At 41.5% G+C, this 127558-nt stretch overlaps 7 protein-coding genes across 12 annotated transcripts in view; 3 read left to right on the forward strand and 4 right to left on the reverse strand.

Annotated features, from left to right (window-relative positions):
- The window catches only part of cdh4 (cadherin 4, type 1, R-cadherin (retinal)), a 262025-nt gene extending 243997 nt beyond the window's left edge, over positions 1–18028 (forward strand). The window contains exons 12-17 of one of the 2 annotated variants that reach the window (XM_074612648.1): positions 366–517; positions 7619–7855; positions 8626–8859; positions 10361–10500; positions 14984–15148; positions 17205–18028. In XM_074612648.1, the coding sequence (XP_074468749.1) occupies positions 366–517; positions 7619–7855; positions 8626–8859; positions 10361–10500; positions 14984–15148; positions 17205–17411 (1135 nt within the window). In that variant the 3' untranslated portion in view covers positions 17412–18028. The remainder of the gene's footprint in view (positions 1–365; positions 518–7618; positions 7856–8625; positions 8860–10360; positions 10501–14983; positions 15149–17204) is intronic. The other variant, XM_074612732.1, reaches the window with a different exon arrangement.
- Positions 18029–34096: 16068 nt separating this feature from the next.
- On the reverse strand, positions 34097–48148 carry taf4a (TAF4A RNA polymerase II, TATA box binding protein (TBP)-associated factor). 2 transcript variants are annotated; one of them, XM_074612945.1, is made up of 15 exons: positions 46847–48137; positions 45688–45821; positions 44551–44670; positions 43816–43905; positions 43532–43654; positions 43278–43367; positions 42354–42572; positions 42056–42191; positions 41868–41970; positions 40448–40617; positions 40221–40351; positions 39927–40052; positions 38903–38959; positions 38683–38805; positions 34097–35388 (listed from the first exon to the last, which is right to left on the reverse strand). In XM_074612945.1, the coding sequence occupies exons 1-15, from the start codon at positions 47541–47543 to the stop codon at positions 35224–35226; spliced, it is 2484 nt and encodes an 827-aa protein (XP_074469046.1). In that variant the 5' UTR covers positions 47544–48137; the 3' UTR covers positions 34097–35223. The 2 variants fall into 2 exon arrangements, with proteins under 2 accessions (XP_074469046.1, XP_074468964.1); XM_074612863.1 differs by having other exon boundaries at positions 40221–40617; positions 46847–48148.
- Positions 48149–51698: 3550 nt separating this feature from the next.
- LOC141754444 (protein LSM14 homolog B-B-like) lies at positions 51699–55708 on the forward strand. Its single transcript, XM_074613536.1, has 8 exons — positions 51699–51964; positions 52114–52277; positions 53022–53151; positions 53276–53476; positions 53923–54000; positions 54234–54377; positions 54473–54602; positions 55102–55708. The coding sequence occupies exons 1-8, from the start codon at positions 51838–51840 to the stop codon at positions 55256–55258; spliced, it is 1131 nt and encodes a 376-aa protein (XP_074469637.1). The 5' UTR covers positions 51699–51837; the 3' UTR covers positions 55259–55708.
- Positions 55507–71202, reverse strand: cdh27 (cadherin 27). The gene is made up of 17 exons (XM_074650077.1): positions 69677–71202; positions 67660–67782; positions 67223–67372; positions 66377–66518; positions 66140–66303; positions 64575–64706; positions 63393–63575; positions 62962–63269; positions 62542–62684; positions 58541–58765; positions 58236–58457; positions 58013–58134; positions 57821–57919; positions 57180–57335; positions 57041–57088; positions 56112–56198; positions 55507–56007 (listed from the first exon to the last, which is right to left on the reverse strand). Exons 1-17 carry the CDS (start codon positions 69695–69697, stop codon positions 55804–55806), a joined length of 2529 nt encoding a protein of 842 aa, XP_074506178.1. The 5' UTR covers positions 69698–71202; the 3' UTR covers positions 55507–55803.
- LOC141754143 (uncharacterized) lies at positions 59903–104859 on the forward strand. Of its 4 annotated transcripts, XM_074613227.1 has the most exons (5): positions 59903–60033; positions 61310–61460; positions 95768–95882; positions 98920–100094; positions 101867–104859. In XM_074613227.1, exons 4-5 carry the CDS (start codon positions 99048–99050, stop codon positions 102227–102229), a joined length of 1410 nt encoding a protein of 469 aa, XP_074469328.1. In that variant the 5' UTR covers positions 59903–60033; positions 61310–61460; positions 95768–95882; positions 98920–99047; the 3' UTR covers positions 102230–104859. The 4 variants fall into 4 exon arrangements, with proteins under 4 accessions (XP_074469328.1, XP_074469174.1, XP_074469403.1 ...); XM_074613073.1 differs by lacking the exon at positions 59903–60033 and having other exon boundaries at positions 61114–61460; positions 101867–104775; XM_074613302.1 differs by lacking the exons at positions 59903–60033; positions 61310–61460 and adding an exon at positions 95365–95540.
- LOC141754587 (dysbindin-like) lies at positions 71400–91003 on the reverse strand. The gene is made up of 4 exons (XM_074613786.1): positions 90792–91003; positions 73561–73713; positions 73340–73483; positions 71400–72203 (listed from the first exon to the last, which is right to left on the reverse strand). Exons 1-4 carry the CDS (start codon positions 90832–90834, stop codon positions 71950–71952), a joined length of 594 nt encoding a protein of 197 aa, XP_074469887.1. The 5' UTR covers positions 90835–91003; the 3' UTR covers positions 71400–71949.
- An 868-nt stretch (positions 104860–105727) lies between the features above and the next one.
- LOC141754372 (bone morphogenetic protein 7-like) lies at positions 105728–121605 on the reverse strand. The gene is made up of 7 exons (XM_074613422.1): positions 120989–121605; positions 112180–112369; positions 107914–108062; positions 107453–107653; positions 107269–107342; positions 106055–106165; positions 105728–105959 (listed from the first exon to the last, which is right to left on the reverse strand). The coding sequence occupies exons 1-7, from the start codon at positions 121395–121397 to the stop codon at positions 105810–105812; spliced, it is 1284 nt and encodes a 427-aa protein (XP_074469523.1). The 5' UTR covers positions 121398–121605; the 3' UTR covers positions 105728–105809.
- Between the last annotated feature and the right edge of the window lie 5953 nt (positions 121606–127558).

A 127558-nucleotide genomic window follows, 5' to 3' on the forward strand; every position in this document is an offset into this window, starting at 1 on the left:
GCCGAGAGTCGCCGTGGCGGCTGTGTGGGTACAAAGAGGAGTGAAGTTGTTAAGAGCGCTGCTTGGCTCTTCTGCATATGGATTCAGGTTTTCATCGGTCTTCATGCTAATGAGCTGCCGCTATGATAAGCTCAGCGAACATATGTTCTGCTCTCCATGTCACTGTAATATTTCAAAGGTGCTTGCTTATTATGGTAATGAACATTCCACCTGATAATGGGTACTTTGGAGCAAAAGATTCAGAGCTGCTGGAATTCAAGTAACAGTCGGCTGCAAAAGTTGACATTTCCGTATGTGTGTGTGTGTGTGGTTGGATTAATGAAGTCTTTCTGTCTCTGTGGATGTGTGTGTGTGTGTGTGTGCAGGTACTCCAAGCTGTCAGACCCAGCTAACTGGCTGAAGATCAACCGGACCAACGGACAGATCACCACCATGGCTCTGCTGGACCGAGAGTCCATGTACGTCAAGAACAACGTGTACGAGGCCACGTTCCTGGCGTTCGACAATGGTAAGTCCGGTAAGTCAGGATGACTGTGTGTGTGTGATTATCTGATTAACAGAAAGGCACGTACAGGACTATAGAGACATGAGCAGCATAGCTTTAGGGATGGCAATGTTGGCCGGACCACCACTCATTTGTGGTTTTGACTGAAAGAAATGAAGAAATATTGGATGGATTGCCATGAAATTTGGCCAGCCTCAAGATGAATTGTTATAACTTATAACTTTTCATCTAGCGCCATCATCAGGTCACAATTCTACTTTGTCCAATACTTTGGTTTATGACCAAATATTTGTATAACTAATAGCATTCCCATCAGCCTAACGTTACATGTCCACCAGATCCGGCGAGGACGCTAGGGGGACGCATTGCTCTACTCAACTGGCCGCTCAAGCAGTGACTTACCCTCTCGTGGAATGCACCTGATTGGTCCCTGGGTTTCTGCTCACCGTTTCAAATAGGAAACAACATGGCGGCCTGCTCATAAACTTTGTTATTTCATCGAAACAATCAACCAAAATCTATTTCTGAAAACATTTTAGGCGAGAAATAGGCGATGCCACTGCTGAAACTTGTTTAATTTAAGGTCTAGATTTGCCTAGTTTGACAGCTTGGTCCAAGTTTCGTGAGCCGGACGCGTCGTGCTGGACGGGCTCATTTGCATAAATTTTAGATTTTTCAACCGTATGCAAATACAGACTCCCGACAACTCGCACTCCCACCATGCACTCTGAATACTTCTCCTGCTTTCCACAGGAAATTAATGAAAAGCGTTGAGATGCCCTCCGTCACCGAGATCTGGTGGAAATGCGCCGTCAGTGGTACTTTGTGTTCAGTGCTAATTTGCGAATATCATCACGCTAACACACTAAACCGAGATGCCATTAACCCCGCCAAACATCAGCATGTTAGCATTGTCATTGTGAGCATTTTAGCATGCTGATGTTAGCATTTAGTTCAAAGCCCAGCCGTGTCCACGTAGATCCTGACATAGCTGCTGTAGCACTGAGATACTGTCGGCTCATGATCTTGTTTGGTTTGTTTGTTTGTTTTCGTATTTTAATGTAGATAAGAATACATCTATCATCATCTGACTGAAAAGGAAGCTGTTTGTTATACATTTTGTTCATCATCATTCATCATCAGAATGAAAGTATTACTGCACAGGCATGGGATGGCTGTAGTGGTTGTAATAATATATCACAATATAGTCAGGTAACACATTTTTCTGGCATATTTCTCACTACTCAACACTGATCATCTAAAACTAGGATCACAATCTGAAACATAATGTATTATTATATATACTGGGTCTATACCTTCAGTTAAGGTGTTGTGCTGTCCCTTGACATACTGTAACAGTGTAGGGTTACTTGCTGGAAAACAGCCCTGTAAGCTCTTTCATTCACCCGAGTACACCTCACCTCAATTCTAAAGAAATACATTAAAGGCCTTTACGCACCGGCAGCAGCTTTTATTTAGTGTGATTAATTTGCACGTCAATACATTTTTTCGAACTGTTTTTTTTTGTCATGAATACTACGCAAATATTAAGTGGCAAAAAGCAACATTCTTTTTTTTCAGAACGAGGTCGTTTTCTGAGCTTTAGCACTGCGATTAAAGGGATCAACCATTCACGTTGCACCTTTATTTTGAAACAACATCAGAGAGGCTCCATAGTCCGAACCAGGACGGCAAACTGTATTACTCCTTTCAACCTTGACAAAGACCAGATCAACTCCTTCCCTTCTTACCTTTCACAATAAAAACCCTAAACATATAATATTCGCAGGCAAGTGTTTTGCTTGTGCGATATTTGTCCGTCTTGTCACTAACATGGGACTAACACATCACATAGGTTAGGTCCTCTAAACTCATTGTGAAAAAACTGAGTAAGACTTCCCATTTTGCTAAATATTAATATCAGGGCTGTCATAGTTAACCCGATAATAACGCATTAACGCAAATTCTTTTTAACGCCACTAATTTCTTTAACGCATTAACTCAACTTGAGATTTTTAGGTTGTAGCGGGCTCAGTTTTAAAGCTAGAGTGAAGGAGGCTAAATAACGCTCCAAATTTACACTAAATGATGGTGAGGAAAAACTGGCATGGCCACTTTCAAAGAGGTCCCTTGACCTCTGACCTCAGGATATGTGAATGAAAATGGGTTCTATGGGTACCCACGAGTCTCCCCTTTACAGACGTGCCATATTTTTTATGCTAAATGCAGTACCTGTGAGGGTTTCTGGACAATATTAGTCATTGTTTTGTGTTGTTAATTGATGTCCAGCAATACATATATATATTTACATTTGCATAAATCAAGCATATTTGTCACATGTTGATAAGAGTATTAAATACTTCACAAATCTCCCTTCAAGGTACATTTTGAACAGATTGTGCAATTAATTTGCGGTTCATCGCAATTAACTATGTACAATCATGCGATTAATCGCAATTAAATATTTTAATCGATTGACAGCCTTAATTAAAATAATTCAAAAAATAATCCACCAAAGCTTCTCAAACTGATGAAGGGAATTCCATTAATGGATTTTTTAAATATGTAATTTCCTGCTATATACTCTACAGTAAAGTGTGTGTGAACTGTGAATGAGTGGGATGTTCTGTGTGTATACCGTATAAAATAAACTGTACATAAATATGCACCGACCTTCATCACCCTGTCTGATAGATGAAATATAAAAATAGGATCCGTCAATGAAGGTCTTGAGTGTCGGCCTCAGCTGCTGCAACAATGTGCGAAGCTTAACTAAAGCACTACAAATAGAGGTGCTTGCTCTCTGTGTAAGTAGGAGGGACCCAGGTGTTTTTACTCCAGTGAGAGATGAGGGATCAGTTGCCCCGAAGCACACCAACTTAAGCTCAAAGTGTTGACTCCCTATTGATTCTGGAGCCCAGTGTGGGGATATATTCCACTTTGATTGAAATTCTCTTTACTTATTCTACTCAAGCGAAGCGAAAGAAGCAACAAAGCACCCAGCCAATCATAACCGACAAGACGGTCGATGGGCTTTGGGGCCTGCCAGGGGCAACAGACCTTTACATAGTTGATGCATCAAGTTACTGTCTGATAGAGGAGAAAAAGTTGAAATACAACACTGATGAGCTACCAGTGTAAACTCTATCCGTGCTGCATTGCATCAGGAATTTCTGTTTGGATTGCTGACAGCCTTTGTGCAGGGGGTTGTCAACTGAATATCAAGGCCACAATATATCACTGCAGTCTGTTTGTTCAACAGAGCAGTGCACAGTGTACTTTCTTCATCTGTAGTTTGGGGTTGTTGTGTTCTGATCTGAAGTGGTGTCACTGAAGAGTGTTAGAGGAAAAGAAATATTCAGATCCTTAGAAATACTTAATTATAAGCAAACATCCTGTATTCAAACTTTCACTTAAAGGAACAGTGTGTGACATTTCTGGGGATCTATTAGCAGAAATGTAATATAATATTAATAATAACTATGTTTTCATTAGTGTATAATCACCTGAAAATAAGAATCATTGTGTTTTCCGTTAGCTTAGAATGAGCCCTTCATATCTACATAGGGAGTGAGTCCTCTTCACGGAGTCCGCCATGTTGCTCCGTCATGTTTCTACAGTAGCCCAGAACGGACAAACCAAACACTGGCTCCAGAGAGAGACTTTCACATCTTTACGTTACCTGAAGGCCACCGTAGTTCTCCGGCACGCTTGTGAAACTACAGTAACGTGAGCCACGGAGTGTAAAACCGTGGTACCGCCAGCTGCCGTCTGACTTCTGTTGCTCCTAAAGTAGTGTTATTATGGTTAGGATGACCTCTGAGCGAGGCGAACTGCGTTACCACGGTTTTGCACTCGGCGGCTCACGTTACCGCAGTCTTTGAAAGGGAGGAGTGAGCGGAGGGGATTAAAACCAGATGACTGAACCTTGCTAGTGCTTTAACTGGTTGAGATTAAACTAATTTCTTATATAAATCTGTGTCGCCTGCTTTAATCTAACAAATCATCATTAAATTAGAAGCAGATGTTTTGTGAGTAAAATCTGAATCTTAAAAGTAAATAGTAGTGACAGGGGCTCAAGTAAATGAAGTGGAGTACAATAGTTCCCTCTAAAATGTAGTAGAAATGTAACGCAGAATTCACACCAGGCTGCGGCGAAGTGCAGCTCGCCGCAATAATAAATTTTTTCTTCGGCCAGCAGGTGTGTTCATGTGTTGAAGTCGGGAAGGAATTCTTTGTTACACAGGTCAACATGTCTCAGGAGTCACATGATCTGTACTGATCGGCTGCCAGTCCTGTCAGGCAGCACTTCGCCGCTAATAGTTAAACTTTTCCCAACTTTTAGTTTGGTTCTGCGGCGAAGTGCTGCCACAGCTTTCCAAAGGCATTTCATGGCAGCTCGCCGCTGGCCGCACTGTGCCACTTCTCTGGTGTGAATTCAACGTAACGTAGCTTAAATTGGGAATACTCAAACAAAGCACAAGCACTTCAAATTTGTCTATCACATCCACTGATTTCATTTGAGTCATTTCACAGATTTCTCCATAACTGCAGAAAAAAAAAAAATATCTAATTATGTGCTGTCAGTTTTAAAGCCCACTGGAGTCTGTTGATCATTTTAATTCTGCCCATATGTTTATATCAGTAATTTGAACCACATCCCAGTGAAAACAAACACGTTCAAATGAGAGAGATTATCATTTATGAGTTTCTCTTTCGCTGATTTGTTCTGCAGCGTGCCCACACTGCTGCCAGCGCTTGGATCGCTTAAAGCCCCTGAAAACTTCACATCTTAAGTATTTCCCTATTACATTAAATATTAATGACTCAATAAGAAACAATCAAAGTTGGATTTTGGAAGAAAACATCCTTCTGTATTATTTATTTTACGAGTTTTGCATTCAAAAACTCTAAAAGCTAATCAGCTTCATTTGGACGGTTTGTGTGTAGTTGGATCAGATTTGATTGACAAACGACTTCATAACTGTCACGTTTTGACTCAAATGTTGCTAAATCTTGATTGGTGCATGGAAATACATGATAAATACACAATACATCGCTTCTTTCCAACTGAACCCAACAAGCTAGTGAGATTTTGGTGCTTACAACAAAAGTTCCTTCCAACAAATAAAGTAAAAGAGGTTACATCCCCAGATCCAGATACACAGATTCTATCCAGTGAAATATTTCTTACAAAAGTTAAAGAGTGACACAGATGTAAATTGTTCTTTCTGCAAATAGCATTCTGAAACTTCTAAGTTCTCACTTATTTTGGTCCTGTAAATTAACATATGAGCTTTGGAAAGATGTTAACAATTTTATACTAGGGCTGTCAAAGTTAAAGCAATAATAATGCGTTCACGCAAATTTGTTTTAATGCCATTAATTTCTTTAACGCATTAACGCAACTTGTGATTTTTAGGTTGTAACGGGCTCAGTTCTAAAGCTACTGGCATCATATGAAACTAGAAAACCTAAAGAATCTATTGGTACCAACCGTGTCATACTAGCTTGTCATGAAGGAGGCTAAATAACGCTCCAAACTTATGCAAAATTTTGGCAAGGAAAAACTGGCATGGCCATTTTCAAAGGGGTCCCTTGACCTCTGACCTCAAGATATGTGAATGAAAATGGGTTCTATGGGTACCCACGAGTCTACAGACATGTAAGACTGAGTTTGCCATGTTATAATTTCAGCATATTTTTATGCTAAATGCAGTACCTGTGAGGGTTTCTGGACAATATTTGTCATTGTTTTGTGTTGTTAATTGATTTCCAATAATAAATATATACATACATTTGCATAAAGCAGCACATTCGTCCACTCCCATGTTGATAAGAGTATTAAATACTTCACAAATCTCTATTTAAGGTACATTTTGAACAGATCAGAAAATGTGTGATTAATCCTGATTAACTATGGACAATCATGTATTTAATCGCGATTAAATATTTTAATCGACTGACAGCCTTGTTTTATACTTTACTATACTTTATACTAAGATTTTCTCAGATTTTTCATTTTACTATAGAAATATTATATTTGGTTTCTATGATTACAGTGACAAAAAAACAGTAATGCATTTTTCCAAAAGGAAGAAAAAAAACAGTGAGATGAGCACAGACAAATCAGCAGAGACTCCTGTGAAATAACCAAAACAGTGCAAACTTTGGCAGACGGTTTTGTCTTCATGTAGGACACCGTCGCTCAGTGGTAACACGCTGCTTGAGAAAAATACATTTTCAGGGTCTTTAAATATTCTATTCAACAAAACCAGTCTGATTCATTCTTTCTCACGTTCAACCTGAGAGTTAAATATTAACTTCACACTAGAGTTCAACCTCATAACAAATGAGACAGACCAGCAAAACAACTTCCAGTTCACTTTACTTTCTTGAAAGTGAGCAGTGCGCTTAAAAAACCAATGAGGCGCGTATTCCCAGCACCATGTTGAACAGCACCGAGAGCAACAGAAAAAACAACATTTCTCCGTCGTTTATGTGCCGTAATCAAAGCACATTAGAGATTTGCTGTTAATGCATAAAACATCAAAGATGTGTCTGCCGACCTGATGGTTCTGTTCGGGCCTGGCAGTCGTGAGAAACCCCTGAATAAGTTATGATGAGCTTGTGTTGCTGGATGTAGCGAAGGGTTAGCGTCGTTTCCCGGTGGGCTTTGCAGAGTGCAGATAACAGCAATCCTTACGTGAGCGCCTCCAATACGAGTCTCGCTTCAGTCTTTTCAGGAAGTTATAAACACAATGTATGTGTCTTTTTATTTGTTCTGGCTGTTTTGTTTGGGTGCTCCGTACAAATGTACACAGTATTGCCTCTCCACTTTCTGTAAATAAAAACCTATTTCCTCCCAATTGTTTCTTCGCCTGCACGCCTCATTTTCTGTCTTCCACACAGGAATCAGCGAAGAAACATGTCATTGAAATAGAAGGATTGTTTTTCTGTCTTCTGTGGGTTTCTCATCATACCGTCTCTCTAAACTCCCCTTTCCTGCTCCATCTCCAATCATTTCATCTTTACTCCCTCTGCCTCTCTCCATCATTATTATCTCACCATCTCCTCTTTTGATCTCCTCTCTTTCCTCTCACCTCCCCTCAGGCTCGCCTCAAGCCAGCGGGACGGGAACGCTCCAGATCTACCTGAACGACGTGAACGACAACGCGCCGGTGCTGATCCCCAAGGAGGCCCAGGTGTGCGAGCGTGCTCGCCCCAACTCCAGGGTCAACATCACAGCCTCGGACGCCGACGCCGACCCCAACGTGGGACCCTTTGTCTTCGAGCTGCCTTCTTTTCCTGCCAGCGTTCGCCGCAACTGGACCATCTCCAGACTCAGCGGTAATTAAACGCTGTCTTTACTGCAGCTCCCATTCATACTGCAAATATTTCACCTACGCTTGTGATGTAAAATTTAGGAGGTATGCGAGGATGATATATTCAGCATCCCCAGATGAATTAAACCGTAAAACGTAACAGATGGGATGCAAAGGCCCTCTGCAGAATAACTGACGACATCAATCAGGGGACCGGGGATCGCTGTAAGCTGCGAGAGAAGTCCCAAGTTTAACAAAATGTCTCACAAAGCTCACAGTGAGAGACGCGGGTGCCATCCAGTGTTGACGTACGATCTATCGTTTGTGACAAATGAGATCCATTCATCTCTCTGTCCCCCGAGCAGCCGATCTGTCACCTAATCCACCCAGATGGATGTATCACAGCAGTTGTCTTGAGGACAAATCTGATCACATACCTGGATCCTTCTCCCACCGAGGCTCTTGTCTTAGCTTGACTGAGTGATAGATGCTGAAGGTTATACGTTCTGTCTTTTTCTATATCTTTACTGCCTCCTCGCATACATGCATGTCAGAGTGATCGCCGTGCAGTTTGTTTGGTGGCAGCTTTTATTTGGTTTGTCGTTCCCTCGTACCTACGCACACGATGACATGATATCCTGCAGTGAACAAAATGTATTTCCTCTGCAGTGCACTGTCTAATCTTATTTTACCCTTCTACTTCTTCTTCTTCTCACTTCCCTCCATCTCTTTATGTTTCCCCCCTTTCCACTGTTTCCTCTCCATCACCATCACTATCTCACTCCCACTCTCCAGGTGACTACGCTCAGCTGAGGCTACGGATTTCTTACCTGGAGGCGAGCGTGTACGAGATCCCCATCATCGTGTCCGATTCAGGGAACCCTCCTCTGTCCAACCGCTCTGTGATTAGAGTCAAAGTTTGTCCCTGCGATGATAACGGAGACTGCAGCGCCACGGGGGCCGTGGCAGCCGCCGGCCTCGGCACCGGGGCCATCATCGCCATACTCATCTGTATCATCATACTGCTCAGTGAGTGCAACACAAGCAAACCTGCTCACTGTTTGGATAATTATATCAGTATGTATCGTATCATGAAAATGACAAAATGTAGTTTTAAGCAATGGCGTAGCCACGGGTGTGCCACATACTTGCCAAACCTCCCGATTTTCCCAGGAGACTCAAGTTTTTCATTGCCCTCTCCTGGTTTTCCTTCCGGGGTCACAATTCTCCCGTATTTCTCCCTTTTTATGGCAAACTTTCACACCTTTTTTTTTCTTTTTGTTGTCTAAACCCGTTTCTGGCACTGTACAGTGTGTATAATCCCTACAGTTTCCACCCACATGACAATAGAGCTACACCAAATGTCGTTTCCCTCTGAATAGAGCGGTCTGTGCTCGCGACACAGCGCAGTTTGAGCTCATGTTTGAGCTGCGCTCGCCACTGAGTTCAGCACACATCACAGCGTGCAGCGCCCAAAGTTGGGCTTTGCTCAACGTAGCGAAAAGCCGGCGTGGCGCGGTGCAAGCCATTGGAAATAATGCATTTCAGAGCACAGTGGTGCCGTTGTTGCATTGTGTCTGAAAGGACCTTCAGTGAGTGAGAGACGGAGAGAGAAATGGAGAGAGCTGAGAGAAAGAAATACTCAAGCAGGGGCAAACAATGAATAAAAATGAATGCATATTAGTTTACGCTAGAGATTCACACGCCAAGTTTACGCCAGAGGGGGGAATTATTCTGTTTTCTTTCCTGAAAATTAAAGTTAAAATTAGAAGTTTAACATAAAATGCTTTTGCAGTGTACTTATTATTTTGTTATTTCCATCGTTATAAAGTCAGCAGAATGCAGGAAACTGAGTTTCTGAAACTCAAGTTTTTCTGCGGGACAAACCCCCAGACACCCCGCTGTGGTTTTTAAATCCATCCTATTTTTAAGGTGTCAAGGTTGGTAAGTATGGTTTGCCAGGGTGTGCCCGTGCCACTCAAAGAGGCAGCTGGCACACCCAAAAATCAGATGCAGAATTCATTTTTAGTTATAGCCTTAATAAAAATGAGTTACAATTACTTACTGTAACAAAACAACCCGCCGCTATCCATCTGCAGCCGTTCTATATTTCTACTCGTGGAAGTTGGCAACACTACACACACATTTAGCAGCAAAAAAAAGTCATGAGCAGTCGTTGCGTGCAGGCGGGACCGAGAGAGGCTGCACAGAAAGCTGCCAGGGCCGGTAGAAAACGGAGCGGCAGCTGGCAGCTTCACCCCCTTGTTGCATTAACTTTTTAAAGTTTCGTTCTTAGATTGTCCAAAACTTAGGTTGCAGCTGGAGTGGCTGTATTATTGTTAAAACTGCAAAAAGAAAAAACTCTTCATAACAAAGTCCTGGGCTGAATTTTACTCCCAGTACTCCTGGATCACGTGGCACATGCAGTTTTTCTGATGCACTCCCACAGTTTTTTTTCCTGGCTACACTAGTTGTTGTAAGACAAACATCTTTTTTCAATGACAACTGCTGCTCTGTGTGTTTTTCTCAGCTATGGTGCTGCTGTTTGTGGTGTGGATGAAGCGCAGAGAGAAGGAGCGGCAGGCGAAGCCCCTGCTGATCGACCCCGAGGACGACGTCAGAGACAACATCCTCAAGTATGACGAGGAGGGAGGAGGAGAGGAGGACCAGGTAACGTTTGTGAACATCATAAATATACACATACTTTAACCCTCATCTTACCAACCTATTTAACATACAAGGACTACCGACCGGGGTCCTCAAGAATAAACTACTGTAAGAAACAACAATAATAGCAAAATGTTAACTTATTTCTTCTCAAAACATTATTAGTTATGTAATTTTTGCCATCTAAAAAAAAAAAACGTGTTACTATTTTTTTAGGAAAATTACAGTTAAAGATAGGGTCGACGATGTTGGAAAGCTAGCATTTGAAAGTAGCATCGCCTCAGGAACTCCGTCTAAACCCCCCACCTCCCCTCCGGGCTCCTTCCAAGGCAACGCCCCCCCCCAACACACACATGCAAGAACACTGCCGCATCGTAACTACTTCACAGACACAGAGCGGAGAGAGGACCTCAACTCAACAACTGGGCTGAGTTTTCTCTTCCATTCTCCAGTAAACGTGCGGCGGCGACGCGCTTTGGGTTCAGGCTGGTGCACGCCAAGGGTAGAGTGCGAGCAGGAAGGCATCTGATTGGTTCTTTCCAAGCGCACCGCGAAGCAGTGATTGGTAGATGTTTTTACAGGATTACAGCAGCTACAGATGACGTCTCTTTTCCGGTCCTCTTTCAGAGCTCATCAGTAATGGATCGCTGTCGGGGTGTAAGACCATTTAAACCAATATAACAAATAATGTATACTGGAGAACATCGTCAACCCTGCCTTTAATTTGCATACTGTGTAAAACAGTACAGAGGATATCTGTCTGTCTCCTTCAAAATGACTGACAGTGCCCCCAGACCATCTGACAGTGTGTGATACTTTAAATTAGGACCCATGGCAAACATGTTATCTATCTCTTCTATTTTAAATATCTTAACTGCATAAAGGCTGCAATTGGGTGCTTTTGACTGGGATCCCCTAGGACCACAACACATTTGTATTTTTAAAAAGCACTAATTAAAACAGCAACAGAAAACAATGATATGAAGTCATTAGGAACAAATTGGATTAGATTAGATGACTTTATTATTCCCTGTAAGGGAAACTAGTTTGGTCCCCCATGCACAGTGAGAGAAACAACGGAGGCAACCTAACACATTATTCCAGGAGGACATTAGTGTAGTTCAGAAGCCTGCCTTGCACAAACAATTAAAACATAATGTACTTCATAAAATTGATCAATTAATTATGGCTGCAACTAATGATTACTTTTATGATCAGTTATCCGCCAGTTATTTTGTCGATTCATGTATTGATTGTTCTCACACTTGAGAAGCTGGAACCGGTGAATATTTGGCATTTCTGCTTGAAAAACAAGTAAAACGTGTCAATTTATTGATTAGCAGGCAATAAATATGAGATGAAACTTTCAACTACTAAAACTTGAAGTAAAGTTTGAACACGCCTCCTGGTTCTTTCCTCCAAAACATTTTGTGATGAGTCAAAGTGATTATATAACCAGGCTTCACCGTACATCTGTTAATCCTGTTCCTGGCAGTGATGCCAAATAAATAAAGCAAGAAGTCGCCTCAAAACTCTGATAAAAGACTTTTTAAACTCAGAAGACTTCCGAAGAAAAAATAACCTTTTTAAACACACAGGAGTAACGTTTTCCAACCAGTCAGATTTCATATCATTCATTTTCATATCATTCATTCAATCTTTATTTAGTCTTGATAGATCATTGAGAGCAAACTCTCGTTTACACGTCAAGAATATACAGCTCATATAAAATACAAAACAGATACAAGAAAAGTCAATCAGTTAAACAATAAATAAACAGTTTAAAAGCAACTGCAGGCTGGGCTGGAATGGTTGGTTATTAAAGATTTAAACTGACTAATGGAAACTGAGTTTTAAAGTACACTATAGGACGTTCAATATTGACAGATATCAACATGAATCCCCGGTAATAGTATAAATAAACAATTTCAAACTGCAGATTTTTTATTAAAACTGTTGATGCTGCCTTTTTTCTTTTTCGAAGGTCAATTTTTAACTCCATTGTCTCACTAAAATTATATTTAATGAAAGTGAGAGAACACAGAAAATTAGTTCATCTACCACAACTGTAAAATGAACCATAAAGACTGGGAAAGCCTTGATCAGCTGGACCGCACACAGGGTCTAATGTAAAGAGAGAAATGGTAACACTTCATTTTACAGGTCCGCAAATTTCATGGTAATCAGGTGATAATTAGCGAGTAACCTGTTTGAAATTTCTTTGGAGTTACTGCCAAATTACCCCAATATTTACCTCAAAATTTACCTAAAATCACTTTCTTATAAACATTATTTAATAATTATATTCCGCTATTTCCCCAATAGCTGGTAATTTATTTAATACATTTCCAGGAAAAGAATACATTTCCTTGTCTGCTGGTAAATATAGGATAATTAGCAAATAACTTAATTGAAATTTCTTAAAAAAACTCCCTGAATCATTAAATCAGCTACCAGGTTACATTTGTTTAGACAATAAGTCACACAATGGTGAGATTTGTGCCTGATCAGAAGTGTCTTCTATTAATTAATTATTAATTTTGAGGTAAATATTGGGATAATTTGGCAGTAATTTCAAATCGGTTACTTGCTAATTATCACCTAATTACCATGAAATTTGCGGACCTGTAAAATGAATTGTTACCAAAGAAATAAACTTTTTCTTAAAAAGTGAATAAGACTGGAGAAAAGTTTTCAGGGAGAAATCTGCCCTCTGCCCTGCAAACAAGAGCTGTGGCTGGAAATGCTGCTTGGCTTGAGTTCCACGTACGATCGGATGTGCAGCTCTTTCCATTTGATGAGCCCAGAAATAGCTATAGAAGTTCTACGCCTACTGCACACCATCTGATATTATTGTCTCAATAAAACCTCCAATAAAGGCTCCAACAGCTTTGATTAATTCAGAATTGTATTATTAATTATGCCATTTTTAATACTTGCTATTTGCCAACACCCACACACACACACACCAGATATCTAGCGCATAAACACACGCGAGGATCAGATGGCTGCCGTGAACATATTTTCACTCTTAGGCACCTGTGTGAGGATTTAATACAACACAGAGAGAGAACATATTGGTTTGTGAACTCGCTTTAAGAGCAGTGTGACAGTGTGAAGCTCATATTTCATACGTCAGTTAAATAATAGTGTTTGTTGTTCATATTCTGAATTTAACAATAGCTCACAGCTCATATTATCAGCGACGTTGGATCAACTGCTTTCTGAATACTAACATATTCTTGCCGGCGCTTTCAGTGTTTTTTTTTTTTATCATTCAGACTTCCCCGAACATCCCTGTTCTAACATTAGAACACTATGAATTGTGGGTAATTCCCTCAAGCAAAGACTGCAGCACTGCAGGTTTACAAAAGGGCTCGAGGGTCCGTTAGAAAGCCCTGCGGCACAGATTCCTCTGCAGGTCAGCCCAGAGCCCTCGCAGACTTGACAGGAATGCACATCAAACTGTGAGAGTCTGTGAGGGACGACAGCGGGACCGAGACACAGTATACAGACCAACCTGGAGACTGAGCTCCATTCAGTACTGTATTCAGAGACATTAGAAACAGGTTGATGATTTGGGGTTAAATTGCTGTGATCCTACTGAATTCTTTTATTAAACAAAACACATTCAAACAAAGAAGCAGTCGTCAGTAAATCAGGAAAGAAATGTGTAGATTTGACAAAAGTAGAAAAAAAAATGTGTAGTGGATGATGCAGGATGAACTGTCGCTTAAAGTTATTAATGGAGGGCGTGACCACTTTGAGTGACAGGTGGGTGCCGTCTCAGGTCGCTAGCTGCTCTGCTGCATCACCCGGGCCGCCTCAGCTCCACCGACGATCCGCCTCTTTGCCCATTTTTGAATTAGCTGGGAGTTTGGCTGAGTTGTCACTGCCAAGATGGCAACGGCCGGAACCGCCCACTTTGAGCTTCACAACGGCTCTTCAGAGACCTATGGGTGACGTCACAGAGACTACGTCCATGGTAGTAGTGGACGTTTGGCTGGGACATTACCATTTTCCCAAATAAACTGCTCCCATTGATTTCTCTCTGATTTTCAAATCCTTTGGTAATAAAACATGAAGACTCACCATCTCTCCTTTTGCAACTTTCCACCTGAAAACAGAACTTGTTTCTGCCATCGCTTTGAAAATAGTGAAACTTAGCTTACAAAATAGCGATACGTAGCTACACCTGACTTCTCCTCTGATACCCCTTGTTTCACCGTAGCATTATGCTTATGATATGGAAAGCCTCACACTGTAAATTGACGGGATTGGTTCCTTAAATATGTGACGTATGAATAAAAACCCTGGCTTTCTGACTCCGTGTTTGAGAGTGGAAATGATCAGTCCGTTCGTTGACTGCTTATTTCGCTCATGATATGTCTTGTAGCATGTAAAAAAAACACCATACTGTATATGCATGTTAACAAGGTTACAAATGTGATTTTCATTCATCATCCCCTCCATGTCCTTCTTCTAGGACTACGACCTGAGCCAGCTGCAGCAGCCCGAGTCTCTAGAGCACATCATCAATAAGCCGGCGGGGGTGCGCCGGGTGGACGAGAGACCTGTGATTGCTGAGTCACAGTACCCCGTCAGACCCAGCCTGCCACACCCTGGAGATATAGGAGACTTCATCAATGATGTAAGTTCAAGAATGGAGGAAAATGGTTTTGGTGTTTTTTAACTGTTTCTGTTTATAAGCTGGACAGTATTTACCTACCTAGTAGCTGGATTCTTGCGATGTAATGAGATCATGTGAGAATCGCAGGATCACATATCACACAAAAATCCATCTTGTCAGGCTTCGAGTAATGAGTTTGTGTCCAGCAAGCAGTGGTGTAGCGGTCGTTGACGAGGTGGGTGTACTACTAGGTAGATGGGTAACGTTTGTAGGTTACCAGGGAGAAAGTGGGTATACTGTAAACCACCCGAAAAAGAAGTGAGTATACTCTGTATACCTGCATATACCCTCCATTACACCAATCAGCGTCCTGTGAAAAACTACTGGAAGCTACGGCTTAGGCATGTGTGAAACGACACAGAGCGACTGTTCGTTCTAAACAACAATGGCTGCTCCTGAACAGCTAAGCGTAGACAAAGACTGTATATTGCCAAGAAGTGAAAGTCAATTGTTCGTTCCATTTCAACTTCATCGCCCAGCAGCAGAGATACGCCTCCGCCATTTTGGACTGAAAGCAAAGAAAAACATTCGCCTAAAAAGTACCATACAAAAGTAAAACTAAATTATTTCTATTCTATTGTCATATTCTACCAAAATGACCTGTGTTTAACAATAAAATCTGATAAATATAATATGCGTTTACAGTCCAAAATGGCAGTAGTGGCTGTTTTGTTTCTTTGCTTCTATACTCTTTGGTGTAGATGCTGCAATAACAACAGTTCTATCAGAACTTGAGAGTATTTCTTCATTGAAAGAAGAGCAAAGAACGGCTCTGAAGGCTTTTATCGATGGAAAAAGATGTTTTCGCTCTTCTCCCGACTGGAGTTTGAGTGACAGATGGTTCAACCAATCACCTGCCAAGTAGTTTTTCAAAGTGCCTGCCCTTTTCCAAACAGTTTCCAGTGACAGATTCTCAGATGGTTCTGTGAAACAAACCATCTGGCGGGTCAGGTTAGGACAGTCTAGCAGCGTCCACAGACCTCATTGATGTGACTCATACAAAGGTTCAACCCAACATGAAGGGATTCACTCTTTTTTCTCCAGAGTTGTGTTCCTGTCAGCAAGGATAGTTAGAAGTATTTGTCCCCTGTACACAGCTCAGTGTCTGGCTGTGAAACAGCATGAAGACCATGATGGAACATTAAAACCCTGATGGCTGGATGAGCAAGATGAGACACGGTTTATTGCAACTTTTACAGTCTGGCCACCTGAACCTGTTACTGTGTGAAAAATCACCATCTCCATGTTATTGTTGGTGAACAATATCCGTGTATCCATTCACACATTTGATGCACATTTTGAAGTATCACATTAAAAAAGTTGTGTGGAAACGTCAAAATCTGATAAAACTTCCACAAATGCTGAAATTTGTTTATGCTTGAGGTGGTTTTTCCCTTTTCAAAAGAGTTGATGCACTAAATGGATTATTGAAACCTTTGCCGAATAAATCTGACGTGGCGAACATTTAACTCACATGACTGATCAGCTGTTTCCGCTGTCGGCGTCTCCTGGGATATTTCCATAATGTGCGATTGCTTGTCTTCGTGTCCGGACATCGTGAAACATGGTCGATACTAGCTGACATGAGAAAACAATAAAAATGTTCCCAATTGAAACAAATTCCTGAAGACCTCTCTCCATTTTTGACTCGTACATGGGTTAGATGCAGGTTAGACCATGGGTTGGACGGCCAAGCAGACTTGTCTTGTTTCCGGTTCGCTCCCTCTACTTCTTCTACTCTGTTTACTGGCAGACTACAGCCATCCGTAGCCTATAGCTCCAACTTCTGACCAAACTACCCTGTACCTGACAAGCTGAGTTTATTCTCTCCAAACCAGTCGATGGAAACACGCCTAACTCACATTTCTTTTTTTGCGACATTTCAAAAGTTTGCTTCAAATTTGCTTGACAATTGCATGGAAACACAGCTAATGACCGTCCTAAATCCAGTGTTGCTAAAAGCCCATCCTGATACAATGTACAGGTCTAACCACGCTGTGTGTCTCCATGTCTCCAGGGTCTGAGGGCAGCAGACAACGACCCCACAGCTCCTCCCTACGACTCCCTGCTGGTGTTCGACTACGAGGGCAGCGGTTCAACCGCCGGCTCCGTCAGCTCGCTCAACTCCACCAGCTCAGGGGACCAGGACTACGACTACCTCAACGACTGGGGCCCTCGCTTCAAGAAGCTGGCCGACCTCTACGGGGGAGGGGACGACGACTGAGAGCGGAGCGGGGGGCTGGGTGGGGCTGCGGCAGGGGTCGGGAGAGGCGGGGTCCGGTCGGATGGATGCTCTTAGAAACCACGGGCAGGGGGCCAAGAACACGACGCCGTCTCCATGTTCGACATGTGAGGAACAGACCCTTACGTGGGCTGCGTTTCGGCGACCGAGCCCGCAAACATGAATCCCGCTGCAACGCAACTGTATTCTGGCTTTATATTTTGTAGTGGCGAGTTTGTAGTGTGATTTCCTTTCTGTTGTTCTCTCACCGTGCTGGACCCGGAGCTCTCTGGGGAGGAATCAAGGCGGTCGTGAGAGACGCGAGTAGTGAATTTGTGCTTTGATTGATTTTTTTTTAAAACGAAACCATCTATTGCTTTAGTCTCACACTGAAGAGAATGTTTTTGGGAAGACGCTCTCTGACTCTCTCTTTCACTCTTGTCAACTTGAATTTCCTTAGAACAGAAGCACTGTCATTTTATAAAGTGCCTTTTGTGGTGTGTTTTTGTATCAGACTCCTGCTATCTCAGGATCGGTTGCCATTCGTGCAGTACAGTGGAGGCGCGTTCTGTTGTCGCCGCCGCTGCCCCCCCTGCGCTCCTCAAACCAGCCCTGCCTGTCACTCTCCTCCCCGTCACAGTGGTGCAGATGAACAACCCCAGCAGCCATGTCCCAGGAGGGAAGGACACAACCAGGGCAGACTATCGGATCTCATAACCCAATGAATTATGGCCAAGAAGAAGCCAATAACAGTTGCTGTGGGGAAGACAACACTCTCCTCCGAGGACCTTGACTTTCACAAGCATCACCTGTCGACGCTGACATTGTGCGAGACCATTTTTATACATGCGGGGGTTTTCTAATTTAGTGGAGAATGCCTGCCTTTCCTCTGTGGACTCATGAGTTTAGGAGCCTTTATGTTGAGATGCTTGCCTGCCCTGTATGGTTTTGTGTTGCTCTCTCCACAGTGTAAAGCTTATGTACTGTAGGCATGATCTGATTAGTCAGACAGTGTAAGAAAGTGGAAAAATGACTTGGAACAAAAGCATCTGAGAAAGATTTTTTTTTGTTTTGTCGCCTTGAACATTCCCGTTTTTTATAGGCCAACAAAACTATTAAAAGGTGCATGATTTTTTTTTTTCAAAAATGTTTTACTCAAAGTTCTTGTTACTATGTGGTGAGAATGTGAAAATAGTCAGCGGAAACTATATGAATATACTCTGTATAAAGACACTGAGAAAAAATACTGTAAGATACCTATTTTTGAAGTATTGATGACATAAAAGTTGCTGCTCTTTCTCTCTAGCTCTTCACTGGGCTTAGGGGATTTTTGGCCCGTTCATTTTTAATATGTGGATATTTTTTGTTTCTTTGTCTTCTGTTGAAGCATAACTCCATTTTTTAAGATGCCTGCTTAGTTTTGTTTCAGTTTTGCTCTTCATTTCTTCTTATGAGATTGTTTTCTAAAAAGGAAAAGCTTTGTTATACTCCTTTTATATGTGAAAACACAGCCTTCCCCCTCTCACTCTGTATTGTCTCTGACAGACGTGTTCCTCCCGTTGGCCTCTGGCCTCGGGACAGGAGAAGGGTCATTAGCCATGCCTGCTGATAGTTGTTCTATTATTCAGTGTCCTGGACTTCTTTTATTCATTCATCTAGATACTGGATGTGTGCTTCAGAAAATAAACAAGACATGTTTTGAAAATGTGCTATCTTTTTTTTGAATATTCCCTACATTCGTCATTTTCAGGTGTTTGCTGAAGCTTTAAATTATAAGGGGCTTCTGTGGTCTTGCTTTGAAAATCATTATTTATGGCAGCTTTATCTTGACCAGCCTAGACTTAAAGCCGCTATTTTCCGTTGGTACATTTGGCTGCGCCGAGTCAAACCATACAGTGCTGATTTGTGTTTCCATTAACAATTTTAGTGCCCCGACTTGTGCGGCGACACGCCCGAGTTGGACCATCTCCGGAGTCAGGCCAAAGTGCGCGTCGACGTCTTGACGACCGCTGCCAACCCATGACGACCCCCTTCAAACAAGTGTGTGTGTGAGACAAGAGAGAAATGGTTTTAAAAGTGTCTTACTTGAAGTACTTTGTTAGCTTCTAACTGACTCTCTGTGGTTTGAAGTTTAGTTTCTCTGCTGCGTCCCTGTTTGGACTTTCAGATACCTGCTTTATTTACTGTTTTGCCTTCAGCTGTATAGGAGTCGTGTTACTGCTGATGAAAACCCAACATTTCCTGATTTTGCGGCATCATGATAAACGCTTTTAAAATAACAAAATAATAGGGGACTTTTATTGTGAAGAATTTATAGGAAAAGTATTGATCACCAAATTAGCAGAGTTTTTTTAGCGGCTATTCTTCAATAAAAACAACTAAATACTGCAGGGAGGAAGAGAACAAGCAGCAAAAATAACGGGGGACGTTTATTGTGAAGAATATAGGAAATGAAATGTGTTCATCCACCGTTTTACAGATGCTCCTTTGACCACTATAGTTACAGCCATGGTGGGTTAATGGGGTCGTGTCTAGAAGGTATAACCCACACCTCTCGCGAGATGGTTAAGGTTAGGCATTGAACTTGAATGGTTACAGTTAGGATAGTTAAGGTTAGGATATGCCGTCGGGCAGCAAGTCTCACGAGAGTTTTTGCACGTTTTTGCAAGTTTTTTGCAATTTGCCGGTTACCTTCTAGACACAACCTTGCAATGGAGACGCATATCCCTGCCTTAGTGGGCTGACGCACCGAGTCAAACCAAGTCAAGCCAAGCCAGCCCATGTGTATGGAAAAAGGTTATATATGTGTCGGAAGTATGCATGTCTCTGGCCCAACCCCACCCCACCACCTCTCCCTTAAACATACAAATTCCAGCTTTAAACTCACTACATTTGTTAATGAAATGATTGCTTTGTATTTGCACACTGAGTGATTGCACGTCTTAATGTATTTTTAAGTGTTAGAAAGCGTCATGAAGCGGAACAGACTCCCTTTGGAATTACGCACTTAATCTTTGACCCTGTTGTTTGAATACGGCTTCATTTTCTAATAAAACACCCCGCTATCCGTCTCTTTATTGCGTCTCAGAAGAAGAAGAGGTCAGGAAGTATATTTGTGTCCATTCCTGTGATTTCAATTAGTCGGCTGAAGCACCAAAAAACCCACTGGGGACTTAAAAGGGATTTAATCCTCTCCGGCTGTGTGTCTATCAATTAGCCACACCATTAATCCCCACGGCGTAATCTCATTAGATAGAGCGCCTTTAATGAGACACCCAGAGAGAACGCAGAGAGGCAGGCGAGAGGAGAGGAGAGAGAGGGAGAAAAATGAGGCAGTGGCGAGATGCAGGTAGGCCGTGTGGAGAGGTGATTAGTAGGATGGAAGAGAGGGTCAGCGGAGAGAGAGAGAGGGGGATTCAAGCTCGGCAGGGACAATGCATAACATTTAGAAAAGGGTTTGGGGAAAAAGGTTAAATATGAGGCAGATAAATAGGGTGCTACTTAATCGTGTGTTGTCCACTACGGCCAGAGATTAGAGGAGTGGGAGCAAAGACAGGTAGAGGTGAACAGAGCTGATGGAGCTTTTAGAGGTGCTTTCATTCCTCATCTACACTGGAGCGTCCCAGTAATGAGAACATCCGGTAATAAACCTAAGTTAACCTTTACTGTAGTAAATTCTGCTGTGGACCTACGCTACAGAGGTGGGCTCCACTGCTCTGACATAATAATCAAGTTGGTAAAAGGTCATCTTGGTCATAGCCAGTCAGCAGATAAGGAGATTAACTTCAGAGAAGGTTTCTTTGATGGGCTTAGCTGAAGTTCACTTGGTCTCCCCGTGGCAGAGAGGCAGAGTGGAAGAAGAACGCAAACTCAAGTTACCCCCTTGATAAATGGCGTATATAGACAGAGCTTTGCTGCTGGCTCGCAGCCAGCGCCTTGTGTGTTGTAAATAAAGTTCTCCTCTTCAAACACGTCCAAGCTTGGCTCTTTTCATTTCCTCTCTATATAGCTAGTGAGTCTCTTGGGCCGGTGCTGGGAAAAAGTCCAACGTGAAAAACACCACCGGATGTTGGTTCTGATGCCGGCTGTGTGATCAACTGTTCCCAGTTTAGTGTTGATGTTGCTATTCAGTAAAGGTGCCGCCCAGTACGAGCTGGCTCTGCTGGCTGGCTTTCTGCTGACACCACTCTGAGCCTGCTGCTATTTTAGGACTCGTCTAAAACGAGTTCAAAGCAGCAGAATAAATTTGATGTTCCTGCTGCAAGTGGGGGCGAGAGTATCTACTGTTTAACGACCAGCCATTTATGGATGGCTGGTCCAGTGGAGACACGCTGCTATTATCAAGACAGGGTGTTCATATCAGTCAGGGCTGGAACTGTCTGTGCATTATCAAACAGCATTTGAAAAGAGCATTTCCTGCTAATCGTGATTGCTTTTTGTAGTGAAGTATCTTATCATTAAAGGTCCTTTTTACTCCCCTACATTTATTCAACAGCTTTAGTTCCTATTAATGATGTAAATGCAGTCAGTGAAGTAACTATTATACTAGTACTGTAATATTGTAGCAATGCCTAGAATAAAACCTGGATTACCAACTGGGCAAAGCATGCAACAGCTAGGGGCCCCACACCTCCAGGGGCCTCAAAAAGCCAGGTCCACTGTGTGTCAGTTAATTACACATAAATTGATTAATTGCCAATTTGGAACACTATGACTTGACAGTATGAAAAGCACAGGAATCACTACACTATCACTTATGATCGGGTTTTTTTTTAAGTATCCTGTTTATGTGTGGTGAGAATGTAAACGTCATATCATGAATATGATCAAAACCAGGATAAGCCTCATAACCAGGATACTCCTGTGCATGTAAACCACACTCAGTGTGACGGTGAGCCAGCATGCACAATCTTATGTCCTAGTCTTTTAGAAAGGTCACATGTCAAAATCTATTTCAAAGAGCTATATTGATGAGCAAAGTTGGTACCTCAGCAGCCTCTACCATCAGTGTATGAATGTGTGGGTGAATGGATGAACGCTGACATGTAGTGTAAAGCGCTTTGAGTGGTCGGAAGACTAGAAAAGCGCTATATAAATGCAAGTCCATTTACCATTTACCATGTAAATGATTTAGCCCCGGTGCTAAAGTAAGGGATTAAAAAAAGTGAGTTCCTAATAATAAAGTTGGATGAAAATAGAGAATTTAGTATAATAAAGAAGGAAAACATGGTTAACTGAGAGATTAAGATGTAAATAATTAAATAAGTGGTTAAAATAAACGGTTCTAAACAATATTGAAGGCAAACAGTGTAAAATAAATAAATAAATAAAAACACAGAATGAGCCTTTAGTTTCAGCTCTTGTGTTTGATTGGTTACTGGAGGTGTCAGTCAGTGACACCTGTGCGGTGATTGGTCGGAGGTCAGGAAGAGGGCGGGACAAAGAGAAACAACACGGGAGAGACGCGAGAGAAGAAAAACGAAAGTTAGCATGGGTCGAACAAATGGAGGAAGATAGTAGCTGTAGGTTAAGACACAAACATACACTTTAGTTAGTTAGTAGCTAGTTTAAGTGTATTGCATCGGCTAGTAGCAGTTTCTTAAAATTAGCTTGTGTGACTAGTGGATGAGTGAACGAGTGTAGTGTGAGCTTGGACCCAGGCGCTGGATTCAAGGTCAGACAGACCTCATGATGACCTTGAGAGCTGTGTGGGTCCTCTGTTGGGCCATTAAGATGCTACAAGCTCTGATAACACCATTGATGACCAGAAAGGACGGTTGGTGTGATGAGGATTTAATGACACCCAACTGTGAGTTAGACTTTCTGTGTTTTTCATATTGTCTTAGGTCTCCGACGTATGAAATGGATTCTTGTATAAAAATATTTAAAGGTCCCATATCGTGCTCAATTCAAGGTTCTTACTTGTATTTTGTGTTTCTATTAGAACATGTTTACATGCTGAAATGTTAAAAAAAACACTTTATTTTCCTCATACTGTCTGCTTAAATATACCTGTATTCACCCTCTGTCTGAAACGCTCCGTTTTAGTGGATTAATAATAATAATACATTTTATTTAGTGGCGCCTTTCTGGACACCCAAGGACACCTTACAAAAATCAGTTAAAACATTGACAGATAAAACAATATAAAAACAACAGGACATGACAGAGACATATTTGTACAGACACATAGGATGGGTGATGATGAATACTAGAGAGAGTAGGCCAGTTTAAACAGGTGGGTTTTGAGGAGGGATTTGAAAGATGTGATATTGTCAGACTGCCGGATGTGTGGGGGGAGTGAGTTCCATAACCTGGGAGCAGAGCAGCTGAATGCCCTGGCTCCCATGGTGCTGAGGCGTGAGGTGGGGGTGGTCAGAAGTCCGGCTGATGATGAGCGGAGGGAACGGGAGGGGGTGTACTCCTGGAGGAGGTCTGTGAGGTAGGTGGGGGCGAGGTTATGGAGGGCTTTGTAGGTGAGCAGAAGGTTTTTGTAGTCGATCCGGGATTTAACAGGGAGCCAGTGCAGCTGGATGAGGATGGGGGTGATGTGGTCGGAGGATTTGGTGCGGGTGATGATCCGATTGCAATGGAATTGCGTTGCTAGGCAACAGTTTGGATCCATGTTTACTTCCTGTCAGCTGATGTTATTTACATACTCTGCAACAGGAAACAAACTGAGACACATTTAGAATGTTTGTTTAAAACCGTGTGATGATGTATGTATTGTATATTTGTGACATCACAAATGGACAGAAATCCTAACGGCTTGTTTCAAACGCACAATTTCTGAATATGGGCTGTGTATATTTCTCCGTATATTGAGTGTTTTGATAGTTTAACAGTATTTATATAGCACTGCTTTATAATAAAAGAGACATGAAAATCTCACTTTTTACAATATGGGACCTTTAACTGCAAAAGTTGTTAAATTGACAGATATTGTGACACACCCCATAAATAAAAGAAGTGCAAAATAAAGCCAGGCCAAATGGGAGATGAAACACCTGAACTCATGTAATTTCATAATGAAAAAACTCTGATAGATCCCTAATGTGGTGTGATAGTGGGCAGGGGGTTCCCCTACATGTGTGAAAAATACAATGTGAATATTTTGATGTATTGAGGAAATATTACAAACACATAAGTACAATAAGCGGAAATGTCAAATATGAAGGTATATGATGAATGTATTTGTTTACCTTTAAGCAGCTTTGGCTGGGATTGTCCCAGAAACATAAATGCTTAATTGCTGGAATGGTACTACTGTGCTAAATCCAGCAATGTAAGATATGTGACTGTAGCAGGTATGGTCAGTGGTCAACATTTAGAAATGTATCACATGTTCTAAGCAAAATGAAATGGGTTTAAATGGCATGTCTTCAGTCAATCTAGAGACTTAATAATACACTTCAATCAGGGAGAAATTGTAACAGAACACTTATTGAAAGTTTTGTATCAATTTTAATTTAAGGGGTAAATAAATGTAAGAAGTAATAATTTGCACTGGCAAAATTAACAGTTAAGTGTGAATTAGGGCTGTCAAACTTAACGCAATAATAACTCGTCAACGCATTTCATTTTAACGCCCTAATTTCTTTAATGCATTAACGCAACTTGCGATTTTTAAGTTGTAGCGGGCTCAGTTTTAAAGCTAGAGTAAAGATACTGACATCATACGAAACTAGAAAACCATCCATAATACTAACCATGTCATACTAGTTTGTCGCCAAGGAGGCCAGATAACTCTCCAAACTTGCGCTAAATTTTGGCGAGGATTTACTGGCTTTGTGATTTTCAAAGGGGTCCCTTGACCTATGACCTCCAGATATGTGAATGAAAATGGGTTCTATGGGTACCCACGAGTCTCCCCTTTACAGACATGCCCACTTTATGATAATCACATGCAGTTTGGGGCAAGTCATAGTCAAGTCAGCACACTGACACACTGACAGCTGTTGTTGCCTGTTTGGGCTGCAGTTTGCCATGTTATGATTAGAGTATATTTTTTTATGTTAAATGCAGCACCTGTGAGGGTTTCTGGAAAATATCTGTCATTGTTTTGCGTTGTTAATTGATTTCCAGTAATAAATATATACATGTAATTGTATAAAGCAGCATATTTGCCACTTCCATGTTGATAAGAGTATTAAATACTTGACAAATCTCCCTTTATGGTACATTTTGAACAGATAAAAAAATGTGGGATTAATTATGGACAATCATGTGATTAATCACGATTCAATATTTTAATTGATTGACAGCCCTAGTATAAATATATGTATAACACCCATACTAACTCAAAATGTTCCCTGGTCTATGTTTGTCTTGCTTTTTCCATCTTTTCTATGCAGCATGTCACTCATCCACATTATCCTCGGTGACAAATTGTGTCATGTTTGGGCACTCAGGAAAGGGACACAAGCAAAACTCAGTGCACGTCAATCCCACTGAAAGGCACTGGCTTTTTCTGCGGTCACTGCAGTAGAGGTGTGTGATGTTCCTGAGCTCTTGTGAAGCAGCTGGTTTCTGGAACAATATGGCCTCAATGGATCCGTCTTCTGGATGATGGCTAAGATGCCACACTGCTGTCTGATACATTGCTCTCAGAACATGTTGTTTGAAAGCATCTTCAGTTGAGTTGGAGTCGTGCCGCTGATGCATCAGTTGTGGATGCCAAACTGTATCTCAGCTCATCAAGGCCTGTCCTCTTTTGTCCATACAGATAGAGGGCATATTTTCTTGCCACAGGCAATGCTTCTTCCAAGCTGTCAGATAATCCGAAGATTCTTGTAAATCAGCGCGGTGCGCCTTCAGCTTTGTAAAGGCTGTTGTTTTCCCTTTCCTATACAAGGTGAGGTGTCACAGCCTGTGAGGGCGTAGCATGCAGGTATACAATCAGTTTCTGTGAAATAGCACAGAATGGGACACATCTTTTCCTTGGACCATGTCCAGAGTGCATGTAGACAGTAGATGGTGCCAACATGTAGAGAAGCAAAAGAAGTACATCTGTGTCAACAAATCTGATGATAAGACGAGAATGTGTGACATTTGTCGCTAACATCACAGGCTAACCTCCTTCACTTTAATCAGCAGGTAGCAAGCAAGCAAGACACGGGAACTTGGCTTGGCTCTCTCTCTCGCTCTCGACTGCACCGTGATGCTCGCTAACTTTAAGTACACAACCTACGCACGGAGTTATTCCTTAAAGGAGTTCTCTACTTGTATAAAATATTTTAGTTTAAAAAACATATTAAAAATACATAATTCCCTCATGCTCAGGCCTAGCGGGGAGTCTACTTAGGGCCAGCGGGCTTGCAATATACTGGCGGAAACCCTGCACTAGACAACTTCACTACTGGGAATCCCCAGTGGAAACAAGACGTAAGCGAGATGTGAGCGGTCCAATCCGCACTGACTCCTTCTCCGTCGGTCGGCTAACCTGCCTTCAAGAAATCAACAGTGTTTGTATGTATTGATTCGTTGATTTTATTTCCCCACCCACCATAGCGAGTGAGGGGAATCTGCCCGTGGTTTAACAGGTGAGCTCACAGACAGACCAGGAGTTCAAACATCAAACAATATTATTTGGGTTTTTATTAAGCACGGTTGTATGACTTGGCAAAGTTTATCTAATCGATATTCCAAAGAAGTTGGTTTTGAACTCCTTCATTTTATTCCTCAAACATTATTATATCCAGCGTAGGAGGACTGTTTGATTTCTGGATCACTGGGCAAATAACTGAGCTGCTTACATGTTAATGTATCAATAATTTATAACACTCTGAAAGGATGCATGAGGGCTTTTATTTGTGATACTTTAAGTACATTTTGCTTCTAATACTTCTGTACTTGTTCTTCAGCAAAATTCTTCAGGGGGCACTCCACCTTTTTTACTTTGTGTACTTGTTCCAAGGAGTTTTACTCTGCCCATAAAAACCATTGATGTATAAAGAGAACTTGATATAGGCGGTTGCCCGTTCATTCCTGTGAGAGTTGCTCAGTGGCGCATGAAGCCAAAATGGCTCGACTGCCGATTGATAAAGTACCCGGATCGTCCGGCAATCTTCCGCATCCATTGGGCCCATAGAGCAGGTGCTGTAGCGTTTCCTTTAACTCCGCCTCCCAGCCCTCGCTCCAGCCTCGGTCTGGGGCTCATTCACATGAATGGAGGAAGGAAAATAACTCTAGATTTGGCTATTAGTGCATTTTACAACTTTTAGGACCTAATAAATTGCGGATAACTGTACCCCCTAATTTTGAGTTTTGACACTTGCGCTTCACACAACTGCCCAAACTCACTTGTCATATTCAGGAACATCTGTCATATAGAGAAGCGAAGTCCCTCCCCTTCCTATGTCCCCCATGGGACCTTATTTCGGAAAAACATGTACAGTAGTCAACGGCGAGAGAGAAACATTTTTTTGATCCCGTTTGCATTGTGCCATGAATCACACATATGACATTTGTCAATTTAAAGGATAATTTTGCAAGTCAAGAAAGTCTCAATTTGTCCTAGGTTTGTTGTAGTATCATTTAGTTTCTTCCCAAACCGCTCAGAGAACTACGTCTCTCGTCTCGCACAATATACGTCAATAACACTAGCTAGCTAGCTAACTTAGCTATGACCACGCACAAATGAAACGTTATCTTACCTTATGTGCTTTATAAAGCGACTTTTCGTCTTTTTATCAGCCAGGAAGCAAAAGAACGAGCGAGACCCGTTGCTCGTTTGAGTTCATCCCGGTACGAAACACAAAGGTGTCATAGCTTCAGCGAGAGAGATGTCACTTGCTCTATTTTTGTGTGTGTAGTCTTTCTAATTACGTATTTTCACAGTCTTATACTTGAACACTTTTACAACAAACTACCACTTTCTTGATTTGCAAAATTATCTTTTAAATTGACAAACATCGTGTGTGATTCATGGCGCAACTCAAACGGGATTAAAAAAATATTTGTCTCTCGTCGCCGACTACCGTTCATATGTTTTCTGAAATAAGGTCCCATGGTGGTCCACCGGAAGGGGCGGGACTTCACCTCTCTATAATCACCATGAATGATGCATCATGGGAGTGCCCTTGTGTAATACATGAAACCTGTGGTGCTGCTGCTAATGCTGACCAGCTCTTTAGAGACCGGCTTCTCTGTGTGATTACATGCTAGAGTGCAGTTGGAAATTCGAGCTGCATCCTCGAGCACCGTGGCTGCTCTAATCAACTGGATGAAATTCTTCACCTTAGCCACAGGTTAAGTGCCTTCCCCGGGACACTGGCTACATGTCTAAATGGTAGGAGATGATTCCTTCGCAGCCAAGTTAGTCTCTGGTGTCCTTTAGGGTACAATCAAGCTTCCATTCCCATCTGCCCCTCCATTCCCATCTGCCCCTCCATTTCCCTCTGTCAGCATCACTGCAGGAAGGCACACCAAAGCTTACCATGAATAATGGATGTCTAGCACACTCATTAGTATAAATAAATAATTGACCGCCACACATGTAACAGAATTAATCTTGTAAATGTAATGATGATATTACAATAACATGACGGGGAGGTACGAGCCTTCGTATCTGGCCATGTGTCCAATGTAAGCTGATTAGTCGCAGCTTGATGACTATTCTTATGTTTGTGTCTTATGTATAGGTGAAGTGACTCATGGTCATTTATATATCTTTTTGTTGTTTGGCAATGTTGACGGTCTGTCTTATAGGTCAGTCCACCACTTTGGTCCAGACTGAAATATCTCAAAAACTTTTCAATGGATTACCATGAAACTTTGTACAGACATTTATAGTGATCCTCTGACTTTTCCTCTTGCACCGTCTCACTCCCTCTTCCTCTGCTTGCAGTTCTCATACTTAATGAACTGAAGTAACTCCAGTAACTACTATTTTTCTTTTTCTTTTTTGCTGTGGCAGAAAAGATGTATGGACTCTACCGGCTGAGGACATGCATTTTAATCGCTCAATAGACTACACCTACCAAGTAGAATAGCGATGCACCTCACACACCCTCATCTCCAACAAACAAGCATCTCTACCTCACGCACACGCATCGCACGGGTGCAACTGCGGTAATTTCACTCATAGCACAGACCAGTTTTTTCTGTAGCACGTACAGCCCTGCTGCTTAACATCAGCACTTTAGCATTGTCATTGTGAGCATGTTGCCATACTAGAGTAAAGGCCTAGACACATCAAACCGACATCAAAGAAATAGCGGCAACAAAGGCCACCAGTTGCGTTGCTTCACGTCGCCATTGTCTTGCCCAAAATGTTGCACTTGAACACACCGCAAAGACTACAGCCAACGGCCAACAACCACGTACGTTCTGCACCTCCGTGAGATGTAATAACTCTCCACACCAGCAGACGGCGGTAGTCGGTATTAGTCATCCAAAAAGGGAAACCGGAAGGCCGAGGACTGCTGATATACAAGCCGTTGTTATGATACGTACATGAAATAAAGCGGCGTCTATCGACCATGTCACACCACACTCACTCACCACTTAGCTTCAGTCCAGATAGCCATGTAGCTGTGAAAATATCCGTGTATTGGAATGATCAGATGATATGAAGATGAAAATGAGAAGAGCCTTTATGTGTTTTTCCTCTTGACTTTACTCGGCTTGCTTTCCTCACGTCCTTTTTTCTTCTCGTGCACTGATTCGTTTAGGCTGAACAGCCAATCAGAGTGATTTCTCTCATCGACGAGCGCCACCACCGATTTAACGTGCTGAATCGGCCAAAAAAAACTCCAACGTGGACAGACTAGAGCAGACGGTACGGGACACACCGAAAAACTACGCCGACAGACGCTCACCGACGGCCCCAAATTATCCGACGGCCGGCCGTCAGCTTGGTGAGTCAGGGGCTTAAGCATTTAGCTCAAAGCACCGCTGTGCCTATGTACAGCCTCACAAAGCCACTAGCATAGTTTTTGTTTTTTCAATGTCTGACCTCCAAAGTGTTCTACCACACCGGACACTTACATTAGTCAAGCAGGTCGTTGTAAAGATGTTTGAGGATAATAGTAAGATCAACTCACATCAGCTCACTGATTGTAGATCAGTGGGTTTAGATGCAAAAAGCCGTTTTGACTTTCACATCAGCCTGTGTCGTGTAGAGTTTGACACCTTAGCTTGTTTGTTCCTGTGTGCGTCTGAGTGTGCGTCTAAGTGCATGTCACACATTTCTGTGTGAACCACAGGTGTGGACGCTCAACACATTTTGGTGCCTGTCCCGCCTCATATAGGAGATGACTTTGTAAATGGAGATGTTCCTCTCCTGTGGGCTGACGATGCCTGCTGCTTGACCTGATTCAGCTCCATTAAAGAGGCCAACAGGCTATTAACCCCCGCGTCAATACCTCACAGCTTTAGCCGCGCTTACAAACCCATTTCAGCAGCAGTCATAAACACCGGCCTTATTATAGTATCTCCGGGCCAAAGCACACTGCCCCGGTCGACCTCATAACAAAGGAGTCCTAAAGTCAGCATTAACCTGGGTGGAACAAGGGCACACAGGAAACACACAGGACTTGCGAGGAGGTGTAAACTAATGAACTGTCGTTGCATGTTATATTTCAGGGTCTGATTATTCGGGAAAGGCTGAAAATCATTCACTTTCATTTCGGGATAAAAGTGGTTATAGGCTACTGGATTTGTGCATCTTAATGGATGATAAAGTGCGGCGACTGGATCACCGTGTGCCACATCAATTCATCCGAATCTCATTCTCACATTCCTCCTAGGAGAGAGTTTTATTCATAAGCTCGAAGCTTAATCAACAATATGCAAGGAGGCGTTAAAAAGGATAAAATTAATTAACTGACTTTTAGTGTTGCATTTGTCTCAGCGTGAGTATGGTGGGATTACAAATGGAATTTTGAATTTATTGGTTTGCAAAGTAATGTCAATGAAAAAACATCCCAACCTTCTTATTCATGTTGCTATAGGGGGCTTACCTTAATAAAGATTTTCATAACCATCTGATTCATGTGAGTAATGGGGGCAGGGGGAGCTGTCGTCAGCCTCTAACCATCATTAAAACTGAGCCCCTCTGTGAGCGTAAACAAGCAGAGAATTTCAGACTGGAGATTTATCATAACAGTGCAGGAGAAGCACCCTGCTGAGAAGCACTATCACAGCAGTCAAACCCCATCTTGGATTCAGACAAAAGCACCCATAGCTAAGAACAGTCACAGGCATGCGCGTGCCTGCACACACACACACACACACAAACACACACACACACACACACACACACACACACATAAACTTGCTTTTAGTAGGGTTTATTATATAATCTCACCCTGGGGTGGAAGCAAAAATGATAACAATGAATGTAACAAATTAATAGCAGCCCCCTTTAATAAATGTCACGGAAGGAAACGGTGATGTTACTTCGCTCCTCTTCCCTCTGGCAGGCTCAGGGTGTTTACCCAACACCCTCAGGTGCAGTGACTGAGACGTCGCTAGGCAACCGCACCATCCCTGTTGTTGCTCTGCCTCTGGCACTCAAGTGGGAGCTTATGTGGACTTAACTCTGAAAGAGCAGCAGTGTTGAGGAGTGGAGGGAGGATTACCAGGAAAAATATTGGATTGGGCCGAGGCGAAAGGGTCGAGGCCTTACCTGAGTCACCAGCACCACCACCAGACAGACGCCACGAGGGAACGTCAGGCCACGCCGGTTCTGTACTCCCAACTGAAAGCCTGGTTTATCCAGCTCTGCTTTCTCACAGCAGCACAATGCTGTGATATTATTGGCAAGCTACTGTTTCTTTTTCTTTTTTTTGCCAAATGTGAGTGCCTGACAAGTTGGCCTAGTAGTCTGTAATGTCCAGCAGAGCAAAGCATGAACATATGAACACTAAACTTCACCAAATGTAACAAGATAATATTAATTATAAAGAGCAACCTGCTGTTTCAGTCCACGTCGGCGGCAGGAGAATCCTTTAATGGGGTAAAATTGCCACCTAGTGGCTCCCAGATGTACTTTCATTATGGAAAATGAAATTGTGGCTCATCACCACAGACTGACACTTATTGTTCCTCTTTGGTCAACGCCGATAGAAAAGCTGCTCCCAATCATTGTAACATCAGGCAACAGTCCCAGTGGCAGAATGGCCTAATTATTTCCAGCCCATGGTTGTGGCGAATGTTCGCAGCTGATGTTGCAGCTGTTGCCAATGCGCCGTGTGTTGGGCTGATAATGGAGACGGACTCAAAACAAGACAGCCCAACAAAGAACAGCACAGACTGGTAGCAGACTGTGTGTGAGTGTGATTTTCATTATAGGCTGTGTGTTGTGCTCATGGGAGTTGTGCTCAATAGATGCCTGTATAGACCCAGGGGACACACACTGTGTACTACATGTGGCTTTGCAGATGTTAGAGGATTAAGTGGAATTATCTGTGAACAGGTAGAGTAAGAAGGAATTAAAGGCATTCAGCTCATTCATGTACAAAGCCTTAATATCCCCAGTGCCACATGCAGCACACATCCAGGTGTTATAGTAATGCGATGCTGCCCCCTAGTGCAATACTAGGAAATACAAAAGAAAACAGGTTAATGACTGACTGAAATCTCTTTAACCTTTTCCACTCCACTCCCCTTTTTCATGGATCCATTTTTGTCTTTAGGGGGAGATAGCAGGTCAGCAGTAGATGTCACATAGAATTGGTGCACATCATCTGAAAGCTGGGAGCCTGAAGATTAATTTGAGATACTGAATCAGAAATAAAAAATAATTCATTCATTCATTAATAAAAAGTGTATAAGGGCTAATAACATTATGATAGATATGATGGCCATCCCCATGCTCTATTCATTTTTGGGTTGATACCATTTGTTATCAACAATCCCTCCATAATATCACATTAAGACACCAAGACGTTGATGAACACCATAGAAAAAAGCCATGCTGTGATTTGATTTGAAAAACTTTTGACATTTTGAGATTTCTGCAAGAATTGCATTTTTGGCGATTGGATGGTGAGCACTTCTGTTCTGGAAACTGCTCAGAAACCCTCTTATTGTCAATCTAGCTAGGAAAGACATCCATCGTCTGAATGCTCTAGGTGTGTAGTTTGTGGCTGTAAAGTTTCATGAGGCTGTGATTATCCTAGAGGTCACCACAGGTCATTTTATACAGTGAGGTCAAGTTTATAGTCTCACTATATGGGGCTATATGGCTACTATGGGGGCTAACATCATCACACATGAATACAGTTGGGCTCATTGGATCCACAACAGTCTCAGCTTTACAGTCAAATCGAATTTATGTAACTCCAAGACTGTTTATGGACCCCTGTATGCAGAAATATTCAAATTTTAGAATAGGCGAAAATAACGCATTTGTACTGCATTCAAAAAACTGCATGTGATTATCATAAAGTGGGCATGTCTGTAAAGGGGAGACTTGTGGGTACCCATAGAACCCATTTTCATTCACATATCTTGAGGTCAGAGGTCAAGGGACCCCTTTGAAAAATGGCCATGCCAGTTTTTCCTCGCCAAAATTTGGCGTAACTTCGTAGTGTTATTTAGCGTTCTTTACATGTTTCATATGATACCAATATCTTCACTCTAACTTTAAAACTGAACCTGCTACAGCCTCTGAAAAAAGTAAAGTTGGCACTCAAGAAGTGGAAGAGGTTAAACAGCGAACCAAACCAGTTATTGTAAAATCATTATTTATTCAAACTTTTTTAATAGAGAAAATGTGTTTTTCTTTTATGCTGGGTGGGTAAATTCTCAATTCTATACAAAACCATGTGTAAAACTTTAGGTGTAACATTTACAAATATACAGGAAGAAACTCCTTAACTTTGCTAAGTCAGAGGACACCGTCAGTCGCTATTGAAAGAGTAAAAATGTGTTGTTGGAGGGCAGCTACAAAAATAGAAATCACTTTCAGGTAGATGTATGTTTGGTATAGCAATACAGGTTAGAAGCCTTCTGAAACCTATGTCAATCAGTACATGTCAAACTAATTTTTTAAAGAACAATTTAAAAGATAAAAAAACAAAGAGCAAACCTCTCTAAACACACTGAAATCTATACACCCAACAAAACTGATTTTAAACATATTTTATGCAGGTAAATGCATTTTGTTTTGAATTTAAGCTACATGAAACAACCGATGTGTCACGTGAAGTTAAATAAATAACTAAACATTAATTTCAAGCTTGCGTTTAGTAAATAAATACGCTGAACAAATAAGTAATGGAGATGACGTACAGAGTGAACTACTGCTTCATGAGTTACAGCAGGGTTAATTGCTTCAGGGAGGCTATATGGCTTATTCATAGTTAGGAAGGCAACTCAGTAGGTTACATAGTTTGTGGAGTTCAAACTAATTCAGTTAAATCAAAAATAAAATTATTCAATAAAATTAGTTGGTGGTCTATTAAAACAAATGTGTTGATTTCCATTGCTTTAAAGTCTAATGCATACACACAATCTGAAAATAAACTGTACTGTGTGACAGTGCATAATTGTACAATAAGTCATTTGTTCATACATAAACCCTTCGTCATAACATCTAATCCATTTTTGCACTTTCTTGAAAAGTACAGAGTAAATCGTAGCATCAGTCCGTGACTGCTCTGAAGCTAAATAGGCGTTATTGAGGAGAGAGGTAGAGAGGCCATCCACTACTGTACTTCAGGTCATCAGGTGTGTCTGAAAAGCCTTGAAATGTGCCACGACGCTGCTCTCCTCTTCATTTAGAAGAGTCTCTTGTGCTCTCTCTGTGGTGGGAGCGGTTGGTCTCTCCACGCACGTTTCCCTCCTCTCCCCTCTGACATCAAGCCTATTTCAGAAAGCCCTTGTAGAGGAAATGGGAGTGACTGGTAAATCTCTCGTTCTCCAAACAGAAGAGCAGGTCCCTGAGATTGACGCGTGTGATGCGCTGCCGCGTGGGTCTGGAGCCCGACGAACCGGCCCCGCCAGAGAGAGAGGAACCTGATCCTGATCCCTGCAAGATGAGAGACAGATGGGAGGGAGAAAGAGAGGATTAGAGAGGGTTTGTAATATTGGTAATTTGTGTGTGTATCTTTCATATTTTCACATTTAAATTAGTAATGTTGACCAATAAGGAGCAGCAGAGTGGCTGAGTGTGTGCACTGTTTGAAAGCACCATCTGGCTGGGGCCTTCCCTGTGCAGAGTTTGTATGTTTTCCTGCATGGATTGCTCCGGATTCCCCCCCGACAGTCCAAAGACATACAGTTTAGGTCAGTGATTTCTAACCAGAGGTACTAGTACCCCAGGGCGTAGCCCTACTTCTGCAGTTGCCAGGGGAGCTCAGGGAAAGATTGAGGGGTAGCTCAACTAATATGAAATTCACGGTTGTATGCCTCCGACAACCAGTGGAATTGCAGTTTACATTCATGTCTATCCAAAATACACTTCAGTCCCCTCACACAGGGTTATTATAGTAAACAAAAACTACCGAAAATAAGCTGTGAAAAATATTTTAGAAAACTGAAACTAAATAAAAACTAAATTCTTTAAGAGAAACTAAACTGAAACTATATTGACCGGTAAAAAACTAATGCAAATAATATAAAGATTAAATTCATTTCAGTTTTAGTTTTTTAAGCTATAATATATCAGTACTGAAAAAAGGAGACAGCATGAATTTCCGTCAACTCTTGTGACATTGAACCACAGAAATTGTACTGTATATGTAGCTACAGACTTCTGAGACATTATATCTGGTCCTAACAAAACCTTAAACTACTGTAAAACTAAAACTAAATATATAAAAACTAAAACTAAACCTTTCTGAAAAACTGAAACAAAACTAAAACTAGCAGCAAAACTCTGAAAACGAAAACTCAGCTAAAATGAAATTGAAAAGTCAAAACTAAAATAAAATAAAAACAAATTAAAAATTCTAAACTATTATAACCTTGCCCCCTGAACTGCATTGAGAACAGTACAGAAATGTAATGGATGTATGCATGTCGGCCAATGAACTGTTATTCTTTATTATTATTATTATTTTCTACGAGAGTGAGGTATGAATGTGACCACGGTGTAGGACATTTTGAAATGGTTAAAGGAAAAGACTTTAGCTACAGTAGTCTATTATGTGAATTTGGGATGAAGTAATTGTTTCTAACCTTTTTCCTGAAGCATGCAGTTAATCGCCATGAACCCTGTAAATGCCCTTTTTTTTGCCAGCAATGCCATGCAGATTATTTAGGAAGCCCTGCAGTCATGGCCTCTGCAATACTGTTTTGTTAATGTCTTATTTCCATGGGCGTTTGATTTGGTAACAACTTTCCCACTTTCACTGCTATAGCAATTTGCATTGTACCTAACAGAATACAATACAACTCAGTGACATCTGTTTTTCCTCTATTTGTCAATAAAGAAGAAGACAACATGCAGAAGAAACGGCACAAAAGCATCATTGTCACCGGGAGGTGGGGAAATAAACACCATCTTTAAATTACTGCAAGCAACCGTTGTCAAAGTAAGTAAATAAAAGAGATATCGCACATTGTTTCCTGAACATTTGTTTTTCATATGCCAATTCCCGTTTGCGACAATTACAGAATACGGGGCCAGTTATTGCAGCAAATGGTTAGACGCTTATTTTCCAGAACAGGCTCTGCAGTTGTGGATGCTCCCCAGTGAATAAACACAGATAAAGAACAACCATTACCAAGGCAATCACAAATCTAGAACAGACACAGGTTTGTGGTCAAAGAAGAAATCAATTAACTAAACCAATAACGATGACGTGTAGCAGGTCGGACCAGGCATAACCAGGAGCTGCAGCACCGCTATGAAGACTGTCTCATTGTATTAAAAGAATGTGACTGGTGACTTGTTTAAATGTGATCTGTAGTCAGCTGACTTTATGCTCTGCCAGAACTGACGAGCGGCTTCATTATATTATTTTCTCCAGGTATGTGAAGACTGCAGGTGAGTGACAGCAGGTTTCTGTCAGGGTAGAGTGGGCTGTCAGCTCGTCCCCACATCAACTCTGTCTGACGGATACCGTCACTGGAGTAAAGAACCGACTAACAGTTGGCGCTAACGTCAGCTATTTCTGAAGCCGGTGTTTTATACTGACAAAGAAAGTAGACCTGACGTTATTATTGCTGTCATCTGCATTTTAACTTTGGTGTCTTTCGTTGAATTGTGAGTCACAGGTCCTGTTCTGAACAGGCCTGGCATTAAAGGGATAGTTTGGGTGTTTTGAAGTGGGGTTGTATCTATAGTCTGTGTATTAACTACAGTAGATGACGGTCTGCATGTCCCCAGCTTGGAGAAACAGATAGGAGTTAACGCAAAGAACCAAAGCAATGTACTGCTCTGGACAGGGCCGGTAGCGAAACATATTTTAGCCACCTAAAAGAAAGGCTCACCTAAAAAAAACGATCAGTTTAAGTGTACGCTATATTTAAAGTATTTTTCGCCAGTTTACCTTGTATCAGACAACCCATATCAACGGGGAACTGAAGCAGTTGTATCCATCTATGTTCTCGCCAAAGCCCCCAGACTCCATTGAAAAAACTGTAATTTTACCCAGGATTTTCTGGTCTACCGCTGCTGCGATCGGTTAGTTTGTGCTATTGTGTGACTTTAGTGTATCCAAACTGACCAAAGTCACACAATGACACAAACAAACTAACCGATCGAGGCAGCAGTAAACCAGCAAGTCCTGTCTTCTGCAAGGTAAAATTACTGTTTTTTTCAATGTATTCCTATTGCTTTGGTGAGAGCGTAGATAACAGCTTCAGTTTCCCGTCGTAAACATAGACTGAATAGCTGTCTGATGGCAAAGTAAAGTGGTCAAAGTGCCGCCGACACCGGTACAGAGCTTCAGAGAACCTGGGACAACAGTGGGTGGCCGGGCGAGCGTCAGATCTGTGCAGAGCATCGGAACAAAAACACCGACACATCACAGACGGTATGATAATAACATCCAAAACACAAGATTCACTCTCAGTGGTTTCTGTGACATTAGAAATACATTAGCAGGTGCAAATGCACTTCCTGTGTCTAGTCTGATATAGATAGCCTATAGAGATAAGATATGTTTTCATATATGAAGCTATAGCCTATAAAGAAAATACGGTTGTACTGACAGGATACAGAGCACAGAAGCCGTTTTCATGCCACGAGGCATGTTCTGTCTCTGTCCAGCTTATACTAATAAAGTAATGGTATATGGTAACTTTAGAGGTTATACTTGACAGCTAGCCCAGGATAAACAACACTATGTGGGGAACCCGCTGTAATTAGTGTTACCTCGGCTGCAGCAGAGGAGGATGGAGAGTCCAGAACCTTCCTCTTCTTCCTGGGACCGATGGCTGCCAAAGCTGTCAGGTTGGCCTCCTTCTGTCTTATCTGAGCCAGCTCTTGCTGCTGCATCTGGATAACGCACACATAGCAACACGACAATCAAGCATACAGTGCTTAAACATACAGAAGCAGACACGAGTTGACTGTCCTGATCATCTCATCCTACCTCTTTTGCTCTCTGTTTCAGACGCAGCTGCTCCGGATCCTCTTGCCGAGCTCGAGACTGCGAGGACAAAAGAAAGACGCATTAATAAGTGATGTTGGCAGAAGAAAGGCCGAAGCCCAAGCTGTGTTGGACCAGAGATACTGTAGAATTTTGCAGGTGTTTGCCCATTCTGCATGAATATCTACAATCACGTGGAAAACTTTGAGTTTGAAAAGCAGATTCTACATCAACTACTGGTGAGTTCAAATCCCCTGAATTGTCCCATATCCATCAATATTTAGCCCACATTTAAAGCTAAAACGTTTTTATACTGCACAGTAGTTGAATAAAAAATGCGTAATATATTTATTAATGTATGTATTATTTATTCTTAATGGAACTAATGGAATTTAACTCAGCGTTATAAATTCGTCCCCAGTGCCATTTGATTTGTTACAAACTGTTTGAGGTACATCCTGAGGGCGAGTCAAAATCAATCACAACCTTTTGTCAAACGTTATTGAATATTAATGCGTCTCTGGAGAAGAGAATAGCTGCGGGATACAAAAACACTAAATATAGGCCAAACAAATTGCCATTTATTACACACCTGCTGTTATAAATAAATGGCTTGACTTGATTTCATCCAAACCTTTAAAAAAAAAAATCAACACAGTACGGCCTTGAAATAATAAAAATGGATGCTTGAAAGTCTATTTAAACCTAGACAATCTTCAATGCCATGCCTGCTGAATGTCCTGACAACAGAGTGCATGTTTTGATGGTTGCATAAGAGGTTGTTTTAAATCTCCCAAAAAATATTTTATCTAGGTATTTATTACAGAAATGTGTTTATTTGTGAAGACATGAAAACCTCTCAGTATATTATGGGGCTATTTATTTACACTCTATTTGACATCACAGATTTGGACTTACGCTTCACCACAGCGACCCCGGTACCTTTTTACTACAATTTTGTGTAAATGAAATTTCCCCAATAGCCTTTGTGGACATATTATTGTGATGTCTGTCAGTGATGCTGTACCTTAGCTGCCTTTAGGAGGATCTCTCTCTCCTGCTCCTCCTTCTGTTGTTTCTCCAGCTGGTCCAGCTGCTCAAAGAACTTAAGCTGAGCACGAACATCACTGCTCTGCTCATAATTGTTATCCTCCTGCCAACAGACAGCAGTGCCACAATGTTATCCCAGAAAAGGCAAAAAGATTACAGGAGAAAGTATTGAATATCTGTGGAGACGTATCTGTCATTTGCATGCATACAGTGGACCCATTTAATTTCGTAGCACCAGCAGTATTTGTCTTTAATGACGCTGTAAACAAACCTTGAAATTGGCGTTTTTCTGCTGAGCCACGTGGGTAACTTTTCCCATCAGGGTCTGGAGCCGCTGCTGAGTAGCGTGGGAGACAAAGTTCACCACCTCCGCACCCAGGTCTGTCAAACCGTACCTCCTACCTGGAAAAGAAACAGAGACATGTTGGGGGTTTAGGAGGTGGATAGATATATAGATAGATAGATGCTGTATTGTCAGTAAGGTTGTAAGTGTCTCACCTATCTCCTGCATTCTCTTCTGTAGAACGGCACAGGATAGGAAAGCCTCGTCCTTACAGGAATGTGTCACCGCTCCCACAAGTCCAGAATTGGTTGCGAGGATATTAGCACTTTCCTCTGATAGGTTCACTCCAGCCATGGAGGCCACATCGTTGATGTCGTCATCATCTCTGTACACATAAACGGAGGTGTGGCAGAGATAGCATTGAAACTTGGATAAATCACTATGAACTGTTTATATATTTACTTGTCCAGCTACATAACATGTTTAAGCTTTAAAAGCTATGCTGACAATGACATTAAAGGGAGGATCCATCTGCGTTCTGTTACATTGTTTTCAAATGGAAACACCCACTCAGCAATTGCAAAAAGCAGTGACATAGGTTACCAAAGTAAGCTAACTGAATATAATCAGTAAGGTTATAAATATTGTAAACGCTAGAGCTAGCTGAGTCGAAGTTAGCTGTGCTAAGTTTGGAAATAACTGAAAGAGTTAGTTCAGATTTTTTTGAAGTGGGGTTGTATGTATACTTCTGCGTCCTGTGAGGTAAAATTACTGCTTTTGTGAATGTAGTCTGGTGGCTTTGAAGAGAGTGATATAACAGCTTCAGTTCCCCGCTGGAAAGGGATGTCTGACGGTGAAGTAAAGCGGCGGTGGATGGCAGCAGAAGAAAAATTTATTTTAGCCACCTTAAAAAAAATCAGTTTAAGTGTAAGCTATATTTAGAATATTTTCACCCCGCTGTCAGACAGCCCTCTCCGACGGGGAACGATACAACTGCTTCATTATATCGCAGTCTTCAAAGCTAACAGACCAAACTCCATTCACAAAAACAGTCATTTTACCCTGCAGTACATGGGAGTTGCTGGTCTACTGTTGCATCGATCGGTTAGTTTGTTGTTTGCGTTATTGTGCGACTTTCGGATCTGAACTAACGTGGTGTCCACACGGCAGTACATTGCTTAGCTTTCGTTCCGGTACTCCTGTCTGCTTCTACAAACTGGGAGGGTGCCGACCGCCATCTAAGTTACTGTATGTAACGTTAATATACTGACTATAAGGCTGTATATAATACTGTACATGCAGCAGTGTCGTCATGCAGAAACCTATGTCAGGTCATGTGGGAGAATTTTTTTAGAAGGGCTTGGGAAAATGTAATTTGGATGATAAACATATATACTTTGACCAAAATTTGTTTGGATTTGGATACATAAGGAACACTACTGAGAAGCTACAGAATGATAGAAATAAATTATGGACCCGCCCTTTGAATAAACTTTCATTTTTATTTTGCTGGTCGATTTAGAAAAGTTCCCAAAAGTAAATTTTCCACCTACAAGTGATATTAATACTAAATCCTGTGTGATTAAAGAGCATTTATGGTAAAACTGATTTGAATTCTGTTATCTTTGTTCTTACTTGAAAGTGCCACCCGCCTCTTTCAGCCTGTTCTTTTGAGCCAGGCTCAAGGTTGCAGCAGAGACTTGTTTAGAAAAATGTGGCCCCTCCGGCCTCACAGGAACTGTTAGAGACACAACATCACAATCAATACTACAAGTCACCACAAAGAAAGACAGACAGAGGTGTTATTAGATTGACCTCCTCACCTGGCTGCAGCTCTTTCAGCTGGACCTGTTGATGTCCCAGCATGATGCGACCAGGGGCCTGATTCCTGAGAGTCACCATGGGGGTCATCGGTAAGGCTACCTGAGGTCTCACCATTGTTCTCTGCTGCTGGATCACCTGCAAGGGTAAAGTACCAAATGTAGATTATGTAATTATTACCATAGTGATGCTTTATGTTTTATTGTGCAATGTGAGGGAGTGGAAAGGTTTGAGCTGCCTCATATTTGATGTAAATGCCACTCAAAGTTATAGATCTGATATATTTATTAGTCCGTTTACCATTGAGGGGGTCTGTGCGGGTTTGCTAATGGCTGGCTGGAGCTGGGGCCGGCTGATTGGAGCAGCGATGCGGGGCGCTGGGCTACCCAGGACCACCGTGGTGGGGGTGGGGATGGGAGAGGTGGAGGGGGCTGGACCTGAGGCTGGCTGGGGGAGGTGACTCTGCTGGATGAAGGCTGCTGAGTCTGGAGTGAGCTGCCTCAAGGCTGGGAGGCTTCTCTGCAGAAGACAAACAGGTTATACTGTATGTTACAGAAATGCATTGTTAAAGGTAGGGTTGGTAGTGTTGGTTAAATACATTTATATATTCATATATCTTTTTTAAATTCTCATTACATCCCGACAACAATGAATAAATCGAATGTTCTGACAAAAAATACAGTAAAAAATGCAGTATCTGTGGTTGTCGCAGGACTGTAATAAGCCTGTCCAATCGGCCCAAATTAAATGATTCAACGGCCTGTCTGCACGCACTCTGCCCATGCACTCATTGCGCGTCACAGGAGTCTTCTACAAGCTGCTAGTTTGACAGCTGTGAGTATTAACAATAGCCATGTTCGTCGTTTACGTTCATTATGATATGTTAACTTCATAATGATAATTTTGGGGGAGTGGCTTTGGAGTTGAGCCAGAACGGACAGACTGTCAGTGTTGACGTGGCGAATTTCTCACTAGATTTAGTGCCTTTTGGAGCTAGTGCTGCTAGCTACTTTTGTTGGAAAAGAGATGGCAACACTGGGCTCGGTTTTTCGGTTGAATAATTTAAAAAATCTAGTGTACTCTTGCTAGTTTCTCAAGATTACAGACCGTGCCTTTCAAGATGACACTGTTTGGCAATAGTTTCCTGTGGTCCAAGGAAATATAAAACACATTTTACTGGAAGGTATATCAGCAGAAATGACAATAGAATATAAGCTTTCTTACCTTGAGGAAAGGCACAAGGTAAGGTTGGGGTGAGGAGTTGAGCTCTTTGTACAATCTGCTGGTGAATTCCTCAGCTTCCAGTCTGCCCTCCTAGTACAATATAGAAGCATAAAGAGCTGGGAGTGAGAGCTGTCATATTTACAAATACAGATGATGCTTCTCTTAGCTTCCACTTTTAAATACATTGTTATATTTATTTGTCAATATCCTTGTGAAATGAGAAACATAACAAAGCAGTTGACCGGCTCACTCACCAGCAGTTCCTTGACCAGATCTCTCACACTGGCTGCGGTCTCTGTAGATTGCTTCCCAGTCGATGCCAGCTTGATCAACGTAGACAGGAAGTTCTTACATTTCTTCACATTCTCCATCGTCTCCTGCCAATAACATTCAGATTATGAACAAATGCCAGTCTCCTTTTTGAATAGCCATGTTATACATCGCAGCATGCCTTGCCTTCTTTTATCATACTGTAATTGTCTCTAGCACATGCAGACGCCCAGCTCTATCTGATCCCTCGGGGCTATGCACAACTCACTTTGCTCACTGTTACTGAGGCAACTGTGGTCCCAGCTGTTTGGCTGACGGTCCTGGGGGCAATTCCCGGTACTGCAGCCCCAACTGAGCTCTGGGAAGACAGACATCACCACCATAACATGTTATCTAGGTTGTTCAAGTGTTTCAAAACACACGTTTCAAGTCAACACAGGAGAGTGTGGGTTTTAGACGTGCTTCAAAGTTGATCAAGGGCATCAAACTTCAGGTTCAAGAGGATATAGGTGCTCTTCTCCTGCACTGAATTTCAGTTCACTTCAATGTTTTGGTTTTTCAGACGTTAGGAAAGAAGTCATTGATCATTTTGTGATTGTTTTATTTGTAACTGGCAAATGTGCTGATGTGTTTTTGGTGTGTGTAACACATAAAACTCTTTATAAATAAGTATAATTCCCTCAAGTCTACTATAGTAAATCCAGGAAACAAGGTTCAGGATTACCATTAAACCCAGGCAATTGGACATTTATTCACCCATGCAATGAGGGTTTGCATCCTTTTCATTGAGGCGAAATGCACTCATAAGATCCTTCTAGTGTCACTCTGACACATAAACCAGTAATATCATGGTGCATTACTATAATACAATACCAAACAGCGAATGGGGCGCTTTGTATCATCCTTCAGTCTGCAGCTTGAGCCAGTAATGGACACAAAACAATGTGCGACAAGCCAAATGAACATAATAAGACCTTATTTTTACACCAGCAGACGGGGTTACCTGAAGGATCGGAGGTCTGTGGAGAGTGGTGGTCGCAGCGAGTGACGGCGGGGTCGGACAGCCCTGACGGACGATGGTACTGGGAGCCACCTGTCTGCTGATGATGGTGTTCCCAGGAGCCTGAGACAAGGCACAAAGCACGACATGATGGGCAACAACCAGTTTCATCAAACCAGAAGACATCTACTGATTACATCTAAATTTATACACGAATAAAAAAATAAAATACAACATAATAATATGCATATACAGCACACTATTTTCCATATATCTACACATGAGCTATAATCTCACTAATATTCTACTTAAACAGGTGCTACCCTGAGCTGTAGGCAGAAAGGCAAGCTGAACATGGGCTATAACACTGACCTTGGCACTAAAGTGAGACACAGTGGTTGCCGGTGTTACACCGAAATCTGCCACAGAGTGGCTCACATTTATTTTCACAAAGGTTTTCATGTGTGGAATCAGCAGAGAGCCAGCAACACGAGGTCACTGTTTCTGACCGCTGTTGTCGGAAAATGCACCTGTGTAATAAATAGGGCTGACCTGAATGTTTCAAAGCTTCGACCGTTGCCATGGTAATCGACCTCTAAATCAGTATTTGAATGCTTCAGGGGTTTTTTTGTTTTATTTTTTTTATATGTAAGTATGTATTCATTACTCATATTCAACATGAATTATTATTAGTTATTTTAAGACGGATTTCGCTGTTTGTTGTGTGTAGAGGTGCGTGTGTGTACAGTAGTGCGGCAGCGGCACTGTCCCATGCTGTGCTGCGCCGCCAAGCTTTGAATGCCTTTGAATATTTCTCGCAGAAGCTTCGAAGCTTAAAGAATGGTATTCGGGATAGCCCTAGTAATAAATGAGGCAAACCCCAAACAATAGATCCCAATATGTGACATAAAACACACAAAACTAAATTGTTAAAAAACATAAATGTTATTTAATATTTTTTTATTTTTAATAAATAAATCACAAAACTCTAAAAGAAAAGTAAAAGACAGAACAGTGGGGCAACATTTTCTGAGACAGCTGTCAGAAATGGTGACCTCATGTGTTGCTGGCAGTCTGCGGTCACAGTTTTCGGTGTAACACCTGTATAAAGCTCTTCCTGGGCAGACTGAGTGATCTTACCTGGCCAGGAGACAGGCTTGTTGGCGTCGCAGTCCGAGGTGCCATGCCTCCCTGTGCCTGGGCCTGCATCTGGGCCAGAGCCTGCTGGGGAATCATCAGCAGCTGTCCGCTCTCACTGCGTACAAGCACCATCCCTGAACCAGAAATCATAACAGTGTGGTGTTATTTAAGGAATCTGGTTCAGAGGACACCTTATTTCTATGTATTCTGTATTGGATGACCGACATTCAATAAGAATATAATCTACCAATGTGTGTTTGCGTTATTGTGCGACTTTCGGATCTGAACTAACGTGGCGTCCACACAGCAGTACATTGCTTAGCTTTCGTGCTGGTACTCCTACTGTCTGCTTCTCCAAATAGGGAGCATGCAGACCACCATCTAAGTTACTGTATGTAACGTTAATACACTGACTATAAGGATGTATACAATACAATACTGTACAGGTAGCAGCGTCATCATTCAGAAACCTACGTCAGGTCACGTGGGATAAAGTTTTTAAGAGGGGCTTTGGAAAATGTAATTTGGACACTAAACATACATACTTTGACCAAAATTTTAATGTTCGGATTTGATTACATAAGGAACACCACTGGGACGGGAAGATGGAAAAACCTCAAATAAATAAATAAAATTTAATTTTTATATTACTGGTTGAGTTAGAAAAGTTCCAGAGTGTAGAGGACACCTTATTTCTATGTATGCTGTATTGGATGACCAACATTCAATAAGAATATAATCATCCAATGATTATTACTTACAATCATTGATCAGAGGCGTTGGAGTTTCTTGGACGTCAGGGGGCACAGTCAAATTGAAACTGCTGTGAGTGCTGTTGTTGAAGTTGTTGTGGGGGTTTTTTTTGTTTGTTTTTTGTTTTTCTTTGAGGTATTTATTTATTTTGTCTTATCTTTTATGTTATCTGTTTTCTTTGTTAGATAAGTGAAATACATGAAATGCCATGTCTCTCTTTCTTTGAAATTCTGACTAAACATTTTATTGTATAATTTAATTATTATTATTGTTAGTCTGTCTGTATGTGTATATATATCTATATGTAAAATGTAATAATGTTTAAAAATCAGAGGCAAATGAATCAGTGAAGTGTGGGAATAAATGCATGGGCAACAAACAGTCAAAAAGTTGTGACTTCACTCACCCGGTGGGAGCTGGATGTTGTGCAGGCCGATACTGGGCTGTCCCGGGGAGGTCTGGGGGAGCCTCGGGGCCAACATCTGAGGCGTCAGGGCTCGGATCCCACCTGGACCGGCTGATACCATCCGGGGAGCGCTGAGGGCTCCAGGAGTGACAGCCGGCTGTGGTGCTGACTGTATGATTGTTGTTGTTGTTGTTGTGGGTGGCTCTGCCTTGATTATGTGCGACCCTGACACCGAGTAGTTGGACGGCTGGCTAAACGTTGTTGTTGTTTGCACGCCGAAACCTGCGTGACCTGTTGCTGTATTGACAACATTATTGTTCCCATTCAAAGTTGCACCCGACCCCGCGGTGTGTTGCACAGGAGGCGGCCTGACGAGCGCCACAGTGGCTCCTGGAGCTGCTGGAGGAGCTGCTGGAGCGACAACAACACTCTGCGAGTTCATGAGAGGCGTCTGAATCACACTGTTTGACAATGGCGGCATTACTGCACCGGGCAGCCCTTTAGACATCACCGGTCCACCACTGGAGACAGACATCACAGTGCTGCCACTTGTCACCACTGAGAGAGGGGCAGCGCTTCCTGATCTGTGAGAGTTCATAGTTTGACTCCCATTGAAAGTCTGCACCGAGTATGAGCCTACTTTCCCCTGATTGTGATTAGTGGGAGAAGTTACCAGTGTTTTGTTGGAGTCATCCATAGTTGAACCATGGAGAGAGAGAGAGAGCTGTGATGATGAGACTGAGACCCCCCCTGATGAACTTGTTTAGAAGGAACACAAACACTCTTGAATGTGACGGGACGAGACTCTGACACATCTACTGTTTAGTCTCAGTCAGCTCCGGCTCTTCTTGCTTTATATACTCGGAAGGGGAGACAGACAGAGGGAAAACAACATTACCTGCTTTTGGCAAATCGTCTTGAACCACCAAGTCCCAGCTGGACATTAGCTCTCTCTCGCCTGTCCGGGAACTATAGCCGTGTAATTACCGGCTGCCTCTCGCTGCCTACCCCGGTGGTTGTTGTTGTTGTGACACAAGACGGACAGTTGTGACTCTACTACAGGCTGTACGGGATGACAAACTACCGCTTTATTCACCTCTGTGTGTAAAGAAAGCTCCTCCAGCGGAGCGAACACAACCGCCATCTTCACTCTCCAGCGAGCTTGTGAGAAGTGAGGTAGTGATGTGTTGGTCGCGAACGAGCCGGTTCAAAGAGCCGGCTCTTTTAAGTGAACGTTAAGAGCCGGCTCCTGTCCGAGACACTTTTTTTTTTTTTAATTCAAGGCAGAATGATAGGACAATTTTCTTCGCGCCACAGGCATTACATGCACTTACTGACAGTGTATTCCAAGCCACGTACTTCCTGAAGTACACTTCAATGTAGTGCACTGTGTGCACTCTGTACTTACTTGAGTAGTGCGTGAATTTCAACGGGGTAGGGTCTCAAATCAAATACTCAGCGGCGCACTTGCCAGAAATGACGATCGCAACATTTCACCGCGGCTCACTACCCGCCAAAATATCTTCTTCTTCTTTGGTGTTTTACAGCAGCTGGCATCCTTTGTGTTGCATTGTTGCCTCCTTCAGGTTTTACCCCTCAACTACCCGCCAAAATATCTGCCTGCTTTGTTGATCAAGAATACACAGAAAACTAAAGCAAAGTGGAAATACGTTTCAAACGTCGTCGCCTACGATGTGTCCTCCTGTTGGCTGAAAATGCACTGGTATGTTTACGTATTGTATTGTTTTATTCTGTTATCTACGTAGCCCATAGACATCTATAAGGTACGTTGTTCAGTACCGTAAAAGCTCCTGCATCATCTGCCGCCATTTTCACATGTTTGAATAGTGGTCGTGGTCCTGCCCCTTCCGCTACATAGCCAAGATGGCAACAATTGAGTGAAAATTGTCCAGCGTTCCACACTCAAAGATTTGACCGTTTTGAGTACAACATCTGGGTACTTCGAGTGTGCTGCATTTTGCCATACTTCAGTGTGTTAATGACGTCCGTGCGACCAATCAGGTGATGACAGATAAGGATCATACCATCAAGCAGGGAGGGGCGAGGGTGCGCGGCGCGCTAACGGTCTACAGGTACAGAACAGGAGGGAGTGGAGGACAGAAAGAGAGAGGAGCGTGGTGCGCGGATAGCAGACAATTGAGTGACAGTCGGAAACGAAGCAGTATGTAAAATTACGATATTCTGGAAATTATAAGGTTTAGTATAATTATATTGAATAATTTAAGTGATATATGTGCACACATACTAATCATAGGTCAAAACAGCGCTAAATTTGGCTGAATTACAAAAGGCAGAAGTGGTAAAAAGAAGAGCCGTTTGGGAGCCGAAAGAGCCGGCTCGTCTTGGTGAGCTGAGCCAAATGATCTGGCTCACTAAAAAGAGCCGGAATTCCCATCACTAAAGTGAGGGACTTACCCAACTGACATGCGCATGCGCAGAACGACCGAACGTCTCCGTGCGGGGGAGTTCGGAGCGCTGTGATTGGCTGCTGAGCATTCTAGAAGGCGGTACCGAATGGCTTCAGCTGTCATTACAGAGGAAGCATGAGACGGAACAACATCGAGTCGAAAGCGAAAAATGTCTTCACCAAATGTTACGTTACCGCCTGAGTCTTTACAACACCACGATAGCTGTTCCGTTTCACAATTACACCTCATGACTGTCGGTAGAATAATAACGGGGTTTACGACAAGCCAACAACCCGAATTTCAGAGTTTACTCACTGTTGATCCGCTGGGCAAGATGGCTGCAGTGTTTTTGGCCAACAAGTGAAGAAGTAGCTGTTGTAAAGAGGCGTTCGAGGGCGCCCCACCCTCCACCCTCCTGTTAGAGAGGAAATACTGAAGCCTGCAGCTCTGCCAGCAGTCACGAGACTAATAATAATGTGGTTAAACTCCCACGTGCGCTAACTTTTTGGGTAAATGCACAATGCAAATAAAGTTTACTTATACTTTCATTTATGTGTTGACATATAAATCCAAATACTCAAAAGTTATACATTTACAGTCCAATCTAAGAGGTGTCTAAGACCCCCTTACTACAAAAAGTCCTTTTTTGGTTTTCATATATGGGTGATTCTGCAACTATGGGCATTTTTAATGTTCCAGCAATGATTTTTTGTTAGAATGTGCAGTGCAATGCTTTATAAAAATATACAATGTTATTACCCATCTTGAAATATAAAATAATTACCAAATAATGTGATTTAATATAATTTATGAAGCATTTTATGGGTCCAATCACCACTTTTCTTCATGTACAACTGTGATTCCAATGTTGAGATATGTAAAATGAGCTAAATCAATTATAATTTTATTTCAAATAAATATGTTTCATATACATACTACTTTACACCATATTAAAATTATTTAATTGTTTACAAATCATTCATCTAAATGTGTCTGTCCCACACATCTGAGTCCTTCGCGCCAATGAACAAATGCCATAGTCAGAGTTTTATTCAAAGCCAAACAAATCTAGTTTCCATGGATGGTCATTAGGTGGTTGGGCCACCCACATAGGTGACCCTAAAATAAATCACAAGTTGCATTAATGCAACTTGTGATTTATTTTGGTTGTAGTTGGCTCAGTTTTAAAGCTACCAAAGTACCAACCATGTCATACTAGCTTGTCACGAAGGAAGATATATAACTCCAAATTTACACTAAATTTTGGCGAGGAAAAAAATAGCATGGCCATTTTCAAAGGGGTCAGTTATTTGCCATGGTATGATTTGAGCATATTGTGTTATGCTAAATGCAGTATCTGTGAGGGTTTCTGGACAACATATGTCATTGTTTTGTGTTAATTGATTTTCAGTAATAAATATATTCATGCATTTACATAAAGAAAGCATATCTGCCCACTCCCATGTTGATAAAGAGTATTAAATACTTGACAAATCTCCCTTTAAGGTACATTTTGAGCAGATAAAAAATGTGAGATTAATTTGAGATTAATCACGATTAATTATGGACAATTCTGTGATTAATCGCGATTAAATATTTTAAGCGATTGACAGCCCTAATATAATTATCCCATTGTCCCCTATTGTAAAAAGTGAGATTGTCTTGTCTGTTATATTATAAAGCAGTTTTAAGTGCTATATAAATACTGTGAAAGTATTGAAACGTTCAATATACGGAGAAATACACCTAGCCCATAATCAGAAATTGTGTGTTTGAAACAAGCCGTCAGCATTTCTGTCCATTTGTGATGTCATAAATATACAATATTTGGACCATTACACAGTTTTAAACGTAAATATTCTTAATGTGTCTCAGTTTGTTTCCTGTTGCAGTGTATGTAAATAACATCAGCTGACAGGAAAACATGGACCCAAACTGTTGCCTAGCAATGCAATTCCGTTGAAATGAGCTAAAACGGAGCGTTTCATACAGAGCATGAATACAGGTATATTCAGGCTGACAGTATGAGGAAAATAAAGTTTTTTTTGAACATCACAGCATGTGAACATGTTCTAGTGGAAACACAAAATACAAGTATGAACCTGAAAATGGGCATAATATGGGACATTTAAATAAATTCTGTCATCATGGGAGTAAATTACAAGTAGAGCAACTGTTTTAAACCACTGGCCACCACTGTAATCTCCCTCAGTCTCCTCAGTTTGTTAATAGCCTGTCCTGTCTTGGTGTGCTTGTCATGGTAATAGGTTATCCAGTTATAACAAGGCTGCACATCACAGACTTGTGTTTGTTTCTCGCGGTGTGCGCCGGCTGACTAAAGGAACTAACCCTGTTTAACACGCAGTGAAGAGCATCAGCAGAGAGGTGCGTCACTGGCTATCTTATAAAGCGCGCAGGTGTCCGCTGATTGCGCACATAGCTGATTGATTAGTTGGTGTCTGGTGTGCTGCTGTGGTTTAATGCTCTTAGTTGCTGTCTGCTGTGGTTTGATGCTCTGTGATTTAGCCGCTGCTTTGCAATTTGAAAATTTTCGCTGCAAACATGAGTGCCGGAGGAGGAACCCCTTACATCGGCAGTAAGATAAGTTTGATATCCAAGGCTCAGATGCGGTATGAAGGAATCCTGTCGTCCGTCGACACCGACAGGTCCACGGTGGCATTAGCCAAAGGTAGGAGGATAGGCCGAGGAGACACGTGCGTCTCTCTTTCACAACTATCTCTTCATTAAAGTTGTTCACAGATCTTTAAGTCTGTTTTTGAATGTAAACAGCATGCTGGGTGTAAACAAAAGTAACTTTTTTTTATTCCAATCCAACAGTTAAATCCTGTGGGACAGAGGACCGGCACACAGACAGACCAGCGCCTCCCAAAGATGAAATTTATGAATACATAATCTTCAGAGGAAGTGACATTAAAGATATCACTGTGTCCGAGCCACCGAAACAATACCATGGACTGCCTCGTGACCCAGCTATTGTACAGGTGAGTGCAGATTTGGACTTTTTAAAGTCACTTCCTTTTTCTAGATGTTCAGTATTTGGCATTAAAGCTGCAGTAGGAAGAGTATTTTTGGCATCATTGGCCAAAAATTCCACAATAACCTTTCAGCATATTGCAAAAAAAGTGTTCTGAGAGAACTAGACTTCTGCACCTCATGGCTCTGTTTTCAGGCTTTAAAAAGTCGAGGCCTTGATGGGAGACTTTGGCCAATCACAGGTCATTTCAGAGAGAGAGCGTTCCTATTGGCTGTTCATTCAACGGATGCAGCTCGCGAACTCTGGTCAAACTAGGCAGCGCTGATCAAATATGAATCAATATTCTGTTACTGTAATGCCTATTTCTCTTCTCAGATGTTTTCAGAAACATCTTGTAGTGTACTGTTTAGCTGTAAAATGAGAAAGTTTGTGCCCCGGCAGCCATGTTGAGATCAGTTGAAGAAATACCAAGCCCCACCCACCAGCCGGAGCAAAGTTAGTTAGTTTGACCAGCTGCTCAGAGACGGCAGGCTCCAGCTCGGCTCTGATTGGTTGTTTTCCTCCGGCCTATGAAATCTTTTAGATGCCATTAGGCGCACCGGAGGATACAGAGACATTACTGTCAGGATATAGTGACCGTTTTTTAAAATATTATTTTTGCGCCAAATCTACCCACTACTGCTTTAATCAAAAATAATAGTAATCCCAATTGATAAAACAAGCTCCTTTTTGTCTTATTTTTTTGTTTCAGTCATCCCTTGGCAACTCCTCTGCTGCGTATCACCCACGCTGGAGTTCATACAGAGACATGATGCCCACCTACAACCAGCTGGCTGCTACTTCTCTACTCAACCAGCAGTACAATGCAGCACTAGGCCTAGGTTCACTTAATCATCTTTACTCTCAGCTTTTTTTCCCCAGCACTATCGTGGAATGTCAGTGGGCTGTTTCTCACATGTATCTGCAGTTGATCAAGCCCCACCATGTTTGTTCTTGCTCCCTCAGTACCAGGACTTCACGGCATCCCCGCCAGAAGAGCTCCCATGGTGGAGCAGGCCGTCCAGACCGTGCCCTTGGCTGCAGGCGCCGCCACCGCCGCCACCGCCCAGAAAAGAGGCTCCAAGACTCCAACCCAGCCGCAGGGCAGACAGCCTGCTCGTCCAACCGAGCGCTCCGGCCAGGTTCAGAAGGAGAACGTACCAAGCAGTAAGAAAACTGAACAGTGGCTCATAACATACAAGAGAAATCCTGTTTCTTGCATTGCTTCAATTTTTAATCCAGCTGAAGACGGGCAACTTTGACGTTTAATTTAGAGCTGCAACGATTTATCAGTTAGTTGTCAACTATTGAATTAATTGCCAACTATTTTTTTAAAGTCAAATCTCTGATTCCAGCTTCTTAAATGAGACTATTTTCTGGTTTCTTTACTCCTATGACAGTAAACTGAATATCTTTGAGTTGTGGACAAAACAAGACATTTGAGGATGTCATCTTGGGCTTTGGGAAACACAGATTGACATTTTTCACCATTTTCTGACATTTTATAGACCAAACAACTAATCGATTAATCGAGAAAATAATTGACAATGAAAATAACAGATGATAAAAATAATTGTTAGTTGCAGCTCTAATTTTATTTCTTTTATGTTTAGGTCGGGCACCATCTCAGCCAAGTGCAGCCAAGGTTCAAGGCCAGAGCACCGAGAACCAGAAACAAAGAGAAAAACAAGGTATTAAAATAAAATATACACTGTTTCTTTCTGAACGGATTCCAATGAATATTTGTTTTGTCGTGACTTTGCTGAAGTACAGCAGGAGTTTTGTCAAAGTAAATGCTTATATGCTCATTTGTTTATAAGAAATGGAAATATCCAACACCAGATGAACCTGTTGTAGATGGTAAACTAGTTTTACTGCAGTGTTTGTAGTATTTGTCTGAACTCATTCTGGTGCTCGCGTGCAGGCAGTCGCAGGTCCAGGAATCGAAGCAGAGGTCAGCTTCTGGTGAAGAACTCGACCAAGGCCACAACCCTGCAGTTTGAGTCAGATTATGATTTTGAATCCGCAAATGCTCAGTTTAAAGATGATCTCACGAAGGAGGTTGTGGGTATGTTTATTTCAATGGACATCGGTCAATTCAGTTGCAGTGCACGTCGTACAGTATATACGGCAATTTAAGGTGCATGCATTTTGTTTTTGCAGTTGAAAAGGTGGAATCTGGGGGGGAGGCCCAGGACAGCCAGGGTACGCAGGAGGAGGACACACTCGGCGATAAATACTACGACAGAGCCAAATGCTTCTTTGACAACATCTCCTCAGACCTTAAGCCCAGGTGTAACTTTATTATTATGTAACTTTTGTTGTTTGTTACCTCAGCGGTTTGTCATTTTTAACATATTGTAGCATCCCTCAGTAAGAAGACTACGAGACAAGGGCCAGTTTCGCTTGTACTTTATTAGCGGGCAGTACACCGGCTACTGTAGGCCGTAGCCAGCGCCAAAACAACAAAACCTCACTGCTTTACTGTATGCTCTCCGTCTAGCATCCTGCTTAACATCTAACTATTTCCCGAACACAACAAGACATCCTCTCTAATTCTCTTCCAATCAGAATCACGCTATCCATCGCCAATCACTGTCGTAGGTAGTTGACAACTGACAGACAGGCTTTACAGCGTCTAAGCTTAAAACATGTTCACTGACATCCTGTAAATCTCAGTAACTGCCATAACTGTCGTTTAACCTCAGCTGAGCTAATTTCCTGAACAGTAACACACTTAACAGTTTAACATCAACATGTTACTCAGTCTGTTTTTTTTGGTGCATCCTCAGGAGAACCACCTGGGCAGAGGAGAAAAAGATGAACATGGAAACTTTCGGAGTGCCCGGCCGCTTCCTGAGAGGCCGAGGCTTCAGGGGCCGAGGACGCAGAGGACAGAGCTCCACCGAGCAGCGGCCCCTCCCAAAAATTGGCAGTGGAAGGGTGTGAAGGCTTTTCTTTTTTTGGTTTCTTTTTTTGTTCACATTTCCTGTAAATATTGTAGTTTTCTACTTATTTAAAAAGCACCTCCCTTCTTTCCCCATTTGAAGCTAAGATTTTTTTTTTCCTCCATCCCAAATTTTAGGGAATTTGTACTTTTGAAGCTTTATTATATGAAATGGGAGAGCAATTTCTTTAATCAAGCCGCTGTATGCTAGAAGCAAATTTATTAATTGGCAGTTTAGTAAAATGCAATGTGGAATTTGTCTTTTGAACAGGCCAGCAGGCACATAATTTTTTTTTTGTTGCTAAATATGACATTTTTCTGCTTAACTGTCCAAATGTAACTCCGAATAGCTTTTGGAGGACAGCTGTACTTTATTTTTTTTCCCCTACTTGTAAAATGAAAACTGGAGGACTTTGTAACAGTTGCTATTAAATAACATATGATTAACAGTATTACTTTCATCTGTCATTAACATCCATCACCCTTAAAACCAAAGCTTGTAGTTTCAAAAATTTGTTTCAACGCTCAATATGTTGGTACATAATGTTCAGTTTTGTATATGTGGTGGCTTGCAAATGGAAGCCAGTTTCTTGAACCTGAGGCCCAAGTCCTTCAGCGCTTCCTGGAATGAATCGTCGTCAGAAACGGTGATGTCCTCCAGCTCGGAGAGGTCGTCCGAGTCCCCTTCATCTGCGTAGAGGTGAGGCGGATAGTTTAGATCTCCCTCTGTCTCCTGGAGAGAGGAGAGCCTCTGCAGGAGGAGTGGACAAATCAAAGTCTAAATGCAGTGCTTGTTTTACTGCTGCAGGCACATGCATGCTTTCACAGAGTAGACGCTGTAAGTGTACTACCAACCGTTTGAAGCAAAGCCAGGAGAGCTGCTTCTCTTGCATAACTTGAGTTCCTTTTGTAGAGGAAATTCATTGTGCTCATATCGTCAATCTGTCCAAAAACAAGTTCACATAAAGATTAAGGGTGCGTTCCAAATGCGTACTTTTACTTTTTACTTTTAGTACATACAGGAGCGGCCTTTACAAAGTACGTACTGTTGCATGCAGTATGCACACAATTGGGACATATGGTGCCTTCAAATGGGGTCGTGTGTACTGTGTTCATGGGAAGAGTTCACATGAACACTTCCCTCTTGAGGTATTCACAGCCTTGTAAGCGGAAAGTTTCTGAGCTCCAAGTTTACGACTTGTGACATGTTTGTTGACGTTGTCAGAAATGGAGGTCAATTTTTCGGTACATAAGTTGATATATTGTAATTTTAGTCGTATATTGTAAATTTATAATATGTCAGGAAAAAGATGCCGTTGGGAATATCAACATTTTCCTGTTATTATGCCTTTACATTTACCCACTTGCTTGCTAAATTGTTAGCCTCTGTAGCTTCTAGACGCCGACAGTAACGTTAATATTGCCGTTGCCTAGCAGCAATGTTCTCACGACTTAACCACTTGAACGCCAAGCATATTGTGTACACGACTTCCCATGTAAACACAAGTTCACAAGTTTCATTTGAAGGCACCATATACTACTGAATAACATTGCGCCTTGACCTTTGACCCTCTTGCTCATGTATGCACTGTGCAGAGGATTGTGGGTCAGAACAGCCAGAAAAGCATGCTGGCTTGCATACTGCAAAATGCGACCAGATGTAGTAGGATATCCTGGTATTTTTGGTATACTGCATTTGACATACTAAATAGTATGGTAGTATGGGTATTGGAAAGCACAGCTTCTGCCTCAAGGTAACAATGAGCACAAATCAAACAGTCTACCTGGTGGGTGTGATGGCAGCCATTGGCTATGACAGAATTCCAGGTTGTCTATAATTGGAGGAAAGAGGGATTGAAACATAAAATATTTGAATGCACAGTTGTGACTGATTATAATTGACCTTTAATGAGTGCATATTACCTGGCTCCAGTTGTCATTGAATAGGTAGGAAACATTTTCTCTTCTGTGATCTCTGAAGTGTTTGTAGATGACGTTTTGCTCCGTATCCTGTTGAGTGAAAGGGCAACTGTGATAAACTTCTAATTTGAAATACAGTATACACGTCCACACATGAAGCTTATGCAGAAGTTCAGTCAGGAAGACCTTCTTTATACTTTCATTCATTCACAAATCTTTGTGTCTCACCGGCTCTTACTCTATCAGCCTACTACGGGCGTTTCACTCTGAGTTAACCAACCAGATTCTGCCACGAGCTCCCTGAGCCAATCATATCGTTGCTTTCAAATTTTGAAATTGTTCTCTGCTGCCATTAGTTGTCATTTCAGTACGAACCGATGCAACCCACCAGTGTCTAGAGTCCTGGGGGGGAATATACCTAATCTCACCACAGCATCACTACCCACTTTAATATACTACGTAACGATGGAGGCTAATTGCCGAAGACTTTGCACTTTTCATATTATCATGCACCATGTAATAAATTATTGTTAATTTATCAACAAACAATCTCCTCATTGAAATTCATAAAAATCTGAAGATTATTAGACACACACCTACTTCAAATTTAGCAGTTTGTCCATATCTTTTCCATCTTAACCCACCTTTGTTGAAGCTTTGCTGTGTTGCATTCCATCATGCAGACCATTAGATGTGTTCTGGTGCATCTTATCAGTGGACAGTGCCAGGACACTGGCAGATAGCTTGGAGGGGAAAAGAAACAGTTACTGATATTTGCATGTAGACAAATCTGGGAAAGTATCACTGGTTTGTTTGCAAATGTATCAAGCAGTGACCCTGCAGTCTGTTCCTGGTTTCTCAATGTTTGACACGAGGAGGGTTTCTCCAGAGGAATCACCGGCCTGCAATGTGGTGAACTCCTTCTTGCAGGTCATGACGACCGCCATCAGCAGCAGACCTGTCAGTGAGACGGAGACGACAACTTGAAGTGAGTTATCAAGAATACATATTACGGTATACTCTGATACTACAACAGAAGGCAATGATTCTGTTTCTTACACAGGAGTAAAAACAGTGAGGCGAACGCAACGCCTATAGCACCAGAGGCAGCTGTTGTGGCGGTGCCTTGGTGGCTTCGGCAGTTGGGTGTCACAGAGCAGTCGCACGCGGCCACGCTGAGGTTGTAAACACCAAACTCTCCCTGCATGTCAGAGATCTTCAGGTCAATGGTGTGTGGGCCAGCATACACACCGGGCTCCTTCACCAGGCCAGCTGTGTATCCTGTGAGAAATAATCACAATGTTAAATGTTTTGGTTTTTTTTATTTGGCCAAATATTTCACTACATATCATAGCTGTTTGTACCATATGAGGGATTCAGTTTCCATTTCCCGTCGACATCCCCCAGCAGTTCAAATGTGAAAGGCCCTCCAAAAGGATTTCCATCCAGGTCAAAGGCTGTGATGTTAGTGGTGGTGGGGCCGTCAGACACACACACATCGACGTAGTCCGCCGTCGGCTGAGGCACGTTGTCGTTCTGGTCAATCACGAGGATGTTCAGTGTGGCTGTGCCTGTCAATGGTGGCTCTCCTGTCCAAGACGGAAAAACAATAATAAGTCTACAGCCATGCATGATGTTAAGTCAAGTCAAGTCAATTTAATTTGTATAGCCCCAAATCACAAATTTGCCTCAGGGGGCTTTACAATCTGTACAGGATACGACACCCTCTGTCCTTTACAGTACTACCCTGAGGACCCCACAAAAAAACCTCTTTTAACAGGAAAAAAAAAGAAAATGGAAGAAACCTCAGGAAGAGCAACAGAGGAGGGATCTATTTAATTTCATATGTTCACATTATATGAAATGAAATAGTAATCCATCAATAAATAGTTCTAATTAAAATGGGATTTTAAAAAAACACGTATTATTTCTCTTTTCAAACTGCATTTTCAAACAAAATTTTAAATTACATTTATTTATGAATTCATTAATGTATTCTTAAATAATGTACTTTTTGACTATTTTATGGTGTTTTTGTAAATTCCTTTTTAATTTGAAATATTTATTGATTGATTCATATTTGTAAATTCTTTTTATAATTATTATTTGTATTGCCCATTATACAATGTCAAATTATGAATTACTTTGTAATTTAATCCATGTATTCATAGATTAATAATCAATTTATTAACATATTTATCAATGGCTATTTTTTATTGTACAATTCGTTATTAATCAATTAACCTGATATTTTTAATCAATTAACCTGATATTTTCAGGTGGAATTTCATTTCATTCTCACTGTGCAATATCATTTTCCACTTGTGCAATTTTGTTAATAGTCTGTTTATTGTCAATGCTGTATATACTGCTCCTATTTTTATACTTCCTTCTATTTAAACAGTTCATATTTTGTTACACTTTGTTTAGCTCTTTTTTACTGTGTTAGCTGATGCATCTTGTTTTTTGCATTATCCTCTTTGCTGCTGTACACTGCAAATTTCCCTACTGCAGGACTAATAAAGGAATATCTGATCTTATCTTATCTTATATGTTTCATTACTATTGACGTGACTCTTGTGGTCCTCCATAAACACTAGTATTCTCCCAGCAACTTAATCAAAAGAAGTCGAAATGGGCGGAAATCAGCCAAATCTGGCAACACAGGCATCAGAGAAGAAGCTGCAGGTGCTCCGGAAATGACCGTTGACGTCATCAACGTTTGCTTTAACGGTCCGCCGAGTTCAACTTCACCGCGTGAGGCCTCTTAGAGCACAGATTAAGGATCAGATATGTGTGGTTATAATTATCATTATTGTACCTCGGCATAGTTAAACAATGTTGTATCACCCGGCAAGTAAGTGACACACCCACGATGTCCGTGACTGTCAGCAGGAGGAACGTTATGCTGGGTCTGGCAACATGTGATGCTAAATGCTAACATGTGATGCTAAATGCTAACATGTGATGCTAAATGCTAACATGTGATGCCAAATGCTAACATGTGATGCTAAATGCTAACATGTGATGCTAAATGCTAACATGCGATGCTAAATGCTAACATCTGATGCTAAATGCTAACATGCGATGCTAAATGCTAACATGTGATGCTAAATGCTAACATGTGATGCTAAATGCTAACATGCGATGCTAAATGCTAACATGCTGATGGATTCTCCAGAAGTGAAAGTCAATTATTGGTTCCATTGCAACATCAGCGCCCAGCCGCAGAGCTACGCCTCTGCCATTTTGGACTGAAAGCGACTACCGGACACCAGTAAAACGTCCACCTAAAAAGTGCAGTAAAAAAATAAAACTAAATTATTTATATACCATTGGGATATACTTCCGAAATGGCCTGTGTTGAGCAATAACGTACTCCAAATATACTAAGAGTGTGTTCCAATCCGCGTACTTCTGTACTTACACTTACTATTTGAGTGCATAAGTGCGTTCACACTGGGAAGTACGGCAAAATGTAGTGCACTCAAAGTACCCGGATGTTGTACTCAAAACGGTCAGATCGTTGAGTGTGGAACGCTGGACACTTTCCACACTCAACTGTCGCCATCTTGGCTACGTAGCGGAAGGGGCGGGACCACGACCACTATTCAAACATAGATAACAGAATAAAACAATACAATACTTAAACATACCGGTGCATTTTCAGCCAACAGGAGGACACATCGTAGGCGACGACATTCAAAACGTAATTTCCACTTTGCTTTAGTTTTCTGTGTATTCTTCATCAACAAAGCAGGCAGATATTTTGGCGGGTAGTTGAGGGGTAAAACCTGAAGGAGGCAGCAATGCAACACAAAAGATGCCAGCTGCCGTAAAACCCTGAAGAAGAAGAAGATATTTTGGCGGGTAGCGAGCCGCGGTAAAATGTTGCGATTGTCATTTACGGTCAGTGCGCCGCTGAGTATTCGATTTGAGATGACCCTACCCCGTTGAAATTTACGCACTACTCAAGTTAGTACAGAGTGCACACAGTGCACTACATTGAAGTGTACTTCAGGAAGCACGTGGATTGGAACACACTGTGTGTTTTCAGCCCAAAATGGCGGCAGCGGCTGTTGTCAAAAAAACACAGGAGTTTCGTGTCTTTGCTTCGCTTTGGCCTCATTCAGCTCAGAACGTTTTTAATTTGAGGAGCGCAGTGAGACCAGAGAGGCTGTGTGGAGTGGTTATACTGGGACGGAGAGGCCGAGTGGACTGGTTATGTTGTGCTTTGAGAAGTTGAACCTGCAGCAGATTGGGGAGGACTTCGCTGGCAGAATGGTGAGTACAACAACACACTGTTGAACTCTACAGATGGGAACTCCATAATCACTTGGTTGCCTAGCAACGTGTTTAAAAACCATAGAAATATGTTGAAAACTATGCAGTCTCTCCTCTGCTGTAATATGTGTGTTTTTGCCTGCAGCCACTGTGGAGTTTATATTGTTTATACATTTCCACGTTGTCTGCTTTGTTGGTATTTTATTCTACTGTTGATTATTCCAAAGGAAGTTTCGGGTGCAGTTGTGTCCATAGCTTGTTTTATTTTGCCTATTGTCGATCATTTTTGTTTAATTGTCTGAATTGTGTCTCTATTCTGGTTTATTCTTGTGAGGCTACACTGAGGAAGGCAGTTGGTTGTTATTGATAATCAGACTGCAGTGTGCCTGTCTGTTGGTTTGGTCATATAGGGGTTTTGTTGCTGATGTCTTTACATTTACTTGAGCACAAATATTCTAGTAGTCTACTACTCTTTCCACTTCTGGGGTTCATCATCTGGGAAACATTCATGTCTGTACCACATTTTGTGCCGATCAGTCCAGCAGATTTTGAGATATTTCACAGAATAAGTGAAATCTTTGAAAAGTCAGTGGATCACCAAAGTCATTAGGATTGTTGGTGGACCGACCGACTGATCAACTGACCGGCAGATGCACATTGCCATCCCTACAAATATGGTCACAAACAGTGGGCAACCTCCGGGTCTGAGAAGTGAAGCCAATGCTGAAGTGCCTTTAACTTGCATTCTTTCTAATAGCCAGCAGGGGGTGACTCCTGAAAGAAGTCTGATTGAATAGAAGTCTATGAGAAAATGAGCCTACTTCTCTCTTGATTTATTCCCTCAGTAAACATTGTAAACATGAGTTTATGGTCTCAATCGCTAGTTTCAAGTCTTCTTCATCCTCTCATGTCACTCCTGGTGACAGACAAAATGCCGAACTGAGGCTTTAAAACCGTAGTCCGCAAACCAAAGAGTGACGTCCACTTTATATACAGTCTGTGAAATATTTCTTTGGTCATAGAAATCTAATAATAATTGGTTGTTTGTGTCAGTGCTGGTCAGTATCACTTTGAGTTTTACCGTGGTCCACTGCATGCAGTAAGATGGTGTAGACACCGTTAACAACATGAGGAGATTCTCTGTCTGGTGTTGTGACTGTTGTGATGTTTCCTGTGAGGGGATCCACCGTCACCCAGCCAGCAGGATCATTTCCTACCTTGTACCTGTGGACAAATACAATTTGCTTTAGTGTAGGAGGTTCCAGATAAGAGCTCAAAAGTAATGGAACTAGGGCACTTGGAGAGCGCAGACCCGCACCAAGGCCGTTTCCATAAGTGAAAAATAATGTGTATCTGCCACGTGATTTGGATCTGCTCCAACATTTAATGGGTTCTTTCTTGGCCCTTCCACCAAGTGTCATGTTAATCGGGCCAGTAGTTTTTTCCCCCATAATCCTGCTGACAAACAGACCATGGCGGATGTAATAAACATCCCACTTACACAAAATCCCTTGCGTGAGTGGAGTCGGGATCCACGGCGGTCACTTTCTCTACCCAGGTCCCAGTGGGTGCGTTCTCCTCCAGCATGGCGTCTTTGACAGCCATGCCGAACCGTGGGGGGTCGTTGGTGTCCTCAACTTCGATGATGACTTTTACAGAGTGAGGATGAGTATCATCACCACCGTTACTGGTGTCAACTTCCCAGAGGCCCGAGGGCGTCCTCTCTTTCACTTTACAGGAGAAGTATGGCGTCTCATTTCCCACTGAGATATTCAGCTCCCTCTGTGCTTCCTCCTCAAAGTCTAAAGGCTGAAATCACACAGTAGTTATCTTTTATTGTTCATTTATTACATGTACAGGCGTGTGTTAATTACATATCCGACCAGAGGTGGGTGTCGCTGTATGTAAAGCATGCAGTTAAACATCACCTACTTTTATGACAGTCAGGATTCCATCATTTGTTTCTGGGTCTGTCTCTATTTTGAAGTGCTCTCCCTCGTCACCCTGGATGCTGTATTTGGCTCTCCATGCCGGGCTGTTTGGAGTGTCTTCGTCCGTCGCATGCAGCCGCAGAGGAGAGGTCCCGGTCTCCTCTTCTTTTACTTTGCTAGAGCCCTATTGTATGAATCAGAAGGGCAGAGCTTAAGGGAAAAAAATTCTGCTTCTTACTGGTAGTATCGAGTATGTACACATCCTGAATTAATAAGTGTGGCCTACATTTTTCACCTACGATTACTTGGAGATGCCAAGAGTCGATTATGCTGTTGTTTATTCACTTGTAGAGCTAATATGGCGCTTAACAGTGTAAAGTTAACTTAATCTGTTGTATATTCCCTTTAATAACCTGCAGTTTTCTAAAGTTTTTCAAAATAATGTTTTCAGGGTCATATATTCGGGGGTTAAATACCAATATAAAATGACATTACTGACAAAGCATTTGAAAAACACTCCATCCACTTATTAAAAATAATTATATTATATTGTAAACTGAAACTGAAAATGTAATTATGTTTTTGTAAAGTCATTTTGCAATTTACAGCATGGATTTAGGGCTGCAACTACTGATTATTTTCATCGTCGATTAATCTGTTGAGTATTTTCTCACTTAATCGATTAGTTGTTTGGTCTATAAAATATCAGAAAATGGTGAAATGTCAATCAGTGTTTCTCAAAGCCCAAGATGATGTCGTCAAATATCTTGTTTTGTCCACAACCCAAAGAGATTCAGATTACTGTCATAGAGGAGTAAAGAAACCACAATTTTGATGTTTTGTTCTTAAAAAATTACTCAAACCGATTAATCATTGACAACTCATTGATTAATCAATTAATTGTTGCAGATCTACATGTATTCCTCATCCATTTATTATCTATTCACCTTTTCTCTCCTTCCTTTATTTCTAATTACCCATTTCTCTGATTTAGTATGTTTGATTGCTTGTTTTGGTTTCATCCCTATGGACAATTATACATTAAAAAAAGTTAATAATATCTCATTTTCTTTTCCTACTACATCAGCATCATAGATTAAAGGTGGGATTACTGCATGGGTGTGTAATAGTATGACGGACTGTGTGCAGAAATCACTGGGATGTTGTCACGACAACTGCTTACTGTTTGTCCGCTGATGGTCGGGAGGTTGTTGTTGCCGTCCTGGACGTGGATGACAACAGTGGTTGAACTGGACAGACTGACTACGTCACCGTGGTCCTTGGCCTCCACCACCACTGTGAACATTTCAGCCACCTTAACAAAAGCAAGCAACAATAATTAGATTAGATTATCAGTATACAGAGCTGGGTTACTAATCCAGTCATGGTACATTTTTTTATTCTATAATGATAAGTGTATCTTCAAAAAGACGCTTGATCATTTTGCACAATCAATATTGTTCTAAAGTTTGTTTTGTTGCAGGTATACCCTTTTTTATATGAATATATCCATTAAATATTAAATATAAATAGCAATATTATCCAGTCACTGACATATATAGATACTAAATTAGATTACTCTTTACCCTGCTTCATGTACGGTAAGTGCAGGGCTTGACAGTAAGGGTCTCCAGGTCACCATTTTGAGTAATTGGCATCCAATTCTTGGCCTTTGGTTGCCATCAGTGGCAACCACTTAACATGTAACAAATAGGCAGAGCAAACAGCAAACAGCAAACAAGCACCCCAGAATAAATACATTTTTAATATTTGTTGCATTAGTGATATTTAAATATTGCTGTTACAGTTAATACGTGACAACGCTGTGAGTGCGTTGGTGTGTTTACTCGCATGGGCACAGGCATCTGTTTTAGAGAAAATGGTGAAGCAAATTAAGTTGTTTGGCTGTGGGTTGAAAATTTCAACTAACCTATCAACATCAGAAATTAATGTAAAAATTGATTCAACTATATCTGCAATGATTAATCGATTACTTGTCAACTATTAAATTAATCGCCAACTATTTAGATTATCAATTAAGCGGTTTGAGTAATTTTTTAAGAAAAAAATGTCAAAATTCTCTGATCCCAGCTTCTTAAATGTGAATATTTTCTGGTTTCTTTACTCCTCTATGACAGTAAACTGAATATCTTTGAGTTGTGGACAAAAACAAGACATTTGAGGACGTCATCTTGGGCTTTGGGAAACACTGATCAACATTTTTCACCATTTTCTGACATTTTATAGACCAAACAACTAATCGATTAATCGAGAAAATAATTGACAATGAAAATAATCGTTAGTTGCAGCCCTAGATTCAACTGACAAAGAACTAGATGAACCTGAATAAAAAACAAAAAGGAAATTTGTGAGGCGAAGTGCCCCTTTGAGCTGGATGGAAAATTATACTGCAAAGCATCATTACAACATACACATGACATGTACATATTGTCATTATTAAGCTGACGCATAACTACATAGTATCTTAACTACTCAAAATACAAGGTGACTCAAATGGTCTGACAACCACATTTTAAAAGTTAGCGTTGAGCCCTGTAGGTGTGTTTTTTAACATACTTAACATGTAATCAGACAGTGCTCAACGCCAGCATGATGTACAGTACACACATGCATAAATACCACATGTCATATTCTACAGTCTCTAATCAGGGGAAGACCCAGCAGAACAGGAAATGCTTCTATAATTTGATTTACAGTACAGTGTGTATTGTACAGGCTGACACTTGCCTCATTATCCAAACATCCTTTGAATGAGATTGTTCCGGACTCGTTGATGGTGAACTCCGTGTCTGGAGGGTTTGGAGACACAGACTTGATTTCATAGTGAAATGTTGAGTTTGGCGTCCCTTGCAGGTCTCTGTCATAGGCTACCACAGTCAGGAGACGGGAGCCTGTTGGGAAAGAAGTATACTTAATAGCCATTGATTCTTTCTTTAGAGGTATATTCTTCATTTTATTCTTTACCTTGTGTGGTTCCCTCGTCAACGCTGATTTCATACAGATCCCTCTGAAAGCGCGGTGGGTTGTCGTTGATGTCCAATATGGAGATTTCAACTCCCAATTTGGTGTCAAGCGACAAATCTGTCTTTTTGGCCTCAAATCTCAGCTATAGATTGAAATATATGACTCAAAGTTAGTCGCAATGTAAAGAAAAACAATGTGATTGAATTGTTGGATATTTTAATATGAGATGGAGTAAAACAAGATTTAAGTGTGCAACTCCACTGTGAGGAGTCACGCTTGTATGAGCTGCAGTTACAGGCCCTAGAAATGAATTGATAGTGTTATTGGCAAGAATCTGGCCTCACGATATGTATCATGATACAGGGGTAACGATTCAATACATTGCGATATATTGCGATTTTTAAATTTAATTTTTGGGAAAACTATCATAATATAAGAACACACCGCTATATGCATAAAATCTAAACTAAAAAAAGTTTACTTTTTTATGGAGTCAGAACAGTGGGATCTGCATTTGCATGTATAACCGTCCCTGTAACATCCAACATTATACTTTTTGTGCAATCTGACCCACTGTCTGCCATATATCTTTGCTTGTAAACTATTAATCAAAAATCAATATTGTTTTTGAGAATCGATGCGGTCTCACAAAACATAATATCGTGATACTCAAGTGTATTGATATTTTCTTACATCCCTAGTTAGAGTCAGAGCACTTTCCAATGTGTTAATTCATTCCAATACCAATAACTATATGATTGTGCATCCCTAATCAGTGTGTAGAACTCTACAGCAGCACAGATAAAGAAGTGGTTGACTAGTTGGTATGTGATATGTGAGTCTAACCTTAAGCAGTGTGTTCTCCTCGTGGTCCACGGCCCGGTTGACCGACACGGTGCCAGACTCTTTGTGAATGGAGAGAACTCCCTTTGGCTCCTCATCCACTCCTTCCCCATAGAGGTCAAAGTATACTCGATAGCTCCGCCCTATATTTATCTACAACACAACACCAAACTCTTTACAATTGAGACTTTGTATTCGTTATTTATGTGTTTTCATGGTGAAAAAAAATTTGGATAGAAGATTGATGGAAATGATGTGTCAAGATAAAGCTCATTACAGACAGATAAAGACAACTTATTAAAGCATTGATTGTCCTAAGAGCTTTGCACACAAATGGTAATGTTTGGTTTCGATCGATAGGTTTATCAATTGATAAAATTTTGTATTAGACTTTGAAAATTAATAATGCAAACTGTTTTTCTGACTGGTGGTTTTCTCACCTTGCCCAGCTCATAAGGAAAGGGTCCTGGATGCCCCTCCTCTATAGTGAAGGAGTCAATGATCCAAGTCCTCCTGTGACGGCTCAGCAGCTCTGAGCATGTTGCACTCGACGAATAAAAAACCTGGAAGACAAACCCCCAACCTGAAGTCTTCACAATGAAGCTCATAGTATGCAAAGTAGGACTGTTTGTTTGAGGCGACAGCTCATAATTTATAGTCGTCTGTACACTCTGGAATGAACTTGTTTAAGACTCGTGCTGCAAAGTTGTTGAACCAGTTCAGTTAATACGTGACAACGCTGTGAAACTTCTGAACTGGTTCAACAACTTTGCAGCACGAGTCTTAAACAAGTTCATTCCAGAACACACAGGCATTTCCACAGAAACAATAGTATCACAGTGGGATACTGTACTTTGCACTTTGCATTAAAGAGGTACACAACAGCGGGGTACAGTGCTCCAGAGAGCCGGGGAGGACAGAGAACAGGCGGGCGGGCGGTTGGGTGTCAGCTCTGCGCAAAGCAGCGGAACAAAAACACCGTCACATCTCCAACAGTATGATAATAATGCACTTCCCGTGCCTATTTTGATAGTCTGTAGACATGTAGCCTATAAACAAGATATATTTTAATAAAATACAGTTGTACCGACAGGATACAGTAGAGCACAGAGGCCGTTTCCATGCTGACAAGCGCCCGTGTCTACCTGTTTATTCACCTGAGGGGGGGGGGGACATTCCTTAAATGTCATTGGAACTATTTGTATTCTTAAATTGTTCAACCTAAATGCTCCAGACTTGTTTCGTAGTGATAAACAAAAACACATTTTAATTTGACTCAAGTTAAAGGTACAGTGTGTAGGATTGGACATTTAGTGGTGTGGTTGCAGATTGCAACCAACTGAGTACCCCTCTGCTCACTCCTCCCTTTTCCAAGACTGCGCTAACGTGAGCCGCCGAGTGCAAAACCGTGGTAATGGCGTTCATCTCGCTCAGAGGCCATCCTTACCATAATAACACTACTATAGGAGCAACTGAAGTCAGACGGCACTGAAAACATGGTGCAGCAACATGGCGGACTCCATGTAGAGGACCCGCTCCCTATGTGGATATGAATGGCTCATTCTAAGCTAATGAAAACACAACCATTCTTAGTTTCAGGTGATTATACGCTAATGAAAACATAGTTATGAATATTATATTCCATTTCTGCTAATAGAGCCCCCAAAATAGTACACACTGTTCCTTTTAAGATAAGATGAAATAATCCTTTATTAGTCCCAGAGCGGGGAAATTTGCAATATTATTGAATGTTAACACGACTTATATAACTTTTAAACAGAGGGTCATTTTATTCAAATTGCAATCATTGATCTGAAAAGCTTTCAGAAAATGAACAACAGCAAGGCTGGCATACATGTAGTCCTAATAAATCCAGATATTTAAACCTACCAGTCTAAAGCTGACTTTCAGTTAGTGCTTCAACTTTATAATAATGAACTTATTGCTGTGTGTCACAAACATATCAGAGTTTCTATTGGCCCAAAGCTAACGTGGTTGGGGGGTAACGGACACAATATGCTTGTTTTAGTGGTGGAAATGGTCCCCATCTGCAGATATGCACTTTTTAATGATACAGCACAATTTTATAGTTTATAGCAAATTATTTCGAGGACCCCTTAACAGAGTAACACGGCCCGCTGGTGGTCCCCCGACCTCACTTTTATAATCACTGATTTAAACGCTTCTGTGGGAAGAAATTGACCTATAGGGAAACATGAACGTATACACCAGCAAAGTGATAGGAAATAATATTAACTGATAATAATCAAAATCATGCAACCTTATTTCATAATTTAAAATCAATCATACTTTCATTCCCAAATAAAGAAAAATATATATTGCTTTTTAAGTAATACTGAATTCAATCAGAAATTGACATCTATAAAAATGAAATAATGGCGTTAAATTTGAATTGAAGTAATTTCAGGAAGATTTAAAGTTGGCTTTGTTACGTACCAGGAGGAGGAAGCACAGCATGATGCCTGTTCAGTACAACCGAGTGTTTGAAGACTGTTTGGCTTTTCTGACATTTGAGTAAAGGAAGACGAGACCCTGCCCTCTCTCCTTTACACACCCACACACATGAAGAATAGCAATCACAGGTTGCAGAGTGTATGTGTGTGTGTGTGTGTGTGTGTGTTTATTCTGCCAACATTCAGTCTATAGCCCTCGACACGTCACTGTTTGCTCATGAGGTTTTCTTCAGAATTGAGCAATGCTTTCAGTGACGGGATGTTTGAAACTCTGCCTTATAGTTACTGGGACACAACAACCATCTATCCTGCAAAAAGACAGATGAAGTACACGATGTCTTTTCACTCTTTCTATATTTGATTCTTGTAATTCAACATTTTATGGTCTCAGCACATAAAAATAGTTTGAGGGCTTTTTATGAGGCTGCCATACAGGTTCTGGATGTAGCATCCCAACACGTTCTCATCCAAACTTGTCACATACAGAGGCTTTGTCATACCTCCTGGCGCCACTTCTCGGCTGCCTTATACACTAGGCCTGTGTATTGGCAAGAATCTGGTGCTGAAATACGTATCATGATACAGGGGTTACGATTCAATATATTGCGATTTTAAAACTGAAAACTGTCATAGTATAAAGAACACATCACCATATGCATGAAATCTGAGTAACTTAGTTACTTTGAGAGGGCACATACACTGAGATGGTGCATATCTTTGCAAATGAAAAAAAGTATTGACTGAGTTGATCTTCGCTTGTAAACTATTAATTAAAAATCAACAGTGTTTTTTGAGAATTGATACAGTATCACAAAACATAACATCGCGATATTAGATATTTTCGTTACTTTCTTACACCCCTATCACCGACGGCCGACCGTCGACTTGGTGTGTCAGGGCCTTAGACTACGTCACCACACTCCTGGAGCCCTTTCTCTGAGTGTTTACTGTTGCCGCGGATGGGTTTACATTGTAGTTAATAGAATGCCCAGTGTTTCATACAGGCTCTAAAGGGTGCTTTGTGCGTTGGTATCACACGTTAACACAATTGATCTTTCTTGAAGGTTGTAGCGGGCTCAGTTTTAAACCTAGAGTTAAGATACTGGCATCATATGAAACTAGAAAACCTAATACATCCATTGGTACCAACCATGTCATACTAGCTTGTCACAAAAGGAGGTTAAATAACGCGCCAAACTTACGCTAAATTTTGGCGAGGAAAAACTGTCATGGCCATTTTCAAAGAGGTCCCTTGACCTCTGACCTCCAGATATGTGAATGAAAATGGGTTCTATGGGTACCCACGAGTCTCCCCTTTACAGACATGCCCACTTTATGATAACCACCTGCAGTTTGGGGCAAGTCACAGTCAAGTCAGCACACTGACACACTGACAGCTGTTGTTGCCTGTTGGGCTGCAGTTTGCCATGTTATGATTTGAGCATATTATTTATGCAAAATGCAGTACCTGTGAGGGTTTCTGGACAATATTTGTCATTGTTTTGTGTTGTGTTGTTAATTGATTTCCAATAATAAATATATACATACATTTGCATAAAGCAGCATATTTGCCCACTCCAATGTTGATAAGAGTATTAAATACATGACAAATCTCCCTTTAAGGTACATTTGAACAGATGAAAAATGTGCGATTAATCGTGATGAACTAATTTAATCGATTGACAGCCTCGTTAGAAACACATGAAGACATTTTCCTCTCTTCCTTTATTGTTAAAACAAAGAAATCTTGTTAGAGATTCGTTTAAAATTGGAGCTATAAAACCGGGAATATCAGCAGGACAATGTGTTGCTTTCAAAAACAGTATGAAGCCTTCTATTGCCAAATGTACCTCTTAAAGTCATCCAATTATCCTTTTTATTATTCCAGTCACTGCTTTACTGCCCTGGGTTGTGTTAATACTGTACAAAAGGCATCATTCATCAACAACAAGTCCTTTAAGGTCAGAAACAGGGGAACAAATCTTGTCCGTCAAAACATGCCAAGACATGAATAGAAACCGGTGAGAATTAATAAATCTCCATATTTACACTTCACGGTTCCCACCTCCAAAACACACACAGAACCCAACCCACAACTCATAAATCACAAGGAAGGTTGAAAGCAGTGATAAGAGCCAGTGTGTGGAAGACAGTCTCAGCTGAGAGGCCTCTTTCAAAAGCACGCATCCCAAAGTCCACTCTTCACCCCCCCGGCTGAGGTGTCAACTGCCGCGCTGCAGGTGGAGAGGGTGCGTCCTATGAAGACGGCGATGCAGTCTTACTTTTCACCTTCTCTATCTCTGGAGGCACGGCTCTTCGCTTCACTGTGCCGGTGTGCGTTTCCTCGTCGTCGGACCTGACTATGGGGGTGTCCGCTCCGTTGGCGTTGGTGGTCTGGCTGTCAGAGGAGGAGTTTGAAGACGTGGAGGACATGCGGGACTTGGCATCAAGACCCTCGAGGACATGTCGAAAGAGTCCGTTACTGATGACTTCCTCGTTGTTGTTGTTTCCTTGGAGTCAGATACAAGATATTGTTAGGGATGGGAAGCAGGGCTGGGACGATACACATCTCCCATAGGGATACTATCACGATATTCGGGTGTCGATTTCATATGTATTGCGATTCAATATTACGATTTATTGTGATTTGTTAACTTTTTTAACACTAGACCATGGGAAAAAGTTGAATTATAAACTCCTTACTTTGGAAAATATCTAAATGAATACAGTATGAATGTTTGATTTTCAGCATGTATGTAGTCAGAGATGTCCTGAAGACAAATATATCAGCTACTGTCAGGCATTATTTATTACATTTTTGTCCAGCAACCCAAGAATCAAAGTTGGCAGTATTTTCTTTTTAATTTATAAGGGACATGTAATGTTTTATACTTCACGTGAATATAATCTAATGAATCTTATTTCCATATATGTATTTTGTATATACAGTTTTCTTATTTTAACACCTTATTTTGAAAACCGGACGGAGTCATACGTATACTTCCGCTACCTTCGCCAAGTCCGTCGCTAGCTCTCCCATCAGCTCCGTTCTTTTTATACATCCATGGTCAGCTCCATCGGGGCCGTTTGAATGTATTTAACATTAATGTCAGTATATGGGTGCTCTACAGTTGTAGCATCGGCCGATTTGACCACAGAGATGTGAGTGACGGCTGGCTTGACCGCACGTTACCGCAGTACGATAACGTTTCCTGTCCATGACAGAGTTAGCCTGCAGCTTTAGCCGTGATGGCTAGCTCTGCTTTTCCTGGCAATGTGTGAAACCCAAAGTGTTTCCATACTTTACTGTATGTGTAGTGTTTACCACTTTGGATTTAAAATGTGAGTGTGCAGGTCGTATCCACGCTGACCCTCCGCTGTTTTCTACTTTCTCGTTTCAGCTGTGGTTTGTTTTGGTTAACGGATACGGAGCAGATATGACGTCACGTTACTCAGACTACAACAATAAAAAGCGGTAACTTCCTTCTACCTCCGCATAGACTCAAATGAAGCTAATATATCGGTTCTGGCAATAAACAATCGATACTCGTAAAAAAATTGTGATACATGGGTGAATCTTTTTTTTCCCCCCACCATTACTGCGTAGCGTGCTTTGGAATCTCTGCTGTATTTCTTGTTTCCGTACCTGGCAGCGGGGAGGCAAGCACCTCCTCTTCTCCCCCAGAGCTGAAGAAGACGTCCGAGGCCTCCGGGTCTGAGATTTCAATCAGGTCCATCTGGTCCAGCAAGTCCAAGTTCACCTCCATGGACGAGATGCTGCCAATTGGAGCTGCAGGAGAGGGGAAGCAGTGAAATGACGTGCATCTGTATATGAATGTGCAATTTGTGCACGGGTTTACAACTCACGCCTCTTATAGTCTCGGATACACAGGTGCGCCGAGGACAGGTAGGCGTCCACGTCATGCTGGAAGACCTCCTCGAAGAAACGTTGTCTCTCTCTCAACTTGAGCTGCTGTGCTGCGTCCACATCTGGAAGCCTCTGGCCACGCTCGGTCTCCGCTGGCAATCAAAACAGGAAAGACAGGAAGTCAAGATACCGGTTCAGTTAAAGTTTTATAACCTGATACCTGGAAGCTGCGTTCCAATCAAACACCATACAAAGAGATTTCACAGGCTAGTTCCTCCACTCTGGAGGTAGGTCAGTGAGATTACCTGGTGTTGTATAATGTGACGCTTAGTTTGAGATCCATTTTACAGTCACACAGGGGTCAAATGTTAGTAGCCAGAAGGGGGAGACATTGAGCTGTAAGTGAGAGACATAAGCAGGTGGAATCCCCTTTGTATGGACTTATGGATTTTTAGATTTATTTTATTTGTCCCAAAAGGGATATTTGTTTCCACAGCTAGTACACAGAAACCTACAGATCAGATAACACACAAGTAGTTCACTAAATCTTCATGTATGCAATCATTCATCACAGCTCACAACAGTGTCAGTGAGGCAGATTGTTCACGGCTACTGTTGCAGCAGGAGAGGTAATGAAAAGTCAATCACACATATCACAATTATTGAAAGATATTTCTGATCATCAGTTTCCATTTTCCACTGAACTTTCATTCCTATAGATTATGATTCATTCCACTGACGCGCTGCTTTTTGTGATGGAAAATAAACTCTTGCTTTTATGAGGACACTAATAAAACAAACTCTCCAAACAGCCACACTGTACCGGGGTTATTAGTCAACTAAAACAAAAGATATTGTTAGTAAACTGAAACTAAATTGAAACTATATCCTTTAAGAAAAACTCAACTGAAACAATATTGCCGGGTAAAAAAATACTAAAAATAATTTAAAAAAAAGAACGTACATTCATTTTAGTTTTGGTTTTTGGAGCTATAATATATCACTACCGAAAAGACTTTACATTCCAGGAGATGGAGCTATGCCGCAATTGCTTCACATCAGACATAAAGTTAAACATTATGGCCATTCCTACACAGCTCTCCAACCATGTATTTTGTATGTATAGCTACATACTTCTCAGACAGAAACTAGAACTACTGTAGAACTAAAACTAAACCTTTCTGAAAAAAATGAAACTAAACTAAAACTAAAATGAATTAAAAAAGTCAAAACTAAAATAACAAAAACTAATTGAAAATTCAAAACTATTATAACCTTACACTGTTCTAGCCTGCACATTTAAATGTGCACAGAGTGATTTGCAAGAGCAAGCTGTCAGGTCCTGCACTAAGTTAATCTTGTTTGAGAAACCGTGCGATCCCATTTTCCCCCTCATCAGCATCGTTGCAATAAAGCTGAGTGCAAATTCGATGTGTGCGAGTGGAGGGCTGAACTGCAGCAGTGTGACTGCAAGAGGAATGAGGAGAGGGGAAATGCTGGACTGTAAATGTCTGAGACTAAACAGCACTTGAATTGAGACTGAAGACATGATGTCAAATCTGTAAGCAGTTCCTACAATATCTCCAACTCTGTTGTTTTGACAGGCAAGTTGTACGTTGAGGTATAATGTGTTAACTAGTGAGCTTTAGAGGGTCTGGAAGGTGGACAGAGCCAAGCTAGCGGTTTCCCCCTGTTTCCAGTCTTTGTGCTAAGCTAAGCTAACCGTGTCCTGGCCATAGTCTGTATATACAGTATATAGTCCTTGGTTTATGGACTGCCGGCATTTTGGCCACCGCCATCTTGGTTTTTTGCAACCATAAGTGACACAGAGGGTGGAGCTAAGTACAAACGAACGCTGAATAAGACATCTTTAGGTGACCAAAATGTTATAATTAACTTTTATGAACTGAAAACACACTGTGAAAAGGTTAAAGTTGTAAGACGTAAACACGGACAACTCCCAGACCGGACAACGCCGTGGTAGTGACCTGTCAATCACAAGGTAGCCACGCCCTAAAGCATCCCCTGCTTTATGGTCTATTTGACTCTAAATGGGCCCATAATTTACTAAATGAACATCATGCTGTATTGAAGAAGACTTGAAACTAACGATTGAGACCATAAACTCATGTTTACAATGTTTACTGAGGTAATAAATCAAGTGAGAAGTAGGGTTATTTTCTCATAGACTTCTATACAATCAGACACATTTTGCAGTCTTTTATAATAAAGTTTATTCCTATTCTGTTTCTCCCTCTACAACCCAAAGTTCTACCGAAGTTCAGTATCGCTTTAACTGTGATTAGAGGTTACCGCCAATCCTGAACTTTATCCAACGATATCTCTGTCAATTTGACTGCTAATGAAAAGATAACTACACCGATGGAAAGCTGAAGATCTTGCTGTTCTAAAGGTGTATTGTGGTTGTCATTCTATCATGAAGGTTAGGTTGTGAAGTTTGATCCTGAAGTGGTCCTTTTATTTGGTTTTCACGTTTTTCTCAGGTTAAAAGCTTTTAAAAAGCACCCTTGAAAAAAATCAAGAGTCATAAAATCAGTTTTCTGCAACATTTTGGAATATTTAGCACCTATTTGGTGGCCATTTTGAAAAAGGGGGCCAAATTTGCAGTGCCCTGATATCTATATCTTTTCATAACATGTAAACCTACATCTGTGCCAAATGTGTTGCTTTTAACGCAAAATGCACAACTGTTATGCTTAACTGCCACGCTACACTCCTTACAATTAACACGTTGCATGAGTCATTAGAGAAGTGTCGATTAAAACCTGCAGGTAGGGATTGAGTTAATTAGATAAGGCGTTCAAGCCATGTCTAAACTGGGAATAATGTGAAGATTATCCAGCCTGTGTTGAGAGCAGCAGTCACAGCAGCGCTATAAATACACCACCGGGTGATGGAGAGTAAAACAACATTCAGCTCAGCATGTTTACAATACCAGGAAAGGAAAGGATTTCAGGGATTCTCTGTTGTCATTGAGACAACCTGTTTCATAATGAACTCATAATAATGAACTAACTTAATAACTGCTGCAGTCAGGGTAAAGCTGCAAACTAAAAAAATGTAGATGTTGGCTAAAAGCAGCAACAGGTTGCCATCCTCCCGAGTGCTGCGTCAGCGAGTCGTGTCCAGGCACACGTCTGTGATGACACGAGGACACTCGCCTGTCACTGCAGCTCTGCTCTGCCCTGTTTGACAGCCTGCCTCTGGGGTGCAGGGACCTCACTGGGTCTGGGATCAGATAGCTCTAGAGGGAAGAGAGCAACTCAAACCCCGGGCCGAACCGGATGACAGCACCTATGGGCATACAGTATGTGTGTGCATATAGGCGGAAATATGGACAGAATTCCCCGCAGGACTATGATCCTGTCAATGGACACGTTGTCAGTGATCATAACAAGCTTTTTAACATGATATCAATAGTGTGCATCAATAGTGTTGTGCAGCCTGACTGGTTAAGCTTGTTTTTAATCAGCAGAATAAATCAAATAATCTGATAAACCAACGTCATATTTCTGGCCCATCAGACAAGATCTGATCCCTCTGTGCACCAAACTGCTCCTCTCGTCCTCATTCATCCCCCTCCTTCCTCTTCATCCCTCAGCAACACTTCATTTATTTCCTGGGCCAAATGGACATCAGTGCTTTACTATTTTAGTCCCTAGTAGAGGTCAAGCTCCAGAAATGCTGGATCCTATGATTAACATACTGCCACTCAATAGCATCTTTCATTTGAGTCTCCTTCCTGGTAAATGCCGACATCTTTCAAACTCTGCAGCCCTATTTTACAACTCTGCTTTCTGTTATAGATTTGTAGTCTCCAAATTCAATATGAGATAATCTTGATGACATCATCAGAGTTATTTTCGTGGACTTTGGAAAGTTCCTACAGAGCGAAAGAGTGCCCCTTTAAAGGTTCTCTATACGATATTCAGAGCATTAATATAGCAGCAAACAACTATTTGTAAAGATAAAGAGGAGTAATGTCTACCTGAGCAGAGAATGAAGTCGCTCTCCCCCTGTGTGTGTTGTAATACGAGCTTCTTTGTGCTTTGTTGACATAGCCGGGCTGGCTGTGCATGCGATCGTGCCCCACTGGCTAGTTCACGGCCGCCGCTCTGCACTGCTCTCATACGGCGGTTACAGTTGGTAACGCCGTCCTGGCCGACAGCGCCGTTGCGGAAGCGTAGCGCCCACCCTCCAGTTCCTCCCATAAACACTGTTATCTCGGTCAGCAGTGTTGACATTGTTTTCACTGTTCGCAATGTTAGCACCGTTAGCTGAAATGCGCCGGCTCGGCCGTCGCCATGTTGAGAGCCGTGTGGAGGCAATAGAAATGCTCCCAATGTCGCATTCAGCACCTTTAATCATAGTGATTGATTGTCTTTTCTGAAAGCTTAAAAGAGGATGCAATATCTCAGGAACGCCTGGATAAATGGACTCAAGTGGCATCACTTGTGTCCATTTATCAGATTTGGTGCAGCTCCCTGTGGAACCACAAAAAGGCAGGCACCTTGTTTTCATATATGCAGTTGTACTCCTGCAGACCTGCAAACCGACTTTGATGTGTAAAATTGGGGCACTTCCCCTTTGAGTAATTTCAGCTCTTCACCAAACAGAGATAGAAAGTCCCCTTTAGGTGATGTTGGTGATAAGAAACATGCAATGGAGGAGTCTGACAGCAGTCAGTCACAGGCTACAGCTGCTCTTCCATAAGAAAAGTGAAACCCTGAGATGACAGGTGAATGATTACATGTTGTGAATCTTGTGTGGCATTTTGTCTTTGCAGCGTTCCTGTCTTTGTGTAGATGTCTGAGGTTGTGAGTGATGCGTTCCTCTCCTTGCACTGTTACACAATCAGAAACACTATTGTCCCCGGAGTCGTCCGCAAAGCGAAGGAAGCAGCGCTGACAAAGCAAAATGTCAGTCACAATCAGGAGCTGCCTGTTTGACGCGTGTGTTCAGATGAAAAGAGCTGCTCGTTTAATGTGTCCAGCCGAGGACGTCATGTCAAACAAAACACTGGATTTGTGCTGGATGAGTGACTGTCCTTTCCTTTCCTCTAAAAGGAGAACAGTCAGGACTTAACTAGCATGTTTGTGCTGCAGCCAACTAAATGATGCTTTTCATTACCGGCTACAGGTTTACGCAGATTGCTTATCCTGGAGGTTTTTCCCACTCAGTTAAACACGGATTGATCAGAGTATTGATTGTTTCTACTTAAAGGCTCTAGGTCTGTGGAGAGCTAAAGGTTAGCTACAGATGCATATCCTCGCATTGATTTTGCTTCCCTATCCAGTTCTGTTTTCCATTGAATCACCTTGATCGATACGGCTTCCCTGGCCGCGGACGACCCCGGTGACCTCTGATTAGAGCAACCGCTCACACGGGAAAATCGTCTTTCACAAGAAAAGCCTGGCCGCAGTGTCCACTGGTGATGAGATCACATGTCCAGTCTGCTACAGCCCCGCCGCAACCCGACGTCTTTAGTTTCATACCACAAGATGTCTGAAGGGCCGCGGCTGCTCAGGAGATAAACAACCTGCAGACTCGAGCTCCACCTCAGATTCTGTCTTGTTGTCTTTCCCTCTCTTTATGTCTTTTTTCTCTTTCTTTAAGTCTTTTCTGTCTTTCTTTCTTACATTTTGTCTGTATTTTGTCTCTTTCTTTCTTTTTCTGTCTCTTTCTCTTTGCCTTTCTGTTGCCCTTTCTATCTTTTTGTCCTCTGTCTCTTTTTTGTCTCTGTATTTATTTCTGTCTTTCTATCCTCCTTTCTGTTAATCTTTCTTTCTTTCTGCCTGTCTCTCTCTCTCTCTCTCTCTCTCTGAGCTCAAACTGATTTACTTTCCTTCGTTCATCTTTCTCTTTTTTGTCTTTTTTTCTCTCTTTAAGTGTTTTCTGTCTTTCTTTCTCAAATTTTTCGGTTTCTTTGTCTCTGTCTTTCTTTCTGTTTTTCTGTCTATCTGTCTTTGTCTTTGCCTTTCTGTCACCCTTGCTATCATTCTTTCTGTTTCTGTTTGTCTTCTGTCTCTCTTTTTGTTTTTCTGTCTTTCTTTCTCTCATTTTCTGTCTCTTTTTGTCTCTGTCTTTTTTCTGTCTTTCTGCCTGTCTTTCTCTTTGCTTTTCTGTCATTCTTTCTTTCTTTCTTTCTGTTTCTTTTTGTCCTCTGTCTCATTTTTTCGTCTCTGTGTTTCTGTCTGTCTCTCTCTGAGCTTCGTTGTCTGTCTCTCTGTCTTTTTTCTCCTTTGTGTTTCTTTCTCTCTTTCTGTCTCGCTATCTATCTGTTTGTCTCTTTCTCTCTCTTTCTGTCTATTCTTTTTCTTTTTCTTTTTCTCATTCTGTTTCTTTTTGTCTCTGTCTGTCTATCTTTCTCTTTGCTTTTCCATCTCTCTTTCTATCCTTCTTTTTGTTTATTTTCATCCTCTTTCTCTCATTTTTTGTCTCCTTTTCTGTCTTTTTCCTGTATTTCTGTGTCTCTCTTTCTATCCCCCTTTCTGTTAAACTTTCTTTCTTTCTGCTGGTATGTCTGTCTCTCTGTCTCCCCCTCCTTCCTTCCTCTGGGTGTTCAGGGACTAAAGAAAGAAAAGGTCACGGGGTCAGAACCAGTTGGACATGCAGAATGACTGAAACAGACAGACAGATAGAGACAGACAGACAGACAGACAGAGAGCAGGCCGGACGTGTGTGCGTGCCATTCTGCCTCCCCACATAAAGACAAACCCAGATCCTCCGCTCAGGGGGCAGAGAAAGAGAAAGAGCCCATTCAGAGCCGGACAAAGGCTCAGATGTGTAAGGGAACGGGACCGGCCTGCACTCCTTAGACATGATGCCATTTACAGGAAATCATTTGGGATGTAGCGGAGGGTGACTACACCTAAACAGGGTCTGAAATTAACTGTTTTCACTGCCTGCCACTGTGGCAGGCAAATATCTTTTTTTGTCTGCCACTTTTGAAATCTATGCACTAAATGAAGGAATAACATTTTAGATCTGATATCATTCAATGTTCGATAAATTCCTCCTTTTCGCTTCAATCACATTTCCGTGAAAACTGTGTCGTGGCTTCCCAGCAGACCCGGCAGATATAACGCATCATCCCCACATGATGATTGTTCAATGCTCTACTGTCTTCAGCTTGACTATACATCTATATTATAAACAAATCCGGTCGAATCAGGTCACAATCTGTATCTATCTAGTATCTGCATCATCATCATGTGCCTCTTCCCGCTGTCACATTTTCAAGGACGGGATCCTGAAACGCCGGTTCAGAAGCACCAACTGCACAAATAGCAGAGGCAACACATTGATCTGAAGGCTAAATGAAGGGATAGCAGCAGGGCTCGGTGTCGGCCACAGGCTACCATCAGCCCATCACTGGCTGGCTCCCCTCTGTGACGGGGAAAGAGAAGGTCAGGAAGCAGAGCTGCCTCTCCAGATGATCTAGTTGTTTTAACGCTCGTTGGTTGAAGGAGCAGCTCTGGCTATAAACCCTCAGTAAACACTAGTTAAACAGAAACCCCAGTGGGAACCATTGCTTCCTCCTCTGCTTTGATTATGGAGCCGTTTGCCAGACTCTCAGCTTGAGTCTGTTCAACTAAGCCAAGGCTTTTTTTCTTTCTTTCTGAGAAGTGGCTTCCTTCGTTCAAATGGATGAGATCATCCCTGTTTAAATGGCTGTGGTGGTGCTACATACTTCCATGTGTTGCCTCAGCCATTCCACCATTAGATTTAAATAACAGACTGCCAAGAAAAAGCGTCAAGCGCTGTAGTGTCAGTGGTTCACGCAAAAAAATTTCCTGACTTTTTTTTCCTGTTCCCTGTGTAAATATGATGGAGAGCAGGGAGCAGACCACGGAGCAGCACGTATGTGCGCGTATGAGCACGTACCCTCAGCCGTGTGTGGCTGCGGTACACATTTCCAAGGTAACAGTGTGCTCCACCAATCACTTAGGATTGTGGGTAGTGAAGTATTTCTCTATTACATTGCAAATAAAACGTGTTTTTCTTACAACAATGTTGATACACAGACTTGTGGCTTCTATAGGAGCTTATACCATCATTTCACAATCTCGTAGTTCGTGGTAAGTCTACCTTGGATGGTTACGACATTATGGCTAATAATCAACTCTGTGATTCAGAATATGAATGGGATTTTCACTTCCACAACTTCACTGTTGATCTCTATTGGTGAGTGAGTCATTTTTGACTTCCATATATGAGTACTAGTGCTCTTCTTCTCCGTCTCTGTCTCTCTCAAACACACTTTGTGGTTGTATATTGAATAGTTGAGGCATGATCACCTGCTGGCACTAAGCCAGCCGGCATCGCTGACCCCAAACACATGGGACAGACGTGAAACTCTGAGGTGTTTGGGCTGAAGCCACGACGAATAGACTGGCTGCCCTTTCCACCCAGACACTTTTTGTCAGAGGAGAGAGATTTTACTTCACAGAGATGGGTTCGCAGCAAGAAGCGTGAGGGAGGAAAGTTCAAGGAGGACAGGAACACTTGCAGAAAGGCTAAAAAATGAGGAGGCTGTCTTAAAAAATGCAGAGTATGACAGGACAGAGGTTAGCCAAAAGTGACTCAACACAAGGGTGTGGGTTATAGAGAGGGAGAGGATAGAGAGGAGGAATTCTGCTCGGGCTCATTAGTTAAAGAGGATGTCTTGTTATTTTTACTGAGAGTCTCTTCTGTATACCTTCCAGCACAACGTTGACCCCAACAGCAGCAGCAGCAGCAGGCTGTTAACAGTCTACAGTTGCTCATTAGTGGATCAGTCGCTCTGCTAGAGCTGTTACAGTAATTAATGGTGCCTCAGTGGTCATGAAGAATGGTGAAGCGGCTGTCTGGCTACAGGTAGAAGATTAATTCTGCTCTAACAGCAAGAGAATAGATGCAACCGTAAATGCAATGTGCTAATTTATCACTAACATTTAAAAGGTGATGTTAGCTTTTCAACACATCTTAGTCAGCACATCCTGAGAGTTAAGTTTTACACTTTTTCTATTTTCTAGTGATTGCAGTTTCATCACGTTGCCCGCTTATATCTTATTCTCATTTCTCAGAACGCTTAATGTTCTGAATTAAAGTGGAACAGACAAATGGCCTCGCTCGTAAAATGGACACGGCCCAGTAGCACAAAAAGGCGTATGAATGACACGATAATGCGCAAGGTAAAAGCGTGCAATAAGAGCGCCGTTCTTGCTTTTGGTGTGTCATTTTCACACCATGTAGTCTGTGCTGTCTACACTGTAAATGAATATGTGTGAATATGCTGCACAGTTACGTTGGTGAAGTTGGTGAAGCTGGTGACGTTAGTTACGTTGGTGACGTTAGTGACGTTAGTGACATTTGTGACGTGTTTTCTGTACTTATTAGGGGTAACTGTCTGGAAGAGCTCAGTAATAAAATTGTTGAATCATATTTATTTGCTTTTTGTGAGTAAATGCAACCGATTGTTTTAAATGGGCGTATGATATCTTCTCATATCGATCGCAGGCTCCTGAATTGAATCGGATCGGATCGAAATCGAATCGTAGAAGACTTTGTGATATCAGCAAATGGCGTATCGTTGTCCAAAGAATCAATATAATATTGTGTCGTGATGAAACTTTGTATTTGTTTCTGTACGTATTTAGGTGAATGGGTCCAACAAACACAGGACTTTCAACCAAGAGACTGGTGTTTGAGACCGGTGTTCGTGTCCCAAAGGGTTATTTTGAAGTTACGTTGGTGACGTTTGTGACATGTTTTCCGTACTCCTGTTACGTATTTAACTTAGTTTACATACTTATTTTAAGGCCAACCGTGACGTTTTTCCTAAACTTAACTAAGTGGTTTTGTTGCCCCCTCCTGGTACTACACCTACATGCACGCGTGTAGTATTCACGCCTCGGCGAGGCAAAGCGTGCCACTGACACGCTATCCTCTGGTGGACAGGCGACTCCTTAACACGCTTTGGCGTGATACCACGATGATAGACTATAATATCTTTGGAGACGATGCACTTGCTCTGTCTCACACTTTTATTTTTGGTTCCCTATTTTCTCTCCAAAAGGCTGCCATTTACTGGGCTCCAGTTGCACGGACAGTAAATTATTTATGGCAGCTGTTGATGTGTGTTTGTGTGTCTGTCTGCTCTGTAGTACAGCACATGTATGTGTGTGTGTTTTCATTTGCATATTAGATCTAGCTGTTTTCGTTGGGTCAAAGCAGTGTCCAGCCCCATCAGCCCAGTCCGTCAGGACAACAATGACATCAGTGTTAACCCCCTCCTGCCTGGATAACACCCAGACTGACAATAGGACTGTTTGTAGGTCAGTGTCCTGTCCCACTGCCCCCCATAAGCCCACAAGCAGACTGTCATGAGTTCTGATCAACACAATAGGCTTCACCAACTGACAAAGTACTTTTTTTCCTACATTGGCAAATCCTCTTACCCAGAATAATGGACAGTAGTATAAGATTATTAACTGTTATTCAAGCAATCCAACCTGCCAATAATGCTCAGAGATCTGTATGGGCAACATAATCAATGCTTAAAAAAGCATAATAAAAAAACCTGGAGGATTTATTATCATAGGTAAAGTAACAAGGCCGTATAATAATGAAAATGGTGTCAATGGGTTCTATCCTCTTGTTGCAGTAAAAGCAAAGTTCATCTGGAGACAGGTAACACTGATACTGATGATTAAATCTATTATTTCACTCGAAAAATCTGAAATGATGTGGTGAAGGTTAACCGAGTTCATCCTCGCTGTGAGGCTTATGGCTGACTTCTCTCATTGCAATCACTTGAACGTTCACACGCCGCTCTGTTCTTCCTGAACAGCTGCCTCTCGCCGTGTTTGCGAGGGAGGTTTAAAGCTATTTTCACTTCAGCTGGGAGAACTGAAGAAGTGTTTGCTTAAACTCAACGCACTGTCTCAGACTTCTCTCCTCTGTTTGTTGAAGCTGAGGCGGCCTGGAGACGCTGCCGGCTACGAAAGACTAAACACTATTTTATCATGATAGAAAGAAAGATTAAATGATCACCTCATGTTATCACAACCACAAAAAATGTGTGTGATTTATAAGATTGCAGTATTTGAACCAGCTGAACTATATTTTGTCTCATATTTGGCAACTGTAAGCTCCAAGAATAATTCTGACTTTATGTGCATTTGAGTTAATCTTTTTTAAATGAAATTATATTTTATTTCCTTTTATTCAATTTGGTGCAACTTAATAATGTACTGTATCTGCATTTCTTGTCTATTATTTTGTTATTTTTTATTGTATTATACTAATTTTATTTTGCTTGATGGATTTTATTTTTCCTCTTCATTGATACGGGTCATGTTAAACAGTATAATCTGTTTGGATATTCTGAATTAGACCTTATTCCGAATAGAGCATTTTCCGATTTAGACATGTGGGATATGGATTGGAGGTTGATTTCTTTTGGCTGGATGACTATGAAAACCTTCAGTGCTTCAGGAAGGGAATCTTTTTTGTAGCGGATTTTATTTGCCAAGCTTGGAAGACGAGGCAGAATATTTAGTTTTTGACCGAGCTGTAAAATAACCTGTGATTTTGTAATTGAATGTTATCAGATGTTTGACCACTGCGACTATATTTTTTGGTGTATTATAATAAACCCATGAGGGTTGGGCACTTTACGTGCATGACACAAAAATAAAGAATCAATCAATCAATCATATATTGCACATTCAGAATATGCGTCTCAATTGGGGTTTTTATGGCAGTTTGCGACACTCTGCCTCTTGCCTGTTTACATCCAGCTCTGTGTGTTGTACACGAACCAACCAGCCAACAGTTTGCAGAGATTCATGAAAGAAGCAGGCTGTGTTCACACGGTTGAACAAGTCCACCACCGGTTATGTTAATCAGAGTATGCACGACTGCATGTAAACAGGAATATTATAGTGGAATATTCATCATGTCTCCGCGCCATCCCATTCTTGTGATATCTCAGGAACGCCTTGAGTGAATTTCTACAAATTTGGCGCAAGCGTCAGCTTGGACTCAGAGATGAACTAATTCGATTATCGTGGTCAAAGGTCACTATGACCTCACAACACACGGCCATAACTCAAGAATTCATATTCTAATTATGACAATTTCACACAAATGTCTAATAGGATAAACAGTAGACAGTGTAAACAGATTAGTAGGAATATTGTCTTTTTCAGAATAAGGGGGAAAACCGGTATATTTTGTGCATGTAAATGTAGTCGGTGTGCTTTTTCAATGGCCCTTACACACCAACACAGGTGCTTTCACTTATTGGCTAATATAATAAGTTAATATAAGTATTGATTATAGCAGCGTTAACTTCCCACCTTTTCTTTTTGTTTTGATAGTCAGAGGAATAATACACTTCATCCTTCCAGCAACACCAGCGTCTTCCAAGTCATGAACTGACCAAACAGGTGAACAGGTGAATGTGTGCTTACACATTTGGAAGAGTGTTCACGTGATAAATTGCTGCTGTGCGTCTGTGTAGGCCTCTGTCTGAAGACTGTAAATGTGTGTATGGCTGGAGGCGTTCGCTCTGTCTATACGTGGAGTATTCAGCTGAACAGCGAGTAGATGGATTTATTAGAGAACTAATGAGAGGAGCTGGTCTTTGTCCCCAGGGCTGCACAGCTTAGACTGTTGAATTGATGGGAACGTTATTCAGCCATCCACGCGAGGCTGTTTAGTATAATCACTCTCAAACACACACATATAATTAACTTAAATAACTGACATGCTACAGGGCATTGTTTATAATACAATAATCTGTGTATTTTCCCCATGTGTGCTTTTCTCACAGCGATCCTGTTCCTGTCGTTTCTCAATGAGCATAACGAACTATTTAACACTTTGCTTTCAACAACTGAATTCCTCTCCAAAAAACCCAGTTCATTGAGCACAAAGTATGATCCACACGTGAGTAATTGGGAGAGAAATCACCCTGCTTCAGCCCAAATCAGTTAACTTGCAACAACCCGTACTGCTGCTGTGTCAGTTTTATCCACATTTCATTTTTCTATTGCTTTTTTTCTGGCTCTTGCATAGGAAGGTGATGTCTCCGTGCTTGATCCCGCTTAAGCACAACACCAAACCTTTAAATTAATGAAAGAATCGGCGATGTGGTTAGTGATTTAGAGGTCTGCCACCACTGTTCAATGATATTGTCTCTAATTTTTAATTTCCCAATATGTCTAAATGCTGTTCCAAAGCCTTCTCCACACTTGGTTGGGAAATAATGTATTCTTCATTTTTTATTTGTTGGTAGTAAAATAGTCCAATTTATAGCTGCTATAATAAATAGTTTTGTGAAAGTGGTCCCGCAACGCACAAAACTCAGAACTATTACTCAACTACAGTTTCCTTCAGCTTTACAAAGTGGTTTAAAGCTTTGTCTTTAGGCTGTACTGTTTTGGTCAACCCATTCTCACGGGAAGGCGTATATATATATATAGCATGACATTACAAGGACATCCCACGTGTTCATGAGAACACATTTCAGCCTTTTCACATGTCAGTTTTATGCCACGCAACAAAACTACGGTACCATCCGCACTTAGGTTTAGGCAACAAAACCACTAAGTTAGGTTTAGGAAAAAACGTCATGGTTGGGCTTAAAATAAGTACATCAGTAAAATACGTACGGAAACAGGAATAACTAAAACACATCACAAACGTCACTAAAATCCCTCCATAATAACTCAACAACACACTTTGGAACACAGACGCCGGTCTCCTGTTTGAAAGTCGTGTGTTTGTAGGATCCATCCACCTCCCATCCCGTCCACCATAAGCAGTCTTTCTCACTTTTTATTCTACGTCACAAGCTCTGAGCGCAGCATATTTTACATGGATGCGTTTACATTGCAGTCAATACAGACTAAATGGCAGGAAAATGACACGCCAAAAGCAAGAACGGCATTTTTATTGTACGCTAAATGACCTACGACCCAACAGACAAAGTTGACGGCTAGCTGGTGAACATAGCGGAGCATTTAGCTGCTAAAAAAACATATTTTACTTGAGAGTTTGTAGTGACTAAATGGTGCTAAAAAAAAAATAGTGAATATTAGACTTTCATTCATCAGGTGGTCACAAAGATGATAAATGTTAATGTTTCTCTGTATCTGATGGATGTCTAAATAGGCCACTGTATACTAACAAGCTCACCATAGCAACTCTACACAGTAAGGCGATATCATGTCAATGTGTTTACAGCTTGTCTCCACTAGATAGAATGTAAACAGTACTTAAACATGACATCATTGTCTTCAATGGTAACTATAGCCATGCACAGAGGATCAAGAGAAATGAATCAGGAGAATGAGTCAAATTGTGAGAATCCAATCCAATACTAAGAACTGGATACCGGACCCCAAGATGGCGCCTGTTCAGTCCAATGGGAATTGCTCGCCTGGCGCATACCAAGCCCCCAGGAAGAGCGCCGGTCGTTGATGCCAATTTTCGTAGTGGCCAAATGGTGGTACTACAACTTCCGTGTCCGTCAATTGATGCCATTGGGCCCAAAACGACTTTTTCCCATAGACTTAGATTGGGAAAGAGACGTCTGTAACTCAGCGGATAATTTTTTTTTAGGTGAATCAACTTCCCAGTTTGAACACTTGAATAGCCCTTATTTAAATAATTAGTTGTAAAGTTGTAAAACGACTAATAGCCATAGCCAGAGTTATTTCCCTTTCTCTGTTCATGTGAATGAGACCGAGGCTGGAGCGAGGCCTGGGAGGCGGAGTTAGCGGAGTTGTCGTGACGACAGCGCGATGTCTGTGACCGATGTCTGTGACCGAGCGGAGGCTATTGCTCTTGCTACATGGGCCCAATGGATGCGGAAGATCGCCGGAAGATCCAGGTACTTTTCCAATCTGAAGTCGAGCCATTTTGGCTTCCTGCGCCACTGAGCAACTTTCATAGGAATGAACGGGGCCAAGCCTCCAACGCTGTATCCAGTTCTCTTAATACATCCATGGTCCATCTTCTTCAGCGTGTTCAATTTGGCTCCATTTGTATCCCCTCTAGCTCATTCGTTAAGCTCCAGCGACTAGATAGCAGAGCAGCTCAGCAGAGATTCATACTGTATGGATCCCTCAGAGTGTGATCAATTAAAGATACAGACGGTACATGTTATGGATTTTTACCCCTCTAATTTGCTCATTAAACAGAATCTACTCCTCTGTCCTATCTGGGTCAAGTCCAAGGGGGACTGAGCTAAGAATACATGGAGAATAGAAACAATCCCTTCTCCATCCATCCAATACCCTGCCGTCTGTAACAGGCTCCTAACAGCTGGCCAGTCCTTCACTCACCACAGAGCACCAATGTGTCGCTCTCTGGCACAATCCCACAATAATCAAAACATGACGGAGCAACAGATGGGAGACGTCTTCCTCTGGAGTCGCAGCCCTGATCCTTTTTAGCCTCATGAAATCACAAACTGATCTCACTGGGACTAATTCACTTTCAGGTCTGTGTGTCCTATGTGGGTTGGTGTGTCTGTGGAACAAGCTGCAGTCAGTCGAGTCTGATGAGATCTGCAGGCACAATCCCATTAGAAATAAGAGATCTTTGTCTGGGGCTCTGCGGTGGCCCTAATCCAAGCCTGCCTCAGTGAGAGTGTGTGTGTGTGTTTGTGGGAATGCATCCCTGTTCCTGAGAGTGTGACCTATTCACTTGGTATTAGTGGACGTTACTCAGGGTGATGATTCAACATTCCCGTCTGATTTATTTATTTTTTTGGCTGGCGCAGCACTTGGACCATTCACTTCAGGCAATATCAACACAATGGCAGCTATTTAACACTGGCTGAGCTGTCATTATATCTGACACACACACACACACACACACACACACACACACACACACACACACACACAGCTTATGCCTCATATTAATGGAGCAGTGAATAGTTCGGTGTCCATCATAAATAAAGAAAACTCCAACTCCACTTACTTGACATTGATTTGACACCATTTAATATAGTAAATAGACACTGAATTCCATACAGAGCTGCAGCAATTAACTGATTAGTAGTCAACTATTAAATTAATTATAAAGTATTTTGATAATCGATTAATCGGTTTGAGTAATTTTTTAAAGAAAAAAAACAAAGATTCTCTGATTCCAGCTTCTTAAATGTGAATATTTTCTGGTTTCTTTACTCCTCTATGACAGTAAACTGAATATTTTTGAGTTGTGGACAAAATAAGACATTTGAGGACATTATCTTACCATTTTCTAACATGTGAGCATAGACTTAGGCTAAGACTTAGACTTTATATAAGAAGTGGACGTAGTCAACGTGACGCCACCCTTTGGTTTGTGGACTGCAGTTTTGATGCCTCGAGTTTGCATTTTGGCCGTCGCCATCTTGTTTTTTTGCAACCAGAAGTGACACGAGAAGGTGGAGCTAAGCACAGCCGAACGCTGAGTAAGACATTTTTAGGCCAAAATGTTAATTAACTTTCATGAACTGAAAACACACTGTGAAAGGGTTAAAGTTGTAAGACGAAAACACGGACAACTTCCAGACCGGACAACGCTGTGGTAGCGACCTGTCAATCACATTGTAGCCACGCCCTAAAGCATCCCCTGCTTTATGGTCTATTTGACTCTAAATGGGACCATAATTTACTAAATGAACATCATGCTGTATTGAAGAAGACTTGAAACTAGTGATTGAGACCATGAACTCATGTTTACAATGTTTACTGAAGTAATAGATCAAGTGAGAAGTAGGCTCATTTTCTCATAGATTTCTATACAATCAGACTTCTTGTTGCAACCAGAGGAGTCGCCCCCTGCTGGCTGTTAGAAAGAATGCAAGTTTAAGGCACTTCAGCATTGGCTTCACTTTTCAGACCTGGAGGTTGCGCACTGCATTTTATAGACCAAACAACTAATCAATTAATAAATAAAATAATCAACAATAAAAGTAATAGTTTGTTGCAACAGTGGGAAAGACTTTCATTGTAGCTTGAGTTTCTGTTTCTTTGCCTCAAATGTTCAATCTGTACTTCTGTCCTGATGACCAAATATGGAGAATGATTTTCTCCTCTCTAATGTCCTGCTCTACATCTCCAAATGAAAACTGTGTTAATGGAGCAAAGTTGTGTCTCCAAATATCCAACTGAACTAAAAAGATGTAAAAGGTTTAGAAGTTTTTAAGATGACTCACAGGGCAGACGTTTGTTGTGAAGGTTGGCCGACGAGGAGCTCATGTTGCTGGAGAGAGTCGTAGAAAACCGAGATAATCAATCAGATGATCAGTGAGAGTTGAGCAGAGAGGCTGTCGATCATCTCCCGCCTCCTCCGCTAGCTCGCTCTGCCCCAAGGTGACTGATGCTGGCCGCCAACGCTGCTGCTCTGCTTCCCCTCTTCGCCTCAGTGGACTCTGAGCCACTTGGATGAGGCGAGAACAAGTTTGTGGCTTTGTGGAGCCGACCAGCTGACCAATGACGGGCAGCAGGGAGGAGCTGAGGGGAGAGTGAGGAAGGGATTGAGAAGAGGGAAGGAGGGATTTTATGTAACGGAGTGGAAAATACCAAGGAGAGACAGGCACATGCCTTTGTTATTTTGGTCTTCTTACATCCCCTCCCTCTCCCTCCCTCCCTCCCTATCGGTCTCTTGTTCCCCGTCTCCTCTTTTTGTTGCAGATTTAAACGCTCTCTCTTTGGTGTCACCTTCAGTGTCAAGTGATGCCAACAAATGTTACATTAACAGACTACAAATTATATTTTTTAAAGGGCTGTCAATTGATTAATATATTTAATTGCATTTTTTTTATCTGTTCAAAATGTACCGTAAAGGGAGGCTTCGTCAAGTATTTAATACTCTTATCAACATGGGAGTGGGCAAATATGTTGCTTTATGCAAATGTATGTATATATTTATTATTGGAAATCAATTAACAACACAAAATAATGACAAATATTGTCCAGAAACCCTCACAGGTACTGCATTTAGCATAAAATAAATGCTCAAATCATAACATGGCAAACTGCAGCCCAACAGGAAACAACAGCTGTCAGTGTGTCAGTGTGCTGACTTGACTATGACTTGCCCCAAACTGCATATGATTATCAGAAAGTGGGCATGTCTGTAAAGGGGAGACTCGTGGGTACCCACAGAACCCATTTTCATTCACATATCTTGAGGTCAAAGGTCAAGAGACCCCTTTGAAAATGGGCTATGACAGTTTTTTTTTTTTTTTAGACCATTTTTGCAACCAGAGGAGTCGCCCCCTGCTGGCTATTAGAAAGAATGTAAGTTTAAGAAACTTCTGCTTTGGCTTCACTTCTCAGAATCAGAGGTTGCCCACTGATAAGAAGGTCATTCCCCATCTCTCTCTCCCCTCATTTACTGACATTGACTCTCTAATAAATCAATAATATACTAAAAACAACCAAACAACACTCAATTTTGGCAGTAGAAAACTTTCCTCAAAATCCTCATATTTCCTCAAAACATCATTTCCAAACGGTGAGAATAAGTACATTACTTCTATGAGAATGAACTCTCAGACCTCATTATAACATCTGATAATCTGTGTGTCCTAGACACCATCTAGTGGACAACAGAGGACATTTCCAGTCCGTCTAAGCTGGACATGCTGATTACACAATGTTTGCATGCAGAGGCTTCACAAAGCACCATTACATCATTGCCTTTTTCCAAAACACTGCATCGACGTTTGAAAGAGGCTTTAAAAGAAGCGTGCCTGCCTCAGTTGCAGGCAGGAAAAAGATTCTGCCGTGAGTCATTGCAAGAATCTCTGTGTGAGAATTGGAACATAGATGCGCACATAGAATACTTAACAAAAACCACAGTACATAGTTCTTCACATGAGGCAACAAATCAATAACAAACCTTCATAAATGCTTATCTGCACAAAGCACGGAAACTTTAACTCGGCATTCGTGCCAAGCTGAAAAAGTGAAGCTTCAAAACACAGGCTGTGATGTGGCAGTTGGGAAGTGGTGGGAGTGACTGGCGATTTCTATCAATAAAAACACACTCTTTGTAAATGTCAGTGGTTGTGGTGGTTTAGCCTAAATATGCCAGATGTGGCGAAGACTGCGATGCTGCATCGTAGCATGCTGTGAACTTTCTCCAGCGTGTGTGTGTGTGTGACAATAAAGACAGAGCTAAAACAGAGAAAGAGAGAGAGAGAGAGTGGGCAGAGGAAGCATGATGTGACTCAAAGTGAGAAATCCTCTCTACCTCAAACTAGATTATGCGTGGGCTTCCTCATGACTGGGGGTTCACCTGCTGAGGCCTTGCAGAATCAATAGCTGAGAACTGGGCTGCTGCGCTGCAGGAAACAAAAGCCAAGTCCTCTTGCTTGTGTTTTTAAAATGAGATGAAAGAGGGAGGCGAGAAAGAAAGCAAGCAAGAAGAAAGTGAGGAGAAACGTATAGAAAGCGAGCGGGCGTGAGTGAGGGGGGTGGGTCATGGTTTATGTTGTCTGCACAACCATGAAAGGCCTTCTTTTTTCTGCAGAAAGTTGGCTTCAGTGCTGCTTTACGTTGACCTTTTGAACACTTTGCTCAAAAGCAATTACTGGCCATTTCAAAGCATTCGTGGGGCTTGGCATCTCGCTCATTCAGGATGACACGGTATTAGTCTTCCCACCGAGGTGAGTAAAACAACATCAGGAAGAATTAGCAACAAGCAGGGCTGGATCTAGCCTTTTTGGTGCCCAAGGTCGTGCAGCCGCTCTACGGTTAAGGCCCAGACACACCAAGCCGAAGGCCGTCCGTTGGACAGTTCGGGGCCGTCGGTGAGCGTCTATCGGCTTAGTTTTTACGGTGTGTCCCGCACTGTCGGCTTTAGTCTACCCATTATTTTTATTTTCATGACTTATTTATTATAATATACATAAACAATTGGTCCCTGATATTGTTGGCTTAAAAGTGTTTAGTCAGTTTCACTACAATTTACGCTTTTATTAAGAAATAAGTTCGGCCAGGCAGATGAAGAAGGGTGAGAAGGAGAGTTACAGGGGTGAAAAGTGTATTTCTTTGTAGGTGGCTCACCTGAGCCCTGTACTACAAAGCGGGATTTGGAGTTAGCGAGGTAACTTCAGGGTTAACTCTGGGTTTTCAGTCCTACGAAGGTGGATCACTTCTTACTGGGGTAGATCGCCATGGTAACTTATGCTGAACACCTAACTTGCTGCAGAACAGGTTATGTTCCAGATAAGAGATCAACTCATATGAAAGCACCGCCTACTGACCGATTAAAGATCTGTACGCAGATCGTATGATAATATTACACAAATAAGAAGAAGTTTAAATCATAATCCAGACTAAAACCAACACAGTTTAAACTGACAAATGCTGGAAGGACAGCTGGCTGTGTGCTTTGGGTGCTTTTTATATTTATTTCTTTACTTGCTCTCAAGTCCCTTTCACACCGCCGGAGTCGAGGACGCAGCTGAAAGAAGGCGGAAATAGTCATACCCGCCACATTGTTGTCAGAGGTCATAATGAAGTGTAATCTACTCATCTATTATATTATGAAAGCTTTTTATATCACTGCCCCGTCTAGACGACTATATCTGACTTTTGAGTATCCCGTTAAATTAATAAATCTGTTAATTTATGCATTCGCACGTCGGCAATTTCTTCTTTTGCCAGCTGTCCTTCCTGCATTTGGCTGCTTCAATTGTGTTAAAATTAGCCTGAATTATGTGTTTAACTCCTTCATATTTGTCTATTATAGTTTGCTTTTCATTTGTAAAATGTGCCCCTCTGCTGACAGTAGAATTGTCCGTGTTTGTGATTGGTCACACGCTGCACACACCGCCCCTTTTTATGTAAACGTGCTCAGCCAGATTGAGAAACCCTGAGTTGATTTACCGAGTTGATAACCAGCGTCGTAGGACCGCTTAGCGGGATCGCAGTTGTTAAAATGAGCCAGATAGCGAGAAGGTACCCCGGGTATGTTGAACTCGCTCCGTAGTACAGGCCTCTGGTGGAGCAGGCGCCCATGTGCTGGCGCTGAGTCCTTGCTGCAGTTTATTTCTTTCTTTCTTTACTAGTTCTTTTGTTACCTCAGTGCAGAAAATGAGAAAGGACACCAACATTTCTGGCTGTGCTCCGGTCATGTGACCGAAACTTGGCGTTCCTACAACAGATTTTACAATGGCGGCGGCGTCACAAACTTTCTCATTTTACAGCTAAACCGTGCACTACAAGATGATTCTGAAAACATTTGAGGAGAGAAATAGGCATTAACGTAACATAATATTGATTCATATTTGATCAGCGCTGCCTAGTTTGACCGTTTGGTCGAAGTTTGCGAGTGATTGAGAGCCGGTTCTCATAGATAGCAGACCTCAGATCAGCTCTTACTGCTTGTTTTCCTCCGGTCTGTGAAATTTTGCAGATGCCGTTAGGAGCACCGGAGGACACAGAGGCACGTGATTTTTTTCAGATTACCTGTTTCATGTACTACTGTCAGAATGTAGTGACCATTTTATAAAAATAACTTTTTTTAATTATATATGCTCCTATCTCGCCTACTTCAGCTTTAAGCCGGCCCTGATAGCAAGTGAAAGCTATTTGCTCTCAGATTGCAGACGTGATGGCAACATTTCTGTTTTGCAATCTCCTTTTTTTTCTTTTCTTTTTTTTTAAAGCTTGTGTGCGTCCACGCTATAGTCTAAAGCAACGGTTTACCCGCCCTCACTCCGCCAGGCAAAGCGCCAAAGCCATCAGGCAGTCATACGCCTACCATCAGCTGAGGAGTTGCACAGCAGTCTCATTTCTAATTATACACCCAACAACGGAGAGTGAAGGAGAGAGTGTGTGGAATATGGAGAGGGGAAGAGGAGAGTGATTACGAATGGGAGAGAGGCTGAGAGTGCTACTCGGCAGCAAACACGGGGTGGACAAGTTCAGATGTGAGAGAGAAAAAGAAAGTAAGAGAGGGAGGGACATCAAATCTGTCTGAGAAAGGTTAACAGGACTGACTGACTGAGTAGAGTGGGAGTGTAAAATGTAAAAGCGAGTAGGAGGGGAGAGAGAGAGAAAAAGAGAGAGAGGAGAGGAGGAGGAGGAGAGAAAGGGAGGAGAGCGTGTCTGATAGACAGTGTGTTGAGTCTGGTTGCTTCATCATTCTGCTCTGTTTTGCCTTTTTCACCTGCAGCCGGGGAGGAGGACACGAGCCAGACAGGTGTGAGTCTGTGAACATGGATGGACGCGTTTTGTGAAGATGGGTCGCACAGAGAGACGCACGCATGGATGGATGGATGGAGGAACATGTAAGTAAGTCTCCAACATGAAGCTTCTCTGATTTATGTAGCATGTTCCTGTCTGTAAATCCACCAAGAGAGTTGTGATACATGCATTAGTTTTTCACTCTGAATGCACGTTTAAGGAACTCTTTTGTGGTTATATTTGGTTGTGTCGCGCTACAGCTCCATAGATAGAAACATCAAGTCACTATATGCAAATAATCCTGTCCCTCAGGGCCAGATTAACACTCTCATGATGACACCAAACACCGCTGTGTAAACATTTCATTTCCATGGATTAGCGACCTGTGGTAATACCTGATCACCTCATAAGGTTATTCAGTCTGGGTGACATCACAGCGTTGGCCTGTTTGGGTCATGATCTGATCTAGAGCTGCACCGATTAATCGGTTGGTTGTCAACTATTAAATGAATTGCTAACTAGTTTGATAATCTGTTTGAGTGATTTTTTTAAGAAAAAAATCTCTGATTCCAGCTTCTTAAATGTGAATATTTTGTGGTTTCTTCACTCCTCTATGACTGTACACTGAATATCTTCGATTTGTGGACAAAACAAAACATTTGAGGACGTCATCTCGGGCTTTGGGAAACCCCTTTTCTGACATTTTATAAACCAAACAATTAATCGAGACAATAATCAACAGATTAATCGACGATGAAAACTGTTAGTTGCAGCCCTAATCTGATCGTACCTGTGTGTCTGCAGAGTAGGCAGCCCACACCTCGAAGCTTTTTTGAATGAATTTACATTTTCACTGCAGGCATTTAGCTGACAAATACTTATCTTGTGTATGTGTCATGGTATACTGCTGAGAGCTCGCACAGGAAAGCCAGTGTGAGGGTGTTGTCTGATCCCACACACACACACACATAATAAAGCACCCGCTCATATCAGACATGCCTGTCGGGCAGAGTGAAAGAGGTCCATTCAGCGGCGTTGCTCAGCTATGATGATGACATAATGCAGGGCATTGAGATGAGCTTTGCATTGACAGGCTGTAAAAAGTCCTGCAATGCTCTTTACTAGCCCGCATCACTTTGTGTCTGCACAGTCTTTGAATAGGTGAGAAACTGTTGTGTGTGTGTGGCCACAAGGTGCTTATATTTAGCCCCCCTCAGTGAACTGACTCACTATTGTGCATGCATGTAAGGAGGATGATGGGGGTTTCACTAGCTTGAGGTGTTGGCGATCGGTCCCATGAGAAAGATGCAGGGTTTAACATCCGGCACACTGAATACACACACTTTCCTTTGTTTTGTAGTGGAAAATGTCACCGTGAGAACTTGATTAAAGCTGCAGACGGTAGAAATGGAGCAAATATGATTTAATGATTTCAAAGTTATTTTTATAAAACACTCATTATATCCTGACAGTAGTGCATGAGACAGGTAATCTGAAAAAAATCATGTGCCTCTGTGTCCTCCGGTGTCCTCTAGTGCTCATAAAGCTGAGTACACACCAACTTGACATCAAAGAAATAGCAGTGATGAAGGCCGACTGTTGAGTCGCCTCACGTCGCCTTTGTCAAAAAGTTGCACTCGAACACACCACAAAGACTACATCCAACGGCCAGCTACCACTCACGTTCTGCGCCTTCGTGAGATGAAATAACTCTCCACACCAGCAGGTAACAGTAGTCTGTATTCGTCATTCAAAACGGGAAACCGGAAGACCGAGGCCTGTGGAGATATTCAAGCCGTTGTTATGATACTTACATGAAACAAAGCAGCGTTTGTCGACCATTTTCACACCACTCTCACTCACCACTTAGCTTCATTCCAGATGTCGTTGTAAAAATATCCGTATATTGGAATGATGCGATTAGATCAAGATGAAAAATGAGAAGAGCATTCTGTGTTTTTCCTCTTGACTGTACTCGTTGGGTTTCTTTCCTCACGTCCGTTTCTCTTCTCGTGTACTGATTGGTTCTAGCTGAACCGCCAATCAGAGTGATTTATCTCCCTATGAGTTTATGAGCAGCTGTCAATCACTCGCGAACTCCGATCTAACGGTCAAACTAGGCAGCGCTGATCAAATATGAATCAATATTCTGTTACTGTAATGTCTATTTCTCGCCTCTAATGTTTTCAGAAACATCTTCTAGTGTACTGTTTAGCTGTAAAATGAGAAAGTTTGTGACACAGCAGCCATGTTGAGATCAGTTGAGGAAATACCAAGCACCGCCCACCAGCCGGAGCAAACTTTCTAATTTTACAGCTAAACAGTACACTACAAGATGTTATTGAAAACATTTGAGGTGAGAAATAGGCATTACAGTAACAGAATATTGATTCGTAGTTGATCAGCGCTGCCTAGTTTGACCATTTGATTGGAGTTCACGAGTGACTGACAGCTGCCTCCGTTGAAGGAACAACCAATAGGAACGCTCTCTCTCTCTGAAATGATCTGTGATTGGCCAAAGTCTCCCATCACGAGCTATATTTTTTAAAGCCTGAAAACAGAGCCATGAGGAGGTGCAGAAGTCTAGTTTTCTCTCAGAACACTTGAATTACAATATGCTGAAAGGTTATTATGGAATTTTTGCCCAATGAGGCCAAAAATATTCTGCCTACTGCTGCTTTAAACAATAATATTAACCTTATGATAAAATGTAACTTCTAACTTTACACCCCCAACGTTTTACTTTGCATTGTTCTCACTACGCATCACAACCACACTGTGCAGTACAGTACATTGTAACCATAGTAACTTTTTTTTTTTTTTTTTTTTTTACGAAGGAGTTGGTAAATGTCCATCAAACTGAGCCCCTTCAGTACAGCAACTGGTGGTTGGAAAGCCTTCTTCCACGCTAATTGTGAGGGTATTGTTGTTGTGTCAAAGGGATATTTGCAGGCAATGATCTCACCAGGTGGCGCATTCAGACGGGAGGAGGAAAGTTCTTTCATTTATCAAGACATTTCTAAAGAGAGAGACAAAGTGACAAAGAAAGAGAGTCTGAGTAGAGTAATGATTTTCTCTGGCGTGACGCCTTGTTTGCGAGGATATTAAGTGCAGTGATATTTGTTTCTTCTACTTTTTCAGATCGTGACGACCTTGGACCTAACTATCCGCAACGCTTGCCAAGAGACTGGAGTCTGTGATCGCAACACCTCCTCAGCTTCTGCAGGAGGGCATGAAGTGCAAGCGCGAGTGACAGGCAGCGTGAGCCAATGAGCTTCACGGCGGACCCGGCTCTAGTCCCAGACCGGGACAGACTCCCGCTCAAAAAGAGGGACCAAAGGCTGAGCTCACCGCCGCCGCCGCAGCAGCAGCAGTGTGATGCTGCGACATTCAAGGCGCCCTACCCTTACAAGAGCCATGGGGAATTTAAGACGAAGCACACGGGCCCTTTCCAGCCCGTTCCGAGACGGGTTCCTGCGCTGTACCAGCCCTGGATGCAGACTCACTCATCCACCAGGTCCAAACCTCACGACCTCTCTGCGTTCAGGGATCATCATGGCTGGGCGGAGTGGAGAGATTTCAACCCCCTGCACCCCGGATGGGCCTTTTCCCACCACTATCAGCACCACCTGTCTGGCACACCTGCGCTCCACCTGGGCCACCCGCACCACCCCTCCAGGTTCAGCCCCGTCTCCCTGGTTACTGAGGGTTTCCAAAGGGTGGGTGGAGGGTACGGCTGGGAGCAGCTCAAGACATTAAGGGACAAGAGTTTTATCGCAGAGAGGCAGAGCAACGGGAGGAATAAAGGGCCATATGTGAGGAGAAGAGACAGAAAAGTTGAGTATTTTCCCAGGGTTGAAAAAAGTCCTCCATCACTGAGCACATGCCTACCTCACTCTCCACACGAGGACCTGCAATACGATGCGTCGCACAAATCAGCAAAGGTTGCCAAACATCCCGCTTCCTTCATAAGAGTTTCCCCCGACGAAATCTCAAGCAACACCTCCACGAAGGAGGACGCGTCAAGATCTTCTGCTCTCCCCTCCTCTGAGCAGGCTTCTTCTTCTTCCTCCTCTTCCTCTCCGAACCGTTTCCCCTGGCTGCTCCCTCACTTCGTGGCCGGCTCTCTGATCGAGCTCAGAGACGGGCGGCTGAGGAGGGTGGAACACCTGCAGACGGAGGACTTCCTGCTGGGATCACAGGCCTGTCCAGACCTGCGCCTGAGCTGCTGCACGGTGCAGAACATCTCACCTTCAGCATCCTCCTCCTCCACGATCTCGCGACTCCTCATCCTGCTTCACGACCAGCAGTCCCAGGTAAGAGAAAATCAATTTGTAGTATTCACTATTCACAACAGACCCTTTACATGCATTCCTTTTCTTACGTGGTATGTCTTCCAAATGTTGCATTCAGGTCAGATGGGAGATGCTGTACAATCTTTGACATTTGAAATTTAAATACCAGAAAGTTAAATACCAAGATGTTTCTACTGCATCCGGTCGCGTTTTGCAGTATGCAAGCCAGCATGCTTTTCTGGCTATTCTGACCCACAATCCTCTGCGCAGCGGATCTATGAGCAAGAGGGTCAAAGTTCAAGGTGCAATTTTATGACGAAGTAGTAGGTCCCAATTGTTTGCATACTTTCTGACACTGGTGCCCCCAGTCAACTATACACCTGTAAAGTTTCGTGACTGCATCTTGTACGTTTGTGACGCCGTCGTGTTGACAAAATCTGTCCACAGACAGATATAGAAACACCTGGCAAAGTACTCAAAACCACCTCTGTGTAGGGCTGTAAATCACCAGTTTCATCACAGTACGATATTATATTGATTCTTTGGACAATGATATAATATTTGTTGATATGACAAAGTCTGACACGAAACAATTTCAATTTGGTTCAATTCCTGAGGCCTGCCATCGATATGAGACGATATCATAAGCCCATTCAACACAATCAGTTACATTTATATCACCTCACAAAAAGCAACTAAAATATGATTTGACAGTTTTATTACTGAGCTCTTCCAGACATTTAAACAATCTTTTCTTTTTACTAAAAAGAAATGTGAAATGAAGTGTGAAATTCAAAATAAAGGCATGTCTTAAAGATGATATGTATTGATATTTTTACTTTGCATCGATGATTTTGGATTGTTGATAATTCAAATTGATATATCGATCCAGAGAAATGTATCGTTGCAGCCCTACTTCTGTGGTAGTTCCCCGCTACAGTCGGTGTCCCCAGGATGACACAATGACACGATGACACACATACAGACTCACAAAGTGAAAACAATACTAAACACACGCTGACGCAGCTGGTAATTACCCAAATAACTATTGACATTTCATTTCACTATGGCAGGACCTTTAACCTAACGTTGTGTTTGGCATGTTGTAAAATGATATCAACCTTTCAGTTATATGTCAGGGTTATCGGTTTTAAAGGAGGTCAGAGCGCCGTTAGCTTCTGTACTGTGACGTACTCCCCAGTGAAACTGAATATTTGAGCTGTGTACAGTTACAAGAGGGATTTAAATCAATCATTCGCATTTGATTGGACCGCTATAAAGTGGGCGGGCTTAGAGTTTAGCTCGATACGGAGCTACAGAGGACTGTGGCGCCACACAAACACCTCCCTTGTTGCTAAAAGTTGCAGATTGATTGATGGATAGATGTCCCGATATTATTGGTTGAAGTTGGTCGGTACTAGCTTACGTCAGCACGCGTCATATTTTGTTTTACAGGAAGAAAAGATGATTGGATCTGATTCAAATTAGATTTATAAATTTGGATTTGATATAAAAATACAAAGAAATTTATTTTATTTTTTTTTAATTTGTATGTGTTGTTAAAAAGGTGCACAGTATGACCGGGGATGTGATCTAAAACGGTTTAATAGTAATTTTTTAAATTGAAATAAATATCTTATTAGTACAACTCTGCACTTATTAAAGGAAACAAATGTTTCAGATTAAGTACATAAAATAAATTCTCCAAACTGGAGCAGTAGCACCCCCTGGTGAACGAGTGTGTAAACTGCATCTCTGTGTCTAATCTCCCCGGTAACCTCCTCCTCCTCCAGGAGTTGGTGGACGTCTACGTGGAGTACCCGTTCTTTGTGCGTGGGAGGGGCTGGTCTTCCTGCAGCCCTCAGAGGACCGCCCGTCTCTGTGGACTGCACTGCCGCCAGCTCAGTGTGGGGGACATCTGCCTGGCTCTCACCCCTATCACAGCCCCCCAGCCTCCACTGTCAGCCTCCCTGGAGCCAAAAACCTCACCCAGTGAGTCAGAGAGGGGGTGTGAGTCCCTGAAGGCACCACAACCCCGGCTTCCCCCAGAGGGGCCAGAGCGGCTGGCAGGGGGGCAGAAGAAGGAGGCAGAGGCGGTCCGCAGGAGACACTATTCGGCCCCTGAGCTGAGAGGTCCAGGGACTAACTGCATGTAGGGAGGACGGTTGCTGTTTTAAGGAGAGGAAGCATGTCGATCTCTTTTAAGCTCTGCTATATTCAGCCTATATTTGCTGTCTTTCTACCTCCTATCTCTGTGCTTGACTGTCGTTTCTTAATTGTATCTTAAGGAGTAAAAGCTAAAGAGGAAGAATAAGAAACTCTCAGGAAGGACAACTTATATTAGCATATTAGTCAGGGTAAGTTAGGGATCAAACACCGACTGTGTGAGTTGAGTTACTTGATCTATGATAACACAGAATTCAGATCTTACCATGTGAGAGAACTCAGGCTATGTAACACATCTTTGTGAGAGAACCAAAGCTGTTTCAGTGACGGTGAATTTGAGAAAGATCCTGTAGGCTCAAAGAATATTGTTTTGGTTTTATGGCGTGTTTCAAAGTGTTCATATTATTTCAAGCAGTTCTGACTAAATCAGCCCACGTTCCTTGAAAAGCACAGAAGAATACTCCCTCAGGTCCTTCGCTGCTGATCATATCGTTCACAGTTCTATCTCCTCCGCCTAATATTACGTAAGACCTCTTTATGATCATTAATGAAAGCTTTCATTCCAAATTACTGCATATCCTTAATGCCAGAAACATTGACAATCAACGCCACTTCTGATTGCGTCAGCAGGATTAAGTTTTACGCTTCTACCTCTATTTTCTATTTAAGGTGACAGATGCATAATATAATGTGTGTTTTTAACGGTGTGGGCTGTGTTGTGATACGCTACGTTGGAAGCTCTCCGCTTCTCGGTGAATGTCAGCGTGAATGCCTATATTTGCCTGGTTGTTACAGTATATAGCTGCTTTGCTTTTTGTACCGACGCTCCTTTTTAAATGTCCGTCCTCGTTGTGGAGAGTGGAGACGCTTGTGCCATTCAGAGTACTTTAAAAGCACAATCTGTGATTGGTGTGCGGCGCCATATGTCAGCACTGCAATGTGATTTCCTCCTGAGTATACATTTCGACAAAACAATTAAATTGTACACGATGGAAATGTAGACCAAGTGGACTCAACTATGATGTCACAGCAGACAAGGCGCTGTACACATGAAAAGGTGTATGAATGACACGATAATGCCCAAGGCATTTAGCGTGCAATAAGAAGGTTCTTTCTTGCTTTTGGTGTGTCATTGGTACGCCACGTAGTCTGGACCTGTACTGAGAGTAAAAATGCTATGAGTAGAGTTTGGGTCGTGTCTAGAAAGTAACACGCAAATTGCGAAACTAGGCAGGTTAGGCATTGACTTCGAATGGTAAAGGTTAGGATAGGTCGTCGGACAGCGAGCGCCGTGAGAGTTTTTGCAAGTTTTCGCAATTGGAGGGCTACCTTCTAGACGTGACCTAGAGTTAGTGACGTAGAATAAAAAGCGAGAAAGACCACTTATGGCGGGCGGGAGAGGAGGCGCACAGGCGCAGTTTGTGTTGGTTCAGGGTGCTCACTGAACTCCCTAGAAATGCATCTATATTCTTTTTTATAATAACCTAGAACTAATAGTTTATTGTAATGATGAATAATGTCGACCTTGTGTCTTCATATTGACAGAATAATGTGGTATTTTTATTTACTTATAGCCTAATAACATCAGACACTCTCTGTCCACGCACCGTCAAATATGCACTTATTTTACGCCATGTAAACAAACCACGTACCTGTCAGCTGTTTGGTCAAGATCAGACAAGAGACGTAACCACTTAAAAGATGGGTGGGTAGTACTTGCTCTCTTTTTAAACAGAAAACAGGTTTTATACTGCGATATTTACTGAAAATGATACAATACAGCAAACAGTAGTCTAAGTAAACTTTCAGGTTCCTGGTGATCTCACTCCAGCCAGCTGTCACCTTATTTTAGTGTTTGTAGTGAAATGTAGTGATAACTCTTCATTTCAATTTCACCAATCAGCCGTTCCTTGTCCGTTTGAATAAGGAATAAATATAAACTGGGCATCTGATAAAAGTTCACCTCAAAACATCGTGCTGCGCTTCGTCGCTCGCGGACAGTTAGTTCATTCCAATAGAAAACAGTGCAGTCAAACTGATTTTGCCACCTATGCTTGCTCGCGTCACATTCTGTTTGGAGGGTGTAATATGTAGACTACACGCATCCCAATACATTAGACCTCTCTGCGTTGTACACATTACATTCCCTCTAGATTTTTTTTGTGAACCCCCAACCTTAAAGTTCAAACTGCGCCTATGAGTCCAACAAACACAGGACTTTCAAGAGACAGATGTTGGAGACCGATGTTTTGTAAGTTACGCTAGTGACGTGTTTTTCATACTTATGTTAAGTTGTTTCGTACGTATTCTACTTAGTTTGCGTTCTTATTTTAAGCCCAACCATGACAAAAGTGAGTGGTTTTGTTGCCTCAACCTCTTGCCTCTTCCATGGCGTACAAATGACACACCAAAAGCCTAAAATGCGTCCTCATGACATGCGGCGTGTCCTTGTAATGTTGTGCTATTCATACGCCTTCCCGTGAGACCGGGTTGTGTACACACAGATTGGGTCTTAACTTTGTGAAACAGTTTTCTCACTGTTATAATAAATGTCTGTAAAGTTTTCTGCATATTTCTTTCATATAAATCTCATAAATCACTAACAAAACATGAATTTACTAGCCAAAGGTGCGTTGAAAGCCACTGTAAGGAGGCCAAATGAGGTAAAAACACACACCTGCTTCTTGTTTTATAGTTTCCATTTATTCAACTACTTTAATCTGACAAAATAAAATTACAGCTTTCTCTTTGCCCACCTGCAGCTCAGGTTTGACCTCAGGAGGCAGCTGCAGTCGAGGCGACGGTGCACGCCCCGATGTCCGTCTCACCAAGATGAATCACTGACATCTTGCCTCTCACAGGCCTGGTGATCAAACTGTGCGTCTGCACCAGGATGTTCAACAGGCAGGCCTTTCAGTCCCACACTGTTATTAACAGTCTCGACTGCCAGTCTTCACTGAGCTCCTCTACATCAGCTGCCAGATGTCTCACACCTGACCCGGTCCAAGTGGCCGTCTGAACCACCAGATCAACGCCGGTGAGTTTTTTTTTCTCATCATTAAGTTCATCCAGCTGTTCCAAAAGAAAAGGAACAGGAAGATGGAGCTTTTAAAGTCTCATAAGTTGTGAAATAAGTTACCAAATGCACATTTCCACCCAGGAAATATTTTATATTCTGATGGTCAATGCTTGAATTCAAATGCAGCTCGATGTGTGTTGCACATTAGGGAAAATAGTAACTGAATGTTTTGTTTGAGTCTCTGAACTAGCTCCACATTGCTTGAAGTCCTTTCAGTGCACTTTTTCTTGCCAAACTCAAAGGGAAGCAAAAGAAACCCCTTTGTTCAACCGGTCTCTGTTACCAATAGTTCTACTTGGTTTGTGGTAGTGGTTAATACTGCATGGGAGGCTCAGCTGCTGCTCATAAAACCACCAGATTTGGCAGGAGCTCCCCGATGAGCAGCCACTCAATCATCTCTTGTCTCTGGTTCCTTCACTTCCGCCTTTCTTGAGTGTCCCCCCCCCCCCCCCAGATTCGCCAAACTCACAGGAAAGGGGGGGTTCGAGCGGTCAGTGGCAGCCGCAGGCTCTGACCACCATGTTGCGGTACTTCTTAAGGATGACGTTGGAGCTGTCGTCAAAGTAGAGCACCGAGATGCCGTGGAGCTGGGTGGGGGCGCAGCAGGGCTTAGGCACCGTGTCCGGGTTGATAAAGTGCACCTGCGGTCAGAAGAAGCACAAATCAGTCCTCACAGAAAGTGGAGGTTGTAGTGAAAGTGTTAAAGTCATCATCACGGGGGCTGTTTGGGACTTACCAGGGTTTGCACGATGGCGTGATTGGTGGCGTTCATGTAGGAGTTGAGAGGGAAGGCGCATTCTCCCTCGCAGTAGTACGCTGCATAGCCCTCTGGTGCTATGATCCAGTCCTGGTCAGAGGAAAATGTAAAAGTTAAAGGTCTTATTGATAAAAATTTTATTAGGGCTGTCAATCGATTAAAATATTTAATCAAATGTACCTTAAAGGGAGCTTCGTCAAGTATTTAATACTCTTATCAACATGGGAGTCGGCAAATATCCTTGTTTTATGTAAATGTATGTATATATTTATCATTGGAAATCAAGTATCAACTCAAAACAATGACAGATATTGTCCAGAAACCCTCACAGGTACTGCATTTAACATAAAAAATATGCTCAAATCATAACATGGCAAACTGCAGCCCAACAGGCAACAACAGCTGTCAGTGTGTCAGTGTGCTGACTTGACTATGACTTGCCCCAAACTGCATGTGATTATCATAAAGTGGGCATGTCTGTAAAGGGGAGACTCGTGGGTACCCATATCTTGAGGTCAGAGGTCAAGGGACCCCTTTGAAAATGGTCATGCCAGTTTTTCATCGCCAAAATTTAGCGCATGTTTGGAGCGTTATTTAACCTCCTTCATGACAAACTAGTATTAAATAGTAGGTACCAATGGATTCCTTAATTTTTCTAGTTTCATATGACGCCAGTATCTTCAAAACAGAACCCGCTACAACCTAAAAATGGCAAGTTGCGTTAATGCGTTAAAGACATTAGTGAGGCTAAAACAAATTTGCGTTAATGCATTATTATTGTGTTAACTTTGACCGCCCTAAGTTTTATGAACATGAATATTTAAACAAAAAAAACAAACATCTACAGAGCTTTTAGAAAGTTGCCGAATAAAAGTATGACTTTTCCGGAAAAAATATTAGGATTGTGAATTCATCATTGAAAAAATGTTGGCGGGTCCACAATGAATGTTTTGTTTATCTCTGTGGAAGATATCTGACGTTTGGTTCCCAGTTCTAACGAGGCTCGTGAGTCAATCGTAAAAAAACGTTGGTATCACGTGGTGTCTCTGGGTCGTCAGTTAGTGTGGAAAAAACAGATAAATGGCTGAGATTGATATACGTATATATTGAATACTGAGATTAATTGTCACTTTTGGATATAAGAAAAGTGAAATTATTTCAAAATGAGATAAAGTGAAAGTTCAGAATTTTACCTGCCATCCCAAATCTCTGAAACTGACATACAGCTCGTGCTTTTTACATCCCTCTCTGGAGAGGCCAAGGGTATCTGAAACGGAAAACATGCAAGTATGAGCACACACAAGTATCATAGTACAAAAAGTATTAAATGCCAGTCATTAAAACCACAAGTAGAGTCAGTTTGAAGGGTTTGGGCACCTGTTGCAGCCTCCACTGCCTTTAGTGCATCTTGGACAGTCCTCTGGGATTTAGAGCGGTTCGACTGGCGTCCCTTGTTGGCAGAGCGGATGCTGCGGAAGCGCACCTCATTGGCTTTGAAGAAGGCGACCATGAAGGGCTGCTTGTCCTGAGGTCCGCTGCCCGTCAGCAGCCCCGCCAGTCGGGGGTTCCTCCTCTGACCTACAGAGGGAGACAGGGGGAGAGAAGATGACAATGAGAGAAGATGACAATAACACACATCTAAGCCTCTACTAAAAAACATTTGTTCATCCTAATATGACCACAATCGTAACTTAAACTCTGTAAGAACCCCCCTACACACATTAACTCAATATGTGGTGGAGAGCCTTAAATCATTCCTCCAAACAAAGACTGTATTCTTGCTGTTGTTTCTGTGATGGATCCGTCCCCGTGTTAGTTAATGTATGGCAGTGACTGACCGTGGCTGTCCTCCAGGACCAGGTGCAGGCCGAGGTTCTGCTCAGGGTTGACCAGCCAGAGGTTACTGGTGACGGTCAGGTCAAACGCCAGCCAGCCCTCCTCCGCAGCCCACACCTCTCGCTGGTCCAGCAGCAAGAGCTCCACGTCACTGAGGAGAGGACGGTATTTGAGTGAATTCAAGGCATTTCAAGGCTAAAAGCACTGAGTGTCAAAACGTAGGTTTTCAGTGGAGTATCTCATTGTTTGGCTGCAAAATGAAACACATCACAAATTTATATGAATGTTATATGTTTGCACAAAATGCTAAGTTTGGAAAAACGCCATGGCGATGAAATGTCTAGGGCTGCAACTAACTATTATTTTCATTTTCGATTAATCTGTTGATTATTTTCTTGATTAATCGATTAGTTGTTTGGTCTATAAAATGTCAGAAAATGGTGAAAAATGTTGATCAGTGTTTCCCAAAAGTCCAAGATGACGTCCTCAAATGTCTTGTTTTGTCCACAACTCAAAGATATTTAGTTTACTGTCATAGAGGAGTAAAGAAATCTGAAAATATTCACATTTAAGAAACTGGAATCAGAGAATATTGACTTTTTTTTTTCTTAGAAAATGACTCAAACCGATTAATCAATCATCCAAATAGTTGGTGATTAATTTAATAGTTGAACACTAATCGATTAATTGTTGCAGCTCTGGAAATGTCTGCTGTGATTTGTTGCCCATCTTTTGTTTTTAAGTTTCTGCAAATTGATTTTCATTTGTGAAATTAATTGAAAACAAGGGTTGTCTGGGATGTATGAAAACAATCTGAACGTGCATTGGTATGCTTAGGAAAATGGTTGGCTGTCATACAAGTTACATAAAATTAGTATTTAATAGGCTAAACAATGCTACATGTGTGGTCCTCTAATAGCTACAGCACAGTTATAAAGTATTAGGACAGCTTGTTTTATGTTGTTTTGCACATTGGGTTTAAAATTAAACAATGATGTTAAAGTGCTTATTTTGGTCTTTTGTTTGAAGGCGTTTACGTAACCCTCGTTATACATAATCCCCCAATGCTAGGACAACGCAGCAGGAAAATAATACATTAAAGGCAGCCGAGAGGTTTTCATTGCCAAACAGTCGAATGCTGTTGAAAAGCCAAGTCAGACACCTGACCTCAGTCCAACGGAGAATGTGTTTCATTCGTTGAAGACCAGACTGAAGGCCAAAACATAATTAATGTAATTAATAGACACAGTGGATGTATGTGGGCTGTAAATTCCAGACAGTCAGGGACTGCAAAGGAACCATATACAAAACAACTTTAATTAAGTTTATGTTAACTTGTTTCAAATGATGCTTTGTCACCTTTGACCTGCTCAGTTATATAAAAGAGGGGGCTATAAACAACTTCAACTTAAAGCTGAGAGACAACTATTTAATCTCATAGTCATTGTTTCATTTCAAATCAAATATGTGCTGGAGGACAGAGACAACCTGACATCAAAGAACTAGCGGCGACGAAGGCCGCCAGTTGCACTCGAACACATCGCAAAAACTGCACCGACGTCCAACTACCACGTATGTCTGTGCCTGCGTGACAGGAAATAACTCTCCACACCAGCAGGCGGCGGTTGTCTGTATTCGTCTAGCCAGTGGGTAATACTAACACACACTAACAGGCATGCGCCAGCCCGGCGATGTCAACAAAGCTCGGAGAAGCTCAGATTACAACACATACAGAGGGAGAGTGACTTCATTCTCTGCTCAGGTAGACATAACTCCTTTATATCTTTACACAGCTGCTATATTAATGCTCTGGGTATTTTATAGAGCACCTTTAACATTTGTGACTGCAAATACACTGAATCAGGATATATAAAAGCTTTTCATAGTGAATTGATTCGGCCTGAATTTAATAATAATGCACCATATAGTGCAAAAAAGCACAAACCGCTGATAGACATATGCATTGCAAATAATAAATGAAAACAATAAATTATTTAAAATATTTCAATGCAAGATTAAAGATGATTTGTTTTTGTCATTTCAGCCTCAAAACGATGCGTAGTGAGTCATCCAAACATCCAGGGTAAGTCCCCGTCATCATGCAACACCCTGAATCCTGTATCCACCCACAACGAACAGCCACTATCAAAGGAGAAAACTCCTATATACTGATATGTGCCGTCTTAAGGGCAGATTTCACAGACAATAGCTTTGTTTACAGGCTGAGTTTCAGACCCTCAGGCAGACGTCTGCCTTTAGTCCTGCCGCCTGCTCGTCTGTGAATGACAATGGTGTTGCCTTTAACACCATCGTCAGCCCCGCTGTCACCGGTGAAGGACTTTAAATCTGCTGCCTACACATGATCCCTTCTGCTGAGAGCGTTTATGATGTGGGTGGTAGAACTTTGATTTGAAGGAGATGTGTGGCGTCTAATTATTCTACAATCGGATAATCTGTCGTGTTGTAATCCAATTTCAGATGTGGTTTGAAAACTGTGAGAGTACAGACAGACAGAAACATGGAGTGACCACCTGTGTAAGAGAAAGAGAGTAAATTGACGTCTTGAGGGGTTGAGAGTGTTATTTGTGGTTGGAGCTGCGTGTTATAAATGCCGGTCTCCCGGGGACTGTCCTGATCTGACTGTGTGAGAGTAAACTTGCTCTGGAGGGAACCACTGTGTTTCTGTAATTGACACTAATGTCTGTGTAAACAGCTCCGGCGCTGACACTAACATCAGCAGAAATAACCTGTAGGGAAATGCAGACAGACGCAGCCAAAGCAGACAGATCTGTGTGCACGTACGGCAGCCAAACGAGCAGTCAGAACAGGAAAACACACAGTAGGTGTTTGTTAACCACACTATTCATAATATGTCAGCAGCATAAGAGGATAATCATTATGTAGCAATGAAACCTGCTACTATGAAGACTTCATTTGAAAAATGCTTTAAAGTTTCAGTTCATCCAAATGGAAAGTGAGTTTTGAGTGCTCACAGTACTGAAGAATTACATTTAAACATTTAAAATATTCACCAGCAGCATGTCTTAGGAACTCGTTTCCCTATTAAAACTGTTGACAGTGTGTTGTGGAGATTATCCAGACTACCAGGAACACTGTTTGTGAACAGTCACATATTTTGCTACGCTAGCGGTGTGGCTCTGGAGATGGTGCCAACTGAAATATCTCAACAACTAGGAATGAAACTACTGAAAACTAATGAACTGAAACTAAGAATCGTTGTGTTTTCGTTGTGTTTTCGTTAGCTTAGAATGAGCCTTTCATATCTACACAGGGAGTGGGTCTTCTTCATGGAGTCCTCCATGTTGCTCCGCCATGTTTCTACAGTAGCCCAGACCGGACAAACCAAACACTGGCTCTAGAGAGAGCCTTTCACGTCTTTTCCCGCAGTCTGATGGCAAATGGCGTTACCACCGTTTTGCACTTGGTGGCTCGCGTTACCGCAGTCTTGGAAAGGGAGGAGTAAGGCGGAGGGGTACTCAGTTGGTTGCCATCTGCAACCACACCACTAGATGCCGCCAAACCCTACACACTGTACTAGGGATGCTCATTTTGAAATATTTTCTTAACCGATAACCGACCCTTGTTAACCGATTATTAACCGTTAACCGACAAGATTTGTGCCTCGTACCAGCTGCAGGAGCACAACACATATTCGTTGACGGGAGTCCCCAGTTCACCCGTCCGGGAGCGTTAACTTAGCAGCCACGATGCTGCGTGTAGTGTCACGAGCCACTTTCCCAGAAGAAGTCTCCACCGCACATTTAGTTTAGTTTAGCAGGTTGTCAGCTGTGTGTCTGCCCGGCTTAACTTTAGCGAGTGTCCAACAAACAGTGTGTATTTGTGCTACGTTAGCAGCTCTAGCATTGCCGGAGGCTCGCCGCCGCACACGTAGTCTGCGTAACTTTAGCGAGTTTCCAACAGACCGTGTGTTGGCGGTGAGTGTGAGGTTGTTGGTGGCATTCTAGCTGTGAACGTTAGTGTAGCAGTGTGTGTACAGTTTATTTGTCGGTGAATAAATAATACGAAACTACATCTCGCTGCGCTCAAGCGAGCCAGAGACCGGAGCCGACCTCCTGTATCCTGCAACTCCGGCTCCTCTGAGCCGCTCAGCTTTTGAGTTAATTATTAACATTTCTTTTAACCGATAGCGTTAATCAGTTAAAATGCTTAATGTCGGTTAACGGTGAAACAGTTAATTATGGACATCCCTACACTGTACCTTTAAGTAAGAAAGAAAACACCCATACCTGTCTGGAGGCTCCTGCAGGACCTGGTACACACTGACTCTGAATGTCTCGTTCTCGTAGCGCTCCTGGATGAAATCCTTATAGATCCTGAACTCTGCTGCTGTGACGGCCTCTCCCTCTGGGATACGGGAAAGGTCAAACCGGAACTCTCTTCTGTGCTGCTGGTACAGAAGATCCTGATCCTGATCAACTACCAGGAAGAGAAAAAAAAAAACAGAATAGAGGCGATAAATCAGCATTTGATTGATTGCTTTGATGTGCTTTATCAAAATGCTCCATCGGGGAAGTTCTTACATCTGGGGAAAAAAGGGCAAACCACCGTGAGTACAATCAGATGGTAAAACCAGTCGGCGGTTGCATATCTGTCAAAACTGTCGCCGAATCAAACGCTGCTCTGATGTGTGTCACTCTGCCCACATCTCGGAAGCGCTGGGTCAGAAATAGGAAAAAACCCTGCTGTGAAGTGATTGATCTAAACATCGCTTAAGTCTGCCATACGTGCCAATGAATGTGGGGGAGAGAAAAAACACACTCAGGGCTCAGTTTGGCTCCCTGCTTTAAATTACACACATGTGCAGACCACAAGAAAAGGCCTGTTAAGGCACTGCCCGGAAAACCGCAGCTGCCAGTGTGCTTTTACAAACACACTCACATAAAGTATAGAGAGAGACGCACAAATTCATGTGTGACTTAACTACCAGGGCCTGTACCACCCACACCTCCCTGATCATTTTCCCATGTATCACTCTGATTGTAGAGGATAAAGTAAAGCAGCAGTAGCCGATGGCACCGTGGGGTTTCCGACCCGCCCTGAGCCAGCTGAAGCGCTCCAACACTCAGACTTTCCAGGAGAACGGTGGTCAGAAAGACCCCAAAGCTTCCTGAAGCTTTCCAGTGTCCTGTTTTTACAGCGCTCGCCAATGTGTTTGTCCTTGGAAAGAGCAGTGGAGGTCTCCGGTGAAGGTGTGCAGAGCCGAGCAGCGATTAGTCACCTTAAACACATCCTGCCCACTGGCGTACATCATGACATCATCATGACATCAGCCTGCGTCCACTATTGTTTCAGACACACAGCAACTCAACACTAGAAACTTTCTTTTTTTTTTCACGAAAGTGCGCACGGAGTCTTCTAAAAACATTTCTAACGACACAAAAACACACACAAGCCGTTTGTCGTTAAGAGCGCTGCATTCTGAACCCTGCTAGTCATTTGTTTGACCGCAATTAAATGCTGGAAGGGAACGAGGGGTGTTTTTATGAAAGCAATAATTGCTTGTAAGGACTCGGTGTGTTTACGTTAGGGACCATTAGCTGCAGAGATCAGACCTCAGATATGCAAACTTCCCTCTGGGAGGCATTTCAACACTTCAGATTACTCCTGACACTGCAGGGCCACACAGCCACGAAGCTATCATTAACCTATTGCAATTTTATAGTAAATGTTTTTTTTTTTACGCATCAGCATGGGTGGTTTAAAGATATATTACAATGTCTGCACGAAAACAAAACAAAAAAAAGACAAAAATATGACCTTTTCGGGACTGCTTCTAACATATGTCAGGCTCTCTTTATTTTTCAATTGACTAAAGTTAGTTGTAAATCTTTTAATCAAGTGAACAGTTTCTGTCCTTTCAAATCCACGAATGTCTGCATAAGTTTGACAAGTTTGACTGCGTTGCTTAAAGGAACAGTGTGTAACATTTCAAAGGATCTATTAGCAGAAATGGAAAATAATATTCATAACTATGTCTATATAAGTGTATAATCACCTGAAACTAAGAATCGTTGTGTTTTTGTTTGCTTTTGTTTTGCTGAGCCCTTCATATCTACACAGGGAGCGGGTCTTCTTCATGGAGTCCGCCATGTTTCTACAGTAGCCCAGAACGGACAAACCGAATACTGGCTCTAGAGAGAGCCTTTTACGATTTTACGTTACCTGAAAGCCACCGTAGTTCTCCGACACGCTTGTGAAACTGCAGAGTTGCAAAACCGTGGTACCGCCGTCTGATTTCCGTTGCTCCTAGAGTAGTGTTATTATGGTAAGGATGGCCTCTGGGGCAACATCTACACTAATACATTTTCATTTTAAAATAAAAACGATCTCCGTCCAGACGAGCATTTTAGAGCTTCAGAATTCATCTTCGGCCATACTACGATGCCTGAAAACGCATATCACTTGACCATTCACGTACACTGGGCATGCGCGTGCTGGTGTAAACAGGAAGCTGCACTGGACATGGGAATTGATGCAAAGCGCTTGAATAATAGCTTGCCTCCTGCACATGCAGGCAGTAATAGCATTATAAAATGAAGAATTTAACTGCACAACAGCTGCCAGCATAGACAACAAGGTCAGCAACGCCTGTAACTCGTTATCCATGTTGAAATTAACCACTAATGGTCAAGGCTGATGTCATTTGTTTTCTTCTGGAAAAGGTTCCAGGGAAGGACCCAATCAAGAAGCGAACGTGGGTGTCTGCGTCATCGTTTTCAAAGTTCTCCGTTTCCGACTAAAACACACCCCTGAGTATCAAAACTAAAACTGGGTCAGCAGCGTTTTCAAACGAGTAGTGTGGACGCCAGGCATAAGCGTAGGAATATTTTTGCATTTAAAACAAAAACATATTAGTGTGGATGTAGCCTGAGTGCCGGGAATGGCGTTACCACGGTTTTGCACTCGCCGGCTCACGCTACCGCAGTCTTGGAAAGGGAGGACTGAGCGGAGGGGTACTTAGTTGGTTGCAGTCTGGAACCACACCACTAGATGCCGCCAAATCCTACACACTGTACCTTTAAGTTGTTTTCTTGCAGATTATTTGAAGCACCAAAAAGGCTTTTTCTAAACAAATATTGCAAGTACTTTTTTTGCTGCAGAATGTAGCACCGTGTCTGCTTATTGATGACAAACCAAGTCTACTGAATTGAGTTATTCTGCACATGGTTTAAAAGACAGAAGAGGGCTTAAAGGAATTATTTTGCAGACGTATGTATAAATAATGAGAAGGTTAATGCAATTTTCTGGTCGGGCAAATTAAATTCTTCTTATGATCTTTTTTTGCTTCCTGCAGATCAGCTTGGCAGGACAAACACATGTCTTCCCGCTTGTTCTCCAAAGCACAATACACCTTCTGTTCTCCAGCGACACGGTCACTCCTCCAACTGTTAGGAGAGCATTTTGCACTCTTTCTATCTTAATGAAAGCCAGTGACATTTCTGGTCATTAAGCCTTTTCCCATGCTCCGCAGGTGTTTCGTGGCTAGTCAATGCAACAAAAAGAGCCCATACTGAACGCACGTGTACACGTCTCCAGGCAAAGATTTCAGCAGCGATAAACAAGAGGGTCAACATGAGGAGCGGGAGAGCAGAACAGCTACAAACTGATGAGATTGAGTGTTAAGTCAGGCCTCTGCACTACATTCAATGCATTTCTTTATAAACAAACGTTCAAGAGCAACTACAAATGTGCAGTGGAGTAGCAGCTGCCTTGTGTAATGTTGCATGACAACGAGACGAATGCTTCCTGCTGGTGATTTTGAAGTATGACCTGTGGTTTGGCGTTCTAACAGAAGTAAACATATGCGGCCGTGTATGTGCATCAGCATGTGTGCAGTGATGTGATATAGTGCATGCTTGTGTAGACTTCATAATATGACTACACAGGCTCTCAAATACAAGTGAAAAAAGAAGGGTTGACTCGTTCCCTCCGAATCCTTTCCCTCTAACATAATTCATTTCAATAAAAGAAGACCTATTATGCTCATTTTTAGGTGTATACTTGTATTTTGGGTTTCTACTAGAACATGTTTACATGCGTTAATGTTCAAAAAAGTCCAGCCCGCTCTGATTGGTCAACTGAACCAAACTCTTCGGACTCCGCTCCAGCTCCGCTCTAACTAGCTTTGTCTGAGCGAGTGCCAAACTAGCCGCTCAGTTTGAACTTTCAGGTTGGGGGTTCACAAAAGAAATCTAGAGGAAATGTAATGTGTACAACGCAGTTCGGTCTAGTGTATTGCGTCAGTGACAAAATCAGTTTGATCGCATTGTTTTTTATTGGAATTAACAAACTGGCCGCAAGCGATGAAGCGCTGTGCAGCGAGCCGTTTTTAGCTGAACCTTTGTCGGGTACTGTTTCTTTTTATTCCTGTCGCTCGCTTTGAAAGCGCTGCAACGGATGAGGAACAGCTGAATCATTGAAGTGAAATGAGTAGTTATCTATCTGATACCTCTTCATTTCACTACAAACACCCAAATAAGGAGGCAGCAGGCTGGAGGGAGATCGCCTGAAAGTTTACAGAGACTACTGTTGGCTGTATTTGTATCATTTTCAGTAAATATCGCAGTATAAAACCTGTGTTTTCTGTTTAAAAAACACAAACGTCAGAAGATAGCAAGTACTACTCACCCATCTTTGAAGTGGCTATACGTCTGATCTGGAGCGTACAGCTGATGGGTACTTGGTTTGTTTACATGGCGTAACATAAAGTGCATATTTAACGGTGTGTGGACTGAGTGTCTGATGTTATTAGGCTATAAGTAAATAAAAATAAATCACAAATCTATCTTCTTCTCTTGTTGGTTTCTTATTCTATCAATAAGAAGACACAAGTCGATATTATTCATCATTACAATAAATTATTAGTTCTGCGTTATTATAAAAAATATAAGATGCATTTCTAAGGGGTTCAGTGAGCCCCCTGAACCAACACAAACAGGCAGGAATTAAGAAAATGTGTTACGTCACCACGTAACTGAAGAAAAGGCGGGACTTCAGGCAGTTTGTGTTTCTGTGGGGGAGAGTAACTCCCTTTTTGCGTGGGCTTTGTAACTTTGCAGACCTTTTACATGCACAAACGTATTAAACTATATAACACACTAAAGGAAAGGGAAAAAAGCATAATAGGTCTTCTTTAATACGAGTAAATGAGGCTGATTTGTCTAAAATATTATTCTATGTCCACCTGCAGGATGTTCCTGGGAGCACTGGGAGAAGAGGCTGGGCAGCTCTTCAGCAGCTCTCCGTCACACTGGAAGCTGTGGTCTTTGGAAGGGAAATACCATAATCCAGTTCAGTCTTGAAGCGATCATCCCAGGACCACCAAGACGGAGTCACTTCCAGCACATTGTGGGAGCCCTGGCGAAAAACGCTGCCAATCATCAGCACAGGAGGAGGCCGTGGTGGGTTTTTGAGAGAGAGAAATAATGCGCACTCATTGTGTCCTTTTCTTCTCCTCCTTCCTCTTTATAATCAAACTCCTCAGATGTGGAACCACACAAAATCTGCTCCGAGTTTTCAGAAACAATGTTTCCAGATCTCATTAGCTTAAAGACCGTCAGTTAAGAGTTCACGACTGAGGACGTAAAATGTTATGTTTCAGATTTTGTTTTTACAGTCTCCAAATGTTTTGTATTAACTACACATGTAGGGGCTGAAGAATACCTCTGAATAGCTCTTCAATTAAAAGCTTCAGTTCAGTCTCAATGGCAAACAAGCAGACAGGAAGGTTAAAGGGTTCTTTGAGACTTCATCTCTTCAGGTTGACCTTTAACCCGCCTCCTGAGGCTGGAGGGTGGGGGGGCGTAAAGAAGACATGGGTTAGTTTTGGATGTAACCACATCCGGATAAGAGCCACAGGCACTGTGCCGTCTGCTGTTTCACCATGGTGATATCAGTGCCGCTGTAGGATCTCCAAGGGAAACAACGGCAGGATTTGACTTTTATAAATTCAATAATGTCTCAGTGAATCCCCGACTCCCACCTGTGACCCGTGTGATCTGCACCGTCCACACAAACACACAAACAGACACATAAATGCAGGAATGCAAGCACCTGCACTGACAGAGATTACTACATCAGTAACCCGTGTTTAGATGCAGCTTGTATCTTGATCTAACTTGTCTCTCACTCCCTAGGGGTTTAGTAAATGCCCGTTCAATTCCTAGTCATGCGAAACAAAGCCACGCTAAAGCCTCTCCCCCAGAGCTTTGAAGGGATTCTGGGGGAAATCGGATACAGGCGTGTTGTCATAACATTTACAGCTCGGGGGATGCATAATGCAGCTGATTTCAAATGAAGAAAGTGACCTAAAAGCCACCATGTCAGGAACACTGGCTCTCACACAGACTTAACTAGTGCACTCTGTCGCAATGGGAGACTCGACAACAAAATGGAAAACATTTAACACCTTGAATCAATCAGATGACAGAGATGAAACTTCCACTGAACAACATAATAAGTAGTCATTGATTGGGACATTTTGCAAAGAATACTCATTTATAGTCCTATAATTAAAAATATATATATATATTTTCATGAAAGCATTATTACCAGAGACGTGGACTCGAGTCACAAATTTGATGACTTTAGACTCGGCTTGTCAAAATAAAAAAAGACTTGCAACTCGACTTGGACTTCATTACCAGTGACTTCACTTGGACTTGAGCCTTTTGACTTGAAAATACTTGTAACCTTCTTCCGAAGACCAAAGATTATAAGTATTTAAGTTATTTAAAAAGTGTCAATTCATTTCCTGGATAATGTTAAAGGGGAACAACACCTAAATTAAGAATTCCAGTAATTTCCATGACCTAGGAAAGTTCAATCAATATTTGTGAACATGAATTACTCTCTCTCTCAAAGCCGGAAACCAGAGGAGTAAGTCTCAAACTTGTGATGTCATCAAGTACAAAGTCTGGACTTGCTCCATAGACAATGAATGGAGACTGATTTTGTGGACTCACAGAATGTTTGTTTGTTTTTTTTATACCAAAATGAGCTTTATTCTACTATAGTGTTCTCATTTGTGAAACAGAAAATGTTCCCTTATACTTCGATGATTCTCCTGGGTGCTCTCAGTGTCACCTAGAACATCTCTCCCTATTCATTGTCTATGGAGGAGCTCTGGACTTTAAACCCGATGACATCACAAATAAAAGTTTTAGCACTCTAGTTTTTGGATTTGGGAGAGTTGTTCATGTTTACTAATATTTTTTGGACCGTCTTAGACCATAGGGAATAACATGTATGAATTTTTAAAATGGGTGTTTAGTTCTCCTTTAAGTTTATTCAGATCAGAGATTAATCAGTTTAATCAGATGACGGAGATGAAACCTCCCCTGAACAACATAATAAGTAGTGGTTGATTTGGACATTTTGCAAAGAATAAAAAATATATTTATTTTCATGAAAACATTATTACCAGACGTGTGGACTCGACTCACAAATTTCATGACTTTCGACTTGACTTGACAAAATCAAAAAAGACTTGCAACTCGACTTGGACTTCAACACCAACGACTTCACTTGATGTTCTTGTGGCTTGCAAAACAATGACTTGGTCCCACCTCTGATTATCACTGCAAACCAAGTCCATGTAGCAATATTTAGTGTGCATTTATATACACTAAAATGCATATAAGTAAATATTAAATAAATATTGAAAGTTAAAATAGGAAAAAAGGGGTTAGTAAAGGTGGATTGTGTTTTGTTTTGTTTTGTTTTCCTTTCACTACTTATGTTTTTTGTATTTGCTTGTCTCCATTTTTTGGAGAGTTTGCCCTTAGTTCCTAGTATTGTCTGTTTTTGTTGATATATATAAAAGATGAGGCATGATACACATCCCACAGAAGTCTGTATCACTGACATGCACATGCTTCTTAATAAAAATATTTGAAACGTTAAAGGGACTGTTTGTAACTTTTTACACGTATAAATCTACCGGGTCAGGATCCCATGCGCGCTCGCGTAAGCTCGCGTATGCACGATCACTCCACACTGCAGAAGAGTTAGTTTAGCTCTGAGAATATCTAGTGAATGTACAGTGGAGGTTTGTGCAGAAATAAATGCTGCAGCTCCTCCAGACCAACAGAGGTTTCCCGTGTCTTGTGAAGTGATGGGGCTCCGCAGCGAGAAACGTTATCGTCTCAGACCGGGTGCTGGTGTCTCCCCTGTTCCCACCGGCTGCGGTCGCGAGACGATAACGTTACTCACTACGGAGCCCCGCTGCCTCAGCCCCGGAGGCTGAGGCAGGAAAAGCCAACACTAAGATCAGCAGTGATTCATGGAGAGACCTTCGTCTGGTCAGCTAACATTACTGCCAAGCAGGTGAAATATAGAGTGATATTGTGGTTTTAGCTGACGTGTGTCGCCTCACTGTTTTGAGCGATGCTCGTTCATGTCTGTGTAGAGCGAGCACAAGCGCGAACCCAACGCTGACTTTCGTTGACTTAACGGCCACAGGAGTCGCTGTTAACAAGCATTTCTGATTCTTACAAACAGTCCCTTTAACGACAAAGATAAACAAGACAGGAAGACAAAATAATGATACCAGTGGTGAAAGAAATATTGTAAGTAAAAGTATTAATATCACAGTGGACTGTAGAAATACACCGTTACAAGTAAAAGTCCTACATTCAATACTTTGCTTACGTAAAAGTACAAAAATATTAGCATCAGAATATACTTTAAGTATCAAAAGTAAAAGTACTCATGATGCAGAATTGTCCATTTCAGAATAATATACATTATATTACTGGATTATAATTGGTGATGCATTAATGTGTTCATCACTATAATGTTGCAGCTGGTAAAGGTGAAGCTCATTTTAATGACCATATACTGATGGGTAGATTAATCTATAATAGTTTGTCATTTTTTTTTTTTTTTATTATCTTAATTTGAAAAGTAACTAAATCTATCAAATAAATGTAGTGCAGTAAAAGGTACAATATTTCTATTTTTTTTTCTGAAAGTTACAAATAGTCCCTTTTTAAAAAAAAAAAAAAAAAAAGTAAAGACAGATTGTAAACTCACCGAGATTGACAAAACTCATCACGGTGTCTGCGTCATCCAGGAAGCGGCTGTCCTGCGGGCTCACCTTGGCGGAGACTTGAGTCGGTAAAACGGGCTTATAATAAGAGTATCCTTGCGGCTCTGCATCCGTGGAGAAGGAGATGGTGTTGTAGAGATCCAGCATGAACATCGGAGCAGCGTTGTGTTTGGTGTTGTGGAGGTGGAGCGGTCTTGGACGGTGTGGTAGTCCCAGGATGGAGAGGATCTCCCGCTGCATCTCTCTGCGCTCCTGACTCCGCAGCCGCCGCTGGATGAAGCTGGAGCGCACCTCGGTGTCCGCGGAGGAGTTGGAGAAGGAGACCTGCGTGGCCACCGCGCAGTAACACCACGACAAGAGAGTTGTTATCGTCGTTAAAGCGCTTGGCAACATTTTACCCAACTTTTACGCACGACTAAACTAGAGTAAAGATAAAACGAGAGTTTTCCTAAACACACTCAGATTATCATCCTCTATCGTTGCGCACTGGTCTGTCTGGTGTGATGCGGCTGAGCGCTCCTCTTGATGCCAACTAAGGGTTTTATATTGAGGCGCTGCGTCAGGGGAGGAGCAGGAGGGGTTTAAAATGGGATGAGATTGGGAGTTTATATAATGTTTATAGTTTATTTTGTATATTGTATATTGGTAAAAATTAAATGCTTTTATTCTTATTTTATTCTAACGTTTTATATAGATAAAACGTTAGAATAAAATAAGAATAAAATAACAATAAACTGGAATGACTGGAAAGATTGGGAGATTGGGATAAGGAGTTTATATCATGTTTATATCTTATTTTGTATATTGTATATTGGTAGAAATTAATTTGTTTTTATTCTTATTTTATTCTAACGTTTTATATAGATAAAACGTTAGAATAAAATAAGAATAAACTGGAAACTGGAATGACTGGAAAGATTGGGAGATTGGGATTGGGAGTTTATATCATGTTTATATCTTATTTTGTGTATTGTATATTGGTAGAAATTAAATTTTTGTATTCTTATAAAAAAAGATAAAACGTTAGAATAAAATAAGAATAAAAAAATGTCTACCAATATACAATATACAAATTAAGCTATAAACATGATATAAACTCCCAATCCCAATAAACAGTATAATAACAAAAGAGTAGTCTTTTGTTATTATGCTGTTTACTTGCACCAACAAAACCAAAGCAAATTCCTAGTGTATACCTCTTACCACGATTCTGATTCTGATTCTGAGAGTGTGTGTGTGTGTGTGTGTGTGTGTGTGTGTGTGTGTGTGTGTGTGTGTGTGTGTGTGTTGGTAATAAGATAGGTGAGGTGTGGACCTTTCAAAACCAAAGTGTCCCATCACTGCGTCCTTTGTTTGGACATGATTGTTTGGCCACTGATGAAAGTGGACTTAATATCTGATTAGCACACCTTTTCCCTGGTGGTCTGCAGCAGCCAGCCTCTCTCTGTTGTGACCACATGGTTCATAAACATCAACAGGACAAATCCTGCCTATGTTGCTTTCAACAAATCTGGACAGTTTGAAATCACACTTTCAAGTATATTTTATGAAGTGAAATTAGGTATATTTCCCAAGTATACTTTATGTAGTATGTATATTAATATCAGTGTACTAGTAGTATACTCTTAAGTGAACTACTTCAATTCTTCTTGGGACTAAATTGGCCCACTTTTTAGTTTATAAAAGTATAGTTTTAAGTGTAAGAATAGTACATTTTGAGTACACAACTACAATAGTTTACATCAGAGTTGTATTTTGTATTGCAGCTATATTATGAAGTGAACTACACTACAAGTGAACTTCTAGGTATGCTGTTAGTTTGCTACTTACAGTATATACTTGTAGCACACTTTTTAGTTTATTAAAGTACTCTTTAAAGTATACTTTTTCAAGTATATTTCCCAAGTATACTTTATGTAGTAAGTATACTAATATCAGTGTACTAGTAGTATACTTTTAAGTGCACTACTTCGATTCTTCTTGGGACTAAATTGGCCCACTTTTTGGTTTATAAAAGTATAGTTTTAAGTGTACTTTAATTGTAAGAATAGTAAACTTTGAGTACAAAACTAGTTTACATCTGAGTTGTATTTTGTATTGCATCTACAGTATATTATGAAGTAAACTATACTACAAGTGAATTTAAAGGTATGCTGTTAGTGTACTAGTTATGTATTAGTAGCCCATGTTTTAGTTTATGAAAGTACACTTTAAAGTATACTCTCAGTAAACTACTATTTTATTAGTTTTTACTGCAAGTATAGTTGTACGTTTTCTTTATCTTACAGCACTTGGCTAATTATTTATGCATTACATAAAGAGACTCTTGCTATTTGACTTGTGACAAGATTTTAAAAAATAAAAAAATAAAATTAGTTTTTCTCTCATGTCCCATGGTGAACGGAGAATGCAAAAATGTAGAAAATTCTTGGAAGATTTAAAGTAAATTAGTATCAAAACATACAAACTCTCATACACTCTAATAGTCTATTAATAAGTAAGCATAAGTATACTTTTCTGTATACTTGTCAGTAGAAGCCACTTAAGTATAATTTTGTTAAGTATATCTCTGATAAGTACATAAAAAGTAAACTGAAAGTATACTCTTGTATTTTAAGTTTAAATTAATAACACACTTGAATAAACTTCTTCTTGGTAAGGGAAGTGCTTCAACGCTGTGCACATGGAGATCCTGCAACACTAAGTAACAAACATTTAAACGATGAGTCTAAAGGTAAAGAGGGAAAATCCCCCTAATCCCCTCTTCAACACAGACACCTTTGAACTCAAACAATAAACTCGGGCACACCCTAATTGTGGAGGGGTTTGAGTGATCAGCAGTACAGGCGCATGAAGAGACATGCCAATAGCCCCAATGAATTACTACAAACAACAATGTGTAAAGCACTCCACTGTGGCTACTTTAATAGAGAGTTAATGGGGGGTGGGGGTGGATAATGAATGACAATAAAGCAAGAATCCGACACTGAAGTACAGATTATAAACGTGTGCTTCAGTGCTCGAAATGTCCTTTTTGTAAAATAATTAGTGAACTGTTCGTCATAACTTTTTTTTAAATTTGTGAACAAATATAATTAATGAAACATTATTTAAACTGAATCTGCTCTTTTAAGGCAAACAATTCTAGAAGAATTAAATGTTCAGGCGAAGGATGTGATAAATAATAAAATAATCATTTAACTGGTAATAATAATGGTCAAAAAATGTAATGTAAAATTGCCTAGTTTTAAGTCAAAGACCTTAAAATGTTCTTTTGCCCAAACTAAATATCTCCTAGTATCTTTTATTGACTATAGAAATTGAGAATGTGTCTCTGTATAATATATAGGAGCATCCTGACTGGGTCACTGCTCCTAAAACCGGAATGAAGAGCTCACACACCTCAGCTCTGCATGTGTACCTGTCTGTCTATCTGGCTGCTGTTGATTCCAGCCTTTAGACATCCCATAATATATTATAGAGCGATTCTACAAATAACACAGGAAAGCCCTTTAACTATTAGATAGATAGATAGATAGATAGATAGATAGATAGATAGATAGATAGTAACTTTATTGATCCCAAGGGAAATTTTCCAGCATCACGGTTCCATAGTGCACATACAGTATTAGTCAAAAGACACAAGTAAGTAATACAGAGTATAAAAAATATGCCAGATATAAAAAATAACAGGAGATGAAGAAACTGTTAAAAATGAATATAGTGCAGGGTAACAACTGAGATACGGGACTATTAAAGATGTGAATATAGTGCAGAAAGTGATATAGTGATGGATAATAAAATATAGGAGACATAGATATTAAGAAATGCCAAATGTGGAATATAATGTGGGATAAGAATTGAGGTGGAGAGTTTTCTTTTTTTTTTAAATAGACTAAAGTGCAGAATAAAGATGTACATTGTAGAATACAGTAAAACCAGTCTTTAAAGGTGCAGAGTAGAGCTGTTTTTGGTGTGCAGAATTAAAAAAAATGCTCAGTCTATTAACTATTCACACTATACAATACACCAGATTAACCCTATAATGTTCCAGTGTGAATATTATTGGAGTATTATAGGCCTACTATAGAAGATACACAGCCCAAGTATAATAATATAGCAATAAAATCCACAACTAATTATGACTGTCACAGTATAACATGCTTAAAGAAATAATAAATAAATAGGAATAAGTCGTAAGAGATTGCTGATACACACGCCAACATGTGAATGAGGGGAGTACGGGCACTTCTTTTTTTCCCGCTTCAAGCACTGTTGTACTTTACTGAGTCTTGAGGACAGCGGTGACTGGATCAGCACGTAAAACTCAAGAAAAGGAAGTCAATGTGTCATAACCACAAACTGAAACGGCCTTTAAACGTCTGTCTTTGTGTATAGTTCACCATTGGAACAACCCATAAATGAACTAAAGTCACACAACCAAATTTCCACTAGCACCATACATTAGTCACTTCAGATGTTGTTTTTTTCCCCTCAGCAAAGGTCACTTTACATGGCTCATAAACGTTAAGAGCCCTCCCTATTCATTACAAACATTTGTAAACATTACTAGTAACTATTTAAGACTGTAAAAAATCTGTTTTCCTCAAGGACTCTTAATGCATGCCAAGAATTCCTCTAATTGACTATTCGGCCACATCATCATCCCACGCATTACAACCGAAGGAGGTTTTACACTATGTCGCAGCAGCAGCAGCATTGTGTAGCTGCTCCACAGACATCTCTCAGCCTCAGTGGGATGTACTGTATCTCATAATTTTATTCATACACCGTATTCTACTAATTTGCTTGATGTATACTGACTGAGTCCAATAAGAATCAATCATTACATCTCCCACTGGAGCTATAACCATTTGACTGCTCTAGCAGATGAATAAGAAGTACTTAAAGATGGTTTGTTTTGTCCATATTAGGATCTGTTATACTGTGTAACTGTGAAGGGTTTGTATTAGGGCTGTCAGAGTTAACGCGATGATACAGCGTTAACGCAAATTTATTTTAACACCATTCATTTCTTTAATGCATTAACACAACTTACGATTTTTAAGTTGTAGCAGGCTCAGTTTAAAAGCTAGTAATCATATAAAACTCGAAAAACCTTAACTCAGGCTAAATTCTGGTGAGGAAAAACTGGCATGGCCATTTTCAAAGAGGTCCCTTGACCTCTGACCTCAAGATATGTGAATGAAAATGAGTTCTATGGGTACCCACGAGTCTCCCCTTTACAGACATGCTCACTTTATGATAATCACATGCAGTTTGGAGCAAGTCATAGTCAAGTCAGCACACTGACACACTGACAGCTGTTGTTGCCTGTTGGGCTGCAGTTTGCCATGTTATGATTTGAGCATATTTCTTATGCTAAATGCAGTACCTGTGAGGGTTTCTGGGCAATAATTGTCATTGTGTTGTGTTGTTAATTGATTTCCAATAATAAATACATTTGCATAAAGCAGCATATTTGTCCACTCCCATGTTGATAAAAGTATTAAATACTTACAAATCTTCTTTAAAGGTTCATTTTGAACAGATAAAAAATGTGTAATTCATTTGTGATTAAATATTTGAATCGATTGACAGCCGTAGTTCGTATTGATCCTGCACCACAATAAATCCTTATCCACCTGACCTCTGGATTGCTGGATTCCTCTGGCAAAGTGAGGCAGATGCTCTTTTCTTTATTTTTCTAATTTCATTCAGATTATGTATATATTTAAAACATATTTGACTGTAATTGAAAACTTAAAACAAATAAATTCTAAATTGGCAAAAACTATTAGATTGTTTCGACATTTCAAATTTATTTTAATTGTTTAACAGACCCTGATTGTTATTTTTTTTATTTTATTTTTTTTATTTTATTATTATTTTTTTTATTTATTCATCGTTTCATGTCCTTACATTTTATTTGTTGTATAATTTGTTCTATTTTATATTATTTTTGTACTATAAAATATATTTGCTGAATTTTTTTTTGTAATGCAAAACCTGAACATGTTTATGTGTACCTACTATCATGCACTGCCTCCAAGCGTTCACTCTCATCATTGCTTGCGGCTTTTTAAATTAAATTCTTAATTGGCAAAAACTATTAGATTGTTTCGACATTTCAAATTTATTCTAATTGTTTAACAGGCCTTGATTGTTATTTATTTATTTATTAATTTATTTTAAGATAAGATAAGATATTCCTTTATTAGTCCTGCAGAGGGGAAATTTGTAGTGTACAGCAGCAAAGGGGATAGTGCAAAAAACAAGATGCATCAGCTAACACAGTAAAAAAAGAGCTAAACAAAGTTCAACAAAATATGAACCATTTAAATAGAAATAAGAATAAAAATAGGAGCAGTATATACAGTATTGACAATAAACAGACTATTAACCAATGGCTTAAAAGAATACACTCCTTTTATACTTTTAAAGATACTGATTTTAAAACATATTTGACTTTAATTGAAAACTTAAAACTCAAAAAATATTAATTGGCAAAAACTATTAGATTGTTTCGACATTTCAAATTTACCTACAATTGT

This window comes from Sebastes fasciatus, chromosome 1, assembly GCF_043250625.1.
Source record: "Sebastes fasciatus isolate fSebFas1 chromosome 1, fSebFas1.pri, whole genome shotgun sequence".
In the NCBI taxonomy this organism is placed as follows: domain Eukaryota; kingdom Metazoa; phylum Chordata; class Actinopteri; order Perciformes; family Sebastidae; genus Sebastes; species Sebastes fasciatus.

Bases quoted from the DNA above. Each gene is read 5' to 3' on its own strand.
- taf4a (XM_074612863.1), bottom strand. From the start codon at position 47,543: ATGGATGACTCCAACAAAACACTGGTAACTTCTCCCACTAATCACAAT. The intron at 41,971-42,055 runs GTGAGGAGGTCA...TGTCTCTAACAG, and splicing joins GCTGAAAGAGCTGCAGCCAG to TTCCTGTGAGGCCGGAGGGG. The intron at 35,389-38,682 runs GTAACACTAATT...CTCATCTTGCAG, and splicing joins CCTCCTCTGCTGCAGCCGAG to GGATCAGGATCAGGTTCCTC.
- LOC141754444 (XM_074613536.1), top strand. From the start codon at position 51,838: ATGAGTGCCGGAGGAGGAACCCCTTACATCGGCAGTAAGATAAGTTTG. The intron at 53,152-53,275 runs GTTCACTTAATC...TTGCTCCCTCAG, and splicing joins CAATGCAGCACTAGGCCTAG to TACCAGGACTTCACGGCATC. The intron at 54,001-54,233 runs GTATTAAAATAA...GCTCGCGTGCAG, and splicing joins GAAACAAAGAGAAAAACAAG to GCAGTCGCAGGTCCAGGAAT.
- cdh27 (XM_074650077.1), bottom strand. From the start codon at position 69,697: ATGCTGTGCTTCCTCCTCCTG. The intron at 58,135-58,235 runs GTAAGAAACAGA...TCTCACTGACAG, and splicing joins CTCACTGTTTTTACTCCTGT to GTCTGCTGCTGATGGCGGTC. The intron at 57,089-57,179 runs GTAATATGCACT...CTCCAATTATAG, and splicing joins TCAATGACAACTGGAGCCAG to ACAACCTGGAATTCTGTCAT.
- LOC141754587 (XM_074613786.1), bottom strand. From the start codon at position 90,834: ATGAGCTCCTCGTCGGCCAACCTTCACAACAAACGTCTGCCCT. The intron at 73,484-73,560 runs GTGAGTTGTAAA...CCTCTCCTGCAG, and splicing joins TATCCGAGACTATAAGAGGC to CTCCAATTGGCAGCATCTCG. The intron at 72,204-73,339 runs GTACGGAAACAA...TCTGACTCCAAG, and splicing joins GCTTGCCTCCCCGCTGCCAG to GAAACAACAACAACGAGGAA.
- LOC141754143 (XM_074613227.1), top strand. From the start codon at position 99,048: ATGAGCTTCACGGCGGACCCGGCTCTAGTCCCAGACCGGGACAGACTC. The intron at 100,095-101,866 runs GTAAGAGAAAAT...CTCCTCCTCCAG, and splicing joins TTCACGACCAGCAGTCCCAG to GAGTTGGTGGACGTCTACGT.
- LOC141754372 (XM_074613422.1), bottom strand. From the start codon at position 121,397: ATGTTGCCAAGCGCTTTAACGACGATAACAACTCTCTTGTCGTGGTGT. The intron at 112,370-120,988 runs GTGAGTTTACAA...TCTTCCTGGTAG, and splicing joins GATGAGTTTTGTCAATCTCG to TTGATCAGGATCAGGATCTT. The intron at 106,166-107,268 runs GTAAAATTCTGA...TCCTCTGACCAG, and splicing joins TCAGAGATTTGGGATGGCAG to GACTGGATCATAGCACCAGA.